Source organism: Coregonus lavaretus (genome assembly GCF_964263955.1).
Source record: "Coregonus lavaretus genome assembly, chromosome: 4".
Classification (NCBI taxonomy): domain Eukaryota; kingdom Metazoa; phylum Chordata; class Actinopteri; order Salmoniformes; family Salmonidae; genus Coregonus; species Coregonus lavaretus.
Window position 1 is genome coordinate 5030744 of NC_139991.1, and position 131526 is coordinate 5162269.

Consider the following 131526-nt stretch of genomic DNA (forward strand, 5'->3'; position numbering starts at 1 on the left):
ATGCTGGTATACACGCAGCAGAGAAGGCTGAGAGAAACTGTAGGTGGAGTAAACTACATGGTCAGAGAACAGTGTTTGGGAGAGATAGAGTACCTGCCTGCCTGCAGTCAGAGCAGAGGTGTCAGAGGAGGACATATAAAGGTAGGAGTAAGTGTTTGGAGAGGTGTGGGAGCAGAGGGCAGCCGTGGAGGAGGTGTAAGAGGGTGAGTGACCAAGCTTGAGCTGCTACTGCTCTCTCCGTCATTAAACACCACCACCATTTTAAAAGCTCCTCTCTCTCAAAAAGGTACAAATACAGTCTGATGGAAATGTATGATTTTTTCATGTAGTCATTTAGAAAATAGAGAATAGATCATTATTTTTCAAATACACGTCAAATGAAATTGCTTTTTCAGAGCAACGCCATTGAACACATTGAGTTCTTAGAACACCAGATTTGTTAATCTATATATTCCCTAAACAGAAAGCTTTTTCAGGTTAAATTGAGGTTCAGATGTGGTTCTAAAAACAGGTTGTGAAGTGGGAGTGATTACTGGCAGCTTTTTATCATGTAGTTTAACCTCTGTGCACTTAAATCAGCCCTCTTCTCTCTCCCTCCCTCCAAGTTTATTATGCAGTAACATAACCAGATCTCCATAGGCAGCTGTGCATCTCCTGATGACTGATGAGGGTAATTTCTCCCAAACAGCAGAATGATCACTTTGGTTTGGTCCCCCAACTCCCTCCCCCTTCTCTATATCCGAGTAGAAAGAAAACAGAGACATTTGTTGCTATGTCTCCAGCAGTGTGTAGAATGGGTTCAGATGATAAATAGCTCTCCAGTCCCATGCATTTGAGCTACGCACACGTTGTCTATAATAAAGCTGTTGGTGAGAAAATAAACAAAATTGTGCACAAACCCAAAAAATCTGTATTGGCAAATGTGTTCTCAGTTGATGATCTGGATTTTCGTTGGTGAAGAAATGGTGTTTCTCAATCATAGAAACTTGGAATAGAATACAACATGTAATACTGATTTAAATAACACCATGGAAACAACAGACCTCCTTATTTTCTTTGATTACCTTTGGGGATCCAAAATAATACCCACGCCAATGTGCATTACCTTCATGGACTAGTCCCAGTATAGCTTGGTTCTTATTCCCAGTGTGTGCCCTCAGAGGAGTGATTGGAGAATAGTTAGGAGTTTTGTGCCTCTCTCCTGGCCTCATAGGTTCAGCCTCAGTGGGCTGTCTTTAACAATTTTCCCATCTGTCAGTCACAGGCCAAAACAAATCCACCTGTCTTCCAGGAGGCTGGGCTGGGAGACGCTGCAGCTGTCTGGGCCGGGACAGGAGAGTGTGACAGCGCCCTCCTCTGGTGATGGAGGGCCCATTAGTCTGCTTATTAGCCCACTTGTCACCGCTTTCACACCATCTCACCTGGAGGTGCCTCCAGCACACTAATGTGCAGAGCTATCCATGCCCCATCATAACAATACTTTGGTGCTAGAAGTAATGGCTCTATGCTTCTGTGATCCACATGTCCTTGATCATCATGAGAGGTTGTTTCCAACCTGGTAACAATATAACAACTCATCCGTGAGAGACATGCACCTCAGTGGACCAATTGAACAATGAAGCCATTAACACCACATTATGTAAATAGTAATGGCCAAAAACATCTAATAGGATAAAGGCTAAGTACAGTGCAATAGAATGTCGCTGACTTTAACTGGCTCTTTGAATGATGCTTTCAATTATAACCTTGCTAATGTAATTCATTGTTTCACAGCCGAAAATGCATTTTTAAAGCTTCACTGAGTCTCTATTTCAGAAATCAGGTTTAATCAGTCATGTACATTGAACACATGCACTGGAACGTCCTCTAAAGAGATTGACAAAGTTGCCCGGGATCTACGCTCGCTCCGGCTCTTAAAGGGACATGACCCCCCTCCCCACCATGGCAGGTTTCTATTGTGGAGGGAAAGTGTTCATCTGAGATATAAATGGCCTGTGCCTTTAAGAGGGCTGTCCCCCCTTTCCCTCATGCTCCCCTCAACCACACAGAGTAGACACTCCTCCTGCGAGCATTTGTGAAGCAGCTCCTGTCCCTTACGTCTCTTTGTGAGGAAACCGAGGGCACACTTTCTAGAGCATAACTGGAGACAGAGACACAGAGTTCCAGGCAGGACGCCCAGGGTTCCAGCCTACAGCCACCCCTGACCCAGCCCTGAGGGGGACAGCTCCCCCAGAGCACCTTGGCCAAGAGGTCCACAAAAGGAGAAGAGACGCTGATCAACTGGACCGTCCCAGAAAGTGAGATGAGAGTTGATGATGATATGAATCCAACTGATCAATGCTAGATTTGAACCCTAAGTGAGAGGTGTATTGAGTGTGTTGTGTTAAGTAGCAGTTTTCTCTTGAAAAGTTAGAGTGAAGTATCCAGGTTACAAAGATAAAGGCTCATCGAGAGAAAACAAGAGAAAGGACACTTCAGCTGAGAATTTATGCATTTTCTACCCAGTTTCAAGAAGTGAAATTGAGATGGTTTAAAAAAAGAAATATTGTCCCATCTGTATTCTTAATTCACCACCAGCGTTTATCTTATTTTTTCAGCTGTCTGTAACGCAGCATGAAAGACTCCATTGAAAGCACTCTCTGCGAGCTGGATAATATTCCTGTCTGAAGCCTTGAAACTTTTGCAGACGTCTACAGAAAAAATAAACCTATAACAAGAATAAGAATAAGAAACATTGCTATGCTGGATCCCATATGAGTAAGAGACTCTGCCTGGACTTGGAGAAGATACAGGACTGAAGAGATGTATTCCGGCTGTGGAGTTGGAGTGGCCAGCATTCAGAGCCAGTATCAGGTCAGGGACTCTGTCAGACCATACACCGGACCTGGAGGGAATGCACAGGTCCCAATGGAAACCGGTGTGACCCCAGCTAGGTGCCCAGTATATCAGGTTCAGCCTTACAGTGGGCAGCCCTCCTGCACTGTGAACAGTGTTTCCAACACACAGCCCATGCCGCTGCCTACACCTCTAACTCCACCTCCCACCGCACTCAAACCGAGCCAGGGTGGGTTCAAGAAGGTGTGTCGCACAGAGGAGGACAGCCCGTGCCCTTTCCCAGGACTGGCCTCAGGAGTGCTGGAGATGCGTGTTAAGGAGGGTAGTAAGATCCGTAACCTCATGGGTTTTGCCATGGCTCGCATGCAGGGGGATGTCAGTGGTGGTGGGGATAGTGGAGGCGGTGGCCTGAGGCAGGTCATTTTCTCTGGGTCAGGTCGTGCCGTCACCAAGACCATCACATGCGCTGAGATCATGAAGAGAAAAGTGGGGTGTCTGCACCAGCTGACCAAGCTGCGCTACAAGGGCGTGAGGGAGGTGTGGGAGAGCCACGAAGGGGGGACATCGGAGATGACCGTTCACAGGACCGTCCCTTCCATCAGCATCCTTTTGTCCAAAGACCCCCTGGACCCCCAGGAGCCCGGCTACCAGCCCCCTGAGACCCTCTGTGCTCTCTGGGAGGAGAGAGAAGGTGTGGATTCCCCACAGATAGCCAGCAAGAGACCTCTTGGTCTGTCCCCACACAGCAGTTTCCCTGACTCTAAGAGAGCGTGTCTGGGTCTGGACGAGGGGACTCTGGCTCTTTCCACCCCACTGGCTAACTGACTGACTGAACTGGTATCAAACAGTCGAGTGGGAAGGATCAGAGGAGTTCATTCTGCACTGCCCTCCACTCAAGCACAGTGCTGAAACAATCAGAACCTTCACTCTGACAGAACAGTGCTTTCTGAGGAGAACTGAGCACCCTACACACCCCATCCTCCAGAGGTCAGTCAAAATAAGACCTGAAAGCTAAGCTTGTTTCTGTAGATACAGTATTTATTTAACCCATTTCTCAGCACAATCAATCGTTCGCCTTTGTGCCCAGAGATACTTAATGTCATCATACTGTATGTCACACGGTAAGAGCTTAGACATGACAGCAAACTTGTCATCACATTTCAAAACATCAACACAACAAAACACAGAGCGACCAATCACCCAAGAGCCCAGATTTCTGCTTTCAGTAGACTGACAATACCTTTTGACCATTGTAGTTCTGTTTTCCTAATTATATCCTACAACTGCAAATCTCTTAAAATGCACAAGGTAGGTCCAAGACATTGTAATGAATACAGAGAATATCTACACTCCCCTGTGTATTTATTTGGACAGTGAAGCAAAACATTTTTATTTGGCTCTATACGCCAGCATTTTGAGTTTGAGATCAAATGTTTCATATGATGCGACAATAGAGAATGTCACCTTTTATTTGAGGGTATTTTCATACATATCTGTTTTACCATTTATAAATGAATGCACTTTATGTATCTAGTCCCCCCATTTGAAGGTGTCTTAAGTGTTTTGACAAATGCATTTAGAGTATTATTACGCTATAACTGAATTTGTCCATATACTTATGGCACCTTCAAATGGGGGGACTAGATACATAAAGTGCATTCATTTCTAAACTATCCATAATATGACAAATGTATTATGTTTTCAAATATCCAAACATTCAAATAAACTATATGCAGAAAAAGCCTTTTTTGTGTTTTTATCCCTCAGACTTGCCTATAGTACTGTACAAAGTCCTGATTGAAAAGGAAATCACAGCGTGCTGATGTGTTGATAAGAGTAACGGGAGTGAAATTTGTCTAAGAGACAGCTGATTTAATGACATGGCCACTGATAAGACGCAGCTCCAGAACCAAGCAGCCTGACAGATGCTGGGGGCTGAAATACAGGGACAGATTATCATTAAGATTACAACACTACATTGCAGAACACTAGAGAAAAGGATTAAAACTAGGGTTGATATAACTTCACACAGTCAGTGTCCCTCCAGAATATGAAACCATAGCAGCAGACTCAACTCCATACCATTACTACAGTGCTAAGGTTCACGTAGAGGATATCTTATGCAGTGTTTGGGAGTAGTGAACTACATGTAATTCAACTAGTAATTTAAATACATTTTGCAGTAGCTTGGTGTTAGTTGAACTCAATTCAAATCTGGGTAGTGTTTTCAGAAGTTAATTACTTTTTAGAGGTGTAACTAACTGGAACTACACACAAAGAAATAATTGGTGAAATAGGCAAGAATGTCCTTTTCTTTGACGGCATCAGACCTGCCTAATTCTCACTTGTAACAGTTTTTGTGTTGAATAGGCTAAATTACACATTCTGTTAAGAAAAATACCATCCTTTGGTATTTGCAAAACATTTTGGGACTGTATCAACAGTGGGCTAATGAAACAAATACTAAAATATCGTTTTTGAGAGGTATTTTCCTTTAACATCTGACTCCAGAGTGATATGTTATTGCAATTTGTAGTATATGACATTTCAGATATGACAATTTATCACTAAGTAGCTTGGATGTTTATCAAAGTAACTTTAGAGACATTCAACCTCAAAAAGCACAAGAAAGACGATTGACAATTTATTTCCATAATGAGCAAAAGCTATTGGTTTTCTACCCAAAGTTGCAAAGAACATTTTGTGATCCATTTAATAAAACACAAGAGACAAGCAAAATGGATAAAAGGGTGTGGTGGCAGTAGCAGGAACAGTGGTATCTAGTGGGCAAAACGGTGTACTTTCACACTAATTTATGGTAAATAATGCAAGCGACTTCAATGGCTAATTTCTCTGAACAGGGGAAAAATACCATCACCAGATTCACATGGAATACATTACAAAGGATGAATAAGCAATACTCTAAGCAGCAGCTCCATACTACTTGTCAGACAGAGAACTGATATTGTATACTGGTTGTTGGGTGAAGGTGTGGGGGTCCGTGGGTGGCTTTTGATCATTTTATTGGATTCCTCATGCCTTAAATCATTGTTAGGAAGAATTATGGTCCAATATTTATTGAAGAATATATCAATCCTATAAATTAAAATGGCCAATTTGTGTGAAATCAATTAGATTTATTTCAACAAAATAATTTTTCAGGAATGCTAATCTTATCTGTTTCGACCTACAGAAACGATTTCAGAACAATCTGAGATGGTGGGTGTCATGGCTTGCTGAAATGACTCTTTAGTTAGGTAAACTATATGTTTCTTAGCGTAGCTCAACTTCTTTAGCGTAGCTCAACTTCTTCCAGTGTGAAGTAATTAGTAGCTTGGTAAACTATATTTTCAGAGTAACTTCCCCTTCCCTATATCTTATGGGATACTGTACATCTGAGTCAAAAAGGAGCAAAGTAGTCCTCGCTCCATCCGTTTTGGGCGACTCATTCAAATACTGATAAGTGTAAGAAGGTTTTCCTTTATCAAAAACGATTAGATACTGTCCCAAACAAAGATCACACTTCCCCAGAGGTATTAGTTCTAAATCAGCCATGCCTGCTGAGTATGATAACCTTTTACAAATGGAATTAAGTATCCTTTCCCTTCATCATAATGAAAATATGCAAGGACAACAATTGGCTTAATACAATCCATTCATCAAAATGCCTTTAGAACTCTGGAAACAGATTTGAACAATTACAATTATAGTGCAATTTGTCAAGAAGTGTGAGCCCATGCACTCCTAATATTTTGGCTGAGATTACATCTTTCAAAAAAATGATAGAAAATCATGAAATGCCAAACAGTGCTTTTGTAGCAAAGGTCTGCCTGCGTTTCACTGTCTAGAGCAGACACAACCTTTAACCACCTTCTCAAACCCATTAAATGAATCTGAGCAAAGCAGAGAACCAAAGGTTGAATACAAAAATGCTGCGACTGTAATAAAGCCCTTATGGAACAAACCGTGTGTCCTCAAGACTGGAGAAGGTTATCACTTCAGGTCGCTGTTATCACACAGTGAACAGCTTTCAGTGAGGAGCCTGAGGGGCGGCCAGTCAGTGATGCAGGTCACATAGATAGAGGCTCTATAAGTAAATCTCCTATCGACCTGCTGAATCCGTTATCAAGCATGACGAATTCTGGGCCAAGTGTAAAATGCAGAGAGGGTAATTAGGGAGAACTGGATAGTGTATATCTGAGTGAGAGGACAGATAAAACACTGTGACAAAAGCATTACCCTAGAGCCAAATCACATGTGGCTGCTGGGAAATAGCATATCAGAGGAGACAACAAGGTACCATATGAGTGTGTGGTGGACAAGGATAAACAAGCTGGAAGTCTATTTCCCCAATGACATTGGTTTTCTATGAAGTACCACAGCTTTTTGTATGGAACACATCAAGTGGTATTCTCCTAAAACATATACAGTGGGGAAAAAAAGTATTTAGTCAGCCACCAATTGTGCAAGTTCTCCCAGTTCGCTTCAGTGAATGTTCTGATGGAGGAGCCAGAATAAGACAGTGTTGAACAGCAGAATGCAGTGGTAGTCCAAATCAAACCACACTTGTATAAGGAAGAGGTATAGTGGGGGAAAAAAGTATTTAGTCAGCCACCAATTGTGCAAGTTCTCCCACTTAAAAATATGAGAGAGGCCTGTAATTTTCATTATAGGTACACGTCAACTATGACAGACAAATTGAGAGAAAAAAATCCAGAAAATCACATTGTAGGATTTTTTATGAATTTATTTGCAAATTATGGTGGAAAATAAGTATTTGGTCAATAACAAAAGTTTCTCAATACTTTGTTATATACCCTTTGTTGGCAATGACACAGGTCAAACGTTTTCTGTAAGTCTTCACAAGGTTTTCACACACTGTTGCTGGTATTTTGGCCCATTCCTCCATGCAGATCTCCTCTAGAGCAGTGATGTTTTGGGGCTGTCGCTGGGCAACACGGACTTTCAACTCCCTCCAAAGATTTTCTATGGGGTTGAGATCTGGAGACTGGCTAGGCCACTCCAGGACCTTGAAATGCTTCTTGAAGCCACTCCTTCGTTGCCCGGGCGGTGTGTTTGGGATCATTGTCATGCTGAAAGACCCAGCCACGTTTAATCTTCAATGCCCTTGCTGATGGAAGGAGGTTTTCACTCAAAATCTCACGATACATGGCCCCATTCATTCTTTCCTTTACACGGATCAGTCGTACTGGTCCCTTTGCAGAAAAACAGCCCCAAAGCATGATGTTTCCACCCCCATGCTTCACAGTAGGTATGGTGTACTTTGGATGCAACTCAGCATTCTTTGTCCTCCAAACACGACGAGTTGAGTTTTTACCAAAAAGTTATATTTTGGTTTCATCTGACCATATGACATTCTCCCAATCCTCTTCTGGATCATCCAAATGCACTCTAGCAAACTTCAGACGGGCCTGGACATGTACTGGCTTAAGCAGGGGGACACGTCTGGCACTGCAGGATTTGAGTCCCTGGCGGCGTAGTGTGTTACTGATGGTAGGCTTTGTTACTTTGGTCCCAGCTCTCTGCAGGTCATTCACTAGGTCCCCCCGTGTGGTTCTGGGATCTTTGCTCACCGTTCTTGTGATCATTTTGACCCCACGGGGTGAGATCTTGCGTGGAGCCCCAGATCGAGGGAGATTATCAGTGGTCTTGTATGTCTTCCATTTCCTAATAATTGCTCCCACAGTTGATTTCTTCAAACCAAGCTGCTTACCTATTGCAGATTCAGTCTTCCCAGCCTGGTGCAGGTCTACAATTTTGTTTCTGGTGTCCTTTGACAGCTCTTTGGTCTTGGCCATAGTTGAGTTTGGAGTGTGACTGTTTGAGGTTGTGGACAGGTGTCTTTTATACTGATAACAAGTTCAAACAGGTGCCATTAATACAGGTAACGAGTGGAGGACAGAGGAGCCTCTTAAAGAAGAAGTTACAGGTCTGTGAGAGCCAGAAATCTTGCTTGTTTGTAGGTGACCAAATACTTATTTTCCACCATAATTTGCAAATAAATTCATAAAAAATCCTACAATGTGATTTTCTGGAAAAAAAATCTCAATTTGTGTGTCATAGTTGACGTGTACCTATGATGAAAATTACAGGCCTCTCTCATCTTTTTAAGTGGGAGAACTTGCACAATTGGTGGCTGACTAAATACTTTTTTTCCCCACTGTAGGCCTACAACTACACTGAACAAAAATATAAACGCAACATGTAAAGTGTTGGTCCCATGTTTCATGAGCTGAAATTAAAGATCCCAGAAATTTTCCATAAGCACAAAAAACGTATTTCTCTCAAATGTTGTGCACAAATTTTGTTTACATCCCTGTTAGTGAGCATTTCTCCTTTGCCAAGATAATCAATCCACCTGACAGGTGTGGCATAGCAAGAAGCTGATTAAACAGCATGATCATTACACAGGTGCACCTTGTGCTGGGGACAATAAAAGGCCACTCTAAAATGTGCAGTTTTGTCACACAACACAATGCCACAGATGTCTCAAGTTTTGAGGGAGTGTGCAATTGGCATGCTGACTGCAGGAATGTCCATCAGAGCTGTCGCCAGAAAATGGAATGTTCATTTCTCTACCATAAGCCCCCTCCTTCGTTTTAGAGAATTTGGCAGTACGTCCAACCGGCCTCACAGCCACAGACCACGTGTATGGCGTCGCCTGGGCGAGCGGTTTGCTGATGTCAACGTTGTGAACAGAGTGCCCCATAGTGGCAGTAGGGTTATGGTATGGGCAGGCATAAGCTACGGACAACAAACACAATTGCATTTTAATGATGGCAATTTGAATGCACAGAGATACCGTGACGAGATCCTGAGGCCCATTGTCTTGCTATTTATCCGCCGCCATCACCTCATGTTTCAGCATGATAATGCACGGCCCCATGACGCAAGGATCTGCACACAATTCATGGAAGCTGAAGATGTCCCAGTTCTTCCATGGCCTGCATACTCACCAGACATGTCACCCATTGAGCATGTTTGGGATGCTCTGGATCGACAGCGTCTTCCAATACCCACCAATATGCAGCAACTTTGCACAGCCATTGAAGAGGAGTGGGACAACATTCCACAGGCCACAATCAACAGCTTGATCAACTCTATGCGAAGGAGATGTGTCGCGCTGCATGAGGGAAATAGTGGTCCCACCAGATACTGACTGGTTTTCTGATCCACACCCCTACCTTTTTTGTTTATGGTATCTGTGACCAACAGATGCATATCTGTATTCCCAGTCATGTGAAATCCATAGATTAGGGCATAATTTATGTATTTCAATTGACTGATTTCCTTATATGAACTGTAACTCAGTAAAATCTTTGAAATTGTTGCATGTTGCATTTATATTTTTGTTCAGTATAATACTACTACTACTACTACTACTTCTAATAATAATAATAATAAATACATTTTAATATTGATTAATAATAACCCTTTTCTGTTTGCCAAAGCCTACCAATGACATGCATGTCGATTAAGGCAGCCCCCCGCACCTCTCTGATTCAGAGGGGTTGAGTTAAATGCGGAAGACACATTTCAGTTGAATGCATTCAGTTGTACAACTGACTAGGTATCCCCCTTTCCTTTCCCACTGCATAGAGAATAAATTCATTTTGAACTTGTGATAAAAGTGTGCACTCTATTTCTTCCCTTCTCCCCCCCTGCAGCAGATGAGAGCGAGGTCTCTCGGAGTTTGCTATCTCCCTGCCTCCAGATGGTTCCATATTTTCTTGTCTAGAAGAATGGGTGCTGCCTCCATTTTTCAACTCCCCTTATCTGGGAATCCTTTCAATTGAATATTTACTGGGCCTATGTTTTCTGCCTGTTTTAGCCCCACTGAACACACTATTCCTCTTGCTCGGGAAAACAGGCCGAAGGGGTTTTCTTCCCCCCTACATGAACACTCTCACTCTCCGTCTCCCTAGTCAGGGAATGGGACAGTGATTGATTATGTGATTATGCCAGAAAAGAACGGAAGGTTAAGCTGGGCGCAGCATGGAGGTATTAATGAATGACCATACAGGGAATATGTTCAACAATAGAGAAAAGTATGGATTATGACAGGGGGGAATACCTCCTCCATCTTGTGTCAAGAATAGAATAGATGGAGTTAATCACTTTTTTCCCACACTCTTATTTCCTTCTTCACTCTGTACACCACGGATTAAGAGGCACACTCAAACAGCCATCGAAAACGTCTTATTGCAATATAACTGGCTGGCTGGGATCTATCTGCATAAACAAACCAGGGCACAGCTCCTCCCTGGTAAGTGTCTTGAAATGTATTTAAAAAAAACACTTTTCTGAAATTCCTCCATGTTGGATTAATCAGTGCAGCTGAGGATGTAATTGCAGTGCTGAAGTCAAAGTTGTAAGTGCAGATAATGATGACTGAATAAAGGGCTGCCAGAATTCTAAGTAAAACAATTATGAGAATTGCAGAGACCATTGTGCCCCTGATTTATATGCTCTAGAATTGTAGCAGGCCACAATGCAAAATTATGGGATTTTAGTTTGTTTTATATTGATGCAAGAGTTGCAAGGGTTCACGGAATTGGTATTAAACAAATTGGTCTATACCCCCAAATTCCATTTCTGATGTGCAAGCTGAAGATTGAATGACAAAAGTGGGTTACATTGAGAAGAAAAGAAAATTGGCCTAAATGGTGGTTTTAATCATTTTTTCAAGAAGTATGCCTGTCTTCTGAAGCTTTCTCAAAACACTCAGAGAATCTCCATTGAAATAGCTTTTTAGTCTAGGACTAAATTAATCCGTGTCCAGGAAACCGCCCCTCATTGTGTTACATGGGTTATGGTACAATTGTGAAAGCTGTCAATTAGGTTACTTGATCTGACTGTTGCTGCCCCCTGGTGGAGGTGAAATATTATAGAGGCCTACATTTGGAGAGGACAGTAGTAAATATCAATAGTTCTATATGCTTCATGTTCAGGCCGTTTAAGGGACTACATGATGGAAAGACATGTTTGTTTTGGCACGATAATTAGTAAAATTGTTCAGTACATTCATTGATTGATGATCCTCAAGTTATCGCACTTAGTCGAACTTATAGGGCCCTAGCCCAATATCGGACTCGAACATTACTCCTTAGGCCAAGGACCTTACATTTCATATGATATGTTACGAATTCCAATTTGTTGTGGCTAACGTTAGCTTGGTGGCTAACAGTAACGTTAGTTAGGCTAGGAGTTAGGGTTAGAGTTAAGGTTAAGGTTAGCTAACATGCTAAGTAGTTGCAAGGTAGTAAAAAGTAGTAAGGAGTTGCAAAGTTGCTAATTAGCTCAAATGCTAAAATTGTCCATGATGAGATTAACACACAACCTTTAGGTTGCTAGATGTTCGCGTTATACGCCCACCCATCCACCCTCCTTTTGTTGTTGCCTTAAGTACAGTCGTGGTCAAAAGTTTTGAGAATGACACAAATATTAATTTTTACAAAGTCTGCTGCCTTTTACTAGTAAGAGTAAAAGTTAAGAAGAAGAGGAAGCCTGAGGAGCCTTTGCAGGTCTTGTCAGAGGAGAGTAGTGATGAGGGAGGTTCGGGTCGCAGTGTTGTTCTGAGAGAAGTGGAGTTCAAGGTGTTGGTGAAATTTAAGGATCAAGGTGGAGGCACGGCGGTGAGTCCGGTCGCGTTAACTAGGGATTTGGAGAGTAAAGTAGAGGTTGTGTCTGCTAAAGTTCTTTGTGATGGAAGTTTGGTGGTGGTGTGTTTCAATGCTAAACAGTATGAGAAGGCGCTCAAACTCAAGCAGGTATGTAAACGTGTGGTTGATAGTAGCATGCCGGATCAAACTGGATGGAAGTGGGTGAAGGAAGTAATTACAGGAGTTCCAGAAATTGTTAACATGCAAGAAATAAAGGACCACTTAAAGGGAGGCTCTCTTATTGAGGCAAAGCGCCTCCAGATGACACGAGATGGGAAGAAGGTGGATAGCTTGTCAGTGCTACTAAACTTTGAGGATCTGGTATTCCCAGGAAAAGTTAGGATTTGGTATATGAGTTACTATGTGCGAGCATATGTTCCGAAACCATTGCGATTGCATTGCTATAACTGTCAAAGGTTTGGGCATGTGGTGGCGGAGTGTTAAGGCAAAAGGAGATGTGCAAAGTATAGGGGAGAACATGCATATGGGGAATGTGGAGACGGGGTCCAGATAAAGTGCTGTAACTGTGGGGTCGCCCATAGTGTAGCATATGGGGGTTGTTCAGAGATGAAAAGACTGCTGGAAGTGCAGCAGGTGAGGAGTGAGCGTAACATTTCATATGCAGAAGCAGTGAAGGTAGTTCATGCAGAAACAATCGGGGCACCTAGAAGAGCAGGTATTCCAGGGCAGATTGCGATGCAGGTTGGGCGTGATGGAGGGAGCAGAATGGGGGAGAACACAAGACTGGTAGGAGACATGAGGAAGGTTGTTACATTTGTGACAGCAACAATCAATTGCACAGAAAAATTACAATCGAGGACTAAGAAGATAAAGATCATAGTGGAGCAGGCAGTGAGATATCTTGGGATCACAGGACTGACATGGGAAAATGTACAGGATGACTGATTGAGAATCTGTCCAGCCAGGAATCATATATTGGTTAATTTGCATTATGGTGTTAATCCTTCAATGGAATGCCAGAAGTTTGATGGCTAATGGGCAAGAGTTCAAACAGCTTCTTGAGGAGATACCAGCCAAACCTGATGTGATATGTCTCCAGGAGACATGGCTAAAACCTACTCTAGATTTTGTATTACAAGGTTATGTTGCAGTCCGTAGAGATAGGGTGGCAGGGGGAGGGGGAGGGTGTGCTACCTTTATAAAGTGGGTGATCCCATATAGGTGTGTGGGAGAGGGAGTTGAACAGGAGTATGTATTGGTAGAGGTGTGGCTGGGAGGGGGGAATATGGTAATAGTGAACTTTTACAACCCATGTAAAAGACTGGAGTAGCTGGCCCTTGGGAATGTAGAAGGTCAAGATAGGAGACGGGTAATGTGGTGTGGGGATTTCAATGATCATAGTACACTCTGGGGAGGGTTACGGACTGATGTAAATGGACAAGCGTTGGAGGAACTCCCGAGTGGCGCAGTGGTCTAAGGCACTGCATCGCAGTGCTAGCTGTGCCACTAGAGATCCTGGTTCGAATCCAGGCTCTGTCGTAGCCGGCCGCGACCGGGAGACCCATGGGGCGGCGCACAATTGGCCCAGCGTCGTCCAGGGTAGGGGAGGGAATGGCCGGCAGGGATGTAGCTCAGTTGGTAGAGCATGGCGTTTGCAACGCCAGGGTTGTGGGTTCGATTCCCACGGGGGGCCGGTATGAAAAGAAAAATAATGTATGCACTCACTAACTGTAAGTCGCTCTGGATAAGAGCGTCTGCTAAATGACTAAAATGTAAATGTAGGAACTACTGAATGAGAAAGGGCTTGCGAGTCTTAAAGACGGCCGGGGAACCAGGCTTGATCCAGTAACTGGAAATGAATCTTCTCTGGATCTTACTTTGATCTCAAGTTCAATGGCAGGCAGATGTAGTTGGGAGGTTTTGGAGGAATCTACAGTGGGTAGTGATCACTATCCTATCATGTGTACTGTAGGATTGTGGGAGGAAGAACCAGTAGGAAATGGAGATGGATATTTGGCAAAGTGGAGTGGAGTGGGGTCAGTTTCAGGAGTTGAACAGGAGCTGTCTCAGGTAGGTCTTAATTCAGATATAGAAACAGTCAATGATGGAATAAGAGGAGCAATAGTAGGGGCCGCAAGGCAGGTGATTCCTATGGGGAGAAAGAGGAAGGCAGGTGATTCCTATGGGGACAGGGGGGAGAAAGAGGAACGCTGTTCCCTGGTGGATTGAAGAGTGTAGTGAAGTGTTGGAACAGGGCTTTCAGAATGTTGAAAAGGTCCCATAATTACCAGTACCTGAATCAGTATAAACAAGCAGTAGTAAGGAGTATCATTAGGACAGCTAAGAGGGAGTATTGGCACCGGTTCTGTGGGAACATAGGCAGGACCACTCCTGTGGGAGAGGTATGGGGGTTGATTAAGAGGATGAGTGGGGTCAGAAGAGATTGGGATCTCCCTATGCTGAAAAGTGGGGAGATTGTTGCAGTGAGAGATATAGAGAAGGCAGAGATGTTAGCCCAGGCATTTGTGAAGGTGCACAGCTCAAATAATCTGACAGAAGAGGGCAGCGTGGGAGAGAGAGGGTCAGAGGAGAATATCCGGGGGTCCTGGATCAGAGAGAGATGGTGGGGGATACATTGAATGGCCCTTTTACGTTGGCTGATATGAAGAGAGCATTAGCTAAAGCTGGGGTAACATCTCCATGGAAGGATGAGATATGTTACATCATGATGGCTCATCTGGGACTAAACACCTCCCTCTGCAACTGGATCCTGGACTTCCTGACGGGCCGCCCCCAGGTGGTAAGGGTAGGTAACAACACGTCTGCCACGCTGATCCTCAACACGGGGGCCCCTCAGGGGTGCGTGCTCAGTCCCCTCCTGTACTCCCTGTTCACCCATGACTGCATGGCCAAGCACGACTCCAACACCATCATTAAGTTTGCCGACGACACAACAGTGGTAGGCCTGATCACCGACAACGATGAGACAGTCTATAGGGAGGAGGTCAGAGACCTGGCCGTGTGGTGCCAGGATAACAACCTCTCCCTCAACGTGATCAAGACAAAGGAGATGATTGTGGACTACAGGAAAAAAAAAAGAGGACTGAGCACGCCCCCATTCTCATCGACGGGGCTGTAGTGGAACAGGTTGAGAGCTTCAAGTTCCTTGGTGTCCACATCACCAACAAACTATCATGGTCCAAACACACCAAGACATTTGTGAAGAGGGCACGACAAAACCTATTCCCCCTCAGGAGACTGAAAAGATTTGGCATGAGTCCTCAGATCCTCAAAAGGTTATACAGCTTCACCATTGAGAGCATCCTGACTGGTTGCATCACCGCCTGGTATAGCAACTGCTCGGCCTCCAACCGCAAGGCACTACAGAGGGTAGTGCGTACGGCCCAGTACATCACTGGGGCCAAGCTTCCTGCCATACAGGACCTCTATACCAGGCGGTGTCAGAGGAAGGCCCTAAAAATGGTCAAAGACTCAAGCCACCCTAGTCATAGACTGTTCTCTCTGCTACCGCACGGCAAGCGGTACCGGAGCGCCAAGTCTAGGTCCAAAAGGCTTCTCAACAGCTTCTACCCCAAGCCATAAGACTCCTGAACAGCTAATCATGGCTACCCGGACTATTTGCACTGCCCCCCACCCCACCCCATCCCCCTCTTTTACGCTGCTGCTACCTTGTTTACTATTTATGCATAGTCACTTTAACTCTACCCACATGTACATATGACCTCAATTACCTTGACTAGCCGGTGGCCCTGCACATTGACTCTGTACCGGTACCCCCCTGTATATAGCCTCCCTACTGTTGTTTTATTTTACTGCTGCGCTTTAGCTATTTGCTTTTCTTTTCTATTTTTCTTTAATTAACACTTTTTTCTTTTACATTTTTCTTTTTAAAAACTGCATTGTTGGTTAAGGGCTTGTAAGTTAGCATTTCACTGTAATGTCTATACCTGCTGTATTCGGCGCATGTGGCAAATACATTTTGATTTGATTTGATCTCAGTGACATTGCAATGGGGAAAGTATTGGGCCTTTACAATAAGGTGTGGCAGGAAGGGAAACTGCCTGGATGTTGGAAGCAGGTGGTAGTGGTGCCAATACGGAAATCTGGGAAAGACCCTACTAGTCCTTTAAGCTATAGGCTAATAGCGTTGACGTCTCACATATGTAAACTTATGGAAAGGATGATAATGATAAGACTGACATACTTTCTGGAGAGTAGAGGACTAATGTCACCAGATCAAAGTGGGTTCAGGAAAGGCAGGGGAACGATGGATGCTGTACTGTGCCTTGAGTCAGTCATACGGAAGGCACAGGCAACTAAGGAGGTGGTGGTAGCCGTTTTCTTTGATGTAGAGAAGGCTTATGATGTGGTAGGAAGGCCTACTTATCAAGCTGGATAACATGGGGGTTGGAGGAAGGGTTTTTAACTGGATGAAGGATTTTATTTTTGGCCGATCAATACAAGTGAGGGTGGGGAGCTCTGTCAGAAAGCTATGAGGTGGATAATGGTACCCCCCAGGGAAGTGTCATTAGTCCTTTGTTGTTCTCCATTATGATTGACGATGTATTCTCTCAGGTGAGACCTGATATTGGGAGGTCATTGTTTGCGGATGATTGAGCGCTGTGGAAGAGAGGGAGAAATATTACCCATACAGCCAGAAGAGTTCAAGAAGTGATTAGTGAAGTAGAGCAGTGGTCCCACAGGTGGGGCTTCAAGTTTTCAGTTGAGAAAACAGACTGTGTTTTTTTCTAGAAGGAAGGTTGGGGAGGAAATATACTTGAAGTTGTATGGAAGGAATCTGGAGATGGTGGGAGGGTTTAGGTTCCTGGGGGTCTGGTTTGACACTCGAAGGACATGGGCGGAGTATATTAACAGAGAAGTTGTAAAAGGAAATAAAATATTGAATGTGATGCGTTGCTTGTCAGGAATGGAATGGGGGGCAGATAGAATGCCGTTGAAAATGATATATATATAGCACTGTTAAGGTCATCAATGGATTATGGAAGTATAGCATATGGATCAGCAGCTCAGACATCTTTAAAAAAGCTAGATGTTATCTAGGCCCAAGCCCTAAGAATATGTTGTGGAGCATTTAGGACCTCCCCAGTGGCAGCGATGCAGGGAGAGTTGGGAGAGATGCCGTTAAAGCTAAGAAGACAACAGCTAGCCATGACATATTGGGTAAATCTACAAAGACATATGGTTACACATCCTACAAAAAAGGTGCTCCTAGAGTGCTGGGAACATGAACAAAATCTAAATACAAGCTTTGGGTAGATAGGCAATTGCATGGTGAGAGAGATGGGGTTGTTTGGGATGGAGTTTAGCCCCTCGGTGGTTCTTCCTGCTATCCCACCTTGGTTTCTCCCTCAACCAGTGATAGATCTAGGGTTGCTTGAGAGGGTAAGAGATGTTGAGGAAGGAGTAGATTCAGTTGTAAGTGAACATTTAAGAACACAAAACTATGCTTTCTTTAACATTTTCACAGATGGATCTAAGGACCCTAAAACATGGAGGACAGGAGCAGCTTTTAGTGTTCCTGAGTTTAAGGTGGCAGTGACGAAAAGAGCAACGGATCATTTATCTGTTTAAACAATGGAGTTGTTGGCCATACTATTGGCTGCAGAGTGGCTGGAGGAGGTGAGGCCAGACAGGGTAGTCATCTGCTCTGACTCCTGTGCAGCACTGATTAGCTTAAATTCATGTGTGTCTCAGAGCAGACAGGATGTATTGTATGAGGTTTTGCTGTGCTTGTATAGGGTGAAACAGATGGGGGTATTTGTTATGTTCCTCTGGTTACCAGCTCATGTGGGAGTAGAGGGGAATGAGGAAGTGGATATTATTGCCAAGCAGGCTCTTAGACATCCTAATGTTGAGATATAATTGTCAATCAGTAAAGCAGAAGCCTAGGGATTAATAAGAACAGTGGTTAAAAATAAGTGGCAGGAGTTGTGGAACAGGGAGCGTAAGGGAAGACACCTGTATAAGATCCAGGAAAAGGTGGGGGCAGGGAGGTCCTCAGGCCGAGAGAGAAGGGAGCAAAGTGTAGTCACAAGGCTGAGACTGGGACACACAAGGCTAAATAGTACATTGAAATTGGTGGGGAAACATCCGACTGGGAGGTGTGATCGTTGTCAGGAGGAGATGGAGACAGTGGAACATGTTCTATTTCAGTGCCAGAAATATGTGAGAGAAAGGGAGCGATTGTTATTAGATTTGAGGAGTAATGGGGTTGAAGAGCCAGGATTAAGTGAACAGCTTGGGAAATCTTCAGGGGATGTAGTATTTAATTATGTATTTCGTTTCCTTAAGGAGACGAGATTATTGGGTAGGATTTAGACCTTCACCGTCTCTGGTCCACACTCCAATCCAGTTGGTGGCGGTAATGCCCCTTAAAGTTGGTTGCCAACTGCCATATAAAATCCACAGAAGAAGAAGGCCTTCATCCAATGATTTGTGTGTAATGTCATGGAACCAAGTCATGATCAAGGGCTAATAGGGCCCTTGAACAATCTACCGATTTTTGGCATGCCAACCATTTGTTTGTTGCCGCTAGTTTCACGCTATTAATCATGCTTTTTGTGTATTCATGTTACCACTACACAGTGCACATGTTTTGGCAATAGGATCGACATTTATATGATAAGTAATGGGTTAAAACTTACTGTAGTTGAAGGGGTGAAATGTTTCTGCTGTCTGTTCAAGTTTTATAAGGTCTCTGTTAAGGTAGGCGGTGTTTAAACCTGGGCTGTGTTTCCCAAAAGCGTCGTAGCCCTAAAATAATATTTTGTCCATTTAGTTTCAATAGAATTAAGATGATATTAGTGCTACGATGCTTTAGGCAAACCCAGCCTAGAGCTGCGTTCGGAAGCCACAATTATCAGTGTGTAATGTAGCCTAGTTAAAAGGAGAGAAAAGTGTACCCCGGTTTATTTACTACGTTAGGCAGGGTTTAACACTACTATGGGAGTGTGTATTTATGGTAATTATATGAATGAATGTGCATTGTATGCATTTATTTCCAAATGGCAGTTGTTGATAGATGGCCAAGGTGAGGCTTACAGCCTACCTCACTCTTAGCCGCGCGGTTGTCTCTTAGCACGTAGCCCCCTGTGGTTTTGCGCAGACGCAATTGCGTCCCTTTTCGACGTCTCTCTGAATCGGTTCCTTAGCATACGACACCGTTAGCCACTGATTCTCACCGGTCGGCAAGATGTTCAGAGCCGTTGTTCGACTTTCAACCTCTGGGGTACGGAGTTTAGCGCGGACACGACCATGTTTCTCGGGTAAGACTGACGGCAAAGCCTATTAATGGTCTATTTATTCATAAAACTGTTTGCCTTTCGTGTTAGCTTGCTTGCTAGCCAGTTGCCCATAGCAAATAGCCACCAAGCTAGCTAGCTAACGTTAGTCGTAAATGGTATGTAACGTTACGGTAGTCTTCACAAAACTCGACATATAGTTTGCACTATTAGGCTAATTCAATGCATCTCGGTAAGTATATAAAGTCACATACTGTAAGTTGTGTATTGTGATACACAGCTGATTAGCCTAGATGGCGTTAGCTATGTAGCTAACGTTTGCGTCAGGGTGACATTGATTTGCATTTGATCTAAAGTAAAAGTTCTTGGTGCCCTTAAATAGTGTATAGTTATCACGTTCATAAATTGATGTCAGATCCAGTGTAAATGGTTAGAACCACCAGACGGCTAGTAAACTTGAGCATGTGTCCTTGTGATGACCCATACTTCGGTTTTTCGAGGGAGTCACAAGTGCACAACGATGCGCAGCAACTCTAGTCCTTGCGGTCAAACCAGTGTGTTGTTTTATCCTACACCATCTATTGCTCTTGATCTGTTTACACTCAGTTATGGCTAGATTTGTGCTGTCAATATACTAAGTGTCTTGGCATTGACCTCTGACCTTAAGTGACCCAGTTAGCCAGATTGCTGTAAATAGACATTCTTCCTTGCAAAGCCAATGGGATATTGCAATTATGCATGTGATGTATACAGGTCAGTTTCCCCTAGAATAGATTTTGGTGGAGCACACAGGCAAAGTCCTCAAAACAACATCCTGGGCTGCAAAAATCGCATTTGAAATCATCTGGTAGTGAGGTGACATGTCTGACAGAAGGTGTATGTTATGGCTCACCTGCTTTTTCATGAGAATGGAAGGGTGTGTATTGTTTTCAGTCAAGCATCTAGGAACAGGCCTTGACCTCTATATGATCTAGAATTTTTGTTTTCTATGTTGCAGCTCCTTTGGCCTCCCGATGCTACTCCCATGCCAAGGTGGAGACAGATGAGGAGTTTGATGCCCGTTGGGTCACTTATTTCAGCAAGCCAGACATTGATGCCTGGGAGCTGAAGAAAGGTGATCTTCTAAAGAATACTGATAATAAGTCTGCACTTTTGCCGAAGTTCTACTGTCATTTTTTTCAGTCCTTAAGTTTGAGACTAATGGATAGCCAGATTTGAACATTTTTTATAACTGAGTATGCTTGAATCCCATTCCCCATCCCATAGGCATGAACACACTAATTGGCTACGACCTGGTACCTGAACCCAAAATCCTCGACTCAGCTCTTCGTGCTTGCCGAAGGTTGAATGACTTGGCCAGTGCCATCCGCATCCTTGAGGCAGTCAAGGTGAGCTGCACAGCTTCCCCTACCAACTTCTAGTGAAGTCATATCTTGATTAATAAAATAAACATATGTATTTTACAGTGCATATGGAAAGTATTCAGACCCCTTGTCTTTTTCCACATTTTGTTACGTTACAGCCTTATTCTAAAATGGAGTAAATTGTTTAATTTTCCTCATCAATCTACACACAATACCCCATAATGACAAAGCAAAAACAGGTTTAGAAATGTTTGCAAAAAAATTACATAAGTATTCAGACCCTTTTCTCAGTACTTTGTTGAAGCACCTTTGGCAGCGATTACAGCCTCTAGTCTTCTTGGGTATGACACTACAAGCTTGGCACACCTGTATTTGGGGAGTTTCTCCCATTCTTCTCTGCAGCTCCTCTCAAGCTCTGTCCGGTTGGATGGGGAGCGTTGCTGCACAGCTATTTTCAGGTCTTTCCAGAGATGTTCGATCGGGTTCAAGTCCGGGCCCTGGCTGGGCCACTCAAGGACATTGAGACTTGTCCCGAAGCCACTCCTGTGTAGTCTTGGCTGTGTGCTTAGGGTTGTTGTCCTGTTGGAAGGTGAACCTTCACCCCAGTCTGAGATCCTGATTGCTCTGAAGCAGGTTTTTATCAAGGATCTCTCTGTACTTTGCGCCGTGAATTTTTCCCTTGATCCTGACTAATTTCCCAGTCCCTGTCACTGAAAAACATCCCTACAGCATGATGCTGCCACCACCATGCTTCACCGTAGGGATGGTGCCAGGTTTCTTCCAGACGTGACGCTTGGCATTCAGGCCAAAGAGTTCAAGCTGGGTTTCATCAGAACAGAGAATCTTGTTTCTCATGGTCTGAGAGTCTTTAGGTGCCTTTTAGCAAACTCCAAGCGGGCTGTCATGTGCCTTTTACTGAGGAGTGGCTTCTTTCTGGCCACTACCATAAATGCCTGATTGGTGGAGTGCTACAGAGATGGTGGTCCTTCTGGAAGGTCCTCCCATCTCCACAGAGGAACTCTGGAGCTCTGTCAGTGACCATCGGGTTCTTGGTCACCTCCCTGACCAAGGCCCTTCTCCCCTGATTGCTCAGTTTGGCCGGGCAGCCAGCTCTAGGAAGAGTCTTGGTGGCTCCAAACTTCTTCCATTTAAGAATGATGGAGGCCACTGTGTTCTTGGGGACCTTCAATGTTGCAGACATTTTTTGGTACCCTTAACCAGATCTGTGCCTCGACACAATCCTGTCTCGGAGCTCTACGGACAATTCCTTCGACCTCATGGCTTGGTTTTTGCTCTGACATGCACTGTCAACTGTGGGACCTTGTATAGATAGGTGTGTGCCTTTCCAAGTCATGTCCAATCAAATTAATTTCCCACAGGTGGATGCCAATCAAGTTGTAGAAACATCTCAAGGATGATCAGTGGAAACAGGATGCACCTGAGCTAAATTTCGAGTCTCATAGCAAAGGGTCTGAATACTTATGTAAATAAGGTATTTGTTTTTAATTTTTAAATTAGCAAACATTTCTAAAAACCTGTTTTCACTTTGTCATTATGGGGTATTGTGCATAGATTGAGGGGAAAAAATGTCATCCATTTTAGAATAAGGCTGTAACGTAACAAAATGTGGAAAAAGTTAAGGGGTCTGAATACTTTCCAAATGCACTGTACATAATTGTGGATATACTCGCTGCTTTTATATCATATGTCTAAATGGAAAATATCTTCTCTTCCTTTTCAATTTCTGCCATTCGGTTAAAGGAGCTACATGTAGAATCTTTGCATTGTAATTTCAGAAAATATCCATAATATACTGAACAAAAATGTATAGTGTTGGTTCCATGTTTCATGGGCTGAAATAAAATCCCAGAAATATTGAGTATTTCTGTCTGTAATAAAGCCTTTTTGTCGGGGGAAATCTCATTATGCTTGGGTGGGCCTGGCTCCCAAGTGGGTGGGCCTATGCCCACCCATTGCTGTGCCCCTGACCAGTCATGTGAAATACATAAATTAGGGCCTAATTCATTTATTTCAATTGACTGATTTCCTTATATGAACTGTAACTCGGTAAATTATTTGAAATGGTTGCGTTTATATTTTTGTTCAGTATATATCTGCAGTAATAGTGGAATGATGGTGATTCACAACATTTCTTGACCCAATACAAAATCGCATTCTAAAATGTAGACTTTCTATTTGACAACAAAAGCCAGACCGGCTTCTGTCAAAATGGGAAAACTGCACCCTCCCTCTCTTCCATCGGCGTCACTAAGAGGCGTGGTTATCTCCTCGAGCACAACGAACAATGGCAGACTGGGGAGAGCGGCCAATGTAGAAATCGCTCTGTCATTTCCTGGTTGATCAAATTCTACGGACTAAGCCCAATTTCAGTTTGTGATAAAACAATCACTGAATTCTGTAGGGAATCATTTTTACGGCTGTTTTGAAGTTGGACGAAATTGAAAGTAGAATATTATCCACCATGATCCATGCTATCCTGGTTCCTTGGGACTTCCACCACATGTTCAATGCTATCCAGGATTCCTTGGGACTGACGTTACCCCATTGAAGGTGACATTTAAACTGGTTACGGTTATGGACGTTTCAAGGAATCCAGATAGCAATAATCTCTCCCACCATTTTACAGGGAAATGGGATAGGGAGGGTTGTTGCATTTCACCTAGCTTCCACATGGGTGAGACATTATACATGTTGCAGCACCTTTATCGTATTCAGTAGGTGTTTTTGTTCCAGATGGTTAAATTAGTCAATTGTACAGATGGCTGAGCATAAATTATTGAAATAACTTCTATTCACAGACAAATCCACTAATAATGCACATTTTTGAACATTCCAGTATCTTTGAAAAAAGCACTGCTCATTTCAGGGGAACCGCACTGTTGGCTTTTTAGGGTTTGGGCTATTTATTATATTTGGTGGAAGCAGACTTTAATCCTCACATGAGCCACCTAGCTGTACAAAAATAACAGTCAAACTCCTTAATTAGCAGGTGTACTAATTCCTCACCCTTTCAACGTAGCCGATTAGCTGGAAGGTTCACAGCATAATCTATTTTTATGCTATCCTGAACAAAAAATATAAACGCAACATGCAACAATTTCAACGAGTTACAGTTCATATAAGGAAATCAGTCAATTGAAAAATTAATTAGGCCCTAATCTATGGATTTCACATGACTGGGCAGGGGCACAGCCATGGGTGGGCCAATCAGAAATAGTTTTTCCTCACAAAAGGGCTTTATTACAGACAGAAATACTCCTCAGTTTCATCAGCTGTTTGGGTGGCTGGTTTCAGACAATCCCGCAGGTGAAGAAGCCGAATGTGGAGGTCCTGGGCTGGCGTGGTTACACGTGGTCTGCGGGTGTGAGGCTGGTTGGACGTACTGCCAAATTCTCTAAAACAATGTTGGAGGCAGCTTATAATAGAGAAATTAACATTAAATTCTCATTCTCTGGCAACAGCTCTGGTTGACATTCCTGCAGTCAGCATGCCAATTACATGCTACCTCAACTTGAGACATCTGTGGCATTGTGTTGAGTGACACAACTTCACATTAGTGGCCTTTTATTGTCCCCAGCACAAGGTGCACCTGTGTAATGATCATGCTGTTTAATCAGCTTCTTGATATGCCACACCTGTCAGGTGGATTGATTATCTTGGCAAAGGAGAAATGCTCACCAACAGGGATGTAAAGACATTTTGTGGGAAAAATTGTAAAAGCTTTTTGTGTGTATGGAACATTTCTGGGATCTTATTTCAGCTCATGGGACCAACACTTTACATGTTGCGTTTATATTTTTGTTCAGTATGTGTCACTTTTTTCTTGTGAAAAGGGGTTTAACATGTAAAATAAGTGGATTTCATTTCCTTTGAATTTATTCACATAATGTACTAGTATTTTAAGAAACGTATAGAATGGTACACAATCTTCAACCTGTATGCCTTTTTCGTAATATTCCCTATGGTGAACTTTATCATCCTCTCTCTGTAACAGGACAAATCTGGCCCCCACAAAGATATCTACCCATACCTGATTCAAGAACTGCAGCCCACTCTGACTGAGCTGGGTATCTCCACACCTGAGGATCTGGGCATGGACAAATTATAGACATCTTCTTGGTGAGTGCTTACACATTGAAAAGCGAATGCTCTGGGCCCGGTTTCCCAAAAGCATCTTAAGGCTAAGTTTATCGTTACAACCTTCGTAGGAGCATCGTAGAATCTCCGAGCTGTGTCCCAAATCATTGTTACTAAAGTTGCACTTAAACACGTTATTTACCAACTGCCTCAGACCACTCGTAGAACAGCGAAGTGCGTTGTTAAATGCGTTTCACCCCCCCCTACCGTGTCACTTTATACACAGATCTCCGCTAAACATATAACCAAGATGTTTATCAGTCTCTGTGACCCCAGATAACTTCACAACAAAGTTGACTACAAATACAAAGTTGCCAATGTCTCTGCAAATGTTAAACAAGCGAAGGATAAAGATCTTCACATGAAACCTGAGATGACTGCATTAAAAGATAAATAAGCCTACCTACAGTATAGGCTACATAGGCCTATATATTTATATGATATTGAAATCAATTGTTCATTCAATTGAGTTTTATTTAGTGCATTGTTATAGGGTATGCATTAGAATAAGCCGCCTCAATATTAGCAGCCATAAGTTTTAATATATCTCTAGGAGCTGATACATCGTCAGTATTGTGGAATAATTCTAATGTTAAAGGTGCAATGTGCAGAAATCGCTCCGACATTTCCTGGTTGCTAAAATTCTAATAGTTTGTCTAATTTCAGTTTGACAAAACAAGCAGTCATTGTGTAGAGAATCATTGTACTACTCTGAAATAACTTTTACATAACCAAAAATAGTATTAATCATTTTGAAGCTGGTGTACAAAACCAAGAGACACTAAAACTAAACTTAAGAACGGGAAGCATAGATATAGCGCGCATAACAGATCTATCACTTCTTAAGAATTTCTTTCAATGAGAATGACAGATCTATAACCCATTTCTATGTGAACTTGGTCAGGTCGCCCAAAAAGTTACATACTGCAGCATTAAGGTAAGATTTAAACTGAGAAAGCTGGCCCGAGAGCAGCGGTGCCTTTCTTTCGATCCTATCAGTATATAATATAATATGCCATTTAGCAGACGCTTTTATCCAAAGCGACTTAGTCGTGCGTGCATACATTTTTGTGTATGGGTGGTCCCGGGGATCGAACCCACTACCTTGGCGTTACAAGCGCCGTGCTCTACCAGCTGAGCTACAGAGGACCAGTATCGACACATGCCTCAACGACACACTTAGCGAACGTTCTCTCTGCGTGGTGTTTTGGGAAACGCATGTTAAATCTTCGGGAAGTATGGTGGCCGTATATTGAAATGTTATTTTCTCTTAATTTTAAATCAATTACATTTTTCCTTTTAATTTCCCCTCAGGTCATCTGGTGTCCAACGAGATGAACCACTTCTCTTCAAGTCTCTGCCTTGTCCTGGTGTCTGTGTGATGTTGATTTAATCCACGCTCTCCTGTTGTGTACAAAATTATGGATTTAAAAAGCAATATCTATTGACGCTGCTGTCTCAATGGTAAAAGGTTGATTTACTGGCATGTAACCCATTCATTCAACTGTCTCAATGTTCCATTTCCAAACAAACTTTTGTTCAATTAAATCAATTATGGGCTTTTTCAGACCACTGACATGCACAACACACTGAATCTTATGTTTACATGAACAAATGGCAGACCCAAACATTTAACATAACTAGTAGTATGTACTTTGATGCATCTCAGAACACTGCTGAGTCGAAACTAATGTAAGATAGTTGTTCAAGAAAGTTAAGGACAAAGGGATCAATTCCAACAATGGGTTTGGTCAGCATTCACTTTGATTCAATGCAGAGGGGTCCTGTTAATCTGTCAGGTTTTGCATTACCTCTCAAACCCTTCTCTCCGTAGGGTGTTCGGCAGTTCGCTTCACCCAGGCTAGCTGTGTTAAACGTCAATCATCGCATGTGGACTGGTTTTCGAAAGATATGGCCCTTTATCTCTCATTTTTGCGAGAAATAATATTTCAAATAAAAAATACACTTACTGTAACATTAGATAGCAGAATTGCACAGATCCATATGCTGTGTGTGCTTCCTCCCAGTTACACATGCTAGATTGCTAATTAGCACAGGTGGTCATGTCTTAACAAGTGCTGTAAAATGGAGATATAGCCGTGTGGGAACACTAAACCTAAAGGTGTGTAGTAATTTAACCTTTAAAAAATATATATTTCAAGCTGATATGAATATTGCACTGAACAGACAGAATACAGAATTTGATAATGATATCAAATATGGGTAATACGATCACCAGAGACGTTTCTTAGCTCTTTGTTACCACTGAAGTTCTCCAACCTTATTTGGGGTACGGATGAAGTACGGTGAAAGTAGTCCAACAAGGCTTCTGTTGACAGGAAGCGGAAGTGATCCTTAGACTAGCTAGCAGGAGTAAAAGACAGCAGCAATAACAAGACATCCTTTCATGGATGGTTGGAAATACAGTCAACATGCCTGTTTTATCGTGCAAAGCGTGAACATTCCCACCAAACATGAACAACATTATGGAGGAACAGGAGAGGGATACTCTCCTTGCTGCAGTGCCTGAGTCCCAAGTTTTGACACCGGTAACTATGTTTTGGCTAGCTAGCAAGCTAACCAATAACAACACACTCAATCTGATTTCTGGCAACTCTGTTTCAAATGACAGCCAACCTACCATTCTCTCAGCGTATAATGTTACTTGGCTTGTTATCTACTGTAACTTGCTAACGTTAGCGTAAGCTAATCATACTAACTACAGATTGTACACCAGATAATGAGAACGTTATTTACATTTGTCAGACGCTCTCAACCCTAATTGCTGCTGTAAATCGCTCTGGATAAGTGCCTTGCTCAAGGGCACATCGACATATTTTTCACCTAGTCGGCTCGGGGATTAGAACCAGCGACCTTTTGGTTACTGGCCCAACGTTATTAACCGCTAGGCTACTTGCCGCATCCAGCGACTTGTTTAGGTTCACTGACAAATATTAAAAAGAGGGTGTGTAGAATACACATCAATATCGTTCTTTTGATAGTTCAAAACATCTTGTGTAATCTTAAATATTCCGGTAAACCTTTACACTCCTGGGAATATGCCTATATTGCACTGGAGGTTGGTGGCACCTTAATTGGGGACGACAGGCACATGGTAATGACTGCAGCAGAATAGGTAGAAGGGTATCAACAACATCAAACATTCCATTAGCTCCATTCCAAGCATTATTATGAGCCGTCCTCCCCTCAGCAGCCTCCACTGCTATATGGATAGGGCTAAATTGAAATGTTTCTTACAGAATAAATATGAAAAGCGTTTGCATAAGCATAGCTATGGTAGCAATTGAAAGGGAAGAGTTTAGCAAAGTTAAGGACAAAACAGTAAGGTAAGGACACAACACACGACTGAATCCAAACATTACACTGTTGATTTTATGATATGATCAAAGATTTTTGGTGTCCATTACTGGACAGCCCCATACAAACCGACCGCCGCCATAGATTTTTGGTGTCCATTACTGGACAGCCCCATACAAACCGACCGCCGCCATAGATTTTTGGTGTCCATTACTGGACAGCCCCATACAAACCGACCGCCGCCATAGATTTTTCAACTAACCTGTATTTGACTATAATTTTTTTGGTCTCGATTCGGGCAAATAAGTATATTTTAAATGTCAACCATATAAATGTCCATGACCAGTTGCAGGTGGTTCGTTTGAATTTAGAAAATGCTCCATGGGGCAAAATATGTATTCATTTTAATAATGGAGCATTTTCTAAATTGGTGGCAATATACTCGGCTAGTTATCTGAGTCAAATGAGAGGCTAATAGCAGGGCTAATTTGTAGCAGTCTAGCAAAGTTGTGTAGCAGCGTTAGGGCAAGGCTGTTTTCCTGTAGTCCTCTTCCGGGGATCCTCTATTTGTAACAGAATCCGTAATGACATTTCATACATTCCTGATTTTCACATGTCAAGGGTCCTGGCACTGGCAGCAGCTCAAGATCAAGGGCTACAGATGGGAGCATCAGACCTTTGGAGAAGAGGGGACCCTATATCATGTCCAAAGCCCCAGCCATTCACATGAAACTACGTAAGCGCATTCCTGGCCCTAGATATTAGTGACACAATTCCTGTTTAAAGCATTGTGATGTTTAAGTGTTGTCAAAGTCTATGTTTTTATTTAAAGTGTTGTTATTCTGTATGTCACTGAATCCTGGCTTTAGAGAAACATCGTGAGATGGCCCGCAAAGCAATGAAGAAAAAAGGCCTTACGTCAGGGGGTCCAGTGATGCAACAGCCCAGGCAAGGAGGAAAGAGGTAAGAGGAGAGGAGGAGGGAGAAGTATGTTTGTAGGCGTGCATGCAAGCATAATGGAATTTGAGGTATTCGAGCTGTTACAATTCAAGTTTTTCTTGTTCCTCTTGTAGAAGTGTGAAGTTCAACAAAGGTTATGCCGCTTTGAGTCAGCACGCTGAAGATACGCTGATAGCATTGGAATCAGACAGGTAAAGGACTACACACATAGCACCGAATGTTGATCTGCCGTTCATCTGCAGTTCGTTTGGCGCACTGTGTTTTAGGGGCCACACGCTGGAGGATGTCTGACAGTGCGCAAATTATGGCCGGCACTCTGTTCAGAGGTGCTAAGTACTCTCTCCGGCAAACACTATTGGCAAGGCACTATTGACTGCAGACAGAATCTCTAAAGTGCCCTATGTTTATTTAGGAAGTATAGGGCTGGAATTCAATCCAAGTGCGCCTGGTCAGCAATGCACATTCAAAAGGCAATGTTCCCACATTTGCATAGACCACATTCACGGTAAACGCTGCATATGTTGACTCAATCGTAAATGACCTTTAAATGGCACATTGTCCAAATCCGCGATCGGATTGAATCACAGCCTAAGAGTTTTCCTAATGACATTGTCTTGTCTTGACCTTGCAGTGATGATGAGCGAGATGTCGAGCAGTATTCCTCAGGATACTCTTCAGCTGAGGTGAGTGTGCCCAGTGTGAAACATACTATACTCAGACCATGCTTCCACATAGAAAGGCTCATTCGTTGGGCAGCAGTGCTCTCTATCAGGAACAGGGTTCAGTTTCCATATCGAATAGTTGCTCTTATAGTCCACTACAAATCTATTCATATTTAAACACGACTCAATGCAAGTAATCACCATTATTGCCTAAATAGGCTATGTGGAAAAAAAAACATTACACCTACACTTTCTTTTTCTCCTCATACCTTTTTCTTACACCTCCTGTCTGCATACCTTTTTGAATTGTCATTCCACGGCTGACCTGTTGTCCTCTCTGTGCAGGTGCACCCAGACCTAAGCAGGCAGCTGCTGCAGGATGGATACCGGCTGGATGAGATTCCTGACGACGAGGACCTGGACCTCATTCCCCCTAAAGCCATGGGTTCTTCAGCCTGCTGCTGTGCTGAGGCCCCGTCGTGCTTTGTGCAGTGAGGAGGGCACTTAGTGCTGTGACCTGGCTGACCCCGCAGCTCTGTGTTTAAAGACTGGACCTCTGTTACCCTGACCTTAGCCACTGTCTAAGTCAAGCAAGGCCTCCTGTTACCCAAACCCTACCACTGTCTAAGCATGGAACCCCCCTAACACTTTAAACGCCTAGCCACTGTTTATGCAGTGCTCTCTACACCCTAACTAACCTTAAGCATGGACTAAAGTCATCCCAAGCCTTAGCCACTGTCCAAGCAGGGCTCTCTGTCACCCCAAAGGTTGACCTCTGTGTTATTTTGGAACTAGATGAAATGCTAACCATGCTGCAGCCCCTCTGAATAGACAGGTGCAGGGTGATTCATCTCTGGACATGCACTGCACTCATTAACCTGAGGGAGAAGGTCACTGTCTTGTTGTCCTCTTTGGCATATCGCTCCCAGGTCTATTTAAACATAAAAAATGAATATGCAAGGTAATATGCATACAGCAAATGTCTTAGAGCGGTTTGAACGCTAAAGCTTTTTCGCAAGCTTGTCTTGCTTCAATTCCCTTTTTTCAAAGTAAGCCCTTTGAAAACAAACCTGAACATTCCCTAACTATAGATGCATTGATCGGCATTTTTATACATCTTCCTAAAATTCCCTGTTTTTGTTGCAAATCCCTGGTATTAATCTTGGGTCTAACCTCAGACCCTTGTCTGTGGCTTTGACACTACATGGTTTACTTGTATGTGAATGAATGCTTTAAATGATTTAGGGATACTAGCACTTACTCTTATGTCAGGCTGCCTTTCAATGCTTTGTCCAAAAAAGTTTACAAAATAGCACTGTTTTTACAGCAATGAGAACTGTGGTCAATCTTGTCCTGCGTGTTAGAGGTAACATTACAGCCCATGGTGTCACTGAGGTTAACCACTACCTCCTGGCAATGCTGTAGACAATGACCCACTTGCTCCTCTCTTCCTACTACATTTACATTACATTTTAGTCATTTAGCAGACGCTCTTATCCAGAGCGACTTACAGTTAGTGAGTGCATACATTTTTCATACTGGCCCCCCGTGGGAAACGAACCCACAACCCTGGCGTTGTAAGCGCCATGCTCTACCAACTGAGCTACAGGGGACTACTACATATAGTAACTAGATACTCAGAGGGACATGCATACGATATCAGAAGGCGATCTGAACAGACAAGTCACCTCCTACCTGTTGTTACATTATGATCACTCTCTCTCACGTCACTCAGCAAATTGTCAATTTTCCCACCCTCATGTTACAGTGTTTTGGTATCTTCTGATTTTAAAAGCAAGCAGTGCATTGTGAGTACACTAAACATCTTGAAGAATTTTGTCTGTAATGTCAGGCATTAGAATGAGTGATTCTCATCACTCGAGCCCTTACATGTGTGACTAAAGATAAGAAGTGTGTTTGCTAGTTGCTGTTTATCAGTGCAGACTTAATATGGAAGTGTGTGTCAGTGTGGCTGTGTTTACACAAGCAACCCAATTCTGATCTTTTTTCACTAATTGGTCTTTTGACCAATCACTTCAGCTTTGAAAAAGAGCTGATGTGGAAAGATCTGGCATGATTAGTCAAAATACCAATTAGTATAAATAATATCAGAATTGGGCTGCCTGTTTAAATGCAGCCATTGAGTGCTTGACCTGTGTTGCTAGATAGATAAATATTGCACTCAACACCAACTGGTGCGGTCAGTAGCCAGTACACTGCACTTGACTGTATTATGCAACTAATGGGACAATCTGCTTCTGTATCCTAGTTAAAACAATATACCAAGTGTTACTGAGCGCTTCATGCAATAACTAGAACAATTATTATGTATAGGAAACACTATTTTTATTTGATTATAAATATTGTTTTGCTATATTCAATATAATTAATTAATATACACATGTCCTTTTGTAATTTTCTTCTGGTTTGCTGGAGGGGATGTTACACCATTGAAAGTTATTTTCACAGAATTCAGAGTACTATCAGTCAATCTAATCTCTGTCAAATATTTGTTATGTAGAAGAGCTTGGATGTACAGGATTGAGGATGCAGAATATGTTTATGATGAGTATTCTGGTATATTGGAAAGACAAAAACTGGTCAAACCTAATTTCATTAGAATAGATCAGGGGTGTCAAACTCATTCCATGGAGGGCCTAGTGTCTGCTGGTTTTTGGTTTATCCTTTCAATTAAGACCTAGACAACCAGGTGAGGGGAGTTCCTTACTAATCAGTGACCCTAATTCCTCAATCAAGTACAAGGGAGGAGCGAAAACCCGCATATACTCGGCGCTCCGTGGAATGAGTTTGACACGTGGAATAAATATATCGTTAACCGAAATAGGGACCACACACACAGTGGGGCCATAGTACCAGACCAGAACATTTCCATCCACATCCATTTGGGGGCAGAATTGAGTTGTCACAATATTATTTCATGGCGAGGGAAGTAACCTAACATTACTGTCATTACTTACATGCATCATTGTATAAATGTGTCTTTGTAGGCTATTTTATAGCTCACCGCTCAGCAGAGTAGTTTTTATCTGGGATTATAAATTGCATTAGTATTGTACGGCAATAGTTATATCATTTTAGCTTTACATTATCATTGTTTGCCAAAAATGTAGGGTAGGCTAATTATACAACAGGCAAGTTATCCACATGTTAAATGTAATTGTATTGAGGGGAAAAGCCTGTCAGCATAACGGCCACACGCGATCTATTATGTACTATTTAATAGGCTCTAGTTTGCATGGACTGTGACAGTGTTGCCATTCTCATAAGATTGCCATTCTCATGAGATTTGCATACGCATAGTAACTATTCAACCAACGTAGCACTGCGCTGGAACTCTGGAACTTGTTGCTGTCGCTGGGCGGGCCCTAATGATGTTGTACGCCTAGGCGGGGGGTGTAATTCAAGTGAAGGAAAATCGAGTCAAGGGAGTTACCTCAACGGCAAGCTTTTCGAGATATGAGATCGGGCCATATTTCGTGTCCGTCTTTCTCTAAATTAGAAAAAGAAGTGGAGAACGATATAATTGAGAGTTACACAGCCAACATTCTGCCTATCTGCTGGTGGACAAATGTAACCCCCCCCCCGTGCATGCACAATTTCTGTGTTTACAAGTGATTGAAACCGTGCCAGCGAAGAGGGAAAAGGATAACCTAGGAAGGAGGGATGGTGGACAATTCTGGTAGCAGCAAGGCACAAATGGTGAGTTGTTTCCCCCTGTTTGGCGCTGTGCCCTGGCTGGGTCGCGGTTGTGTCATAGCCTAGGGAGCGAGGTAGCGAACATTTTATTTGCAGAGCAATATAGGCTAAAAGCACGAGACTATCAAAAGTAACGCTTTTTTTATTATTATTATTGAAATCCTCATTACTATTTAGTTTTGATAGTTTAGCGTACGTCATTGCCATTTTTTTGTTTTAATTACAGTTGTAAATCCGACTGCAAATAAATAATGAATCGTGCATAACCAAATAAAATTGATTAAATGGATGCATATTTTCGTGCACTGTAATCAGCGACCCTAATATGATTTAGATATATACTTTTTTTTTTCTCTATTGGTAGCCTACAAACTAGCCAGCTATGATACTATACACTGTTTACTCATTCATGTACGTTTTCTGGAGCCTCGCCATATGCATCCGGAAGGCTAATTTAGACTGACTGCGCGAGTAGGAGAGAAGAGGCTGTAGGCCTATGTGTTTTGGATACAATTATATTCGAACATTAACCATATCAATCATCTAATTTTGAATGTAGGATACATCTGGGTTGATTCGCGTTTCCTATTGAAGCTAAATTGTAACTTTTTGATGAGAAACATAACTGTACGAGGCTACATGGTTGACAATTGTTTCAAAGTTGTTAACCGAAGTTTCTGTCAAAATCGAATGTTGTTTACATTGTTTTGGCTCATGCTTAAAGTGGTGCATATCTATTTCAATTCAGTGTTATGCATGAACTCGAATACATTTTTTTCAAATAAGAAGCATAAATGCAATATGCTGTAGATATATATACAGGACAAAACAGGGTCCTGTAACTTATGTATTATGTGCAGCTATGCTGAACTAAATATCATTTGCCTATCACTACACTTATGTACAAATATATCCTGCATGTTACTACTGTACTTTTAAATACAATCACGTGTAACACTAGATATTGCATACCATACAATCTTTTCCATGCAGTCTATTCTTTTGTATATTTTTTTGTTTATCAACGATATTTTGCCTGTTCTCCCCTTTCCTCAATACCAATTAGCCTTTCCCTCATCTATTGTGCTCATGTTGGAACTTACCCATGTTATCTTCATGAAGGGGATGGTTTGTTGTAGTCTATTGTACTAAGTCTGGCGGTGACAGATAGGACTTCCCTGTTTTTTATGTCTAAATAGTCCACTTTGTGTTATGCATGTTTTTATTAGAACCTGTAAAGCCAGACATCCAGTGGTAATTTGAGTTGTTCGTTTATGGTTGGCTATTGATGTCTTTCTCACTTCCTCCCCCAGCCCAGTATGTCACAGGAGAGTGGTCTGGGGGGTGTCTATCCTCAGGGAGGCACGGCAGGAGGAATGAAGCTGGAGGCCGTCATGGAGCAGCTGCAGCGCCAGCAGCAGGCCAGGCTGGAGATGGAGCGCAAGGAGAGGAGGCTCCGCGAGGCCCACATCATGTACGCCCAGCAGGTAGCAGCGCAGCAGGCCATCCTGGCTGCGGCCCGGGCCTCTGGAGCTGGCTTCATGGGCAAGGCCCTGGGTGGAGGTGCAGGGATACCAAGAGGAGGCCCGCTGTCCCGGGTCTTCAACCAGAGCAGTGTGGACTCGGAGAGGGAGGACGAGGACAGAGGCCGGGATTCAGGGGATGAAGATGACGATGAGGAGATGATGGATGGAGATGAGGGGAGCGAGGAGGAAGAGGGAGGGGCTAGTGGTCTTGAGTACCTCCGCAAGCAGACACTGGCTCTACAACAGGGTGCCTCCCGCCTCCCAGCGCATCCATTTGGCAGTTACTCTACCTCGGGCCCCCAGCAGGCCCCATTGCCACCCGTCAGGGTGAAGCAGGAGCCTGACGAGAGCCGCTCTCCTGCAGGGCCCCACTCTGCCACCTCCCCCAACGGGCAGGCCGAATGGAATAGCTTTGACGATCAATTCAAACAGGTAAGGCCACCTTGGCTTACTGCCAATCTACTCTCTCCTTATTACTGTATGTCAGTTCTCCTTTCTTAGCTATATTCTCAAAATCCTATCCCCAGTTGAATTTTATGTCTGCCCTTGACATGAAAGAGTAGACTTGTCCACATGAAGAAATATTGCCACATTTCTCTGAATATTTATCTTCAGCAGCTAATCTGGCATCAAAGTTGTACTATCTCTTCCCCAAACACTGTGAGTCAACACAAAGCTGTGTAATGAAAACACAAATGTCCCCTTGGTAAGTAAGCGTCATATAGGAGGAAAGCCTTTCGCTATTTTCCTGTCTCCTGTTGTGTGTTTTGTCTGATTGTTCCGCTCGCCCCTGCTGTGAGCGGGTGGGTTAATCTTGGCTTCGACACAGACCTCTCAGCCAGTATCTTTGTGAGACACTTACAATCACTGGGGAGGGCTGAGCCGCTCTTTAGCTTTTGTGGCCAAATATCCTAGAAGTGTGTGCTGGCAGAGGGCCAGGCACGTGTGTTGCTCGCTCTCACTCACTCTGCGCTCTCTCACGCTCAGTGATTTCTCTCCTGGCAGACATGCAGCACACGGGGTGGGAAGGTAGATGTTTACTACAGCACAGTAGTGGTGTATCCATCTGAGTGGTTTCTGCACTGTGCCAAGTGTACTTTTTAATTGAAGGTAAATGTTTCCTCACCGCTGTGTTACGGCTCGACAGAATGCTGAGTGGAAGCCAAGCTATCCTTCATTGTTGAGACGGCGCTAGGGAAGTATCATGTGTTGTGTAACAGCCCACCAGTGGTTGATATAAAAAGCCATGTTGCAGTGGAGTTGACAAACGTAGGAGGCAGAAAAGATCTGTTGCTGTGACTGACCGTTGCGTGTGCTGCACTATAATTTTCCAAGGATGTCATTACTGTCTATTTAAAGGGGAAATGGCTTTGGGACTGTCACTCTGTCTATTTCCACATGTAGCTTCACAGGGGTGATGGTGGAAGGGGAAGTAAATAAATGATAGCAGAATGAGCCCTGGATTAGAGGCAGGCAGGCAGGCAGCAGCAGTGCTGTGATCAGAGCAGAAGAGGTGTCGCAGAGCCCTGGCCTGGCTATCTGTGGCGTGGTTCTTTTATTAGGAGAGGGGGTTGAGCCTGGGGGGTGGGGGAGGCATTGTCAAACGAGAATTGGTCTGCGCTTGTTTTGTGTCCTCTCTTTTATCTTTCCTGTCATTATGTCAGCTCTGCAGTATTTAATGATGGCTCATCTCTTGTGGCAGTTTCAGGTTGCACTGCTGAAGGGGGAGCGGGACAGTGGAGGCAGGGGGACTTTTATGATGGTATTGGCTTCAAGAGGCTGGAGAGAAGCCCCAGCAAATGCCACTAATACCATTCTCCGCGGGGAGTGTGTTAATAGTATTTTCGAAAGCAATGGCAGACACTATAACCTGGGTGTCACAATAGTGAAAGTAGCCTATTATATAAAGTTATATTAAGAAGGGTATAAAAACCAAATGGAACAACCTACCACTGATTTGATATTATGCAATTATTCAATTGGCCAAGAATGTCCTCTATGACAGTGTTTCCCAACTCCAGTCCTCCAGTACCCCCAACAGCACACTTTTTTTTTATAGGTCCGGACAAGCACACCTGATTCAACTTGTCAATTAATCATCAAGCCCTCAATGAGTTGAATCAGGTCAGTTTGTCTGCGGCTACAACAAAAATGTGTGCCGTTGGGAAACACTGCTCTACGACAGCACTCCCTGTGTGTTTCTGTGTGTCAAAGGAGCGTGGTGTTAAGATAGGGGGTGGAGAGAGTTTCTGTGTTTTCTGTCATTGATGCATGTGTTGTGACCTTGCCCCTGCCCTAAACAGCAGAGTAAATAATTGCCAAACAAGAGGATGGACAAAGGCATTGCGTGGAGTGTCGACCGGAGTGTTATTGGGCCTGGGCAGACTTCTCTCTCTCTTTGGTCTGGGCTCTGCTGTAGGCCCACTAATTGACCTCTCGTATCCTTCCCCTCTCCTCGTGGTAATCTCCCAGTGATTAATAGAGTAATAATCACGCCTGTGGACCATGCCCTGGGTGTGTGTGTGCGCCTGGCCCCCGATGGTGTCAGGCAGTGATAGCTAACTCCCTCCCTAGCAGTTACATACTGGAGGGGTTGAGCTGAGCATTCTCTAATGATAATGCAGGTGGTAGTGGTAGACTAGAGGTGGTTTTGGTTTCGCTGGTTTATCTGCTGTTTCATCATGTTTACGTCTTTGATTTCATTCATTCTGCTTGTCAAGGGAGACCTAACCAACAATATGGAGACTGTAACAAGGGCTTCATTTGCATTGTAGTGATGAGAGACTGAGGGAGTCAGGGAGAGCTAAGCTGGGTCTAGGAGGGAGGATAAGCCTCTCTCTCATCGCATCATTAAACTCCAAGCCCTGCTGGTTTCTACTCCTGGCTGCTGCTAGCTACTGGCCAGGCATCAATACATGTTTGTTGAATGCATGCTGTTGCATAATTCAGCTGTCGCCCCAGCAACACGTCAGTCAGGAAATGGGGAGCTGACTGCACAGCTGCAGCTGCCTGCGATGCGATCGATGGAGGTTGTGTGAGCTGCTTTTTTGTGTGAGCTGCTTTTAGAGCCATTTGCTGGGGCTTCTCTCCAGCCTCTTGAAGCCAATACCATCATAAAAGTCCCCCTGCCTCCACTGTCCCACTCCCCCTTCAGCAGTGCAACCTGAAACTGCCACAAGAGATGAGCCGTCATTAAATATGTTTGGCCTCATTTATGGCTCATGTATGATGAATGAGGACATATTAGCAGATGTATTCAACTATGCATTTTGACAATGAAATGTGGAACAAATGCAGCCTGATGCATCTGCCTGGCAGAGTGCTGGGAAGGCCACTGGAAATGTGTGAGAAATGGTTTCTTTGCACCGTGACATGGCTTCAGATCTCAGAGATAGAGGCTGTGGTTGGAATCATGGGGCCTCTCTCCCTCCTCGCCTAGTCTGTGATACAGTACAGGTGTACGACATCAGTATGACCTGGTTAAAGGCTTCACATTGTTGCCTTGTTTGTATTCATTTTCCAATGCCACTTACTACCTGTTGTTTTTCAATAATGTTGTATACCTTGTTCAGTTTGAACTCCCGCATCTCATTTGTTTAGCAAACCAACATCCTGCTTGTGTTCTCCTATCGCTATGGCAATGTCATTCAGGCATTCTGGATGGACAGCTACTACTAGGGATCTGTAGCTATTACAAGCCAGATTCTTGCCGTGTTTAGTTCAGTGAACACATTCTGCTTTTAGTTTATTTTCTTACCTGCCGCAGGCTAGAGTTCTTCTCACAAGCCTTTTTTTCAACCAACAGAATTTCCTGGCCTAGATAATTCTTCACATCTATTTATAGAACCATTGTGCAACACCTATTTGTTGTACAGCTGAACGCATAAAAAACCAACATGAAGAGGTGTCTTATTAGTACTACACAGGTTTTCTAATGGTTGTGTTTATAGACTGGTTAAATAAGTATAGCCAATCTTGTTTTGCATTTGGGGGTTGTAGAATGTTAGTGTACAGTCTTTTGTCCACTCAGATGGACGTCTCCTTTAGGTATCCTATTTGGCAAGACAGGAACTAACTTGATTTTTTTACTGATGTTCTATTGAGACTGAAACGTTGGTTAAGTTAAGATCCATTACATTTTTGTGGACCATCAAGATCACAAGTGTGCTGCTTTTCAATTCAGAATACAGGAACTAACAGAAGAAAAAACGATCAAGAACACACATGCTATGGTCTGGGCGTTGTTGATGTGTCCTAATGTGATTCATGTGATTGATAGGCTGAGCGCTAAGGGGTTAACGTTGCCTAATTTGGCCTGTTAATTTCAGAGCTTGTCTCAATACAGATTAGACATGCTGCTCAGGGCCTCCATGATTCCAGCTTTATTTTTAGTTTGTGGTGGACAACTACCTAGTGAGATTGTGGCTGGAGCCAGGATTTATGATAACAGTTTGAGAAGTTTATGATTATTTAAATTAGGATATCCATAGTTTGTTGCTCTTGTGTTAGGCTGATTTAAGATGTAGCTTTAACAGTGGGTTTGAACTAACTGGCTTTGTATACATTTCTATTTTCATGCTTCAGGCAGTCCACATTCATGAATTATGTATGTTGATGTTTTCGTATGTATTTTAATCCAGAGTCTTTATTTTCATAACCTGGGTTTCGGTGGTGTAGCATTTCTAACTCTTTAAACAGACTCGGGCGCTGTGTTTATACATTTGCTTCACATGGTGCGTTGCGTCTGTAGTGGGATTTTCTGTCTATGTTTGTGGCTCAGTGCTTTGTGGGCCTTCGTTGTGCCTCATTAACACAGGGCCCCGGCTGGGTGGTTTGGGTGAAGGAGGTAACACGCGATTAGCACTGACTCCACCATTCTAATAGCATTATTTCTATCAGAGAATAGTCTGTACTCAATGTAACTGTGTTAGTTTGTCTTGGTATAGAAACAAATACAGAACCTGTTTAGGTGTCAGATATACAGAGATTTAGAAAGGAGAATTGAGCCTGACTAATCTGGTGAGATGATCTAACAATGAGGTTATAGGAAGAATCCTTTGTGGGAGTTTGCTTGCGCTATCCTGCCCCTAACAGTCAAGTGTGGAATATTCCGCTAACCTAGAAATGGAGGTAGAGAGATGAAGGGGGAGGGGGATATGTTGTAGAAGGAGGAGTGGGGGTGGAGGGGTGGGGTCAGGGGGATATTGGTCTGTCTCAACATTGCACTGCCCCACCCAAAGGAAACATTCCAGACAGAATTAAAGAGTTAACTCTTCAAACAGTGAGCATTCCCATCGGGGCTCCTACAAGAGGCTGGGGGGTGGGGAGCATGTCCGTGCTGTTCTGTTAGTCAGGGCCGTGATTGGTGATCTTTTAATTCATTTCAGTCATTGTTACAGGGGCTGTAAAGGAAAAGGAGCGGGAGGGCCACTGGGCTGGTGCAGGGAGAGACACTTTATTTTATTTATTTGCGTCTCAAAGGGCACACCTGCTGCTGCTGGGAGAGAGCCCTCCTGGGGAGGCCGGTCTGGTCTGGGGGAACCATCGTGGCTCCTCTCCTCTTCTCTCTCAGACAGACAGACAGACAATGCTGTGGTAAAGATGTGCACCAGCTGACCTGACCAGAGCGTGGCCCACTCAAGCTCAGCTTTATTGGCAGTGATGAGTCTACCAACCATGGATTGGCATAGTGGTTTTTGTCTGAGGCTACAGGGAAGAAAGATATGTAGGTTGTTGTAGTTGAATTTCAAGATCAGTGCTCTTGATTGCAGCTCCAGCACTATGGCCACATGCCAGAAAAAGTCCAGAAAAAGCTTTTAGGAACCAAAAAGAGGCCAAATATTATTTAAGACGTGGTGTTTTCTGCCACTATGTAATAATAATAATTTGGTGGGTGCTTATATTTGTCCTATTTCACACATGTACAGGTAGGGCTGGGCATTATGGCCTTAAAATCATACACATGGCCAAAAGTATGTGGGCACCTGCTCGTCAAACATCTCATTCCAAAATCATGGGCATTAATATGGAGTTGGTCCCCCCCTTTGCTGCTATAACAGCCTTCACTCTTCTGGGAAGGCTTTCCACTAGATGTTGGAACATTGCTGCGGGGACTTGCTTCCATTCAGCCATGAGCATTAGTGAGGTCGGACACTGATGTTGGGCGATTAGGCCTGGCTCGCAGTCTGCGTTCCAATTCATCCCAAAAGTGTTCGATGGGGTTGAGGTCAGGGCTCTGTGCAGGCCAGTCAAGTTCTTCCACACCGATCTCGACAAACCATTTCTGTGTGGACCTCGCTTTGTGCACGGGGGCATTGTCATGCTGAAACAGGAAAGAGCCTTCCCCAAACTGTTGCCACAAAGTTGGAAGCACAGAATCGTCTAGAATGTCATTGTATAATAATAATAATAATAATATGCCATTTAGCAGACGCTTTTATCCAAAGCGACTTACAGTCGTGCGTGCATACATTTTTGTGTATGGGTGGTCCCGGGGATCGAACCCACTACCTTGGCGTTACAAGCGCCGTGCTCTACCAGCTGAGCTACAGAGGACCACATTGTATGCTATAGCGTTTTAAGATTTCCCTTCACTGAAACTAAGGGGCCTAGCCCAAACCATGAAAAACAGCACTAGACCATTATTCTTACTCCACCAAACTTTACAGTTGGCACTATGCATTGGGGCAGGTAGCGTTCTCCTGGCATCCGCCAAACCCAGATTCGTCTGTCGGACTGCCAGATGGTGAAGCGTTATTTATCACTCCAGAGAACGCGTTTCCACTGCTCCAGAGTCCAATGTTGGCGAGCTTTACACCACTCCAGCTGACGTTTGGCATTGCACATGGTGATCTAAGACTTGTGTGTGGCTGCTCAGCCATAGAAACCCATTTTATGAAACTCCTGACAAACAGTTATTGTGCTGATGTTACTTCCACAGGCAGTTTGGAACTTGGTAGTGAGTCCTGTTCTGTAAACGTGTGTAGCCTACCACTTCGCGGCTGAGCCGTTGTTGCTCCTAGGTGTTTCCACTTCACAATAACAGCACTTAAAGTTGAACCGACTTGTTGGAAAGGTGGCATCCTATGACAGTGCCACGTTGAAGTCACTGAGCTCTTCAGTACGGGCCATTCTACTGCCAATGTTTGTCTATGGAGATTGCATGGCTGTGAGCTCGATTTTACACACCTGTCGGCAACAGGGGTGGCTGAAATAGCCAAATCCACTCATTTGAGTCCACATACTTTTGGCCATGTAGTGTATCTCAAATTATTATTATTTTTAACTTATGGGTGATTGAATTATATATCTCTATTAAAATTACGTTTTCTCTAAATATGCTTTGTTGTACAATTAAAGGTAAAATACACTGCATTTCAAACAGTCAGCAATAATCTAATGAATTCACCGCTTGTGAAATTATACCTAGGCTTTCCACAACCATAAGACCCACTAATAATTTTATTATTTTATCAAAATAGTTTAACATGCTTTTTTTGCAATAATCACTGGTATGGCTTTCAAATCTATGAAAATGCCATTTTTGTTACAAATTTAACCTGAACCATGTATAATGTAATTTCTAACTTCTTGTAGCAAGCATTATAGAAAGTTAACACAGGTCTCATAAACAATCTCTCAAGTACAAGCCCATGTGCTAGTGAGTAGCCAGCTAATCTTTATATTTCAAGTGTAGCCAACTTGGATCTATTTGCTAGCTAACAAGGTAGAACAGTTAAATTGTTATGAACAAACCCAAGGGTCTGTCTCTAACTGTTTGAACAGCATGCTAGCCTTTCCACTTTGTTCAGATGTTGAAGTCAAGTGGCCTAACTTTTTTTCTCAGAATGAGAACGAGTTGCCATATTGCACATTTATAAAACACTTGCTAGACAGCTAGGATAACAGTCTTTGGCTAAAATGCTGTAAGCTGTACATGGTACCGCAATGCCACGCGACAAACTGAGCATTACATTTCCAGAATCAATGTTCATTGATACAACCGCAATTTGAGGAGTTGAGACAAAAAAGGGTATCGTTAGAAAGGTTAACTTCTCCTTTATTACAGTAAAATAATGTCTCAATGTGTTTCGGTGTCCATATGAGTGATTCTGTTGAACCAAACCTCAAATGCAAATAGCAAGTTGAAACCGCTTGTCAGAGAGGAAGAAGTGATCTCATCTTTGTTGTTGTTAGTGGCAGGGGGAGGAGCTTGGTGTGTATGTGTAAATAGAAGACAACATGAGAACAAGCGGACATAAACGCTAATGAAAAAATCAATTAGAAAAATAACCTAGATTCTTGCGATACAGGCATTTGGAATAATGCGCAAAAACATGCATTCAAATTATCGCACAGCCCTATGTACAAGTGTGTATTAATATGTATGTGTGAATTGGAAATGTGTTTTTTGCATATCCCAACTCTCCCTGAGACACCCTCGGAGAGTTGGGTCACGGCCAGGGTCTGCCATGATCAACAGTGACCCCGGTGCAATTAGTGTTAAGTGCCAGGGTCTGCCATTATCAACGGCGACACTGGAGCAATTAGGGTTAAGTGCCTTGCTCACAGACACATCAACAGATGTTTCACTTTGTCAGGGATTCAAACTAGCGGCCTTTCGGTTAGTGGCCCAACGCTCTAACCACTAGACTACCTGCTGCCCTAGCCTTGTCAGTGATGTTTGAAATGAATATTCTTGATAATGACAGTAAGAGTATGGCTTGCTTAAATCAGCAACTACATCTGATCTCAATTTAGTATCAGTTGCAATGCTTATGCCCAAAGTATACCACCCATCACCACCCTTTCAGAGAGAAAAGTCTGCAATGCAGCTGAAAAAATGGCTCATCCAGCAGTCGATGCAAAGGACTGTCTGTTTGAGATCACCCCTCATGCGCATCAGCACTGAGTGACACTGCTCCTCTCCATCTAATTGAATTGTAAGGCAAAAGTTCTCACATTTAAATGCAAATGGCACATGTCCATTTGGGCTATCACACCCCCCCCCCCCCCCCCCTCAAATCGACCCTGGAGGATTTGACTTCCTTGGCCCCTAATGGAAACGGAGCTACTGATGGCTTGTGTAATCTGATCAGTCAGCAGCAACCGCAAGCCCCCCTCCCTATCTCTCGCTCGCTCTCTCTCTCCCTCTCTCTTCATCCTCAACGACCATCTCCTTCCCACTTTGACATAGCTCAACACCTGCTCTTTAATGAAGCCCCCTATGAACAGACAGATGAGAGGAAATGGCCAAATGAAACAGACATCCACCATCGCCTCCACCAGCTGCAGACAGGGAGCAGAGCCAAGCTGAGCTCATATATTACAGCTGAGCCTCGTCATTAAAGTTAACATTTCTATGTCTATCTCACTCTAGAAGTGAGTGAATTCTCACTAACATCACTGACTATTTAGTATCCATAGCCTGTCTTTAGAACAGAGTGGAGTGGAGGGTGGGTCGGGTCTGTCTGAGTTTAATCCTGGCGTGTCGACACCGGGCTGCGCTCCCTATTGAAAGCACAGTGCTGCTGCGGCGGTGTGGAGTGAGAGGTGTTTCGCTGTTGTTAGTGGCTGTCTTGGCCGTCTCCTAACCCTGGCGGTGGTTTGGCCCAGGTCCAGGCCAGTGGCAGGCAGGCCCTGAGGTGCTAAATGACCCACTGACAGAGGCCCTGGGTAAACAACACCGCAGCAGCACAGCAGCTGACTGGAGCCTGGCACCCAGCCATACAGAGGAGCAGGAGGTGTGTAGGAGGGAGGGAGGCTTTCCTTTCACTGCTGCCTACCTCACCGCAGCCCACCCCCTGCTCTATCTACATGTGCGGATGACCTGCCTGCCAACCTCCTGTGTAGCGTACATTACAGCACAGCATTGTGTGGCCAGGTTGTTCGTCTGCCAAGTCCTCACAATAAAGGCCCCCGCATAATCGCCCCAGCTTGTCAGCACCAGTCTCTTGCAGAGGAGGGAAAGAAAGAGAATTGGCCACTCGTTTGTAGTGGTAAACATAATATTTTACAGCAAAACCGATGTCTGCTTTGCTGTGCCAGCTGATGTTTTCAACATTCAGAAATCTGAGATTTCGTTGACTCGTGTTTCACCCTGTTTCTGAACTAAAAGATAGGCTATATCTTTGAATTAATATATAGTTACATATTGCTGTTTCAGTGCTGTTGTGAAGCAGTGAAACTTGTATTTTAGAGACATTTCACTTGCAAATCAGGCACATGGATAGATAGGACATTTTAAAGGTCTTTTTTTGATGCTTGTCTTTCTGAGGTTATGTTTCTCAACTAAAAGAACCCTACTCCCTGCTTTGAAATCACGCAAACTACTTTTGTCTGATGTCCATATCAGTCAGAATATGGTGAACAATTCCTTGCTCTGGAGATTCAGATTACATTAAATGTGAGATATAGAAATGAGTGGTGATAGATTAGGATATCACTTGAGTAATAAAACCTGTGATTCTTTTTTGCTGATCTAGTTAATAGACAATCACATTCTCAATAGAACTATGAACCATGTCAACTGGAGTCGATAATTTCAAAAGCTGTGTTGGTAAATGATTTAAAAGGTTGGTACAGAAATGTTAATTATTAACCTCAATTCTTTGAATAGGAAGAGTTGGGACTGCATTGAATGGTGACGATTATGTTCAGTATAAAATAGAGAATTCTGTGGCACACCTGATAAGGTATGGAAGATAAGACCAATAAACGGAAGAAAAGAGCCTTTGCAAGTTTTGGATCCATGCAGATCTCAGAAATCAGACATTTGCATGGATCTAAATGTGCAGACTGTGGAGGCTGTTTTCTTTTCCCACCTGAATTAGCCTAGATTGGTCCACCATCTGGACAAACAAAAGACATCCAGTCAGACCTGCCTGACGCAAATAAATGTGATTTAATCCTCCAGGAACCATTAAGCTAGAATGGCTGACGCGACCCACATGACTCTCAGCGCAGGGAGAGCCGTGACCACACTGGTCTGGAAAGGAGGAGGAGGAGAATGAACATGACACAAATGGAATTAAATGGAAGAGGCTTTGAAAATAAAAAGCTTGAGGTGAACTCAGTGCAACGTTGACATTTTAGAGATACGCTTGTTTTTGTGAGAAAGTTTGAAAAAGAACAGGATTTTCACATTAATATGAAAAGCGTATACTAATATATGATAATACTACATGTCATGTCTCAAAATGTATCTCTATTTTACCTCTATTTTTTTATGTCCTCTGGTTTCGAGAAGGAAAATGACGATTTAAACTAAGCCTGTCAGTTAGCCTTAATTCTCGCACAGCATCCAGCCTAGTTGACGCAATGCTATCTCCCAGATTATTATTTATTCACCACTTTTTTTTCTCAGGCCTCCATTGATTTAGTCACCCTAATGTTGGCTATCATACAAGTGTAAAAACTCCAATAACTTTTGAACGGATTGTGATATAGATAGGTTTGGACGACTGGTTTTCTTAGAGGAGTATCTACACAATTAACATTATTTTACCCATTGGCCAAAAATATGCGTTTTTAATTGGACACCCTAAAACAGAATTTAAAATGTATGTCAAAGAAAAAACAATGATTGCGAAGTTAAACAAACCATACAACTCTATGCACAAGGACGACTTTTAACAATTTCCTCAGAAAATGTTACAAAAACACATTTATTTGAAGAACATTGCAGATGCGAAGTCTGGTAACAGAATGACGGCACAAACAGCACAAACCGCCATTCTGTTACCAAACTTTGCATCTGCACTGTTCTTCAAGTAAATGTGTTTTTGTAAAATACTCAGTTGAAATTGTTAAAAGTAAAACTTTACAATCAATTTTTTTAAAGTGAAAAATCTGAGTCTCAGCATCATTCTGTTTGCAATGGAATTGCCCTAATGCAGAAAGATACAAATGATATTTTTCCCCCAAAAAACTTAATTTTGCAATTGTACTTAGAAAGATAAGTGAGAAATAACATTAATTTTTTATTCACCATTTTGGAAAGAACCTTCTTAACTTTCACCTTTTGCACTACTTTGATTTCAATGTGCATAGTAAGGTTTTAAATGGCTGCATAGTAAGGTTTTAAATGGCTGCATACTAAGGTTTTAAATGACACCCAAGACATTTTGTCATAAATATCCCTATTTCAATCAGTTATTTGATATACAAATGTCAAATAATGTTTGTAAAAAGTCCTTCCTGTAAAATCAATTTATTTGCTTAATATGAGGAAAGTACAACCTTTCAGGAGCATTTTGGTCAAAATTGTTTAACTGCATTAATCAAATATTGTAAGTGTCAGTTTATCTTTCTGTAGGTTTTATAGCATCAACATTGTAAATGTCAGCGGGTTGTTTACTCTTATGATTTGACTGCTAAATACATCATTATTTCCTTATTTAGCAGAAACTCTATTCTTGAACCACCCAGTAGAGTATGTGAAAGGAAAGCCCAGAGAATTGTTAGACTCCAGCCACCCAAGCCATAGACTGTTCTCTCTGCTTCCGCACGGAAAGCAGTACCGCAGCAACAACTCTGACACCAACAGGCTCCTGAACAGCTTCTATATCCTCAAGCCATAAGACTGCTAAGTAGCTAACAAAATTGCTACACGGACTATCTGCGTTGACCCTCTATGCACACTCTACACACTCATTCACTCTGACACTCAAACACACACAGTTAATTTTCTTTACATGCTTTGTAAACAACAGGTGTAGACTAACAGTGAAATGCTTACTTCCCAACAATGCAGAGAGACATTTTCAAAATTATAGAAAAGAAAACACAAGGAATAAATACACAATATGTAACAATAACTTGGCTATATACACAGGGTACCAGTACCGAGTCGATGTGCAAGTGTACGAGGTATTTGAGGTAGGTAGATATGTACATATAGGTAGGGATAAAGTGAATAGGCAGCAGGATAGATAATAAACAGTAGCAGCAGCGTATGTGATGAGTCAAGAGTTAGTGTAAAAAGGGTCAATGCAGATAGTCCGGGTAGCTATTTGGTTAAATATTTATCAGTCTTGGGGGTAGAAGCTGTTCAGGGTCCTGTTGGTTCCAGACTTGGTGTATCGGTACTGCTTGCCATGCAGTAGCAGAGTGAACGGTCTATGACTTGGGTGTAGAGATGGGCGATCTATCGAATTCATTCGATTAATTAGAATGTATGTTTTAGCATTGTATTCCAAAAAATTTTTCTTTTTTTTTTCTTTTTTTACGACGGTTTGTCCGCTTGTTATCAGGTTGTCTTTTGGTCTCGTCTCCTTCGCTCCTTCTGCTGTGACTGTGCACTTTTCTACTTACACACACACACCAAGCTCCTGTCACTCACAACAACAAAGATGGAAGACAACAAGCGGTTTCCACTCGCTATTTGCATGAGTTTTGGTCCAATAGAATCGCTCATGTGAACACTGAAGCACATTGAGACATTATTTTACTGTAATAAAGGAGAAGTTAACCTTTCTAACGATACCCTTATGTCACAACTCCTCAAATTGCGTGAAGAGCAGACTACCAAAATGGGAGTGTCAATTAACATTGACTCTGGAAAATGAATGCTCAGTTTCTGTCGTGCGCAGCATTGGGGTACCACGTACCGCTAGCAGCATTTTAGCCACAGACTGTTATACTAGCTGTCTAGTCTGTGTTTTTATAAATGTGAAATGAGCATAATAAACAATTATACAAGGAATTGGCAACTTTTCTCATTCTGAGAAATAAATTACGCCACTTGATTTCAACATCTGAATAAAGTGGACAGACTAGCATGCTGTTCAAACAGTTGGAGACAGACAGAACAGAAGGGTTTGTTTATAACAATTACATTGGGTTTGTGCTTGAGAGATTGAGACCTAGCTGTGTTAATTTTCTATAATGCCTGCTACCAGAATTGGTCGTTATTAGTGAATGTGCATTATGCATGGTTGTGGTTAAATTTGTAACAAAAAGGGCATTTTCATAGACCGACTTCAAAGCCAGGTCAGCGATTATTGCAAAAAACTGGTTAAACTATTTTGATAAAATAAATAAATAATTAGTGGGTCTTTATAATTGTGGAAGTTTTATATTTAGCCGATGCTATGTATAATTTCACAAGCCCTCCGTTTCCTGTAGTCTACGATCAGCTCCTTTGTCTTGCAGACGTTGAGGGTCAGTGTGTTGAGGGTCAGAGTGGCGGATGTGTTGTTGCCTACCCTCATTACCTTGGGGCTGCCCATCAGGAAGTCCAGCATCCAGTTGCAGAGGGAGGTGTTCAGTCCCAGGGTCCTGAGCTTAGTGATGAGCTTGAAGGGCACTATGGTGTTGAACGCTGAGCTGTAGTCAATGAACAGCATTCTCACATAGGTGTTCCTCTTGTCCAGGTGGGAAAGGGCAGTGTGGAGTGCAATAGAGATTGCGTCATCTGTGGATCTGTTGGAATGGTATGCGAATTGGAGTGGGTCCAGGGTGTATATAACACGCATTCATACTGACTCTACACACACGCACACTTGCATACCATCACCATATACATTGCTGTTACTCTGTTTATCATAAATCCTGATGCCTAGTCACCTTATCCCTATACAGTTGAAGTCGAAAGTTTACATACACTTAGGTTGGAGTCATTAAAACTTGTTTTTCAACCACTCCACAAATTTCTTGTTAACAAACTATAGTTTTGGCAAGTCGGTTAGGACATCTACAAGTATTTATTCCAACAATTGTTTACAGACAGATTATTTCACTTATAATTCACTGTATCACAATTCCAGTGGGTCAGAAGTTTACATACACTAAGTTGACTGTGCCTTTAAACAGCTTGGAAAATTCCAGAAAATAATATCATGGCTTTAGAAGCTTCTGATAGGCTAATTGACATCATTTGAGTCAATTGGAGGTGTACCTGTGGATGTATTTCAAGGCCTACCTTCAAACTCAGTGCCTCTTTGCTTGACATCATGGGAAAATCAAAAGAATTCAGCCGAGACCTCAGGAAAAAAATTATAGACCTCCACAAGTCTGGTTCATCCTTGGGAGCAATTTCCAAACGCCTGAAGGTACCACGTTCATCTGTACAAACAATAGTACACAAGTATAAACACCATTGGACCACGTAGCCGTCATACCACTCAGGAAGGAGACGTGTTCTGTCTTCTAGAGATGAACGTACTTTGGTGCGAGAAGTGCAAATCAATCCCAGAACAACAGCAAAGGACCTTGTGAAGATGCTGGAGGAAACAGGTACAAAAGTATCTATATCCACAGTAAAACGAGTCCTATATCGACACAACCTGAAAGGCCGCTCAGCAAGGAAGAAGCCACTGCTCCAAAACCACCATTAAAAAAGCCAGACTACGGTTTGCAACTGCACATGGGGACAAAGATCATACTTTTTGGAGAATTGTCCTCTGGTCTGATGAAAACAAAAATATAACTGTTTGGCCATAATGACCATCGTTATGTTTGGAGGAAAAAGGGGGTAACTTGCAAGCCGAAGAACACCGTGAAGCACAGTGGTGGCAGCATCATGCTGTGGGGGTGTTTTGCTGCAGGAGGGACTGGTGCACTTCACAAAATAGATGGTATCTATATACAGGTAAAAGTCAGTAAATTAGAATATTTTGAAAAACTTGATTTATTTCAGTAATTGCATTCAAAAGGTGTAACTTGTACATTATATTTATTCATTGCACACAGACTGATGCATTCAAATGTTTATTTCATTTAATTTTGATGATTTGAAGTGGCAACAAATGAAAATCCAAAATTCCGTGTGTCACAAAATTAGAATATTGTGTAAGGGTTACATTTTGAAGACACCTGGTGCCACAAAATAATCAGCTGATTAACTCAAAACACCTGCAAAGGGCTTTAAATGGTCTCTCAGTCCAGTTCTGAAGCCTACACAAACATGGGGAAGACTTCAGATTTGACAGCTGTCCAAAAGGCGACCATCGACACATTGCACAAGGAGGGAAAGACACAAAAGGTTATTGCAGAAGAGGCTGGCTGTTCTCAGAGCTCTGTGTCCAAACACATTAATAGAGAGGCAAAGGGAAGGAAAAACTGTGGTCAGAAAAAGTGTACAAGCGATAGGGATCACCGCGCCCTAGTCAAGATTGTGAAAAAAAACCCATTCAAAAATGTGGGGGAGATTCACAAGGAGTGGACAGCTGCTGGAGTCAGGGCTTCAAGATCCACCACCAAGAGACGCTTGAAAGACATGGGTTTCAACTGCCGCATACCTCGTGTCAAGCCACTGTTGACCAAGAAACAGCGCGAAAAGCGTCTCACCTGGGCTAAGGAAAAAAAGAGCTGGACTGCTGCTGAGTGGTCTAAAGTCATGTTTTCTGACGAAAGCAAATTTTGCATTTCCTTTGGAAATCGAGGTCCCAGAGTCTGGAGGAAGACAGGAGAGGCACAGGATCCACGTTGCCTGAAGTCTAGTGTAAAGTTTCCACCATCAGTGATGGTTTGGGGTGCCATGTCATCTGCTGGTGTCGGTCCACTCTGTTTCCTGAGATCAAGGGTCAACGCAGCCGTCTACCAGCAAGTTTTAGAGCACTTCATGCTTCCTGCTGCTGACCTGCTCTATGGAGATGGAGATTTCAGGTTCCAACAGGACTTGGCGCCTGCACACAGCGCAAAATCTACCCGTGCCTGGTTTACGGACCATGGTATTTCTGTTCTAAATTGGCCAGCCAACTCCCCTGACCTTAGCCCCATAGAAAATCTGTGGGGTATTGTGAAAAGGAAGATGCAGAATGCCAGACCCAACAACGCAGAAGAGTTGAAGGCCACTATCAGAGCAACCTGGGCTCTCATAACACCTGAGCAGTGCCAGAAACTCATCGACTCCATGCCACGCCGCATTAATGCAGTAATTGAGGCAAAAGGAGCTCCAACCAAGTATTGAGTATTGTACATGCTCATATTTTTCATTTTCATACTTTTCAGTTGGCCAACATTTCTAAAAAATCCCTTTTTTGTATTAGCCTTAAGTAATATTCTAATTTTGTGACACACGGAATTTTGGATTTTCATTTGTTGCCACTTCAAATCATCAAAATTAAATGAAATAAACATTTGAATGCATCAGTCTGTGTGCAATGAATAAATATAATGTACAAGTTACACCTTTTGAATGCAATTACTGAAATAAATCAAGTTTTTCAAAATATTCTAATTTACTGACTTTTACCTGTATATATACAGTGGGGAGAACAAGTATTTGATACACTGCCGATTTTGCAGGTTTTCATACTTACAAAGCATGTAGAGGTCTGTAATTTTTTATCATAGGTACACTTCAACTGTGAGAGACGGAATCTAAAACAAAAATCCAGAAAATCACATTGTATGATTTTTAAGTAATTAATTTGCATTAATTTTGGCATTTTATTTTGTAACGTGGTTTCTTGCATCAAACAACAACATTTTCAGTCACCTCCTTGTCTGAAGGACAAGTGGATAAACAGGTTAATGTCAAGCCCTGCATGTTTTCTTTCAAAAGTTTTCTTTCAAAAATGTAGGCATTGACTGCTGCTGTAGGCTGAGTGATAGAACAGCTATTTCAATGTGAGGTGCATTTTCTCCATTGTTTTTGATCGTAGGCCACTCTGGTAGGCCTACATTATGATTAAATAGCCACAGTAGCCTACTTGGCCACTGTTAAAACTGTAACTTAAAGCGGGTACAGCCTCAGTGTTCACAGTAAACGTGCGCTGGAAGTTGCACAGAATTTTCACAACGTTCAAGTTTGTGCTCAGCAGACCTGAAATTTGCTCAGTGACGAAAAAAATGAGTGTTGCTACTGATATTGATTACTGCATTGTTGGGAAAGACCAAGCAAGAAAGGCATTTCACTGCACTTGTGTACGTGACAATAAAAACGTGAAACATAAAGGGCATGTACACAAGAAATGATTCACATTTTACCTAAATAAATCCACATGCCACAGTGACCTCTGTTACTCAGTGTTGTAACTAATATTAAACCACAGGCTATAGGAAAATATGACATTTCAGCTGATTGTTATTAAAGTTCATTATTATGAGAGAATTTATCCCTATGCATACTGTACAATAGAGCTGTAGCAGTCAGTGAGCAGTAGCTGGACACCCCTCTGCTGCCTCCCTGGGGCCTGGAGATGAGCTCCAGATACGTGATGGCCAGGCCGAGGCCAGAGTGGATGATCCAGGAGCAGGAGCCACGGGGCCGCAGCTCTGCTCAACTCAACACCGGCAGCGGGCCCACAGTGGGACACCAGCTTGGTTCCTCTAGGGAGCCGACCAGCCTGTCAGAGGTAGAATGGCCCCACACACTTAACACTAGCTGAGACGAAACAGATACCCGCAGCCACTGAAAAGGGAAATCAGTCCCTGTCGATTAGCCCTTGCCCTGTTCTGCTCTGCAAAAGCCTGTTTGAATTGTGAATATGAGTTACGCCATCTGATACTTCAGATTGGGGAAAATTCTTCCAGCTAGCTGCTATGTGACGTTAGGAGTTAAGAAAGAAAGCCTCTGCTCTGAATGAGGCACTCTGTTTTTTTTATATCCCCACCAGACAAAGAAGTCATTTTCTCATTTAACAGCAGGGTTTGTGGCCCTGACCCTGTTTCATATGTAATTAGATGTGATGTGGCTTAATAGCAGAAAGGCCTTTGTTTATTTCTGAATGTATTGAATTCCTTTGGCTCTGCAGTATAATGAGAATGTGTATAAAAGCCGACCAGTGCTATGTGAGGTCTACAGCTACCATTAGCACTGGGGTGAGGTGGATGAATGTGAGATATGCAACGTATTTTTAGCCAAAGCTTTTAACCCAAGAAAAAGGCTAATAGCTCTTTTGACCTGCATAGAACAGTATAGAGCAGTGTTTGCTCTGAGCAGTCTTGACTTTAATGGCATCAAATCAATTTTGTTTTATTCTACGTATAATGTACTTAGATTTTAGTCTTAAAATCTCCCACTTGTTTGTTCACTAGATCTGATTTAGCTCTATCATCTCTGTTCTCTCGCTCCCCCACCTCGGAGAGCACTTTAAGAAAAATGGTCACTACACTTCAGAGAACAAAGCTAATAGCTCCAAATCCAATTATATTAAAGGGGGGACTGGGTCTCACGCAAATCTGCACATACAGTAGTTAGATTGGAAAAGTCAACCCTTTACAGTTCAGTTCTCAAAGTTCACAGACGTTCACTCATAAAGCGCCTGTAGTATGGTGCATGTTGAACCACAGATGTGATTTGCTAAACTGTTTGCTCTGGCTCTGAAAGGGTCTTTGAACTAATGAGTGTGAACTTCTGGCCAGGCCAGCCTGTTAACTTTGCATTTGCGTGGAAAGGGGACAGCGGGTGAGAGAAAGAGTGAGGCAGTGGGGGAGGGGATCTCTATGCCTGAGGAATGTGGTGTCTTGGTGAAAGGGCTGGAGCTGAACAAATGCAGCAAGTCTATTTGACGAACCAGACTTACTGGTCACCAGCAGTAGAAATGTTTACCCAGAATATTGATATACCCTGGCTTTCTCTAAGACACTGCCTTTGTCCTCTGAGTTTCAAACCCTTACTTCTAGTGACTCATAGGATCTGAAGAAGCCAAGTAGGACAAGGTGAAAAAGTGAGTTGGTCAGTCAGTGTCTGATTTGTCCTCTCTTCTCTCTTTGCTCTGTAATTGGAGTGATTCATGGAGGGTGGTGGTCTGGCCTGGGGCCTACCTGCCTTTCACATGCCTCTTCTCATTAGAGGTGCAAGACAAAGCACAGGATGGGCAGGTAGCGACACGCTCTCCCCTCTGGACGTTTGGCCCCCGGCTCCCCGCCATTCTGTCTGCTGCTCCCCAAAGAAATACATCTCCCTCCAACATGACTGGACATCCAGAGGCAGGCAGGCTCTGATCTGATTCAGAACCCTGCTGCGTTTCATGTGATGATGTATGAGCTTTTGAATGCATTGTGGTAGTTCTAAATGTGAACAGAGCGAATCAGGTCATGTGGGTGTGTTGAGGAATTCCACCATATGTTCCAGCGTTGGCAGTGAGATTTACTCCCTGTGCGCATGGAATTGTGATTAGTGAGAGCCTTTGTGCTAGCATAGCATATGGTCAGCTCACCATGAGATCCTTTACAGCCCTATCCACTCAGCACCCCCCCACCCCCAACCACAGCAAGAGGCTCTATAAATGAATATATGAGTCCCGCAGAGGGATAAAGCTAAATTATTTGATTTGGATTAAAGATGGCAGCCCCCTGCAATGCCTGTTTTTTTTTTAAGCGTGCTGAGAGGGCAGTATCACTGTCCGACATTGGGAAGGGGCTTTGCAGCTGTAGGGAGAGTGACAACGCAGCAGTTCAGTAACACAGGAGGTGCTTGCTGTATATTTAATCTGCTTTAATCCAAGGCTTCACTTCCCAACCAGTAATGTACAAAGAAAATTATTGAAGTTTTCTTATTATTAGGGAGTAGTACACAGCCTTGTAAGAGATCTTCAGTTTCTTGGCAATTTCTCGCATGGAATAGCCTTCATTTCTCAGAACAACAATAGACTGACGAGTTTCAGAAGAAAGTTATTTGTTTCTGGCCATTTTGAGCCTGTAATCGAATCCACAATTGCTGATGCTCAAGATACTCAACTAGTCTCAAGAAGGCCAGTTTTATTGCTTCTTTAATCAGCACAAAAGTTTTCAGCTGTGCTAACATAATAGCAAAAGGGTTTTCTAATGATCAATTAGCCTTTTAAAAATAATAAACTTGGATTAGCAAACACAACGTGCCATTGGAGCACAGGACTGATGGTTGCTGATAATGGGCCTCTGTACGCCAATGTAGATATTCCATAAAAAATTTGCCGTTTCCAGCTACAATAGCCATTTACAACATTAACAATGTCTACACTGTATTTCTGATCAATTTGATGTTATTTTAATGGACAAAAAAAGTAATTTTCTTTTGAAAACAAGGACATTTCTAAGTGACCCCAAACTTTTGAACGGTAGTGTACATGTGGGTAGAGTTAAAGTGACTATGCATAAATAATAAACAGAGTAGCAGAAGCGTAAAAGAGGGGGATGGGGTGGGGTGGGGGGCAGTGCAAATAGTCTGGGTAGCGATGATTAGCTGTTTAGGAGTCTTATGGCTTGGGGGTAGAAGCTGTTAAGAAGCCTTTTGGACCTAGACTTGGCGCTCTGGTACCGTTTGCCGTGCGGTAGCAGAGAGAACAGTCTATGACTAGGGTGGCTGTAGTCTTTGACCATTTTAGGGCCTTCCTCTGACACTGCCTGGTATAGAGGTCCTGGATGGCAGGGAGCTTGGCCCCAGTGATGTACTGGGCCATATGCACTACCCTCTGTAGTACCTTGCGGTCGGAGGCCAAGCAGTTGCCATACCAGGCGGTGATGCAACCAGTCAGGATGCTCTCAATGGTGCAGCTGTATAACTTTTTGAGGATCTGAGGACCCATGCCAAATCTTTTCAGTCTCCTGAGGGGGAATAGGCTTTGTCATTCCCTCTTCACGACTGTCTTGGTGTGTTTGGACCATGATAGTTTGTTGGTGATGTGGACACCAAGGAACATGAAGCTCTCAACCTGTTCCACTACAGCCCCGTCGATGAGAATGGGGGCGTGCTCAGTCCTCTTTTTTTTCCCCTGTAGTCCACAATCATCTCCTTTGTCTTGATCACGTTGAGGGAGAGGTTGTTATCCTGGCACCACACAGCCAGGTCTCTGACCTCCTCCCTATAGACTGTCTCATCGTTGTCGGTGATCAGGCGTACCACTGTTGTGTCGTCTGCAAACTTAATGATGGTGTTGGAGTCGTGCCTGACCATGCAGTCATGGGTGAACAGGAAGTACAGGAGGGGACTGAGCACGCGCCCCTGAGGGGCCCCCGTGTTGAGGATCAGCGTGGCAGACGTGTTGTTACCTACCCTTACCACCTGGGGGCGGCCCGTCAGGAAGTCCAGGATCCAGTTGCAGAGGGAGGTGTTTAGTCCCAGGGTCCTTAGCTTAGTGATGATCTTTGAGGGCACTCTGGTGTTGAATGCTGAGCTGTAGTCAATGAATAGCATTCTCACATAGGTGTTCCTCTTGTCCAGGTGGGAAAGGGCCGTGTGGAGTTCAATAGAGATTGCATTATCTGTGGATCTGTTGGGGTGGTATGCAAATTGGAGTGGGTCTAGGGTTTCTGGGATAATGGTGTTGATGTGAGCCATGACTAGCCTTTCAAATCAAATCAAATCAAATCAAATTTTATTGGTCACATGCGCCGAATACAACAGGTGCAGACATTGCAGTGAAATGCTTACTTACAGCCCTTAACCAACAGTGCATTTATTTTAAACAAAAAAAGTAAGAATAAAACAACAACAACAAAAAAGTGTTGAGAAAAAAAGAGCAGAAGTAAAATAAAGTGACAGTAGGGAGGCTATATATACAGTAAAATAAAGTGACAGTAGGGAGGCTATATATACAGGGGGGTACCGTTGCAGAGTCAATGTGCGGGGGCACCGGCTAGTTGAGGTAGTTGAGGTAATATGTACATGTGGGTAGAGTTAAAGTGACTATGCATAAATACTTAACAGAGTAGCAGCAGCGTAAAAAGGATGGGGTGGGGGGGCAGTGCAAATAGTCCGGGTAGCCATGATTAGCTGTTCAGGAGTCTTATGGCTTGGGGGTAGAAGCTGTTGAGAAGTCTTTTGGACCTAGACTTGGCACTCCGGTACCGCTTGCCGTGCGGTAGCAGAGAGAACAGTCTATGACTAGGGTGGCTGGAGTCTTTGACAATTTTGAGGGCCTTCCTCTGACACCGCCTGGTATAGAGGTCCTGGATGGCAGGGAGCTTTGCCCCAGTGATGTACTGGGCCGTACGCACTACCCTCTGTAGTGCCTTGCGGTCAGAGGCCAAGCAGTTGCCATACCAGGCGGTGATGCAACCAGTCAGGATGCTCTCGATGGTGCAGCTGTAGAATTTTTTGAGGATCTGAGGACCCATGCCAAATCTTTTTAGTCTCCTGAGGGGGAATAGGCTTTGTCGTGCCCTCTTCACGACTGTCTTGGTGTGTTTGGACCATGATAGTTCGTTGGTGATGTGGACATCAAGGAACTTGAAGCTCTCAACCTGTTCCACTACAGCCCCGTCGATGAGAATGGGGGCGTGCTCAGTCCTCTTTTCTTCAAAGCACTTCATGGCTACAGACGTGAGTGCTACGGGTCGGTAGTCATTTAGGCAGGTTATCTTAGTGTTCTTGGGCACAGGGACTATGGTGGTCTGCTTGAAACATGATGGTATTACAGACTCCGTCAGGGACATGTTGAAAATGTCAGTGAAGAAACTTGCCAGTTGGTCAGCGCACGCTCGGAGTACACGTCCTGGTAATCCGTCTGGCCCTGCGACCTTGTGAATGTTGACCTGCTTAAAAGTCTTATCACATCGGCTACGGAGAGCGTGATCACATAGTCATCTGCAACAGCTGATGCTCTCATGCATGCTTCAGTGTTGCTTGCCTCGAAGCGATCATAGAAGTGATTTAGCTCGTCTGGTAGGCTTGTGTCACTGGGCAGCTCGCGGCTGTGCTTCCCTTTGTAGTCTGTAACAGTTTTCAAGCCCTGCCACATCCGACGAGCGTCAGAGCCGGTGTAGTACGATTCAATCTTAGTCCTGTATTGACTCTTTGCCTGTTTTTTATGGTTCGTCGGAGGGCATAGAGGGATTTCTTATAAGCGTCCGGGTTAGAGTCCCGCTCCTTAAAAGCGGCAGCTCTACCCTTTAGCTCAGTGCGGATGTTGCCTGTAATCCATGGCTTCTGGTTGGGGTATGTATGTACGGTCGCTATGGGGACGACGTCATCGATGCACTTATTGATGAAGCCAGTGACTAATGTGGTGTACTCCTCAATGCTATCGGAAGAATCCCGGAACATATTCCAGTCTGTGCTAGCAAAACAGTCCTGTAGCTTAGCATCTGCGTCATCTGACCAATTTTTTATTAACCGAGTCACAGGTGCTTCCTGCTTTAGTTTTTGCTTGTAAGCAGGAATCAGGAGGATCGAATTATGGTCAGATTTGCCAAATGGAGGGTGAGGGAGAGCTTTGTACGCGTCTCTGTGTGTGGTGTAAAGGTGGTCTAGAGTTTTTTTTTCCTCTGGTTGCACATTTAACATGCTGGTAGAAATGAGGTAGAACGGATTGAAGTTTCCCTGCATTAAAGTACCCAACCACTAGGAGCGCTGCCTCTGGATGAGTGTGTTCCTGTTTACTTATGGCCTTATACAGCTCATTGAGTGCAATCTTAGTGCCAGCATCGGTTTGTGGTGGTAAATAGACAGCTACGAAAAATATAGATGAAAACTCTCTTGGTAAATAGTGTGGTCTACAGCTTATCATGAGATACTCTGCCTCAGGCGAGCAAAACCTTGAGACTTCCTTAGTATTAGATTTTATGCACCAGCTGTTGTTTCCAAATATACACAGACCGCCACCCCTTGTCTTACCGGAGTCAGCCGTTCTATCCTGCCGATGTAGCGTATATCCTGCCAGCTGTATGTTATCCATGTCGTCGTTCAGCCACGACTCGGTGAAACATAAGATATTACAGTTTTTAATGTCCCGTTGGTAGGATAACCTTAATCTTAGGCGTCCAATTTATTTTCAAATGATTGAACATTGGCTAATAGGATTGATAGAAGAGGCAGTTTACTCGCTCGCCGTCGGATCCTTACAAGGCACCCGACCTACGTCTACGATATCTATGTCTCTTTCTCATGCGAATGACAGGGATTTGGGCCTTGTCGGGTGCCTGTAGGATATCCTTCGCATCCGACTCGTTGAAGAAAAAATCTTCATCCAATACGAGGCAAGTAATTGCTGTCCTGATATCCAGAAGCTCTTTTTGGTCATAAGAGACGGTGGCAGAAACATTATGTACAGAATAAATTACAAATAACCAGAAAAAACACACATAATAGTACAATTGGTTAGAGGGCTGTAAAACGGCAGCCATCTTCTCCAGCGCCATCATTCAATCTCACAGCACAGGTCCAGAACTGTCTCAGAAGTCTTGTGGTATGCTTAGCCCAGAGATAACCTTGAATATGATTAAATTACCAAACCTCCCCATGTCTGTTTTAGAGATTTCCCTCAATCTTCCAACTTGACAGCTAGTAATTTTAGGGGAAAAGATTAGTAAGGGGAGTGTGATCTAGAGAAGGCTGTGAGATGGTGACTGCTCTGCTCCCCCAATATTGTGAGGTCCCATTACTGTGTGTAGATTTACTGTGGAATGTGAACTGTTGCTGTATTTTAGTCAAGTCTGCCTGCCATTGTTGACTAGGTCAAGCTGGGAGTACAATGACATTTCTCCAGCCATGATTTACAACCTGCGGTTACCATAGTGAATATTGTTTGTGTGTTTTTTGCAGAGGACGGGTGTGGCTCTTTGCTCCAGCTCGCTTGTAGGTGATTATGGGTTTTATTATTAATTCAGCCAGATAGGGGTCAGGAGTTTTTCCAATGGAAATGCACCAGTCCCAAACTTGAGGCGCTTGCTCAAGGTGATTGGGTGACACCAGAGTCGTAGCGATGATGATATTTTCCCTGGTCATAGCAGTAGTATGAGGATGATGAGTATTGACCCGTGCTGTGAGATTGCGTCCAGAGGGGGTTGGGGAGTTCACCATGTTTGCACATCCAGAGCTATTGATCGGGCCTCAGTTCGATCACTGGCCAGGCCCCGGGGGACAGAGCCAGGGCCTGTAGCTTGAAGCTGTAGGAGCGACTGTGGCTGTGGCAGCTAGGTCCAGTGGAGTGGAGGGGTTAGGGGGCTGCAGCATCTCCGGCCTGCCTCCGGTTAAATACGACTGACATGTCAGGGACACACGTGCCTTTGTTGATTAACCCTAGCCTAGCTCCATACGAGCATAATGCAACTCTGCAAACCACAACTGCAAGTCACCCAGCCAGCCAGACACATATTTAAACCAGCCAATGAGAAAATGATCTTCCCTGCGCTCCACAATCCACACCATCCCACAAGCATGTTCAGTGTTATCTGCTAACTTATCTACAACATGACAATGACCTAGTTCAATAGGATGTTCTCTTGCAGTATGTGCTGAAGGTTGACCTGCTTTGGTGTGCCTGTGTAGTTTTGCTGTGCAGAGGATTTGCCCAAAGCAAAGGTTTCTCTTTGTCATGTATTTCCCATTGTAAGCGCCACACCTCAGAGCCACACCACGTCACGTTGTGAAATAGCTCTCTCCCTCGGGGCCCCTCTGAAGAAATGAAGGAAAATCACAAAATGCTTTTATTGCAAACTAGCTTCTTCATCTAATAACAGCTGCTTATCAAATTGGAGAACTGCTGTCAACATCCTGAGCAATCAATTATGTCCCCTTCCCCCTTTAAAGCTGCCTAGTGCCTGCCATTAACCCCTCCTGTTCCAGCTCGCCTGGCTTCCTCCACCAAAATGTAGGCGTGACTCCAAACAGTTTGTTTTCAATGGCTGTTTTGTGTTGCCCCACAGGTATGTGTAGACATTCAACTAGGAGGAGGGATTGTAAACGTGTTTGTGTGTGAGATGTTGATGGAAGGATATGTGAACACAATACACACTGCAATACACAACGCTTATTTCCTGGAGATGTATTATCCATCTACAGTCAAGTCAATTTCAAGCCTCATACTGTACTCTCTTCATGATGATGTATTATGTTCATGTTTACCACTCAAAATAAAACATACTGCATTTGATTTACCAGAAATTTGTGTTTCAGGAATGGTTCTTCCATCTCAACATAAGCGTTTCTCTTTGAGCTGCTCATCAAGTGTCAATATATATGTGTGTGTGTGTGTGTGTGTGTGTGTGTGTGTGTGTGTGTGTGTGTGTGTGTGTGTGTGTGTGTGTGTGTGTGTGTGTGTGTGTGTGTGTGTGTGTGTGTGTGTGTGTGTGTGTGTGTGTGTGTGTGTGTGTATATATATATGGTCCCCGGGCTTAGTGCTCTTTAGTCATCAGTCCAGTTCTCTCCTCTGAGATGTAGATCTAGCTGTGGCAGACAAGAGACTGCTTGTTTGTTCCCTCCTTGTGACTCACTAACACATGGATGTTTATCTGGCTGATTCTCATCCCTTATTTGGCACTGGGCCAGTCACACACACATGGCCATAATGTGATTAGCCCTCCCACTGCCTGGCCAGTAAACCTGCTAACAGCATTACGCTGGACGACTAGAGAGGGAGAGGGAAAGAGGAAAAATGTTGTCAGCCTCGGCAACACACATGTCACACGCACACACACACACACACGTACACCAGACCCCCTCAGAGGTAGTACCCTGTTATAGGTTTTTTGGATGTGGGTGCTCCATGATAAATGTGGAACTTTGGATGGAGTGTGTACTTGGGCAGAGATGGGTGATTTTATACAAAGTGGTCCAAAAGGCTGTGCTCCACACTAAACACTAACAACATAGTTTTAACATTCCTCGGCTGACCAACGTTTCCCTACAAGAGCCAACATGTCTGCCCAAGAGTAGGAGGTTCCTTTTGTATTGGCCCATATTTTATGTCTATAAAGCCCTAGAACTGGGGTGACCAACCCTCCTTCTGGATAGCTGCCCTTGTGCAGGGTTTTGTTCCAGCCTTAATCTAACACATCTGATTTATACTAATCGTTTTGAATAGTTAACTGAATCAGGTGTGTTTATGTAGGGCCGGAGCACAATCACCTTCATCCAGAATTTGACTTGGTGAAGTGGTGCTGCTAGCGATAGACAATATACAGATCGAATATACACAGAGGAATTTACAAGCTTGTATACCCAGTAGTGCTCCAGTAGGAGGGGAAGTCTAAGTAAGTCCAGGGAAGGGGAAATCCTCTGGCCCCTGGAGCAGGAAGTCAGTCAGGCAGGTAGGCAGAAGCCTAGACAGGGGCGTGGGTCAGTGGACAGGTGGGCTGGCCCAGACGCTGGAAGTCTGTCATTTAGCAGTGACATTCTATCACACAGACCTTTGTTCCCTGTGATGTCACACACCTTGACCAACGTTCTCACAGTGCAGTGCAGCACGCAGATGTTTGCACTCTAACAAATGGCGGCCAATAACCCAACAGTCACTGTCAATAGTTATCATATTATAAATTCACCCTATGGAGGTGAATTTTCAGTGATGAGTCACACACGTACAGATTTGGTTCTCTCAAATGTTATTGTTTTCCCTCAGGGGTTGAGACCTCTCGCTGTTTGGATTTGAAAATCCAGCCATTGTAATGGAAGGGGGCGGCTCTCGGGGGCTGTGCATGTGGGTCTTTGAGTGAGATAGACAGAGGAGAGACAACCAGTAAAAGCACAGCCCCCTTCATTATTGACGTATTGTGCCGACAACATCAAAGAGCCATTCCAGACTCTGAAGGCAGGAGGACTTTGAGAGTTAGGTGTTAGCCAGACTAGTGAAATGATTGAGTGTGACAGACCTAGGTTTATGGCTTTTTACATCACAACAACCTCTGGGCCATGGAAAAGAGAACAACAATGTTGTTTATGAGATAAAGATCGCAACATTCTTAATGAGAATGTAAATAAAGTATGTGAGATTCTGCATGGTCATAATCTGCATTATCGTCTGTTAAAATCATTTATAATGGTTCGATTTGGAAAAAAATAACCAAATAGTGTGCAGGGGGAGTCAATAAAGATTTCTAAATGAACTATTTTGCATGTGTACTTTCTTGATGGTCCTGTTGTAATCTTTGTTACTTAAGGCTCGCACACATTGGACCGAATGTGGATCTAGCGTTCGTCTGCCGATCGTTCAGCACTTTGTTTTATGGACCACCCGCTGGTGGACGTCTGACTGGTGACATTTTCACAGATTCTACATGTTAAATTGGTGCGCAAATTACGTCCTTCGCTCTGTTCAGAGGTGCAAATTACTCTCAACCAGCCAATGCTATTGGTGTCTCTACCCTTAGTGGAAATGTACACCTAATGTGTTTAAGGAAAACTATGCAAGATTTTTTTTGTAAAAAGCTATTTATTTGAAGTGTTACTTGGAAACATGAAGAGTGATAGTTGGATCATAACTGGATTGAAATCTATATGTTTTGTGAGCTGATGTATGTATTTAGACTGCATGACCATTGGCAACCATTTAAGATATAGACGTACACAAGCCCAGTGAGTGAGAGGGTGAACATAACTTACTCTCTGGGGCCTTGGCAACCTTTGGCCTCCTGCCTCTCGTTTTCAGGAGTTTTCTTCCATACTGACCAATGGGCTGGGGCTATTAACAGCCCCTCTCGTCTCTCCAAACGGATCTTGTTTTGATTCCTGATGCTTTTATAGGGTTTGTCTTAAAGGAGAGGTTAGAAGGTAAAACAGTATGTTCAGCACATACTGTTTTACCTTCTACCGCTATGTTCCTTTATCTTCCGTCCTGTGGGGCCACTGAGTGACCCCCCCCCCCCCCCCCCCCCCCCCGCCTCTGGTGAGGGCTACTGACTGTCAGCCCTGCTACACCCCATGAACCTGGCCGCCTGCTGCAGCTGCGTTTGGGTTGAGGGATGGGGGGGCCTAAGGTATCCAGCTGGGTTGGAAGGCCTGCTGGGGGCAGGGCTGGGTCTGGGTCTGGGCCCAGATGTAGATGGTTTAGGTGAAATGGAGATGTTAGCTAATGGGGGAAGGGAAGGCTACAGGAGCTTCTGAGGAACATATTAACTCCTCAGGCTTCACTCCCAGATTCCAAAGAAATGTGTAGGGCTGTCGCGGTGACCGTATTACCACCACACTGGCAGTCACGAGTCATGACCGCAGTCAAATTCCACATGACCGTTGAGTCATGGTAATCTCCTTTTTATGCACTCTGGACATGCATTGATAGTACCCAACTCGCTAGCGGCCATCAGGTCTCTAATGGCCTGGTACTCAGTGCTCTATTGTCCCTCTAACCACTCTGACGTCAATGCAAATCCAATCCAAAATCACATCAAACATCAAAACAGTATAATTATTTTAAAACTCACCATTGATCTACATTTTTTAACCTTACTGCGATGATCAATTTGAAGAAAAAAGTTCAACAGCAGGTTGAAACCGAGTGGAAAACATGGTCATTTTGGATGTTTCAAAACAAAACAAAAACAAAATGGACAGCGCTTTCTAAGAGGATTAATTCAAAGCATTTAAGGCGTTGCATGTAGAACACCCCATTCGCATATTAGAGCTTATGCATATGCCTATATATGAGCCCAAGCCCCCCCAAAATACCTAATGAAAATAATGATTGTGCCGTTATACAATACATAGCCTACTGCATATTACACACGGCAGAAAAACACAAAAAAAAATAGATTTAACATGTCTTTGGTACATAATTGGTCTAGCCTATACTCAAATTAAACAAATTCTAGTAATGGCCTTTGAGTGTGGACTGTATTATTATGCATAGCCTACTGGATGGACTGGTTACCTTATGCTACGCTCCAAACTTTCTATCCATGAATCTGGGAGAGAACGTATAGGCCTAGGCGATGCTGTTGGTTCATTGATTGTGCAGGGTATCTTACAGAGTTAGCCTACAATTCTAGTGTATTTGATTTTAAATAGCCTAGTAATAGGGCTTTTTCTATATTTTCATAATGAATATGCTCTCCTCTCGGGTGTGCTCTCCCTCTGCTTCCTCTCCCTCCACTCTCCTCTCCTTTCACTCTCCCTCTTCACTCTCCTCTCTCTCCCTCTTCACTCTCCTCTCTCTCCCTCTTCACTCTCCTCTCTCTCCCTCTTCACTCTCCTCTCTCTCCCTCTTCACCCTCTTCTTCCTCTCTCCCTTCACTCTCCTCTCTCTCCCCCTTCACTCTCCTCTCTCTCCCCCTTCACTCTCCTCTCTCTCCCTCTTCACTCTCCTCTCTCTCCCTCTTCACTCTCCTCTCCCTCTTCACTCTCCTCTTCCTCTCTCTTCACTCTCCTCTCCCTTCACTCTCCCTCTTCACTCTCCTCTTCCTCTCTCCCTCTTCACTCTCCTCTCTCTCCCTCTTCACTCTCCTCTCTCTCCCTCTTCACTCTCCTCTCTCTCATCACTCCCCTCCCCCTTAAGTCCTCCCTCCTCTTCCTCTTCCTCATCTCTATCCCTCCAATCATCTCTAACTCCTCTTCCTCCCTGCCTTCTGCTGCTGAGTCCTGACTCTCCACATCACTTCCCTCACTTTCACTGACCTGGAGGGAGGGAGGGGAGCAACAAATAGGATACAATTGTGGTCAGGAACATCATCTCTCTTCCTCTCACACGGTCTCTCTCTCTCTCTTCCTTCCTCTCTTTTTCTCAACCATACACATACTCTCTTCCTAATAATCACCTCTTAAGGGTTTCCATAATAAATTGTGTGATACAGTTACATGCCCCCCCCCCCCACACACACACACACACACACAGTAAACAGTATCATCATGATGCTGTACAGCACTTTCAATCAATCAATCAATCAATCAAAACATTATTTTATGAAGCCAGATTGTTTCTCAGTTCATGGTGTGCATATGTATGTCAGACTGATAGATAATCAGACAGGATAGAATACACAAAAATACATTTAATGAATATGTTCATAGATGGGTCAGATTAACAATAAAGGCTATATAGGGTAATCACACTTCAAGACCAATGGTCAGATTACTTTTCATAGATGGTAAGAAGTCAAAGTATGAGGCACAACGGTTTACAGATTCAACACATCAACTATTGTTTATTTATTTAGGATGTTGAAAGTAAAAGATTACAAAGATGACCCTGTGCAGTTTAGCTAAACAGGTTTACAATCATTCTTAATATATTTCGATGGGCATAGTTAGCTGGTTGTCTTTGTAGGGAGGGAGTGATACGATCAAGTGACAGCGTTGCGAGCGAAGCACAATGTTGCCTCCAACTCTGGTTTTCTTGCCTGACAGAGTTTGCCAATGTTAGATCATTAGTTACAAAGCTGGGACAGTTTCCAAATTAATTGCATCGGTAGAAACAGGACAAAACAAAAACGTATTAACTGGCTATGTAAACAAATATCACTGCAACTCTTATCATATGAGCTCCACTGCACAGTGAAGAGGCGACTCCGGGATGCTGACCTTCTAGGCAGAGTTGCAAAGAAAAAGCCATATCTCAGACTGGCCAATAAAAAGAAAAGATGAAGAGATTTGGCTTTTTCTTTGCAACTCTGCCTAGAAGGTCAGCATCCCGGAGTCGCCTCTTCACTGTTGACGTTGAGACTGGTGTTTTGCGGGTACTATTTAATGAAGCTGCCTGTTGAGGATCTGTGAGGTGCCTGTTTCTCAAACTAGACACTCCAATGTATTTGTCCTCTTGCTCAGTTGTGCACCGGGGCCTCCCACTCCTCTTTCTATTCTGAAAAGCCAGTTAGAGCCAGTTTGCGCTGTTCTGTGAAGGGAGTAGTACACAGCGATGTACGAGATCTTCAGTTTCTTGGCAATTTCTTGCAAGGAATAGCCTTAATTTTTCAGAATAAGAATAGACTGATGAGTTTCAGAAGAACGTTATTTGTTTCTGGCCATTTTGAGCCTGTAATCGAACCCACAATTGCTGATGCTCCAGATACTCAACTAGTCTCAAGAAGGCCAGTTACTGCTTCTTTAATCAGAACAACAGTTTTCAGCTGTGCTAACATAATTGCAAAATGTTTTTCTAATGATCAATTAGCCTTTTAAAATGATAAACTTGGATTAGCAAACACATCGTGCCATTGGAACACAGGACTGATGGTTGCTGATAATGGGCCTCTGTACGCCTATGTAGATATTCCATAAAAAATCTGCAGTTTCCAGCTACAATAACCATTTACAACATTAACAATGTCCACACTGTATTTCTGATCAATTTGATGTTATTTTAATGGACAAAAAAATTGCTTTTCTTTCATAAACAAGGACATTTCTAAGTGACACCAAACTTTTGAACGGCAGCCCTAAGTGTGTGTGTTTTTGTGTGTACTGAGTGTTCTTTCTCTGTGTCATCTCTCTGCAGAATGGGAGTGCTGCTTGGGCAGATGAGAATGACAGTGGAAGAGGAGGAAGAGGAGAGGCCTCCAGAGACTTTGCTAAGGTACGTATCTGGTCTGGAGCACATTATGGCTGAACCAGGCTTTAGTTAGCACTCAGAGCACAGGCCCAACTGCTCATCAAATACCTATCTAGCTGTAAAGAAAGAATGTTATTCATCTCATGAAGAAGGTCACAGGTCAGATTTTATATAATGAACCCTTTCTATTTATTAGTAGTGATTACTTGATGATACTTCCTGCTTTCCCTTTAGTTAGCCAATTGATTAGAAGCAATTAAATAAATACAAATGAAATGTTTGACTTGAATGCTTTATTTAAAAGTATCAAAAGATAAAAGACTAACTGACTGAAATGTAATGGTTTTCACCTTCAGCTGTATGAACTTGACAGTGACCCCAACAGAAAGGAATTCCTGGATGACCTGTTCACCTACATGCAGAAAAGAGGTAAGAAGACTGATGTTTAGAAAGCAACTTTCCCCTAGTACTTCCATTTTAGAGTTTATTCAAATCCTCTTCTATGTGCTACGGTTCACTTGTAGAGATACTGAAACTCTCATAAAGAGGGGGTCTTGCCTGTATGATTCACAACACCATAGTTTCTCTTCCACTATCAGTTGCACGCAAACACATACACACACACACACACACACACACACACACACACACACACACACACACACACACACACACACACGAAACAAGCCCTTCCTCAGAGAAAGGAGTAGTCAACTAGAAAATACAGTTTTGCTGTGTTAAAGGTGTTCGAGGGCTTGTCAGGTGAGATCAGCCTCCTGGTGTCCCCCCCCCACACACACACACGTCTCAGACCTGAGAGGACCTGTTTAGGCTGTGACTAATTCACTAAGCAAACAGCCTGGAAGGCTCCACAATCAGTCTGCTTTCTAAACATGGCCCCTCAAATGAGAGAGACCACCTCAGACTACAGCACTGCTAAGACATACAGGGCTCAGTTCAATCCAACCTGCAATTTGCAGAAACATAGCTTTTTCCATGTGGTCATATCACATTTTCAGAATGCTTTTAGGTCATGTTCAAATGCCAGGTACACTCTTCTCCATATGTATTTGGACAGTGAAGCTAAAAATAATTATTTGGCTCTATAGTACACCATTTTGGATCTCAGAAATGACTACATCAAGCTTGTGACTACAAACTCGGATGCATTTGCAGTTTGTTTTGGTTGTTTCTGGTTATATTTTGCGCAAAAGGAACTGAATGGTGACTAATGTATTGTCATTTTGGAGTCACTTTTATTGTAAGTAAGAATAGATGTTTCTGAACACTTCTACATTCATGTGGATACTACGATGATTATGGATAATCATGAATTAATTGCGAAAAAGGTTGAGTGAGAAAGTTAGAGGCACAAAGAACATTACTTCCTTCTTTTCACTCTGTCATTTATGTTAGTATTGTGGAGTAATTACAATGTTGTTGATTTTAAAATCACCATTGGCCTCATGGTGAAATCCCTGAGCGGTTTCCTTCTTCTCCGGCAACTGAGTTAGGAAGGGAGCCTGTATCTTTGTAATGACTGGGTGAATACTTTCTCAAGGCACTGTACCATGATGAATTTAATGGATTGGAAGTTATTTTTCCACCGTAGCTACTGGCTTTCTGTGACTACACTATACAGTACTACTCAATTCCTAATTTTATGATTGGATCCCTCCCTGCACCTGCAAGGCTTGTAAGAACGGAACAATAATTCCTCTCTTTCTCTCACGCTCTCTCTCTTGCACTTCACTTTTCTCTTAGCTCACAGATTGAAGGGTTTGTTAACTAACTTGTAACACATAAAGAACAGTCACATTTAACATGGTCAATTCATAAGCACAAATAAGAATTGTAAATAAAATTATAGATATGATGTTCCCCCATGATGAAAGGGGGCCATGACTGAAAAAGTTTGGGAAGCACTGATCTAGCTAATGATTAGCGCAAATACAGATGGGCAACCCATGTTTCTGCTTATTTATTTATAGCCACTATGCTGCATCATTTGGGCTACAGGTGATAAAGCATATTGCTAAATAACACACCAGCCTGATAATATGGACCAATATTTTGTTAGGCATGTTTTTTGAGGGGGAAATTATATTTTAATGGTGTCACCATTTTATTTTCATACATTTTGGAATCGAAAAGTCACCAGAGCTGCATTCGGTACAAAAAAACGTAATGCAACGTTCAATGAAATGGAAACCAGTTGAAAAACGGGGAGGGATTCGGTTGTGGGTTCAAAATGCACCGCTTCCCTTCAAATATGTCACTCAGTGCTTCAAGCCACACCTCGGCACACCCACCAAACGGAGCAAACGTAGGCTACCTTAAAGTCTGTTCAAGAAAGTTGAAGAGCGTTTCGGGGGAAACATGTAATTCAGTTGTTACACAATGTAGAAAACGTTCAATCGAACTGAACGCACCCCAGAACTGATTTTCTCACAGTCGTTCTACCAAGAAATTGTCAAGCATGGTTCCTTTCTGAACTGTTAGAGTTAGACCAACAGTTTAAAGTAATACAGAAATTATTAGGATTTCAGTTGTGGTTGGAATATATTGACCAAATTATCAGAGAAGTTTTGTTGTATTTTACCTTAAAAATTCACCAGAAACAGCTATTTCTTCTTGTTTTATTATCCTGCCCCTAGAAGGGTGTTGACCCTGGAACCCATTTACCATGACCACCCCCAATATGCAACAAAGTTATGCACTTGACAAAACCTAACACAACCAAAACAAACTGCAAATGCATCCGAGTTTGTAGAGTCAAAAGCTTGATGTAGTCATTGTGTACTAGGAATATAGGACCAATACTAAACTTTTGACTACTTTAATACATTAAGTGTATTTTGTCCAAATACTTGACTTCCTCAAATGGGCGGACTAGATACATAGTGCTTTCATTTCTAAACGGTAAAACATATGTATGAAAATACCCTCAAATAAAAGGTGACATTCTGTACTGTCGCCTCGTATGAAACATTTGATCTCAAATCCAAAATGCTATATAGAGCCAAATTTAAAATGTTAGTTTCACTGTGTGTGTGTGAACTAAGATACTGTCAACATATTGCCACGGCGGATGCCATCGACTCCGACCCTAAGACAGTCAAATGACTGAGTGCCTGTAGAGAGAGCCTTATGTGTGTCCTCACACGGCCAGTGAAATCAGCAGTAGCTAGTGACCCCACCCTGGGCCTGGCCGGCCTGGCACGTGTGTTTAGAGGTCTTGTTGGGGGATGATGTATTAGTTAGAGAGGGAGAGGATCTGTCATTGGCCAGTTAGCATGTCACTGCTCTGACAGTGGGGAGTGGAAGGCTGACCCTTGTTGGCCAGATGGGAATATTCATCAAGCCGACTGAAACATTGGATGGATGATGATGATTTAATCAGTTGTTTTTTGTGGTTTCCTTTTTTTATTCGCTCATACTGCAAGTGTGTTTTCAACCAGTCAAGTTGAATCTGGTTTCATTCATGATACATCATTTTGTTCAGAACATGGTGCCAGGATGAGTTTTAAAATCAAATCAAATTTGTTTCGTCACATGCGTCGTAAACAACAGTTGTGGACTCACAGTGAAATGCTTACTTACAGGCTCTTCCCACCAATGCAGAGAGAAAGAAAAAGGAGAAATAATAGAAAAGTAAAACACGTAATAGTTAAAGTAATAATAGATATACAATGAGTAACTCATTTGGCTATATACAAGTGGTGTCAGTACCGAGTCAATGTGCAGGGGTACGAGGTAATTGAGGTTGCTAAGTACATATAACTAAGAATTAAGTGACAGATATTAAACAGTTGCACTAGCGTATGTGATGGGTCAAAAGTAATTCAAGATAATTGTGAGTGGTGATGGGTGAGTCCTGACTTATAGCTGTGTTGGGTTTGCAATAAGATGCAGTGAGAGAGCGATAAACCCAGGCTTCTTTATTGATGATATCACAGGATCATTCTAGAACCAGAAGGTCTATACTTGTAGCTGAGATGTTCTGTAGCCCGTCATTACCATGGTGCAGCAAAGAATGTCACCTACCTGGCTGCCATGTCAATACCTCTTTGTGGCCTGAGAGAGAAAGAACGCCCCTCTCTTTCCTCCTTGAATAAGCGGCACTTGGCTGACCTCCGCTGTCTCCTAAATCGGGGCCTTAATCATGGAGAACAAATTGCTTGGCTGGCTTCCCACTCGGCTGTGAGAACAGGGCCGCAGCACAGCACACATTCCCCCGGACTACCGTGAGATATAGACGTCAGCCGCTTGCCTCGCAGGCCAGGCCGGTGATCTCTCTGTTGACTAAATTATTGTCTGGCCCTGTTATTGATGAATTGGAGGTACTGTACTCCATTTTTGGTTTGTTTTTGAGGCTTCTGCTGCAACATCAAATGAAAATATAGATTTATACTTGGAAACTGCATTTCATTTTCAGTTCTTTGTTCTTTGAGTGTCAAATGTTTTCTAATTATACTACCGTGTTTTGAAGTAGGAGAAAACACTCTAAGCTAATGATATTGCATATATTCTGACAGCTGATCAAACGGTGTTAGTTGGAGAAGAGAGTGAGTTTCTGAGGAGTGAAAGAAAGAAAAGAGGAAATGGGAAGGCTGAGAGGCCCAAATGGAGGAGCAATTTCCCACTTCATGCCCCCTTCCCCCTAGTCCTTGGGAAGTGGGAATTAACCGAAAGAAACTTACGAGGGAATTCCATTTGGCCTTGTGTGCATAAAAACAGGCGTGTTTGTGTGTGTTCATTGTTGAGGAATTTCACCAGCTGTCTTACACCCAGTGGGTCTGTGAAGAGGCCAATTGATGGGCCCCACATTAGAGTAGCAGCAGCGTTGCCTCTTCTATTGGTGGCTGAGGACTCAGGAGCGTTTAGCTGCCGTGTTTTCCTGTAGCCTTGTTGTTTATCATATCTATTTCACTTCTTGCTTTCTCGCTCCTGTTGGGAACGTGGAGAAAAACTTTGACAATGTGTTGCTATTAACCGCCTTAAAGGCTTCGATTTAAGCAGATGGGTGATTGTTTGTTTTGGTTTGACACCCCTCCCTCACCTCCTGCTCTGAGATGGGATGGGGGCTGGGAGGGAGGGGGTAAGAGAGGCAGAGGGGGCAGTAAGGGAGACTGTGGGAGAAATGGGCACTTTATGAAGAACAAAATCCCAGTGCAAAGCAGCCAAATGCCTGTCAGCGCTGTCCACTTGAGATGATTAATGGTGCCTGGGTCTGATGGACAGAGCGAGTGTGAGAGACTTCTGTTTAGGGAATCACGGGACAGAGAGAGAGTGGGGTTAAGACAAGTGTTTAGCACCCCCCACCTCTCCAACAAAAAGGATAGACCCCTCCGAACTAGTGAGTGGTTTGATCCATCCCAGTTGTCTGTGCTGCCTGTGAAGAAGCAGTGTCTTGTCGTGTAGTTTTTACTTTTTACTAACTTTTATTTATTCAGGGGAGCGCAATTGAGACCAGGATCTCATTTTCAATGGTGCCCTGAGGACATAAAAGAAAATATAAAACTACAAGAGAAAAGATGGAATAACAAGATACAATAACATGTACATTACATTACACATATCACAGCATTCTAAATAAGTTAAAGTCAATCAATCAAAACAATTGCACATCTCAGTGAACTCATTTATCATCAGGGTTTTAAACTGCCCTGGTGGCACCAGGGAATCCAAATGTAATGTATTTTGTAAGTGATTCCAAAAATGTGGAGCGTTAAAACTAAAAGCGGATTTACCTAGTTTGGTGGAGACCCGAGAAACCTAGAGAGTTAACCAACCCTGTGAACAGGTTTGGGATCTCATGTTTTTATACTTTAACAACAAAGTTTAGTAAGTGGGAAGCTTGTAATAGTAGAGCTTGTAGTGTAGGGTTGGGCGGTATCCAGATTTTCATACTGTCATACCATTTCTTTACCAAACCGGGGTGGGTATACTCTGTTTCCGAATGTGCACACAAGGCACAAAAAAATAAATATTATTAATCTTCTTCATCTTCATCATCCAGGAGGTGATTTAATGTCTTTGCTGTAACCAAGAAGCTTGATCTTGACATCTAGCCACTTAACTAGCAAGTTAGCAAACCAAATTAATAGCTGGAGCCCAGAGCAGGGTATCATTTATTTGACACATCTTAGATTTCTTATAGTTATAAGCAGTGGCCTAGCACGCACCCCCGCCGCCGTGCCCGTAACCCCCTAAAATGGTATTGAAAATCATACCGTCGGTATTATGAAATACCCCAGTATGGTATAAACGGTATATCGCCCAAGCGTGGTGTAGTGTTGAGTGTACTGTAGTAAGTTGATGCATCAAAAAACCTGATGCTGGGGGTTTGTTTGGCTATTGGAGTTAGAGCTAAGGTTATTATAGGGAAATCCTCCTCTGTAGTAAAGATTTAGGTCTCTGTTGTAATGCTGTGCCATTTAACCAGAACAGTCAGGACTGGACTGGTGAGGGGGGGGAAACTGACAGACCAGCCAATAGCTTCTACCCCCAGACCATCAGGTTGCTGAATAGCCACCACTAGTCAGCTACCTGGTCCCCCTCCTGCAGCCCGGACTTCCTACCCCTGCCCCGCTCACCCCCAAAGGACATGTATCCTTGTTACTCACTCGTCACTCTATGGACAAGTATCCTTGGTACTACCATACCCCGTTCAAAGACAAATTTTTTGTCTTGCCCATTCACCCTCTGAATGGCACACATACACAATCCATGTCTCAATTGTCTCAAGGCTTAAAAATCCTTATTTACCCTGTCTCCTCCCCTTCATCTACACTGATTTGAAGTGGATTTAACAAGTGACATCAATAAGGGATCATAGCTTTCACCTGGTCAGTCTATGTCATGGAAATGTTTTGTACACTCAGTCTGCCGTCTTGTGATCTTTTTCTATTCTATTATTTTAATTAGTATTATTAGTATTATTATTTGTATTGTTTCATTCACTTCTCTTTAACCTGCATTGTTGGAACTAAGAATTTCACTGTACCCTGCAATTACATCTGCGACCCTGTGCATGTGACTAATAAACTCTGAATTTATTTGATTTGGATTTGTTGAAGGCAGGCTTCTCTTTGAACTACAGTAGCTCCACCAGACAGCTCAGCCCAGCCAGGCCTATTGGCTAGTGACTGAATCTCCAGGCTGGCAGTAGTTGTGCCCTAATCGTCTTAATGTTCCCAGGCTAACGATCACGTTGGCTTGGCGATGTGTCTGCGGCCAGCGCTGGGAACAGTGGACGCACAGCGGGGGACGTGAGGAAGTCCCTAACACTAACCCAGAGACTGGGAGCTCTGTCCACACCAATTACACCACGAATGGGCTCTAGGGGATTCCTGTATGCATTGCATTACCACTCTGAGCAGAGCTAGCACTCACACTACAGAGCTCACACCCCCCTCATACAGGACAGGGAGGCTTGCTGTGCTGTACACTCTCACACACACACTATAGCAGAGCTACAATGGGAACATTCTGTGGCCTGTTTAATAGAGCTTTATTTTCTTTTAACGGTTTCTGGAAATGACTTGTCTGAGAGTTTTACCAGCTCTGTCATATGAGCACATCTGTCCATACTATTACAGTAGGTGTTGTGTGAGCAAAATGGTTTCCAACTGAATCCAAACCTGTTGAATCTATCCTCCCCCACTGGTCTGAGAGGTGGTAAAACGTCAGGCTACTCATATGGTGCCCTGATCTAGAAACCATGTATTTGCATTTCATTCTGGTTTCACTACACTACTAACTCAAAACCATGAGTGTAGCAGCCATGAGTGTAGCAACACGTTATATAGTATTATCCCAGTTTACCTATTTGCTTATGGTCTTGCCTACGCCTAGCGAACAGTTTTTTAAATTATATGGAGAAAGAAAAATCAATTTTATTTGGAACGGCAAGCCAGACAAAATTAAATGGGCCTATTTATATAATGAATATGATTTCGGAGGACAGAAATGATTAAATATTAAAGCATTAGACCTATCACTAAAAGCTTCAGTCATACAAAAGTTATACTTAAATCTGAACTGGTTCTCTAGCAAATTAGTAAGATTGTCTCACCCAATGTTCAAGAATGGCCTTTTTCCCTTTATTCAGATTACAACCTCTCACTTTCAGTTATTTGAAAAGGAAATAATCTCCCAAATATCACTATTTCTAAAACAAGCCATAGAAAGTTGGTTGCAATTTCAATTTAATCCTCCAGAAACGACAGAACAAATAATGCAACAAATATTGTGGTTAAACTCAAATATACGAATTGACAAAAAATCTATTTTTTTTTGACAAAATGTTTAAAAAAGGTATAATCTTCGTAAATGATATCATCGGTAGGACTGGTGGAGTTATGTCGCACATGCAGCTAACGAAAACATATGGAAATGTCTGCTCTACCCAAAATTACATTCCAAATAATTGCAGCCTTACCCGCAAAAATGGAAGAGGAAAGTGGAAGGGGGAGAAAGTAAGGAACTTGTCTGGAGGCCTTGCATTAAAGAACATAATCGGTTAAAGAAAACTGTGATAAATAAAAAAGTATACCAGTTTCATTTAAGGACCAAAGGATTGACAGCCGTCCCATATAGATTGCAAAATAGTTGGGAAGAGATTTTTGACGTACCGATCCCATGGCACAGTGTTTATGAACTGATACGAAAAACGACACCGGATTCAAAACTTAGAATCTTTCAATTTAAATTATTATATACAATTCTTGCTACCAATAGAATGTTATTTATATGGGGGATACAATCTTCCCAGCTCTGCAGATTTTGCTGCGAAGAGACAGAATCATTAGATCATTTGTTTTTGGTACTGTCCATTTGTAGCTTGTTTTTGGACACAGGTCCAGGAATGGCTAAAGGATTGCAATATTTACCTGGAGCTAACCCTGCAGATAGCATTACTGGGTGATCTGAAAAGTCATAGTCAATCGATCAATAATATAATAATACTTTTAGCAAAAATAATTATTTTCAATTTACAATCTGTAGAAACAATGAGAATAGAAAGGTTCAGAACTTTTGTAAAACATCACAGTACAGTTGAAAAATATATGGCAAATAGAAATCCAATATGGATGGTGTTGAATAGAGTTGAAGGATGGGACTAATAACAACTAACAACAACTAATAACAACAAGATAACTAATGTAAAGCATACTGTGTCCATAATAAGTATATAGGTTGTAGGTTGGGAGCTTTTGTGAAAGAGCACAGTTAGAAAGATATGGCATATCAGATGGACATCATGAAAATGATCGGAGAGGTTGAGAGTAGAAGAAGTTCAGGAGAAAAAACAAACAAAATATAATTATTGTAAAATTGACTGTGTCCATAAAATGTATATAGTAAGTATAAGCTGGAAGTAGAGTCCTAAGCATTGTTGTTCACTAGTTTACTCCAATTAGGGAAAGGGTGGTGGGGTTGGAAAGTAATAAAGGGGAATATAAAAAAAAAAAACATTATATAGATGACTAGCTCACAGATTCAGTTCCTTATGAGAAGTGTGTGAAACATGGTTGTAAAGAACAGTGACTGGGGCCAGAATAGAAATGTGATGGTACAGGAAAATCTCCCCTCTCTGTCCTTCTCCTCCCTCCCCTGCATCTCTCTTCTCCCCTCACCCTCTGTCCCTCTGTTTATTGTGCTACAGTTACAGCCACTGAAACTTGATAACACTGTGGGGGATAGGGGCCGAGGGTAGTGCGCAGGGCAGGCGGTGGGGGGAGGGGCTGGATTAAGGGGCCTCCTGTCCTACAGAGAATGATTAATGAGCCCCTAAAACTGGGGGGGCCCGCCTTTTTGATAGGGGGAACACTGACGTACAGCGGACGAGGGAAAGACCGCCACGTGTCTGGACTGAGAGGGGGGGGGGGGCAGGAGGGATAAAGGTAACAGACAGACGGGGGGGGGTACAGGGAAAGGAGAGAGGGGAGAGGGTGCCACAACTACAGAGACATCGGGGGGGGGGGGTTGAGTGAAGGGAGGCATCAGGCCTGCATGTGTGGAAACAAGGCCACAGTCTTTCATTTCCCCTGGAAATGGGCGATCCATCACTGGGGCAGACACTGGGTGTGCATCCCAAATGGCACCCTATTCCCTATATAGTTCACTACTTTTGACCCGGGTCCTATGAACCCTGGTTAAAAGTTAAAAGTTAGTGCAATATATGGTGCTATTTGAGATGCAATTTGGGTCTGAGGCTGGTCCAGACAGGCAGGCAGGAGCTGGGGATGGGCTGGCAGAGTAGAGTGGGCCCCTGAGGGAGGAAAGGGTGGAAACCGCAGGGCCAACCCCAGCCCAGCGCAGTCAGATAGAGCCACTGCTTTATAATCAATGCCTTCTAGACAGACGCCAAAAAGGATAACTATTCTTAGCTGCTGACATTTTTATCTTTTTTTTTTTTTTTTTATCAAAGATGTGGTCAGTGTGTTGATATGTTATGGGTCTGAGATTGTCTTGGGTAATTTTAAAACCCCGCCCGCCCAAATTACAAAGCCGTATTTAGATGCAGGCTCATCCACAGACAGCCGCATCGGTCCTCTTGTTTTCCCTCGCTTCAAAACAAAAATAAATTGGGGTTTTCCTGATGTTAGCTAGATGGGAATCTACTCTATCTTATTTGTTTAGTTCGGTACCATCAGGGGCCCGCCCTTCTTTTATGTTTTAGTGTCTTTCTTTCTCCCTCTCTCCCCACCCCCACCCCTTCCTGTCCTTTCCTGAATCAATCCACTTGGTTGTGGGTTGTATTCAGTGATGTAAACGTTGCAGATAGAAACAGAACGAATAGAGCTGTGACGATTCCCTACTCCATTTGACATTTCAATCTGAACATTGTAATGTTAATGTACCGTCTCTAGTTCTCTCTTTCTGTTTATCTCTCTGTTTCTCTCTCTCTGTTTCTCTCTCTATAGTTCTCTCTCTGTCCATTTCTCCATATGTGTCCTGTTCTGTGTGCACTGGAGATAGGATTCCTCTCCTTCGCAATCTAGTGATGGATGGACTGAAATAGTTAACGGCCCCCGAAGGAGACCTTCGCCAGCACAATAGCCCTGCGCTGACATACAGTATGGTGTATATAGTACCGTTACATACGACTCCGTAATGTACTGGTACACATTGGGTTTTCAAGAGAAACAAGGAATGACAGATGTCTGTACTGTCGGTAGATGAAGGATGTATCAAAAGAGCCTTCGTGCATGTTGTACTCATTTACGCATGCAGTCAATGGTACAGTATCGATCCTAGACCTTTTACTTTTTATTGCTTTCTCTAGGTTACAATGTCAGGCCACGCTACTATGGTGCATGTCTAGAGACTGGAACTTTGAGCTAGAATGAAACAATCAGCAGTTACTATAGGGAGGGCTTTGCATTGAGTTGTGAGGGGTACCTGGTTTCCTCTCCTCTCCTCCGAGGTACTATCCCGTCCACAGCAGCTGATGCTCCTGTATTGATCACCTCTTGCTGGGCTCCAAATGGGGCTTGCCAGCTGATGGCTTTATCTGTCAATCTGGGTGTCCATTGATTGGAGCAGTTAGCTGTGTTATAAAGAGAAGAGTGGGGGAGTGGGGGGGAGGTCCACTGAGACCCTGTCAATGGTGCACCTGCCGGTGGAGAGGTCTCTGTCCCCTACTTACCCTCTAAACCAGCCCTGTTCTGTTTGACCACCTCTGTGGTCATTGCGGCAGCCCTGCTCTTTTGTTATTTGAGGAGCAGCTCTGATTTCAGACCTGTCTCTCTCTATTACCTCAGGCGAGAATGATGACATTTCATATTTTGACGGGGAGAGTAAACATAGAAGCACAGTGGAGATCGGAAAGCCGTCAAGTAATGTGCTCATCATGTCAAATTTCGACATTAAGACAATTTGGTTATATTAGACTACTGAAACTGCAACTGAATATAAATGTAAAAGTGTAGGCTATGGTTTGATCTCTGGTTGAGATGGAGGGATTTGAGATCTGGGCTAGATGTCTTCTGTCTCCCTGGTCATGTTTACCTGCAGGGGAGATGGGGGGGGGGGGGGGGGGGGGGTTGTGGATACTCCCCATCACTTGTTTATCTGATGGACTGTTGATTAGAGTCCAGTCAGCCAGTAGTCCAAGCCAGACCCCGCTTGGCCTCGAGGGACCAAAGGGATTTGGGTTACAGTTGAAGTGGCCGTCTCACTTTTCGCACTATCCACATTCCACCCTTTCAATCCCCCTCCCCCATTTCACCAGGTGACCCATCTTTATGACCCGAGAGGAGGGAGTCATGTTTCTCTCTCTCTCTCCCTCTTTCTTTTGCTCCTTCTCTCACCCCTTTATCGTGCTGATCTTCTTACTGAACTAATTGTTCCAAATGAGATTGAGAGATTACCGTCCACATTTTGGACTGCAGCCAGATCACTGTCTACTCCTTGAGTTGTTCCTGTTGTTCTTTTATCATTGATGAGACTAAATAAAAAAGGCACTCGTTCCCAGGCCTCAATCTAGTGATTTACATGTTGTGGATTGAGTTTAACATATAATGGAAGGTCTCTTTGCAATTTACTCTTCAAATGTTTGTTGTGGGGTTTCTTTTTCATGGTTTGTCATGAGACACTACTCCCCCCTGGGCCTGGCCGGCACCAGCTGTGCGTTTATATCCCCGCCTGCCTGGTGTTATTGGCCTCCTACATATATAGGGGGTAATCTTTACTCTCTCTATAGATAGGAGGGCTGTTTGGCTGTTGTGTGTCCACATACATATTCCGTACCACTTGATATGAATTGGTCAGTCATGTGATGCATGTGAGTGGCTCTCCCCAGACTAAAGATAGCTAAAGAATTCCATTCCGTCATTGGACTTTACCTTCTATGTCCCTTGGCCTGGTATTAAAAATAAAACAAACCTTGCTCCAGCAGCAGCATTGCAGGCCCTGACAATACCAGGCTCAACATATGAAAATGTAAACCATTTATTTTATTTATTTAAACCAAATATCCTGGGTCCCTGGATAAACTAAACATCCAGCAGGAGCAGTCAGGACTGCTTGTAGCCTGTAGTGTGTCGGAGACAGAGAGGCAGAACAGAACAGTGGTGGGGAACTGCAGGCCCTTGTTTGGTATAATCTGGGATAGTGGGGGGGGTGCAAAGGGGTTTGGGGGGAGCTTCTGAAAGGACTGAGACACTGACATGAGGTAGAGGCCATTTGTGTTTTGGCTGACACCTTTCTTATAGCAGTAATCCAGTCTTTATCCAGCTGGCTGTCCCATCCACCTCATCCACTCCTTCCCTCTCTCAGAGCATGGGGGGGCATGTGTGTGTATATATAGAGAGAGGGGGAGGTGAGTCCATGGAAAGCGATATATCCTTTAGATAATGATGGGCTTATAAATGCGCTCCTGCCTGCCCTTGTCTCTGTCGCTCTCTCTCTCTCTCTCTCTCTCTCTCTCTCTCTCTCTCTCTCTCTCTCTCTCTCTCCATCCTCTTTCCTTCCTTCCTCTTTTACTCCTCCCTCACTCCGAAGAGGTGGAGCAGGATGGTAGTGAAACCCTACACCTCGTGGCAACACATTCTGTGAAAAATGCATTTCCTGTCTCCTCTCGCCCAGCCCATGTCAGCTGGAATGCCAGTAATGTGGAATCAGCTATATTTAATTGACCATGCTGGCGTCAGAGGCAGTCCATTTATTTATTATAGAACTCTTTAATGCAGACAGCTGTTTTACAAAAAAAATTGGTCAGGGATCATCATGTAATGACCTTGTTTTTTGTCACATGGAGATGGAACGTATCCTTGGAACTGTAGGGAGCAGTGTGGATGGTGCAGGGTGAAGGGGGTTAAACCTATCATGTGACAAAGGGATGCTTCAATACCAGTCTCATTGGTGTGTTTTTAAATGTTCTGTTCTATCTCCTGGAACTGTAACTCACTGACTGACTGGTTCAGACAGCAGTAGGCTGGTCTCCCTCTCTTTCGGTCTTGTTCTCTATCCAGCATAGTGTCTTCTAAGCTGGGCTGTGCTCACTACTGACAATAATGCCTCAATTACTGTACTGTAACTTCCTCCCAGTGGGGTGAGAGGTGGCTGCCTCCTGGCCCTCTCCTGCCCCTCTGGGCCTCTCTCTGTTGGGCTCTGGCCCTGTCTGAACACTGGAAGTACGGCGAATGGAGGACGGAGTTAGGGAGTGGCTCAGGGGGCCTTCACCACCACAGCACTTCCCACCACTGTGACCCCTGACCTCCACAGCCATTAATCACTTGCCTCCTGATGGCCCTGTCCCAGGGGGAAAATCAGTCCAGGGCAAAGGATGATGGGAGGTGAAGCCTGTAGCCAATTACAAATCGTTTCGGTGCTGCAGTGGACAAATCCCTGCTGCCCTTTGAGGGAAAGCAGCCAATAGTGGCCTACATTAACGCTAGGATGAGCTAATGCTTCAGCTGTTCAATATGTGGCCTGATATCATGGCTATGCTGCTCTGCTACTAATTTCTACATCGACTGACTCAGGGGGTGTGTTTCCCAAATGAAAACATGAGGTGTTTAAAGTGATTGTGCCCACGGGTCTAAAAGAACTAGAACAGATGTTTCTCACCAAAGACTGGTGGGTTGTTAGTTCTCACTAATGTTTCTCTATCTCCTCCAGTCCAGCTGAAGTGGCTTTGGTTAGTTACGTCATTTAATCATTTTCATAAATGGGTTGTTGCAGTTTGCTCACATTTCACCAGATCCTGTTGAAAAGTGTTGATTTGATTCTGTACCATTAGGTTTATTGTAGTGTTTGTATTTTTTTTTACACAGGCAAAATATCTGCTTCAGAGAAAAAAATCTATTGTCTAAATTTAAAATACTGATTCTTGCAAAAAATGCTTCTCTACATCGCTTCCTGATGGTCCTAATCCTAACATTGATATTAGTGAGCTGGAATGGAATAGAGGCATTGGTGTGAATGAAAGCCTAAATGCTGGGTTGTCAGTGCAGGTCAGGTCTATTGTGCCTCATCTGTTCTGGCCTCATTGTCCAGGGGGACATACGGCTGGCTGTGTATGAAAACTGCTTCCTGCTGACTTGCACTTTAATTCAGACATCAATAACCCCTGGCCAACCTCTGACCCCTACAGTTGTACTAATTGTTTGATGCAGGATTGATGTCCTTGCAGCGCTGCATTAAATAACTGTGGCCTGACCAGGGCTCAGGCTGGCCTTTTTACACCACATTCCTTCTGCTTTTGATAGGCTGTATGTTCTGGAAGCGATGGGCCGGGCTGGGCTACTGGCTCCTGTTCTATCTACCCTCTCGCCGTCTCTCTCTCTGTTCTCTCTTTGTGCTAGGGTGGGTGGTAGTGACACCATGCTCTCTGTGCTAATCAAACATCCTGCCTGATGTCATCTCATCCACCACACAGAGAGGACTCCAGACACTTTACTGGGCTGTTGGCACTTCCTCAATCTTACAGGAAACTGATATTTGGCCTAGCGGCCATGTACAATCTATAGTTAATCTTATGTTATGTGCAGTGGCGGCTCCTGAAAAAATTCTCAGGGGGGGCAATTTTTCTGATGATTTAGGTGACCTACACACATTTTAAAAAAGATATGTCCAGCAACAACATGAAGACAGGGGCAGCATATAAGTCAATACCAGAAGCATTTATTGACTGATCTCAAAAGTGTTGGCTTACCAGGGTTGGTGGAGCCCTCAGTTTCATCTTTGCCTCGCAAAGCTAACTCAAACACTCCGCAAAACTTCACACACTGGATTAGCCGGCTGAGGATGTGGCGGTTCTTGCTAATGTCGTAGTAAATATATTTGTTATAGTGAATATGGAATATGATATGTTGAGTAAAATGTTGTGCTAAGATCTATTTAGGTCAGGAGCTGGTTATAAGTTCTGTTCCTATCCAATAACAATGGACAAAAGGGTCCTATCTTGTCAGCCTTGTCAGTTTCAGTTCTCCAGTAAACTTGTGATTATCAACACTAACCTCATCGTTGTGGCGGCGGCCAGCTAGCCTGTATCCCTCATCCAGTTGAGTGGGAATGTTCACTCTCCCCAAAGCAGACAATCTCAAACAGCTATCCATGTGGGTCTTTGACAGCTCATGTTTCTTAATCTTTCCTGAAAGATGGTGCATGTCCGTTACACACCAGTCGCTGTCCAAGCGGTGCTGTCTGCCGTGCCGCCTTCAGGGTGAAAGAGTAAGCAGGGGGTAGCAGAAGACTGCATTAGCTACATCGCAGCCTGCTAGCCAGGTTTTTCGTTCGTACCAATTTTTGGAAAATCCTCGGGTGTAGGACTTCCCCCCCTTTAGTAGAAACCTGTTGAATTATTAAATTTGGTCTGGGAGGTCCTAATTGTTTCGTTGCCAATTTATCTTCATTTGTTCGCCGACAAAAAGGAACTTCTTTCAAAGACACAATCGAGTTGCACTGAAGCCTAGCCATTTTGATAGAAGTAGTGAATTGATTGACGCTGCTACCCGCTCTTTTCTTAGTTACGTTCATGGTTATATGTTACGTATGACGAAAGCGCGTAAGTGCAAGCCCTCAGAAACCCATAGAGATTGTATTGAAAGCTCTGATATTTGAAAAAAATAGATTTTACATGGGAGTCTATGACAGACTTCTGGGCGATTTTCAACCTGACTGAAATCGCCCCAAAAGGGGGGGGGGCCATTTGAAGCACGACTTTAGCCTGATTGGACATTTAGTGGCACTGTGGCAGATCAGACGTCTAGATTACAACACTGATAACTACTGTTGCCGTGATATAATTGATTAGAAAAAAAATCCCTTCCTTTTCCCGTTTGGCAGTGCGTCGCCCATATCGCCCTATTGAACACACCGCCCCTGGTTATGTGTATATTGTACCCTAGTTTTGTGTAATGTCTGTTTCTTCTTTCAGATTTGTTTTATTTATTGCAACTACAGTACTATAGATGAGAAAGTGGCTGTTTTGGAGTCTCTTAATTGACTCTAGAGATCAGAATGTTGAACTCCGGGAAAAGCTGAAAGACTATTCCCATTTTCTTGTAGGTGTAGACGATTTTGATTTCCTAGCTTAGCTAGCTGTAGTTATCGCTGGCTTTGTTGATGGCCTACTGTATATAGGCTTTAGTGGTAAGGGTCTGCAGTGTTTTCTAACACGCGTTCCTCTCTGAAATGAGATGAGGTTATGCCTCTGCAGCCACGCCCAGCCCCACCCTGCCCCAGAGTGAGTTAGCAACACTTACACAAGCTAGCCCATGTGTCCTCCATTCAGAGCCAATGATTCTAATGGTTTAATTAGAAGACAACCTGTGCCTTGGAGGAGTGGACGGACTGACTGCTGCTAACTTGAGACATTGAATCAGGACCAGGGCTAATCTCCTCTCCTGATCACAATGCTGTTTGAAAAATACATTAATGGGTCTTATTCCAGGTTAGTTGCTAGCAGCCTGCGGAGGCTGGGAGGATTGGCTACTATTAACCACTGTGCCACAAAGCTGGCCTGGCTTCAGCCTGGCCGTCCTCTACTCAGCAGCCAGTCAGCCCCAGGCCCCGGGCCGCAGGCAGCACTAGCACAACAGCTAACAGCCGAGGGGTGTGGATTTACTCTGCACAATCCCCTAAATAAGCTTCATTATACCGGGCTATCCATGCGCCCCCCTCCGCTGTTCAAGGATTAGCAGGCCTACAATCCATGTCGGGGCTGGAGAGTGGCGCGTAGCACTTTTTGATGCTGGTGCACACTAGGCCAGTGTTAGGCTACACCTCCCCACCCCTCCCTCCTCCCCCCGACACACACACTTTCTGCACGCTTTACTGCAGATAAGCTGTTAACAAGATTAATGCATCTGTATCAAAAGTCTCGAGCAGGTTCGCTTTGTTGTTTGCAAATCCCTCTTTCCGGGTCAAGCTGTCTTTGCCTTAACTTGGCTAATATGTTCTCTTTGTCATTTTTATACCGATTTGTTTACATTTCCCAGTCTAATTCAACCGGCTCTCTGAGTTATGGGCCACTGACTGTCACCGAGGGCAGTAACGATATCACCTGGGGATTTGTTTCAGCAAACGATTGGGGGTGAAAATGTACTTTCAATAATAGAAGGTCGCCTACCATTTCTGTTACAGTTAACTGTTAAAAGCATGTTACAGTGCTATGAAGATATTCAAAGTAAACGAAAAAAAACGGAATGTTATTCACTTTTTTTCAGTTGTTAAAATGTGCAGCAAGCCTCCTCATCCACACCATTCCAACTACTTCAGCAATGTAACTTTAATAGGATATTTGGATCCATATTGATGCGTGCTGTGTTCTACCTCCAGGGACCCCAGTGAACCGCATCCCCATTATGGCCAAGCAGGTTCTGGACCTGTACATGCTCTACAAGCTGGTGACAGAGAAGGGAGGCCTGGTGGAGGTCATCAACAAGAAGATCTGGAGAGAGATCACCAAGGGCCTCAGCCTGCCCACCTCTATCACCTCTGCTGCCTTCACCCTCCGCACACAGTAAGTCTCTCTCTCTCCCACTCTCTACTCCATTCTCCTTAGTCGTGTGTATCTGTGTCTCTGTCCCTTTCTGTGACGTGTCTGTCTGCATGTGTCCATTCATCCTGACCCTAGGTGTGTGTGTTTTGTGTGTGTGTGTGTGTGTACATCCCTCTCTTTTAACTACACACCGTCTCTCTCGCTGCGTTACATCCTCCATCCATTACATCTCACGTGTGAGTCTTATTGATCCAATAGATTTATTCATGTGATTTGGGTCAAGAGTTCACAACAATTGAGGTGGGGTTTCACTGAGGCGCGAGCGCTCTGCGCTCTGTAAGCCCCTGTGTAGGGCTTTAGCTCTCGATACTGCTGCCTGTATACCAGAGAGCCTTAATGAACCTTTATGTATTTTTAATGCTAGCCTACTCAGCCTGCCTGTTCTCTCCAGCAGCAACAGTCCAGTGGTCTTATCTAATGGATAGTGCTCTTCACTCTGTATTGATCCTCAGTGTTCTCTCCCTCTCTCTCCATTATGCGCTTCTCATTTATCAATTTTTATGGGGTGGAAAAATACCAATGCTGCTAATGCTACTGCACACTCAGACTCTGTTACATACCATGGTCTCTGTTAGGTAGCTATTTGACATCTCTGTCACTGCACTACATTACCAAAAGTATGTGGACACTTGATCTTCAAACATCTCATTCCAAAATCATGAACATTAATATGGAGTTGGTCCCCCCTTTGCTGCTATAACAGCCTCCACTCTTCTGGGAAGGCTTTCCACTAGATGTTGGAACATTGTTGTGGGGACTTGCTTCCATTCAGCCACAAGAGCATTAGTGAGGTCGGGCACTGATTTAGGGTGATTAGGCCTGGCTCGCAGTCGGCATTCAAATTCATCCCAAAGGTGTTCGATGCGGTTGAGGTCAGGGCTCTGTGCAAGCCAGTCAAGTTCTTCCACACCGATCTCGACAAACCATTTCTGTTTTGTGCACAGGGGCATTGTCATGCTGAAACAGGAAAGGGCCTTCCCCAAACTGTTACCACAAAGTTGGAAGCACAGAATCATCTAGAATGTCATTGTATGATGTAGCATTAAGATTTCAGACTGCCAGGTGTTGAAGCGTGATTCATCACTCCAGAGAACACGTTTCCACTGCTCCAGAGTCCAATGGCGGTGAGCTTTACACCACTATAGCCGACGCTTGGCATTGATCATGGTGATCTTAGGCTTGTGTGCGGCTGCTCGGCCATGGAAAACGATTTAATGAAGCTCCCGACGTTCTTGTGCTGACGTTGCTTCCAGAGGCATTTTAGAACTTGGTAGTGAGTGTTGCAACCGAGGACAGACGATTTCTACGCGCTACGCGCTTCAACACTTGGCGGTCCCGTTCTGTGAGCTTGTGTGGCCTACCACTTCGCGGCTGAACCGTTGTTGCTCCTATACGTTTCCACTTCACAATAAAAGCACTTAGTTGACCAGGGCAGCTCTAGCAGGGCAAATATTTGACGAACTGACTTGTTGGAAAAGTGGCATCCTCTGACGGTGCCACGTTGAAAGTCACTGAGCTCTTCAGTAAGGCCATTCTACTGCCAATGTTTGTCTACGGAGATTGCATGGCTGTGTGCTCGATTTTATACACCTGTCAGCAACGGGTGTGGCTGAAATAGCCGAATCCACTAATTTGAAGGGGTGTCCACATACTTTTGTATCTATAGTGTGTGTGTGTGTGTGTGTGTGTGAACACTGATCTGAAGACCCATGTATGCACACATGACTTTAAGTCGCTTTGGATAAAAGCGTCTGCTAAATGGCATATCTTATATATCTAACCGAAAGGTTGCTTGATCGAATCCCCGAGCTGACAAGGTAAAAATCTGTCGTTCTGCCTCTGAGCAAGGCAGTTAACCCACTGTTCCCCGGACACCGAAGACGTGGATGTCGATTAAGGCAGCCCCCCGCACCTCTCTTTCATAGGGGTTGGGTTAAATGCGGAAGACACATTTCAGTTAAATGCATTCAGTTGTACAACTGACTAGGTGTCCCCCTTTCCCTTTCCTATATCTTAATGTTGTTTGTCTCATTAATGTTTTTTGTCTCATTCAGGTACATGAAGTACCTGTATCCCTTTGAGTGTGAGAGGAAAGGTCTGAGTTCTCCAGGCGAGCTTCAGGCGGCCATCGACAGTAACCGCCGGGAGGGACGTCGCCCCAGCTACAGCAGCAGCCTCTTCCGCTTCTCCCCAAGCACAGCCCCTCACATCCTCTCCCCTCCCAAGATGCACCTGTCTGCACTGGGGGCCGCTGGGAGCCTCAACGGCCTGCTGGCCTCACCCGTCCACTCTCTCAAAAAAGGTGAGTATTAAAGGATAAACAACTTCTCAATAAAAGACTGGAAATAAAGGGTTAATTATATAATTAGAAATGTATTAATACAAATAAATACTGGAATTAGCCTAAACACACAGTAGGCATCCTGGCAAAAGGAAAAGAAAGAGCATGCTCTCTATTGGGTTCAAATAAGATAGAATTGAGAGTTAGCCTCCGGCTTTTGGATCACATCAGACTGATCGGCGCGCACCCCTCAACAAATATCCATAGTGCCTTAGCGCCCTCTGCCGCAATGGTTAGGAGCTACAGGATAATTTTCTTGAATTGTCTGCATAGGATAGTGTTAGACAATATAGCCTTTAGAGAGTCAGACATTATGTACAGTACAAGTATTACAAGAAGAAATGCTCTGATTTCTTAATGGCCTTTTACAGAAGTATTTTTGTACTTTACACACTTTACATTCATTGGCAGGCCTTGTGTTATGGAATCTCTGCAGCACAGGAGGTTGGTGACTCCTTAATTGGGGAGGACGGGCTCGTGGTAATGGCTGGGGCGGAATAAGTGGAATGGTATCAAATACACCAGATACATGGTTTCCACCTCCTGAGTGGCGCAGCTGTCTAAGGCACTGCATCGCAGTGCTTGAGGCGTCACTACAGACCTGGGTTCGATCTCAGGTTGTGTCACAGCCGGCCGTGACCGGGAGACCCATGAGGGTTTGGCCGGCCGGGATGTCCTTGTCCCATCGCGCTCTAGTGACTCCTTGTGGCGGGCCGGGCGCCTGCAAGTTGACTTCGGTCGCCAGTTGTACGGTGTTTCCTCCGATACATTGGTGCGCCTGGCTTCCGGGTTAAGCGAGCAGTGTGTCAAGAAGCAGTGTGGCTTGGCAGGGTCGTGTTTCGGAGGACACGTGGCTCTCAACCTTCTCCTCTCCTGAGTCCGTACGGGAGTTGCAGCGATGGGAAAAGACTGTAACTACTAATTGGATATCACGAAATTGGGGAGAAAAAGGGCTAAAAGTAAAATAAAATAAAAACATTTTAAAAAACACATTGTTTCCATGTGTTTGATGCCATTCCATTCATTCCAGACATTATTATGAGCCGTCCTCCCCTCAGCAGCCTCCACTGTTGTCCAGTGTGTATTGTACTGTAGATTGTGTGATGATCGATGTGCTATGCACTCCCATTGTGATCAAAGTGTCTGAGTGGGACTGGGGTTTGACCCTGGGCTGTTCACTGTCTCTTAACCATTTACTACTGATTAATAACATGTTTCCCACAGACAGCAGGACACTTTACGGCCAGCCTGGATTACAGCTGTCTGTCCACATCAATAGGATCTGGCTCGATCACTACCATTACCTGTTTTTCTTATCTGATCTTGCCTTTGATGTTATTGGAATGCGGCTCAGTTACAGAAAATACTGTATAATGGCCCACATAATTGCTGTGGGTTTTTTTTTCTCTAAAAGAGGTAGTTATTGTTTCAACAGATCTCCCTCCCTTTCTTTGGCCTCATTTTACTACATTAAATCGTGTCATTTTATCTAATTATTCCGTTTTTTTCTTCGTTTTTTACAATACTGAAATTAATCTCATTTTTGTTTCCATGAAAGTAACATATCCTACCTCTCCTACCCTGCCTCTCTTTAGAAGAAATCACCCCCTCCATGATGGCAGCAGCTCGTGGTTCCTCCATGTCTCTGGCACTGGGGCAGGTGGCAGGGCTGGCGCGGGCTGCCACTCTGGAGCAGCTGAGGGAGAAGCTGGAGACTGGCGAGGGCCCAGAGAGGAAGATGGCACGCCTGGCAGAGGAGCAGCAACGTTTGATGCAGCAGGCATTCCAACACAACCTGCTTGCCATGGCCTCCCAGGTCCCCATGAACCTGCGCCTGGGCTCCACCGCCACCGCTAGAGGTACCTGTCCATGCTGACTCCCCCTGGGCACTCTATACAGTTACATATTATAGTCAGTTTGTATCCGACACATACAGTACATTATATACGTATTAGAGACAGGAGTAATGCCTGATATGCGCTAGTAATTATTTTCTCAATGAGACTCATACATTTAAGTACACTAGTGATGCACATTGAAGCTCCCTCAATGCCTGACACTCTCTCTGAGCACCATGAAAAAACACACGGACTACACCAGATACCCTCACAGTTCTCCAACTCCCATTCCCTCAGCTCCCCCCTGAGATAGAGGAGGATTACATTTAGAAGCCATTATAAAGGCAACGCAGCGGTCACTGCGCAATAGCGATAAAGGCTGTCAGGCCTCTCTGCAAGCTGACTCACTGACCTGTGCCTCTTCAGCTCAGCCTCTGGCTGTTTGTATATACACTACCGGTCAAAGGTTTTAGAACACCTACTCATTCAAGGGTTTTTCTTAATTTTAACTTTTTTCTACATTGTAGAATAATAGTGAAGACATCAAAACTATGGAATTACACATATAGAATCATGTAGTAACTAAAAAAAGTGTTAAACAAATCAAAATATATTTTATATTTGAGATTCTTAAAATAGCCACCCTTTGCCATGATGACAGCTTAGCACACACTTGTCATTTTCTCAACCAGCTTAACCTGGAATGCTTTTCCAAAGCACCCCCACACCATAACACCTCCTCCTCCATATTTTGCTGTGGGAGCTACACATGCAGAGATCATCCGTTCACCCACACCGCGTCACACAAAGACACGGCGGTTGGAACCAAAAATCTCCAATTTGGACTCCAGACCAAAGGACACATTTCCACCGGTCTAATGTCCATTGCTCGTGTTTCTTGGCCCAAGCAGGTCTCTTCTTATTGGTGTCCTTTAGTAGTGGTTTCTTTGCAGCAATTCGACCATGAAGGCCTGATTCACACAGTCCCCTCTGAACAGTTGATGTTGAGATGTGTCTGTTACTTGAACTCTGTGAAGCATTTATTTGGGCTGCAATTTCTGAGGCTGGTAACTCTAATGAACTTATCCTCTGCAGCAGAGGTAACTCTGGGTCTTCCATTCCTGTGGCGGTCCTCATGAGAGCCAGTTTCATCATAGCGCTTGATGGTTTTTGCGACTGCACTTGAAGAAACTTTCAAAGTTCTTGACATTTTCCATATTGACTGACCTTCATGTCTTAAAGTAATGATGGACTATCGTTTCTCTTCGCTTATTTGAGCTGTTCTTGCCATAATATGGACTTGGTATTTTACCAAATAGGGCTATCTTCTGTACACCCCCCCCCCCCCCCCCTACTTTGTCACAACACAACTGATTGGCTCAAACGCATTAAGAAGGAAAGAAATTTCACAAATTAACTTTTAAGAAGGAACACCTGTTAATTGAAATGCATTCCAGGTGACTACCTCATGAAGCTGGTTGAGAGAATGCCAAGAGTGTGCAAAGCTGTCATTAAGGCAAAGGGTGGCTACTTTTAAGAATCTCAAATATAAAATATATTTTGATTTGTTTAACACTATTTTGGTTTCTACATGATTACATATGTGTAATTTCATTGTTTTGATGTCTTCACTATTATTCTACAATGTAGAAAATAGTACAAAATAAAGGAAAAACACTTGAATGAGTAGATGTTCTAAAACTTCTGACTGGTAGTGTACGTCTTAACACATGCTTTGTTTGGTTCCTTAATGTTATCACATGCTGGTTATTCCCCATGTGTCTCTCTCTCTCTCACACTCTCACACTCACACACACACACACGGTAGCGGTGCAGCCTGTGTGTGTGTGTGTGTTGAATGTGTGTGTGAGAGTACAACAATCAACACATTCACTACTACACAATAAAAGCTTTGAGAGGGGAAGTGCAGAATGTTTTCCTGGGTTTTCCTGGGGTCACTGTGACATGATTGTGTTTCTCTCTCCTCAGTGGGTTATGCAGATGTATGCTGCAAGACACCCACAAGGAAATGTGCGTGACACCCGATTCTCACTTACTGCATGTTACTGTACAGTATCTGTGTAGATAAGGAAGAGAGAGTACGTTCTTGGTGCTGAGATAGTTTGATCCTAGTTCCCATGGTTCTGTGTCCTTTCCTTTGGAGATTTTATTTTATTTGTCAGAGGTTCTGGTTCTGCCCATAGTGGTTTACACTTCCTCTTTCGCTCTCTTTCCAGATGAGAAGCAGCAGGACATGGCTCTGAGCATCTCCACCAATGGATCTGCTAGCATTAGTGTGTCTGTGGAGGTCAACGGCACACTCTATTCAGGTGTGTGTGTGTGCGTGTATATACACTCAGAAATAAACGGATTTGGTTGTGTTGTTTATCATGCTGTAATAGTTGTCCTTCTGTCCTGTAGGAAACCTGTTTGCACAGAAGTCAGGTGCCCCAGCGACTAGCGTGTCCACTGCGGCCCCAGTGCCCCCTGCTGGACCCAGCGCTGGGTTTGGGTTCGCCACCTCTGCCCACAGCCACAGTCCCAGCTCCTCCTCCTCTTCCAAGGGGCCTTGCTCGGCCGAGCCCTCCACCAGTGGTTCACCTTAGCTCAGGCCGCCCTACCACCCACTCTCCAGGCTTTTCCTCAACACTGAGGCCTAGCATGAATACAGTACATTGATAAATCGCTAAGAAAAAAAAATACTGTTGCACAACAAATACCTCATCGCTCCTGTCAGCCTTGGCTACCCATTTATAAATACACAATTCACACACCCAATTACATCTCAAGATAACATGCACCCACACACACACACACACACACACATATGCATTTTACACACTCAACACACATGTACACATACACACATGCATTTCACACACACCCAACACACAGACACTCTTATCCCAAATACATGCTAAACACAATCAAAGCTCTCAGCCAAAACCCACTGACAGGTGTTCACAACTGAACTTGAAGAGTTTTATTTTATGATTTTGTTTGTTGCCATTTTGTTGTCTTTTTTTATTTAGTTTTTTCGAATTATTATTATTATGAACATTATTTTTTTAGTTCTCTTTTTACATACTGCAAATCAAGTAACCTGCAGTGGTATCTTTACCTCAGGAGCTGTAGTATACTTCACCTGAATTGACTTTATTTTTGTATTCTTTTTGATCTTGTTGAAATCAGGGGAATTTTTGGGAATTTCACAACGGAACCTCACTCACCTCAGCACACCTCCTACACATTCATACAGTAACCCTATCACAACACTTGAGTTGCTATGACGATGGGCCCTAGCCTTTTTACGTCTGAAAACGCTACTTTATTGATCCTACAGATCGCCATGTAATACCTCATAGGCAGTAGTCACTCCCACAATCAATACCAGGGAGTCACCCACTCATTCAGCCTATTGGAATGATGTACTTAATCTTCAATCTAACTCAAGATACAGTTGGCCCTTGTGACTAAAGGGCTTTGAGGATCACCATTAGCTTTGGACATTTTTTTTCACACACAGTATGATGTTTATAAGAACCAACTGATCCGCCAATCTGTTTAGGACTAGCAAGCCCCAAGCTCAGCTCACCACCCCACATCTATCTATCTATCTAATAATCAGAAAGGTAGTGAAGGTGTTCCAGTCCCTGCTCTGGGATCAATGTGTGTCCCTTGTTCAATTCAACAGAGAGGAGCGCCAAATCACCAATCAAGGGTTTTCCTCGAACACTGGCAGACCAGACCTGAAGTGTTTTAACCACATACCTTTTCAAACCTCATATTCGCCTCTCCGTTTGGGAGAGGGACCTTTCTCAGGAAGCATCGTGACGTCTCTTATTATGGACTCGCTTTGTCATTTAAAAAAGGATCCCACCGAAAGAATGCACAAGTCTAACAGACTTTCTTCAAAGAATACCTCAGACTCTCTAGAAGGAGACGTACACTACATACCTCATTGCTGCAAAGCCAGTGTGACTTGACCTCGTGGTTTGAACCCCTGCAATGGGCAACGGTCCACAGGAGTGGACTCCTCCTGAATGGTGGACTACATACGTAGAGACTTGACTGCTGGGTTTTCTTGGGGACACATTATTATACGAAGCTGAACTGGGATGGGCTTGCTCTCCTCCTGTTTTCGCTGTATTTGTTTGGGGTTTGTCTGTTTCATTTCCTTCGTACTGCATTTTATGGGACAAAATCAATTTGAGAGTATTGCTCTGCATGTGTACAATCAGGTGGCCAGTATTTTACACCGTAATCCTCTGGTGTGTGCTAGCCTCTGGTCATTGCACAGCTGAATACCAAAGACTAGCCCTGTCCTCTACCCTGGTCCTTATCACCCTGTCCCCTGCCCCCTGCCCAGGCTTTTGTAGGCTAGCTGAATAGGCTAGCTGAGCCACTAGGTAGGATACAGTGGGGTAAAGAATGGGTTCCATGCTAGCCCATCTTCTATAGTCCCTGCTGTTAAAGTTGTCAGCTCTGGTCATGTTGCTTTCCTTAGCTTCTTAATCAGACCTTACCTGTGATTGAGTCTTGGGCCTGGTATGGTTCTGCCTGGCATGGCACCCATCACCTGACATATACCAGGGATATACCTCAGTGAGTTTTGCTGCAGTGCACAGTGCATGACACACAAGGCCCTTTGGCCTAACCTCTACATTGAATAAGACGGAGAAAGGGTAGATGTTATGCCAACTGGTTTCTCTGTCTCAATTCAAAGTTCAGGCCTCCCAAATTCCTCCGACACATCCACTGTTACAGTATTTCCATTCTCAAACTGTCAAGGTAATTTCTCTGCATTCTGAATAGAACATGATTTGAATGAAATGAATTTCAAGCATTATCTGTGTTGAATGTGAGGCGTTTAACTGTTTCTAAATCTTTTACCCCTGATCTCCTGTAATCTCTGAGGTGGGCAGCCTTGTTGCTTTTAGTAAGCTGTGTTGTAGCTGTTATTTGTTGACTTTTGTGGACCTTTTGCTGTGCAGACCCCCAGCCAGGATTACAAGACCACCACAACATATATACAATGACTAAAGAGACACCTGCAATCCCTCGTGATGAAATATTATGTCCACATTTAATGAAGGTGAAAGATGTAGTTGCTGCCTTAAAATCAGCTGTGAGAGACTAGTGAACCTTTCAGGAGCTCTCTGCTAGGAATGACTGTTTTATCTTCAAGCTGAATCCTTTGAAGAGTAAACTATTTCCAATATCTTTTTGAATTCAATCAGACATTAAGGCATTCATCATTCATGTTATTGGTTTCAAAACCAAGGTATACTATTTATTTGTGTTAATTTCTTCTGATGGCCTGAGTTAGCTTGATCACTTACGTGGTGTCACTAAAACTCTTAGTTTCTCTCGTTTTAGAAACAGACATTTCTGTTTTATCCAATCAGTCTAGTCAATGACTGTCTGACAGTGTAGCCTTACAGCCTTTGCATAAGAGAGGGAGTGTGTATGAGTGTGAGAGCAAGTTCAGCGTATGCTAGAGGAGGGTGTGTAACAACCATGTAATGCCATGGAGAAGACTGCAGGTGGTGCTGTTCTCTAAGACCACCACACCATGACAAGGGTGGGCAACAGGTTAGAACCACATTCACTGGGAATTCAGTTTACAGCTCCGGCTTATGTGGGTTACAATTGTTGATGTGTAGACTTGTGTGTGTGTGTGTGTGTGTGTGTGTGTGTGTGTGTGTAACTTGTAGGCCCCCTACCTCTTACCTCAGGGCATTGGGCTGCAGTCATTGTTGCATTTGCTCTACAAGTTATGCAATTGGCATGTATACTGAGGGACACATCCAAATGCAAACCTTGGACAACCCAAAAGCTGTCTCTAGTGACTTGCCAAATTGCTATTTTAGACTGGTTCGATTTTTGTCTTCAGTTACAGGCAAGGTCACATCACTCAGGAAACTGTGAAGTTGAAAGTCTGCAGAACCTTGTCCCTGGATGGTTTGGATTTTATTAGATTTTTAATTGTTTAAATCTAACCTGATCTGTGTAATACAAGTGCATATGAAAGTGGTTATTGAATACCTCATTTATCAATTGTTGTTTTTGGCTTGTACAATGCTCCGTATATAAATCTGTGGGGTTTGTGCATATTTTTGTACTGTTATTATGGACATGATATTGATATTACTGATATTATAGTTCTCTTTTGATTAAAACAAAATTGGGGGAAAAACATGTGAACGCTTGTAAAACTGGTTTGTGCTGATTGTATTTAAAAGAGGAGCACTTTTCCAAAGTGATTTTGACACATTCAGTTTTGTTCACATTAGTAATATAAAGATATGGTTCTCAGGGCTTTAAACTTGTGTGTCATGATAAAGTTTTACTTTATATCTTATCTGTGTATGGTTTTTGTGGTGTGGCTTGAATTTCCTTCATCCTCCCTCGCATGGGGCCTGCTCTATCATTTGGGGGAAGAAAAAAAAAGGGAGGAATCCACTGAAGAAATTGAACTAGGCCTACTCTCAAGTATCACAGTGTGGACCTTTTTAACATACATTTTCACTGGCATGAATGATACAGGACTTGGAGCTGTATCACCGTCCTCTGTAGCTCAGCTGGTAGAGCACGGCGCTTGTAACGCCAAGGTAGTGGGTTCGATCCCCGGGACCACCCATACACAAAAATGTAAAATGTATGCACGCATGACTGTAAGTCGCTTTGGATAAAAGCGTCTGCTAAATGGCATATTATTATTATTATCTCAGCAGCTGCACTGTAGAAATTAGTGAGAAAATGACTCATAAGCCCAGGAATTAGGCATACAAATAGTTGATAACATTTTGTGTAAAAACATAAGGAGTTCCTGATTACTAACTGCTTCACCCACTTCCTCTTCATTTGACAGCTGTCACAAGGTCTTTCTGGGACGTTGAGGCCTATTTTGCTACACTGGCCTAAGCCTCCTGTTACTCAAGCATGGATTAGGCCTGTTAGGAAGGGACTCTCACAATGAGAGGTGTCAGAAGATTTTTTGTATCGTGGATAACCCTAAAACATTTTGTGGTATTTTTTCACAATGTAGGTTTCGGAAATTATTCAGCATGCCCCCCACCCCCAGAAGCTCTGACTTACCGTTGTGGGGGGTTATTCCTGGTAGCTACCCACACCACCCGACCACTCACTTTTCACTCTGACTCATGTTCACACTTACGTCAACTCAACACAAACCTTTCCATCTGATACACAACAGGTCTAAGCATTAGGGCCCGATTCCCACCCGAGTTATGCACTTTTCTCTGAGTATTCAGATCTAGAACTTAAGCATGAGAATAGCATGCTATTCACCCACTATGTGTTTGGGATGGAGACCGAATAAATGAAGGTGTGATCAACTTAATTCCCTCATAATTTTACCACCTTTACTTACGAGAAAACCATAAATAAGGTCTAGTGAACCTACCAGTTCCAAGAGGGAAAAAGCATTGACTTAACACCGTTCTCCATGCATTACAACATGCATTACAACTCCATTACAACTTGATACGAGCTATTAATAAGAACTAGGTAAATGAGTAATCTGTTTGGGTAAGAGAATTGTAAATATAAAATACTTTTTTTGTTTATATTTTACCTTATCGCTAGAGACAAATGTGAAACCAGTCATATGGCAGCGAACGGAAGCATATCATCTTTCCCACATTGACGTTTATGAAATGCTGTGCCGTTATGCAGAATTTAAATGGGGGTGGTTATTCAGGGGGCTCTGAGGTACCGGAACACATTGAGAAAAAAAGTGTCAAACACAACGTAGCAGCCAAGTAGCCTACTATCAATGGTGGAGAAACGGACAGCGCTCTCCAGGGTGCTAATTAATTCAAAGCATTTTAGACATCACTGCATTATGCACACATACTTAGTATAGCTGCGGGGCTTACACAAGTTCAAATTTCTTATAGCCTAATTTTCTAGACATCAATGTACAGCAAAAAAATTTGACGGCACTGCAGAACACCCGCCATTTGCACACATACAGTGAGGGAAAAAAGTATTTGATCCCCTGCTGATTTTGTACGTTTGCCCACTGACAAAGAAATGATCAGTCTATAATTTTAATGGTAGGTTTATTTGAACAGTGAGAGACAGTGAGTGAACAACAACAGAATAACAACAACAAAATCCAGAAAAATGCATATAAAAAATGTTATAAATTGATTTGCATTTTAATGAGGGAAATAAGTATTTGACCCCCTCTCAATCAGAAAGATTTCTGGTCCCAGGTGTCTTTTATACAGGTAACGAGCTAAGATTAGGAGCACACTCTTAAACGGAGTGCTCCTAATCTCAGTTTGTTACCTGTATAAAAGACACCTGTCCACAGAAGCAATCAATCAATCAGATTCCAAACTCTCCACCATGGCCAAGACCAAAGAGCTCTCCAAGGATGTCAGGGACAAGATTGTAGACCTACACAAGGCTGGAATGGGCTACAAGACCATCGTCAAGCAGCTTGGTGAGAAGGTGACAACAGTTGGTGCGATTATTCGCAAATGGAAGAAACACAAAATAACTGTCAATCTCCCTCGGCCTGGGGCTCCATGCAAGATCTCACCTCGTGGAGTTGCAATGATCATGAGAACGGTGAGCAGCCCAGAACTACACGGGAGGATCTTGTCAATGATCTCAAGGCAGCTGGGACCATAGTCACCAAGAAAACAATTGGTAACACACTACGCCGTGAAGGACTGAAATCCTGCAGCGCCCGCAAGGTCCCCCTGCTCAAGAAAGCACATATACATGCCCGTCTGAAGTTTGCCAATGAACATCTGAATGATTCAGAGGAGAACTGGGTGAAAGTGTTGTGGTCAGATGAGACCAAAATGGAGCTCTTTGGCATGTTTGCCAATGGAGCTCTTTGGCACTCGCCGTGTTTGGAGGAGGAGGAATGATGCCTATGACCCCAAGAAAACCATCCCCACCGTCAAACATGGAGGTGGAAACATTATGCTTTGGGGGTGTTTTTCTGCTAAGGGGACAGGACAACTTCACCGCATCAAAGGGACGATGGACGGGGCCATGTACCGTCAAATCTTGGGTGAGAACCTCCTTCCCTCAGCCAGGGCATTGAACATGGGTTGTGGATGGGTATTCCAACATGACAATGACCCAAAACACACGGCCAAGGCAACAAAGGAGTGGTTCAAGAAGAAGCACATTAAGGTCCTGGAGTGGCCTAGCCAGTCTCCAGACCTTAATCCCATAGAAAATCTGTGGAGGGAGCTGAAGGTTCGAGTTGCCAAACGTCAGCCTCGAAACCTTAATGACTTGGAGAAGATCTGCAAAGAGGAGTGGGACAAAGCGTCTGCTAAATGACGTAAATGTAAATGTAAAATCCCTCCTGAGATGTGTGCAAACCTGGTGGCCAACTACAAGAAACGTCTGACCTCTGATTGCCAACAAGGGTTTTGCCACCAAGTACTAAGTCATGTTTTGCAGAGGGGTCAGATACTTATTTCCCTCATTAAAATGCAAATTAATTTATAACATTTTTGATATGCGTTTTTCTGGATTTTGTTGTTGTTATTCTGTCTCTCACTGTTCAAATAAACCTACCATTAAAATTATAGACTGATAATTTCTTTGTCAGTGGGCAAACATACAAAATCAGCAGGGGATCAAATACTTTTTTCCCTCACTGTACTCAGCTGTGGGGCTTACAAGACCCGAATGTCATGTAATTTTCAAGACATCAATGTAGCAGTAGAACAAATATCGGAATATAACTTCAAATAAAATAAATCAATGTAGGCTACAGCAGAACACACATATGAGAATATGCAGTTGAAGTCGGAGGTTTACATACACCTTAGCCAAATATATTTAGACTCAGTTTTTCACAATTCCTGACATTTTAATCCTAGTAAAAATTCCCTGTATTAGGTCAGTTAGAATCACCACTTCATTTTAAGAATGTGAAATGTCAGAATAATAGTAGAGAGAATGATTTATTTCAGCTTTTATTTATTTCATCACATTCCCAGTGGGTCAGAAGTTTACATACACTCAATTAGTATTTGGTAGCATTGCCTTTAAATTGTTTAACTTCCACAAGCTTCCCACAATAAGTTGGGTGAATTTTGGCCCATTCCTCCTGACAGAGCTGGTGTAACTGAGTCAGGTTTGTAGGCCTCCTTGCTCGCACACGCTTTTTCAGTTCTGCCCACACATTTTCTATAAGATTGAGGTCAGGGCTTTGTGATGGCCACTCCAATACCTTGACTTTATTGTCCTTAAGCCATTTTGCCACAACTTTGGGGTCATTGTCCATTTGGAAGACCTATTTGCGACCATGCTTTAACTTCCTGACTGATGTCTTGAGATGTTGCTTCAATATACAGTGGGGAGAACAAGTATTTGATACACTGCCGATTTTGCAGGTTTTCCTACTTACAAAGCATGTAGAGGTCTGTAATTTTTGTCATAGGTACACTTCAACTATGAGAGACGGAATCTAAAACAAAAATCCAGAAAAATCACATTGTATGATTTTTAAGTAATTAATTTGCATTTTATTGCATGACATAAGTATTTGATCACCTACCAACCAGTAAGAATTCCGGCTCTCACAGACCTGTTAGTTTTTCTTTAAGAAGCCCTCCTGTTCTCCACTCATTACCTGTATTAACTGCACCTGTCCACACACTCAATCAAACAGACTCCAACCTCTCCACAATGGCCAAGACCAGAGAGCTGTGTAAGGACATCAAGGATACAATTGTAGACCTGCACAATGCTGGGATGGGCTACAGGACAATAGGCAAGCAATTTGGTGAGAAGGCAACAACTGTTGGCGCAATTATTAGAAAATGGGAGAAGTTCAAGATGACGGTCAATCACCCTCGGTCTGGGGCTCCATGCAAGATCTCACCTCGTGGGGCATCAGTGATCATGAGGAAGGTGAGGGATCAGCCCAGAACTACACAGCAGGACCTGGTCAATGACCTGAAGAGAGCTGGGACCACAGTCTCAAAGAACCATTAGTAACACACTACGCCGTCATGGATTAAAAATCCTGCAGCGCACGCAAGGTCCCCCTGCTCAAGCCAGCGCATGTCCAGGCCCGTCTGAAGTTTGCCAATGACCATCTGGATGATCCAGAGGAGAATGGGAAAAGGTCATGTGGTCTGATGAGACAAAAATAGAGCTTTTTGGTCTAAATTCCACTCGCTTTGTTTGGAGGAAGAAGAAGGATGAGTACAACCCTAAGAACACCATCCCAACCGTGAAGCATGGAGGTGGAAACATCATTGTTTGGGGATGCTTTTCTGCAAAGGGGACAGGACGACTGCACCGTATTGAGGGTAGGATGGATGGGGCCATGTATCGCGAGATCTGATCTTCCCTCAGTAAGAGCATTGAAGATGGGTCGTGGCTGGGTCTTCTAGCATGACAACGACCCGAAACACACAGCCAGTGCAACTAAGGAGTGGCTCCGTAAGAAGCATCTCAAGGTCCTGGAGTGGCCTAGCCAGTCTCCAGACCTGAACCCAATATAACATCTTTGGAGGGAGCTGAAAGTCCGTATTGCCCAGCAACAGCCCCGAAACCTGAAGGATCTGGAGAAGGTCTGTATGGAGGAGTGGGCCAAAATCCCTGCTGCAGTGTGTGCAAACCTGGTCAAGACCTACAGGAAACGTATGATCTCTGTAATTGCAAACAAAGGTTTTTGCTTTTCTGATGTATCAAATACTTATGTCATGCAATAAAATGCAAATTAATTAATAATTAATTACTTAAAAATCATACAATGTGATTTTCTGGATTTTTGTTTTAGATTCCGTCTCTCACAGTTGAAGTGTACATGCTTTGTAAGTAGGAAAACCTGCAAAATCGGCAGTGTATCAAATACTTGTTCTCCCCACTGTATCCACATTATTTTCCTTCCTCATGATGCCATCTATTTTGGGAAGTGCACCAGTCCCTCTTGCAGCAAAGCACCCCCACAGCATGATGCTGCCACCCCCGTGCTTCACAGTTGGGATGGTGTTCTTCGGCTTGCAAGAACCCCCTTTTTCCTCCAAACATAACGATGATCATTATGGCCAAACAGTTCTATTTTTGTTTCATCAGACCAGAGGACAATTCTCCAAAAAGTACGATCTTTGTCCCCATGTGCAGTTGCAAACCGTAGTCTGGCTTTTTTATGGCGGTTTTAGAGCAGTGGCTTCTTCCTTGCTGAGCGGCCTTTCAGGTTATGTCGATATAGGACTCGTTTTACTGTGGATATAGATAATTTTGTACCGGTTTCCTCCAGCATCTTCACAAGGTCCTTTGCTGTTGTTCTGGGAATGATTTGCACTTTTCGCACCAAAATACGTTAATCTCTAGGCGACAGAACGCATCTCCTTCCTGAGCGGTATGGCGGCTGCGTGGTCCCATGGTGTTTATACTTGCGTACTATTGTATGTACAGATGAACATAGTACCTTCAGGCGTTTGGAAATTGCTCCCAAGGATGAACCAGACTTGTGTCTTGGTAATTTTATTTCTGAGTTCTTGGCTGATTTATTTTCATTTTCCCATGATGTCAAGCAAAGAGGCACTGAGTTTGAAGGTAGGCCTTGAAATACATCCACAGGTACACCTCCAATTGACTCAAATGATGTCAATTAGCCTATCAGAAGCTTCTAAAGCCATGACATCATTTTCTCGAATTTTCCAAGCTGTGAGTCTGTCAACAAAATTCTAACTTAAAAGGTACACCGTATTTAAAGGGATGGCTTAACATAAATGTACTGAAAAAAACCTACTGTATGAAAACTCCACGAGAAAATCTGTTGGCCAGCAAGTGGGAGGGTTTTTCGGCGGTTGAATTACATTTATTCAGCGCGCATAAGAAAACTATAATAATATGCCATTTAGCAGACACTTTTATCCAAAGCGACTTACAGTCATGCGTGCATACATTTTTGTGTATGGGTGGTCCCGGGGATCGAACCCACTACCTTGGCGTTACAAGCACCGTGCTCTACCAGCTGAGCTACAGAGGACCATAAACTACGCCTGCAAATCCCACTATGCACCTTAATAAGGTAAGACTGAATAACAACTACTGAGAAGTGCGTAGGAAAGGCGTGAGTAAGTCTGAATCAGGCCCTAAGTCAGAAGTGGGGATAGCACAGATATTTCTCAAAAAAACACTATCTTCTCCTAGAGATATCATTACAGCTTGGGCTATTCTCTTTCAACACTGACTTTACTGTAATGCAAGCCTGGGGTTTCAACAGCAAGAACATTTCATAATGTCCCTTTGCTTTCACATAATTATCCTAGAACTTGCTACATTTTCAATATGGCTTAACTTGAAACATTTGAAATAAAGACTTACTTTTGAGGTGAAGGAAAATAATGTATAATTATCATGACATAAGAGAGGAGTGCAAGAGTTTAATACTGTACATATAAATAAGTAATCGATAAAGAAATATATATATTTACAACTACCATGCTGTTAGCAAAGAAACTTAGTAGTTAAGTAAACAAATATATTTCTAAAATGTAACCAAATTAGTCTGTTTTTGCAATATCCTGTACATTCAGATTTTCACATAAAATATTTTAAACCCCTGCAAAGTTTCATATTGGAAAACGTAGCATGATTATAAAACACATAAGGCCAATAAATCCTTAACTCAGCACAAGTGCGGTTGCTTTAACTTCTGCAGCGTTCAGTTTTTTGACCAACTGATTGTGAACGTAACAAAGGAAATGGCTCAGCGAAGCTTTGGCCCCTTGTCGGTCACTTGACTGTCATGAACTATTCTTGAGGTACCGTGGGTGTAAGGAAGACCAAAGTACAAGTGCAGGCATGTCCAAGTCAAGTCAGCTCGGTCATAGGGCTGGGGTGATAGTCCATAGAGCTGATGCTAGCAGAGCAAAGTCAGGACCAGTAGTAGTACCAGACCCAGACCAGGAAAGGGTAGGTGGTGAGAGGCCAGGCCTGTGACTCCCCTGTCCAGCTGTAACTGGTACTGCACCAGGGTCCTGCGGTAGCCCCTCTCCTCAGACACACAGCTGTATGTTCCCTGCTGCTCAGGGCCCATGCTCTCTATTAGCAGGAGACACTGGTCCTCTGACTTTGTGGAGATGCACGGCGTTGCTGTGGTGTTGCCATGGTGCCTCCAGCTGTACTCAGCGTGGCTGGACAAGGTTGGGCAATGGAGGAAGTATTTTGAAGATAGAGGAACTCTGATTCCATCTGCAGCACCAACTGATGACCCTGGAAAGTAAACTAAGAGCAAAACATTGCTTTTTAGACTCCCATAGCTAACCATTGTGGATGGTTTCCATCCTTTATTATAGTACTTGGTCATAATAAGGGGTTTGTATTTGTACAAGGATGGCTGTAACACACTACACACCTTTACTTGCAGTAAATCCTCTGGATATGTTGCTGCATACCTGATGGTTCCCGTTCTCCACATCCTGAATTGTATCACTGTAAAAAGACAAGCATATATGAGTTAAGGAGTCTCAACCAGCAACTCAACCAGCAAATGTACCGGTTTATTGTACAGTAGGGTGTAGGGTGTCTACCTTGTGGTTGGCAGAGAGATAGTTCTTTGAAACAGAGGAGCTGTACTGAAACCACATAGTATCACACCAACGGAGCATAGAGCATTTGACTACACAACAAGGTGGTGTGTAGTATCGTGTGTGTGTAGCGTGTGTGCATGTTTGGGGGGAGTGTAGAGGAGGAAGTGTAGTATACTTTTTAACAGCAGGTGGGGATCAGAGTGAGGAAGTGAACTAACATTTTTCCTCTGACACACCACCTTGACACACCATCCTCTCTCTGCCCAGTTACTTGTAAGTATGTCACGTTTAATCAAATGAAGTATATTTTGTTTGCTTTCATGGCCTCATCTGACACCACATTTGTTTGAAGTACATTTTGTTTGTTTTCATGGCCTCATCTGACACCACATTTGTTTGAAGTACATTTTGTTTGTTTTCATGGCCTCATCTGACACCACATTTGTTTGAAGTACATTTTGTTTGTTTTCATGGCCTCATCTGACACCACATTTGTTTGAAGTACATTTTGTTTGTTTTCATGGCCTCATCTGACACCACATTTGTTTGAAGTACATTTAGTTTGTTTTCATGGCCTCATCTGACACCACATTTGTTTGAAGTACATTTTGTTTGTTTTCATGGCCTCATCTGACACCACATTTGTTTGAACAAGGGCCATGTGTGTATACATCATTCTGGAAAAACTACCTCTGGCCATGTTGAGCTGAACTGATGGAAAATAAGGTCTAGCATAATGGCCAAACTAATGCACCACTCTATATTTGCATTTTTGACAAACACTATGAAGTGTTACAACAAAACTGTATAAGGCTCACAGGAAACCACAGAGAGGAAACCAATATGTTGATAACCATTAATGAGAAATCTATTTTCAAATCACTACCATTAAATATCTATACAGCAGATGCTATAAGCTGAAAGCAGGCTGTGCTTGGTCTTACTTTGTAGCTGTGGTGCAGCGATGGCCGTCCCAGCCGCAGTAAGGGTCTCTGGCCAAAACACAGTCTTCACACTGGGCTCCATACTGATCACAGCTGCCCAGGTCAATCTGAACCAGCTCTTTGCTGGAGGCCACATACAGCTTTGCCTGGAACACAACACCACAAGAACATTAGAAAAAAAGGAGCTATCTAGAACCTAATAGAATAACCCCTTGAAGAACCCTTTTTGGTTCCAGGCAGAACCCATTTGAGTTCCATGTAGAACTATTTACACAGAGAGTTCTACATGGAACCCAAAAGAGTTCTATGTGGAACCAAAAAGGGTTATCCTATGGGGACAGCCGAAGAACCCTTTTGGAACCCTTTATTCTAATATTGTAGGGAATACTGGAACAATGACTGTTGACTGCAGAAGAAAGTTACTGGCTTACAATTAGAACACAACTTCTTCTACAATATTATTATAGAGATATAAATATAGTTGTTATGGTTGCAGTTGTTCCTGTCTATTGTCTCTCTCCTCCCGTTCAGACCTCTGGGACGTATTGTGGTCGGATTTTGGAAACCACCTTCCGATGTGGGCGCATTGGAGATGGATATTACGTAACAGCCTACAACATTCTGTGTATTTGAATGAGGCATGCAATTTTAAACCTGTGGCCAATACTTATTATTAAACTAAATCCACAATGCCATCAAATGATATGCAGACGGAATGCATTTTAAAGGACAACAACATCTGTAGTTGAATCATCAAACGTTCAGCCGTGATCAAATAACTGATCCACATGTTAAAACATGGTATGAAAGGGATCTCTTTGACTATTGTCTATTCCACTCCATGTTTTATTACTACATTGCTACCACTGTTGGATCTCAATGGGGAGGTTTCTGTGTGGGCTGTGTTCCTTGACTCACCGTTGAGGAGTGTAACATCATACTGAGGATGTGTGCCCTGTAGTTAAAAGGTTGTAAGTCAGCGATGACGAAGGCCTGACCATCCCTCTCCAGAACCTTATGAATCCCTCCATTCTCTAGTGTAGACACACACACACACACACACACACACACACACACAGCCAGTGTCAAACAGCAGTCATTGATCATTGAGGATATGAGTGAGAGTCAAACATTACAAAAAAAAGGTGTGGGTAAGAAATGTCAACAGTCCTTTAAATGTTTCATCATAACGTTGAGACATCCTCCAGTCATATATTACACCACTCACAGTACAGATGCATGGTGGGGCATAGACTCACCCTGAGGATACATATCTATGAGTATCTATGACTATCGCTACAGTAATGCTTCTGATACTGTACTTCAATTACATTCATCAGTCTCATGTCCGGGTTGTATTTCTCTGACACTAAGCACACCCTAAAAACTGTTGTGCAGGCGTGAATCTCGAGTTAGGGTTGAGTGCATAAGTCTCTGTGTGCCAATTTGAGTGCAATGATGGGAAATGAACTGCATCTCTGGTTTCCTAGCACAGTGTGATAAGACTATACTTCCACTTAGTTACTTCTCTTTTTTAAAGTTCAAAATAAACTGTTCAGACAGGCCTTTTTTTTTACACCTTACAAAAGATCAGTGTCAGTCAGTCAGCGTGAAAAAAAGTGTCACTTTACACCCTCTAGTACCATGAATGGTCAATATTATTTCAACCTTCTGAAAGCCTCTGTCTCTTGAAACTGGTGTGATTATAAGATGGAAACTTTCTCATCTCATCCACATTCCTATAATTATACTGTACATAAACACGATACAGCTCCCTATCATCACTTGCTGCAGGGTCATAAGAGGTATATGTTAAAGGTCTCCAAACATCTCCGAAGGCTAAGGTTTCCCGTCATTGCTTTCAGACTGATCATTTGTGATTCATCATCTAGAGATCAAAACTTCTCACCTAGAGACAGAAACAGGACATTCCATTTGCCTTGGACTCTATCCATGCGGATGTGGTGGTAATGGCAGTGAGAGACCAGGAGAGGCCCACTGGTGACCCACTCCTTCATCTCTGAATGCTTGTCCACCATCTTCAGGACTTCCATGGGGAGTTTAGTGCTGTCTTTAACACACTACAAGAGGATGGACAATTTTATGTATACTTCAACATACAAAGACATACACAGAATACAGTCCAATATTGTAGACATACAGAGGAAAGGAGTAGAGGGGACTATAAAGTATATTGTTGAGCATACCTCACCAGGTCGTGGGTTTGGAACGGGCCCTGTGTGTCCCGTGAAGTTGGAGGTTTTAAAGATGCGGGCAATATCTTCTACGGTGTAGACACATACAGCACTCATACCCCTAGGGATAGACACAGAGCTCAGCAAGTTTCAACTATACCCCTTACTAAAGATTTCTTTCACAATGTTTCACAACATCTGCTTTCAGTAAAGGTCAGAAGATCAGATGACTCTCGAGATCAGAAAAGGGATATGAACTGTAACCAAGTTACATTTAAAGAGGGGAAGCACAACCCAAACTTCCACGTGATAAAAACAAAACAAAGAGTACGACATTTTGGTTTTCTTAATCGTTAAAACTCCTTATGTCACTTTCACTTCGATGTTTTTCTCTTTCAAATTAGATTTTTTTTCTTAACGGCACTGCAACGTCATGTCATAAACTGTACTATGAGTCCCTGCTCCCAGAGCCTGTTGTGTTGCTATTGCTGATTTGTGTATGTTACTAAGGTCCATTATGATCTATCTACAGTATGTCGTCCTACCAGCCATTCCTGAAGAGTGCGTAGACCCTGGTATCCTGCCACCTGTCTCCCAGAACAGTGTTCATGTCCACTAGCTGGGTGAAGTACAGCCTGCTGTCATGGTCTCCACAGAAGAGCCTGGTACTCAACTTGGAGGTCCACCTGAACTGCAGATAGGACTTAGGTCCTCCAAGATCGGCCTGGAACACACATCCAACCACAGACATGCTAAGATAATCACAGTGGGCAAGTGCACACACCACTTAAAGGAGCCCCCAAATGAAAATAGTCTTAATTAAGGGCTTAAATGGGCAGAAATGGAGTTGGTGCCGCATATGAAAGATCTACAAATATTTTCTGAACTAAACTGCAGCACTGGTGATTACATACAGTGCAGGCATGATTCATGTTCTACATTCATGTATGTAGTGCTTACCATGCAGACTTGAGCAACCCGGGGAACCCAGAGATCAGAGTCCAAACTCGAGTCTCGGTTCTTCTCTATGTAGAAGGCGTATAGTCTGTCCTGCAGACGATCCTCTCTCTGCCCGCTAGCCACCAAACTCACATATCTCTGTTCTAAGGAAAAGAACAGGATAAATACACTGCTCAAAAAAATAAAGGGAACACTTAAACAACACATCCTAGATCTGAATGAATGAAATAATCTTATTAAATACTTTTTTCTTTACATAGTTGAATGTGCTGACAAAATCACACAAAAATTATCAATGGAAATCAAATGTATCAACCCATGGAGGTCTGGATTTGGAGTCACCCTCAAAATTAAAGTGGAAAACCACACTACAGGCTGATCCAACTTTGATGTAATGTCCTTAAAACAAGTCAAAATGAGGCTCAGTAGTGTGTGTGGCCTCCACGTGCCTGTATGACCTCCCTACAACGCCTGGGCATGCTCCTGATGAGGTGGCGGATGGTCTCCTGAGGGATCTCCTCCCAGACCTGGACTAAAGCATCCGCCAACTCCTGGACAGTCTGTGGTGCAACGTGGCGTTGGTGGATGGAGCGAGACATGATGTCCCAGATGTGCTCAATTGGATTCAGGTCTGGGGAACGGGCGGGCCAGTCCATAGCATCAATGCCTTCCTCTTGCAGGAACTGCTGACACACTCCAGCCACATGAGGTCTAGCATTGTCTTGCATTAGGAGGAACCCAGGGCCAACCGCACCAGCATATGGTCTCACAAGGGGTCTGAGGATCTCATCTCGGTACCTAATGGCAGTCAGGCTACCTCTGGCGAGCACATGGAGGGCTGTGCGGCCCCCCAAAGAAATGCCACCCCACACCATGACTGACCCACCGCCAAACCGGTCATGCTGGAGGATGTTGCAGGCAGCAGAACGTTCTCCACGGCGTCTCCAGACTCTGTCACGTCTGTCACATGTGCTCAGTGTGAACCTGCTTTCATCTGTGAAGAGCACAGGGCGCCAGTGGCGAATTTGCCAATCTTGGTGTTCTCTGGCAAATGCCAAACGTCCTGCACGGTGTTGGGCTGTAAGCACAACCCCCACCTGTGGATGTCGGGCCCTCATACCACCCTCATGGAGTCTGTTTCTGACCGTTTGAGCAGACACATGCACATTTGTGGCCTGCTGGAGGTCATTTTGCAGGGCTCTGGCAGTGCTCCTCCTGCTCCTCCTTGCACAAAGGCGGAGGTAGCGGTCCTGCTGCTGGGTTGTTGCCCTCCTACGGCCTCCTCCACGTCTCCTGATGTACTGGCCTGTCTCCTGGTAGCGCCTCCATGCTCTGGACACTACGCTGACAGACACAGCAAACCTTCTCACCACAGCTCGCTTTGATGTACCATCCTGGATGAGCTGCACTACCTGAGCCACTTGTGTGGGTTGTAGACTCCGTCTCATGCTACCACTAGAGTGAAAGCACCGGCAGCATTCAAAAGTGACCAAAACATCAGCCAGGAAGCATAGGAACTGAGAAGTGGTCTGTGGTCACCACCTGCAGAACCACTTCTTTATTGGGGGTGTCTTGCTAATTGCCTATAATTTCCACCTGTTGTCTATTCCATTTGCACAACAGCATGTGAAATTTATTGTTAATCAGTGTTGCTTCCTAAGTGGACAGTTTGATTTCACAGAAGTGTGATTGACTTGGAGTTACATTGTGTTGTTTAAGTGTTCCCTTTATTTTTTTGAGCAGTGTAATTACAGTCAATGGACAGTCTGATCAATATATACAGTCCTAAACAAAACAATGTCAGGCCATGTCTTGTTCTCTCACCCTGATCCATACCTGTTCCACTTTTTTCTGTCCATAGTCTGTTCTTCCCAAACCTGTGGATCCCCACGGAACCCTCTGTGCCTGAGTGAGTGGTGTAGAACTCCTCTACTTCAGCAGAACCTGGAGACACAACACATTAGCTCAATAACCAGTCATGAACATTAGGTCATATTATAGAGTCATGTTTTCCAATGAGATATTTTCCTCACCAATGAGGATCGATGGCTCGCTTTCATTTATGTGTTGTTTAATGTTTTGGATGCCCTTGGATCGAGTGCAGTTAAACGGGTCGTCTGATGGGTTCTGCAGTGGAATAGTTTTGTGTCAACCAATGGCAAAATGGTACCATGAAAAGTAATGTATACTTATATAATGAAAAGTATGTCCCATACCATGTAACAGCACAATGTCTGTTGTTGTCCATTGGTTCCACACAGGAACAGTTGGTTTGGATCTTTAGTCTTGTGTAAAACAGTGATGTTATAGTGACAGTCCTGAAGTACAAAACAGAACTGTGTTACAACTTTGTATGCAAAATATTCTGTGTGCAACTTTAGTAATGAACTGTACTATAAAACCAACATCCTCTCAGATACTCACTGGTGATGCGGGATCATTACTTCTACATCCCTCTCCAAACACAGGACTCTGCAAAGGCAATCATTAAATGTATTGTACAGGTACAGATGTAGGATCTTAATTTGAGCCACTTTAATACAGCAGGAAAATAATCATGCAGCAACAGGACATGTGAATTATTATGTGGATTATAATTAATGGACATTTTTTTGTAGGCATTGATCCATTTTTCGTTAGGGCAAATCAAGTGACATTTTAAAGTGGAAATTACTAACTTTAAAAGCCTTTTTAAACCTTGAATATACTACAAGTTTGCTTTTTCTGCTGTGCACTAACATTCTCAGTAACATAAGAGTGATCAAATTAAGATCCTACATCTGTACATGTAGAGTACAATGTTCAACACATCCATTTTAACATATTCTAGTCTACAGCATGTAAGAGGGGAAGGACTGTTTAGCTCAATATTTACTGTAACAATATTAATAACTCTCCCTCTGTTATTACCATCAATTACATTACAGCAACTGAATTGGACAATCCTACTTAGAGCACGACCTGAATAGAGCTAAATCAATATAAAGCAACACAATACACAAGTAACTCAGTCATACAACCTTTATAGAGGTCAAACTGTGGAAGTCTGTCTGGAACAGGTGTATATGGCCTGCAGCGTATACTATGTTGTCTTGAGGGCCCTGCAGGAACTTTATATGGCTGTTATTCCCAGATAGGTAGATTCTTAGGAAGCTCACATCTGAGGACACAGAGATATAAATCATTAAGCAAACATATGACTGGACTGGAGATGTGTTTCTGGAACTAGGAAGACTTCTTGGAAACCAGGATTCCATTGGCTAAGTGGGTTTAGAAGCAAGGTACAGGCAACACCTGGGTTGTGGGTTTGAATCCCTCACGGGCCACATACAGTGCCTTGCAAAAGTATTCATCCCACTTGGCGTTTTTCCTATTTTGTTGCATTACAACCTGTAATTTAAAGGGATTTTTATTTGGATTTCATGTAACGAACATCTACAAAATAGTCCAAATTGGTGAAGTGAAATGAAAAAAATAACTTGTTTCTAAAAATTCTAAAAAATAAATAACGGAAAAGTGGTGCGTGCATATGTATTCACCCCCTTTGTTATGAAGCCCCTAAATAAGACCTGGTACAACCAATTACCTTCAGAAGTCACATAATTAGTTACATTTTATTTTACCTTTATTTAACTAGGCAAGTCAGTTAAGAACAAATTCTTATTTACAATGACGGCCTACACCGGCCAAACCCAGAAGACGCTGAGCCAATTGTGCGCCGCCCCATGGGACTCCCAATCACGGCTGGTTGTGATACAGCCTGGAATCGAACCAGAGGGTCTGTAGTGACGCCTCAAGCACTGAGATGCAGTGCCTTAGATCGCTGTGCCACTCGGGAGCACAATAACGTCCACCTGTGTGCAATCTAAATGTCACATGATCTCAGTATATATATACCTGTTCTGAAAGGCCCCAGAGTCTGCAACACCACTAAGCAAGGGGCACCCCCAAGCAAGCGGCACCATGAAGACCAAGGAGCTCTCCAAACAGGTCAGGAGAAGTACAGATCATGGTTGGGTTATAAAAAAAAATATCCGAAACTTTGAACATCCCACGGAGCACCATTTAAATCCATTATAAAAAAATTGAAAGAATATGGCACCACAACAAACCTGCCAAGAGAGGGCCGCCCCCCAAAACTCACGGACCAGGCAAGGAGGGCATTAATCAGAGGCAACAAAGAGACCAAAGATAACCCTGAAGGAGCTGCAAAGCTCCACAGCGGAGATTGGAGTATCTGTCCATAGGACCACTTTAAGCCGTACACTCCACAGAGCTGGTCTTTACAGAAGAGTGGCCAGAAAAAAGCCATTGCTTAAAGACAAAAATAAGCAAACGTTTGGTGTTCGCCAAAAGGCATGTGGGAGACTCCCCAAACATATGGAAGAAGGTACTCTCGTCAGATGAGACTAAAATTGAGCTTTTTGGCCATCAAGATAAACGCTATGTCTGGTGCAAACCCAACACCTCTCATCACCCCGAGAACATCCCCACAGTGAAGCATGGTGGTGGCAGCATCATGCTGTGGGGATGTTTTTCCATCGGCAGGGACTGGGAAACTGGTCAGAATTGAAGGAATGATGGATGGTGCTAAATACAGGGAAATTCTTGAGGGAAACCTGTTTCAGTCTTCCAGAGATTTGAGACTGGGACGGAGGTTCACCTTCCAGCAGGACAATGACCCTAAGCATACTGCTAAAGCAACACTTGGATGGCCTAGTCAATGCCCAGACCTCAATCCAATTGAGAATCTGTGGTATGACTTAAAGATTGCTGTACACCAGCGGAACCCATCCAACTTGAAGGAGCTGGAGCAGTTTTGCCTTGAAGAATGGGCAAAAATCCCAGTGGCTAGATGTGCCAAGCTTATATAGAGACATACCCCAAGAGACTTGCAGCTGTAATTGCTGCAAAAGGTGGCTCTACAAAGTATTGACTTTGGGGGGGGGGGGGGGGGGTCTTATTTCTTGTTTGTTTCACAATAAAAAATATTTTGCATCAAATGATACAAACCCCCAAATAATCCATTTTAATTCCAGGTTGTAAGGCAACAAAATAGGAAAAATGCCAAGGGGGGTGAATACTTTCGCAAGCCACTGTACACTATATATACAAAAGTATATTCAAATTATTGGATTTGGCTATTTCAGCCACACCCATTGCTGACAGGTGTATAACATCGAGCACACAGCCATGCAGTCTCCATAGACAAACATTGGCAGTAGAATGGCCTTACTGAAGAGCTGTGACTTTCAACGTGGCACCGTCATAGGACGCCACCTTTCCAACTAGTTAGTTCGTCAATTTTCTGCCCTGCTAGAGTTGCCCCGGTCAACTGTAAGTGCTGTTATTGTGAAGTGGAAACGTCTAGGAGCAACAACGGCTCAGCCGCGAAGTGGTAGGCCACACAAGCTCACTGAATGGGACCGCCTAGTGATGAAGCGTGTAGCGTATAAAAATCGTCTGTACTCGGGTGCAACACTCACTACCGTGTTCCAAACTGCCTCTGGAAGCAATGTCAGCACCAGAACTGTTCGTCGGGAGCTTCATGAAATTGGTTTCCGTGTCCGAGCAGCCGCACACAAGCCTAAGATCCCTAATGACCAATGCAAAGCGTCGGCTGGAGTGGTGTAAAGCTCGCCGCCATTGGACTCGGGAGCAGTGGAAACGCGTTCTCTGGAGTGATGAATCACGCTTCACCATCTGGCAGTCCAAGAACGCTACCTGCCCGAATGCATAGTGCCAACTGTAAAGTTTGATGGAGGAAGAATAATGGTCTGTGGCTGTTTTTCATGGTTCAGGCCCCTTAGTTCCAGTGAAGGGGAATCTTAACGCTACAGCATGCAATTAAATTCTAGATGATTCTGTGCTTCCAACTTTGTGGCAACAGTTTGGGGAAGGCCCTTTCCTGTTTCAACATGACAATGCCCCCATGCACAAAGTGAGGTCCATGCAGAAATGATTTGTCGAGATCGGTGGACTGGCCTGTACAGAGCCCTGAGCTCAACCCCATCGAACACCTTTGGGATGAATTGGAACGCCGACTGCAAGCCAGGCCTAATCGCCTGACCTCACTAATGCTCTTGTGGCTGAATGGAATCAAGTCCCCGCAGCAATGTTCCAACATCAGGTGGAAAGCCCAGAAGAGTGGAGCAGTAAAGGGGGGACCAACTCCATATTAATGCCCATGATTTCGGAATGAGATATTTGACGAGCAGGTGTCCACATACTTTTGTCATGTAGTGAACACAGTCTACAAAACATTAGGAACACCTTCCTAATATTGAGTTGCACCCCCTTTTGTCCTCAGAAGAGACTCAATTTGTTAGGGCATGGACTCTACAAGCTGTCGAAAATGTTCCACAGGGATGCTGGCCCATGTTGACGCCAATGCTTCCCACAGTTGTGTCAAGTTGGCTGGATGTCCTTTGGGTGGTGGACCATTCTTCATACATTTAACAAATGACATCAATAAGGGATCATAGCTTTCACCTGGTCAGTCTATGTCATGGATAGAGCAGGTGTTCCTAATGTTTTGTACACACAGTGTATACTGATATTGTCAGAGTTAAATAAAAGAAGGTAACCAGTGACCGAATTTGAATAGAGTTAATGTTTCATGTTGTGCCAGATGAGTTTATCCTTCTATCTTTACCGTAGCATAGCAGATTTCCATATTATTATAGGCCTACTATCCCTTTATCTCACCACTGTGAAGCGCTGTATGATATCGCACGTACATTCCAAATTAAATGTTCAAGCTCAGTATTACTGTAGGCTTGTTTGAGTATGAATTGTTTTTGTTCCTTACCAGAGTTGTCTAATGACAAAGGTAAGTCTCCCGAGTGGCGCAGTGGTCTAAGGCACTGCAACGCAGTGCTAGCTGTGCCACTAGAGATCCTGGTTCAAAACCAGGCTCTATCGTAGCCGGCCGCGACCGGGAGATCCATGGGGCGGCGCACAATTGGCCCAGTATCGTCCAGGGTAGGGGAGGGAATGGCCGGCAGGGATGTAGCTCAGTTGGTAGAGCATGGCGTTTGCAACGCCAGGGTTGTGGGTTCGATTCCCACAGGGGGCCAGTATATTAAAATAATGTATGCACTCACTAACTGCTTGTGCCCCCCCACTTGAGGGAATTTATTATTAAATATACGTACTGTAGGCTAATAATAATTGTGCCCTGCCCTCCCATGCATTTCATATGCCCCCCTTAAGACTGAGGTCTGGCGACGGGTCTGTGCTATGCCAAAATGTGGACAGCCAGAGCCCAGTGCGGTATATGGCTGGGAAAACGTACCTCAATCCAGGGATGGAATATATCGTTGTACTTCTAATCACCACGAAATGATGAAAGGTGAATCGAGAAGATTGAAATACTGCTAGATTTTTATTAAACTGCCATTTTCGTCAGCATGCTAGGCTAGCTAATGCTAAAGCAACCCATTGGATTCAACAACACTTCCAGTAGCTACTCACCCCAACTCTAGGCGTCACATTTTCATGGAATCCAATGGGCTTTTATTGCATTAGCTAGCCTAGCATGCTGACGAAAACGGCAGTTTAATTAAAAACAAGCATTATTTCAATCTTCTCGATTCGGGATGATTATGAGTACAACGACATATTACATCCCTGGATTGAGGTACATTTTCACATTCCGGCATAGCACCACAGAGTTTCTAAACCCAGAGACGCAACATCGCGAGACTTCCGGGAACGCTTGAGAAACAGACCAAGCAGACCAGGCTGTGGTTTGGTGTTTAAGAAGTCAATGAGAGAAGTGAAATGTCTTTAAGTAGTTGAACACAGGGGTGTCCCCCCACATTCTGAAATTGCATTTTTGTCATTTTCATCATTGGAATGTGATACAAAACGAAGCATTGGTTGCTTTAGGACCATGCGGACGCCTCCGAGCGGTCGAGTAGGCTGTTTGGAGTGTTTATCCGACAGGATAAAAAATTTATACAAATGATGTCCCTCTCCACTTCTAAAACCAAAGTTGAGCCCCTGGTTGAACATCTTACTACTTCAACCTTGTGAAAGTGAAAAAATGACACATTTTAATTTCTGTCAAAAACTACTTTATATCAAAGGAGTGCCTTTGATTTGACGGCCGTTATGACATGTTTCTATGCATGAGTTTAGCTAGCCAACGTTGCCAAGACATCGCCTACAAGTGTGATCGGGGATTTCTATTTGAGAAGCAGTTCCTGCCTATCTTCAGACAGTACTATACTGTCTTTGCAACGTGGTCTCAGAGCACTTCGTATTATTCTGACACTGGCCTCCCAAGTGGCACAATGGTCTAAGGCTCTGCATCACAGTGCTAGCTGTGCCACTAGGAATCCTGGCTCTGTTGTAGCTGGCCGCGACCGGGAGACCCATGGGGTGATGCATAAGTTGTCCAGGGTAGGGGAGGGAATGGCCGGCAGGGATGTAGCTCAGTTGGTAGAGCATGGCGTTTGCAACACCAGGGTTGTGGGTTAGATTCCCACGGGGGTATAAAAAAATAATTAATTGTAACTCGCTCTGGATAAGAGCGTCTGCTAAATGACTAAAATGATTTAGTATGATAGGTTACATTTCGTATGTATTAATTTGTGGATGTCCATCATCCAATTCGTACAATATTTTTTAAATGTACAACTTCTTACGAATTTCTAAATGTATGATATGTTACAAATTCCAGTTTGTAGTGGCTAACGTTAGCTAGGGGTGGCTAGTAGAAAGTAGAAAAAATGTTATTTCAGAATGTGGACAAGTCCCCCCCATCCCCAGTGAAAGTTGCGCCCCTGTTTGATAGTTCCAAATCAAGAAAGTTTATTTATTTCCCCTTTTTTTACTTTAACTATTTGCATATCATTACTGTATATAGACATAATATGACATTTGAAATGTCTTTATTCTTTTGGAAAGTGTAATGTTTACTGTTCATTTTTTAAAATTGTTTATTTCAATTTTGTTTATTATCTATTTCACTTGCTTTGGCAATGTAAACATATGTTTCCCATGCCAATAAAGCCCCTTCAACTGAATCGGATCCTTTTGGCTATTGTGGACAATACAATTTTCCTCCAGATATTTTAGTATTGAATATAAATCGACTCCTAATAGGCCTAATCATTCAACCACTGCTGTCATCATTAAATTATGTTACTATTGATTTAAAATAAAAAGCTTACTTTACCTCTGTCTGTCAATGTCACCCTCGGTTTGTGGGTAAAGTCCGAAGCTTTCACCCCAAAAAATAATTGTCCTAAAAAGACGGCAAAGAGAGCTAGCGGACTCATGCTTTTCTGAGGCTCTAGCCAAATCATTACTTGAAGCTGTAGACGGTTTTAGCACAAGGGTGGTGTAGTATTATATCAATCGTCACTTACTTTTTTCCTCCAGTAGAAGACTGCTTATGCAAAGCACTGCTAGCAGGCGCTGTGTTAGGGAACAGCCAATTAGCAAGCCTATGAGTCCAGAATAGCGACACTGCCCTCTGGTGGGTAAACTAAGAACTGTAATTGAACCCATTGAAAATATACGAAATATTGTTTCTTTTAAAAGAAGAAACGTAACACAGTTTGTACATTATTACAAATGAGTCCAGAGAATGAAGAAATTGCAGAAACTTCTGAAATGGAGAAAGTTAAGAATTAAATGAACATTCTGAAAATGAAGGAATACAAGGAATGTGGAAACTGAACAATTAACTGTGAAAATGGCAACCATTTGTCGGGTACAAGAGTTTGAGGCTACAAAGAGGATTTTGATTCCTATGTAGAGCGTTTTTGAGCGTTGGCTGGCTGCAAATGAAATCAAACATGAAAAGAAAGCATACATATTTCTCAGTGTTTTGCATCCAACTGAGTATGGATTGCTGAAAGGTCTCATTGAACCAATAAAAGCAGTGGAGTTGACCTATGCAGAACTGACTGAAACTCTCTCAAGGCATTTCAAGCCTAAGCCCATTCTCATTGCAGAATGCTTCAGATTCTACCAACGTCACCAGAGTCAAGGGGAAACCGTGTCTGACTACATCCTTGCTTTGAAAAGGCTGGCAAGTACACTACCAGTAAAAGTTTGGAAACACCTACTCATTCAAGGGTTTTCCTTTATTTTTACTATTTTTTACATTGTAGAATAATAGTGAAGACATCAAAACTATGAAATAACACATATGGAATCATGTAGTAACCAAAAAAGTGTTAAACAATTCAAAATATATTTTATATTTGAGATTCTTCAAATTGCCACCCTTTGCCTTGATGACAGCCTTGAACACTCTTGGCATTCTCTCAACCAGCTTCATGAGGTAGTCACCTGGAATGCATTTCAATTAACAGGTGTGCCTTCTTAAAAGTTAATATGTGGAATTTCTTTCCTTCTTAATTCGTTTGAGCCAATCAGTTGTGTTGTGACAAGGTGTGTGTGTGGGGGGGGGGGGGGGGGGGGGGGGTACACAGAGGATAGCATTATTTGGTAAAAGTCCAAGTCCATATTATGGCAAGAACAGCTCAAATAAGCAAAGAGAAACAACAGTCCATCAATACTTTAAGAGATAAAGGTCAGTCAATACGGAACATTTCAATAACTTTTAAAGTTTCTTCAAGTGCACTCGCAAAAACCATCAAGCGCTATGATGAAACTGGCTCTCATGAGGACCACCACAGGAATGGAAGACCCAGAGTTCATTATAGTTACCAGCCTCAGAAATTGCAGCCCAAATAAATGCTTCACAGAGTTCAAGTAACAGACACATCTCAACATCAACTGTTCAGAGGGGACTGTGTGAATCAGGCCTTCATGGTCGAATTGCTGCAAAGAAACCACTACTAAAGGACACCAATAAGAAGAGACCTGCTTGGGCCAAGAAACACGAGCAATGGACATTAGACCGGTGGAAATGTGTCCTTTGGTCTAGAGTCCAAATTGGAGATTTTTGGTTCCAACCGCCGTGTCTTTGTGTGACGCGGTGTGGGTGAACAGATGATCTCTGCATGTGTAGCTCCCACAGCAAAGCATGGAGGAGGAGGTGTTATGGTGTGTGGGTGCTTTGCTGGTGACACAGTCTGTGATTTATTTAGAATTCAAGGCACACTTAACCAGCATGGCTACCACAGCATTCTGCAGCGATACTCCATCCCATCTGGTTTGGACTTAGCGGGAATTTCATTTGTTTTTCAACAGGACAATGACCCATTACACCTCCAGGCTGTGTAAGGGCTATTTTACCAAGAAGGAGAGTGATGGAGTGCTGCATCAGATGACCTGGCTTCCACAATCCCCCGACCTCATCCCAATTGAGATGGTTTGGGATGAGTCGGACCGCAGAGTGAAGGAAAAGCAGCCAACAAGTGCTAAGCATATGTGGGAACTCCTTCAAGACTGTTGGAAAAGCATTCCAGGTGAAGCTGGTTGAGAGAATGCCAAGAGTGTGCAAAACTGTCATCAAGGCAAAGGGTGGCTATTTGAAGAATCTCAAATCTCAAATATATTTGTATTTGTTTAACACTCCATATGTGTTATTTCACAGTTTTGATATCTTCACTATTATTCTACAATGTAGAGAATAGTAAAAATAAAGAAAAACCCTTGAATGAGTAGGTGTGTCCAAACCTTTGACTGGTATGTACATGTGAGTTTGCACAATTTCTTGATGATGCTCTCCGAGACACGTTTGTATGTGGTCTCACAGGTGAAGCATATCACAGATGGCTTCTGTCAGAAAAGGACTAGACTTTCAAGAAAGCCTGTGATATCGCACTTGGACTCGAGCTTGCCCACAGGGATACTATTGAGCTATCGGGACATGTAGAACGTCAGAAAGGAGTTCACAAGGTAATTGACACACGTGGAGTACAAATGCAGCTGGACACTGGAGCGTCTGTATCTCTTGTTCCAGAGAGAATCTACAAAGAAAAACTGAAAGAGTGCCCTCTTCAGCCAGCATCCATCCACCTTTCATCATACACTGGTGACACTATGCCTGTGTTAAGGCAGATCCATGTACCAGTCCGGTATGAGGGGAAGGAGTGGACGCTACCGCTTATCATTGTTAAAGGAGAGAAATCAGCCTTGCTAGGCAGAAACTGGCTATAGAAGATCAAGCTGAACTGGAGAGAAATCTTCAGTCTGAAAAATGACAAACTAGTGTGTCAGGCTACACTCACTAACATGCTGGAGAAGCACAAATAACTTTTCAAAGATGGCTACGGCGAGATACAAGACTTCACAGCAAAAGTCAGAGTGCAAGAAGGAACCAAGCCTATCTTTCACAAACCACGTCCAGTTCCCTATGCTCTTAAGGAAGCAGTGGAGAAAGAACTGGAGCACCTTCAGAAGAGTAACATCATCACGAAAGTGGAGAGGAGCGACTGGGACGTTCCGATCATTGTAGTCCCAAAGAAAGACATTACCATCAGAATGTGCAGAGACTACAAGGTCACAATAAATCGCTGCATACTACCAGAGGAATATCCACTACCAAACACTGAAGATATGTTTGCCACTCTAGCTGGTGGGAAGGTTTTCAGTACGCTGGACCTGTCATTCTCTTATCAGCAACTGAAGCTGGATCCGGAGTCAGAACAGTATCTGACCATCAATACATACAAGGGGCTATTCAGATTCAATCGCTTGGCCTATGGGATCTCGACAGCTCCAGCAATATTCCAACACACAATGGATCAGATCTTGACGGCATAGACAATGTTGTGTGCTTCATGGACAACATCCTCATGTCAGCACCAACCATTGAAGAGCACCTTGTAGTGCTGGACAAAGTGATGTCAAGACTGGAGAAATACGGAGTGAGAATGAAACATAGCAAGTGTGAGTTCCTCCAGGACTCAGTGGAGTATCTTGGATACAATATTGACGCACAAGGCCTGAACTATTACGGAAAGTTTTTGGCAAACTTGTCCACATTGTTGCATCCGCTTCACCAACTGCTGCAGGCCGATACAAGGTGGAATTGGTCTCCACATTGCGAAGAAGCATTCAAGACTTGCAAACAGCATCTACTAAAGAGCAAGTGGCTTGCCCACTACGACACAAAGATGAAGCTGAGACTCGCGTGTGATACATCTCCATACGGAGTAGGAGCCGTCATCTCACATGTTCTACCATCAGGTGAAGAACACCCTATTGCATTTGCATCACAGACTCTGTCACCAACTGAGAACAATTATGCCCAAATTGAGAAGGAAGCCCTGAGCATAATATTTGGAGTGAAGAGGTTTCACAAATACCTCTATGGAAGGACGTTCCAACTGCTGACGGATTACAAGCCTCTGTTGGTCATCCTTGGACCAAAATCAGCCATAACAACCCTGGCTGCACTTTGAATGCAACGTTGGGCTCTGATATTGCTAGCCTACGACTACGAGATTGAGAACAGACAATCCAATGGTCACGCAAATGCCGATGCACTATAAAGACTACCATGCAAAAGTGACAAAGACAGTGAAGACGATAGAGCAGTCTTCCAGATCTCTCTCATCGACGAACTGCTCATATCTGTTTCAGACATAGCAGAGGAAACGAGGAAAGACCCAGTACTTTTAAAAGTCTTGGACTTAACGTTGGCCAGCTGGCCAACCTTCGTAAATGACGATAACCTTTGTCCATTCATCGACAAGAAAGACCAGTTGTCTACTGATCAAGGATGTGTTCTGAGGGGATCAAGGGTGGTGGTACCTCATAAATTCAAGAGGAGACTGCTATCTGACCTGCATGAGGGACATCCAGGGATTACTCAAATGAAAGCACTCGCCCGCAGTTATCTGTGGTGGCCTGGACTGGATCAGAACATTCAGCAGCATATAGGTCACTGTTCACCCTGTGAAGCTGTTCAGAACAAGCCTGCTACTGCACCTCTTCATTCATGGTCCTGGGCTGCTACACCATGGGAATGCATCCATGTGGATTACGCCGAGATTGACAAGCAACCCTTCCTTGTTGTCGTCGATGTCTATTCCAAGTGGATGGAAGTGTGCCCTACTCAACTGACCACAACTGAAAAGACAATCAATCTTCTCAGACACCTGTTTGCATCCTTTGGACTAGTCAAGGAGCTCGTCTCGGACAATGGCCCTCCTGTCACCACCTTAGCAGCCGGCATCAAACGGAGCAGCGGAGAGAGCCGTGCAAACCTTTAAGAAGGCCTGGACTAGGCTCGAGATTCAGTCTGTGCCCACCCACCAAAGGCTTCCCCGTTTTCTGTTTACTTACCGTAACACACCACACACAGTAACGGAACGTACACAAGCTGAACTGTTTCTGGAACGCCAACCACGTACCTGCCTGACATTGTTGAAACCAGACTTGTCAAACACTGTGGCAAAGCACCAGCTATAGCAGAAGAAAGCTCATGACAGACACTCAAAGACTGTCAGAGAATTCAAAGAGGGAGAGAGTGTGATGGTACATGATTTCTCTCTGCATTCATTTCCACTTGGGGAAACAGGTACAGGTAGTGTACCCAAAAAGTAGCTCAATTGCTCTGTTGTGAGCTCGGTAATATTTTTGATAGACTACGGCCTTGATTTTTCTCGTCCGTCGCGCGAAGAGATGTCTTTACTTTTTGATAACCTTCTATTGGCCACTACAAGTGCGAATTCCTACCCGCTAGATGTGCATATTATGTAGCCTAAATTCAGAGAAGGCTAGACTAGTATAGACTAAACTGTAGTCTCTTACTCTCTTCCAAACCAGGTGCACAGAATATAAGCCAGATGTGGACATCCTGGGTGTCACGATCGTCAAGCATAGAGGAGGACCAAGGCGCAGCGTGTGCAAAATACATCTCTTTATTTTGGAAGAGAGAAAAACACGAAACCGAACACTATCCAAAACTTACAAAACAACAAACGACCGTGAAGCTAAATAACGTAAGTGCACAGACAAGCAACAAACGTTCAACATAGACAATTACCCACAAACACATGATGCCCATGGCTGCCTTAAATATGGCTCCCAATTAGAGACAATAAACCACAGCTGTCTCCAATTGAGAACCAATCCAGGCAGCCATCAACATACAAACACCTAGACAAGACGTACCCCATTAAACCTACAAACCCCTAGACAAACCAAAACACATACTTCACCATGTCACACCCTGACCTAACTAAAATATGAATGAAAACAAAGATAACTAAGGCCAGGGTGTGACATAACCCCCCCCCTTAAGGTGCGAACTCCGGGCGCACCAGCATAAAGTCTAGGGGAGGGTCTGGGTGGGCGTCTGTCCACGGTGGCGGCTCTGGCCCTGGTCGTGGTCCCCACCCCACCATAGTCACTACCCGCTTTCGTAGCCTCCTCCCAATGACCACCCTCCAACTTAACCCCACTGGATTAAGGGGCAGCACCGGACTAAGGGGCAGCACCGGGCTAAGGGGCAGCACCGGACTAAGGGGCAGCACCGGACTGAATGGCAGGTCCTGGCTGGCTGGCTCTGGCGGATCCTGGCTGGCTGGCGGATCCTGGCTGGACGGCTCTGGCGGATCCCGGCTGGACGGCTCTAGCGGATCCTGGCTGGACGGCTCTGGCGGATCCTGGCTGGACGGCTCTGGCGGATCCTGGCTGGACGGCTCTGGCGGATCCTGGCTGGACGGCTCATGGCTGGCTGACGGATCTGGCTGCTCATGGCTGGCTGACGGATCTGGCTGCTCATGGCTGGCTGACGGATCTGGCTGCTCATGGCTGGCTGACGGATCTGGCTGCTCATGGCTGGCTGAAGGATCTGGCTGCTCATGGCTGGCTGACGGATCTGGCTGCTCATGGCTGGCTGACGGATCTGGCTGCTCATGGCTGGCTGAAGGATCTGGCTGCTCATGGCTGGCTGACGGATCTGGCTGCTCATGGCTGGCTGACGGATCTGGCTGCTCATGGCTGGCGGAAGGCTCTGGCTGATCCTGTCTGGCGGAAGGCTCTGGCTGATCCTGTCTGGCGGACGGCTCTGAAGGCTCATGGCAGACGGGCGGCTTAGCAGGCTCAGTACAGACGGGCAGTTCATGCAGCGCTTGGCAGACGGACAGTTCAGACGGCGTTGGGCAGACGGGCAGTTCAGGCGCCATTAGGCAGACGGCAGACTCTGGCCGGCCGAGACGCCCTATAGGCCTGGTGCGTGGTGCCGGAACTGGAGGTACCGGGCTGAGGACACGCATCTCAGGTCTAGTGCGGGGAGAAGGAACAGGGCATGCTGGACCCTGGGGACGCACATAAGGCCTAGTGCGTGGTGCCGGAACTGGTGGTCCCGGGCTGAGGACACGCATCTCAGGGCTAGTGCGGGGAGCAGCAACAGGACGCACAGGACTCTGGGGACACACAGGAGGCTTGGTGCGTGGTGTAGGCACTGGTGGTACTGGGCTGGAGCGGGGAGGTGGCGCCGGAAATACCGGACCGTGCAGGCTTACTGGCTCCCTTGAGCACTGAGCCTGCCCAACCTTACCTGGTTGTATGCTCCCCGTCGCCCGACCAGTACGGGAAGGTGGAATAACCCGCACCGGGCTATGTAGGCGAACCGGGGACACCATGCGTAAGGCTGGTGCCATGTAAGCCGGCCCGAGGAGACGCACTGGTGGCCAGATGCGTTGGGCCGGCTTCATGACATCCGGCTCAACGCTCAATCTAGCCCGGCCGATACGTGGAGCTGGAATGTACCGAACCGGGCTATGCACGCGTACAGGAGACACCATGCGCTCTACTGCGTAACACGGTGTCTGCCCGTACTCTCGCTCTCCACGGTAAGTACAGGGAGTAGGCGCAGGTCTCCTACCTGACTTCGCCACACTCCCTTTAAGGCCCCCCCCAAGAAATTTTTGGCTAGTGCTCACGGGCTTCCAGCCTTGCCTCCGTGCTGCCTCCTCATATCGCCTCCTCTCGGCTTTAGCTGCCTCCAGCTCTTCACGAGGGCGGCGAACTTCTCCCGGTTGTGCCCAAGGACCCTTTCCATCCAGTATCTCCTCCCATGTCCATGAATCCTGTGTAGGTGGGTCCTGTTGCCGCTTGACACGCCGCTTGGTCCTAGATTGGTGGGTAATTCTGTCACGATCGTCAAGCATAGAGGAGGACCAAGGCGCAGCGTGTGCAAAATACATCTCTTTATTTTGGAAGAGAGAAAAACACGAAACCGAACACTATCCAAAACTTACAAAACAACAAACGACCGTGAAGCTAAATAACGTAAGTGCACAGACAAGCAACAAACGTTCAACATAGACAATTACCCACAAACACATGATGCCCATGGCTGCCTTAAATATGGCTCCCAATTAGAGACAATAAACCACAGCTGTCTCCAATTGAGAACCAATCCAGGCAGCCATCAACATACAAACACCTAGACAAGACATACCCCATTAAACCTACAAACCCCTAGACAAACCAAAACACATACTTCACCATGTCACACCCTGACCTAACTAAAATATGAATGAAAACAAAGATAACTAAGGCCAGGGTGTGACACTGGGCTGGCGTGGTTACATGTGGTCTGTGGTTGTGAGGCCACTTGGATGTACGGCCAAATTCTCAAAAACTACGTTTTTTGCTAGAGAAATTAACATTAAAGTCTCTGGCAACAGCTCTGTTGGACATTCCTGCAGTCAGCATGCCAATTGCATGTTCCCTCAAAACTTAAGACATCTGTTGCATTGTGTTTTGTGACAAAACTGCACATTTTAGAGTGGCCTTTTATTGTCCCCAGCACAAGCTGTTTAATCAGCTTCTTGATATGCCACACCTGTAAGCTGGATAGATTATCTTGGCAAAGGAGAAATGCTCACTAACAGAGATGTAAACAAGTTTGTGCACCAAATTTGAGAGAAATTAGCTTTTTGTGCATATGTAAAACTTCTGGGATCTTTTATTTCAGCTCATGAAACATGGGACCAACACTTTACATGTTGCGTTTATAATTTCGTTCAGTATAATAAATTCCTGCTTTTGTATTTGCCATAGGTGGTGCAATGGATGGCTGCTGAAATTGGCAAAAGCAGACATAACTAGCCTATGTTAGCTCAGCTGGTAGAGCACGGCGCTTGTAACGCCAAGGTAGTGGGTTCGATCCCCGGGACCACCCATACACAAAAAAAAAAATTATGCACGCATGACTGTAAGTCGCTTTGGATAAAAGCGTCTGCTAAATGGCATATTATTATTATTATTATTATTATTATCACAACTCTCTGCGTCACATCCTTTTTGGCAGATTACACCAAGGAAATAAATAAAATATTGGTTCCCCATAAAATATTCTGTGTCATATACAGTAGTAATCATGTAAATAGGCTACATTTAAACAGCTCAGATTATATCACACTGCCATAAAATAGCAGATGCAGCACACTGAACTGTAGATGTTTATGTGGGTCTCAGCTTGTTATAGAGAAGAATCACATGATGATCATCATATCTTTTCAAAGGCACATGAAAAAGAGCAGATTGATGTCAAGTTTTCTCATTACACAGATGTTTTCTTGGAGGCACAGCCTTACTCAAACATTGAGTATGAATTTGTGCGTTGGGCTGGCACAATAATGGTGTAACAGACAATTATGGACAATAACCATGAACTAAAACAATAATTGTCATGTCTTTTTAATACATTCATTTTAGGAGGGTGCAGATTCAACTTTATTTTCAAGTAGATATAGTTTATCCAATCATCATTTCATTTTTTACATAATGAGGATAAAGTTAGTAATCATTTCAGGAGGAAAATGGCACAGGCGTAAGGATAAGCTTAATTTCCAAAAGTTCCAAGCAGTCAAAACTATCCATTTGGTAACACTACCTTTTAAGGGGTCCTTATTACAGTAAAATTACTCTGTAACAAGTATTGTAGTTAAGTGTAACAAGTAGTTACAGTGTAATAACAACATGTACCTGGTAGTAATTGCAGTCCATAGCCAGCCATGCCTCCCTGCCAAATATCTGGACTGCTTGGCAAGCGATAATCCCACTGGTTGAGGAGCTGAATGTCCTTCTGCAGGATTGGCCCGGACTCTACTACACTGTTCATGTTCTGTGTTCCAAGTGCCTCAAGAGAGGGTCACTCAACCCACACACCTTCCCAGGTAAATATGCTGTCCCTTCTCTTTCCCCACCACCACCCCCCCACACCTCAGTTACCAGTGGTTTAGAATCATCATGGCATTATGGAAATATCTCATGGAAGGGACATCTGATACATTTTAATGGATGAAACGGAATAATTAACCACTAATAACAACAATAACATGTTCCGTCCTATTATAAATGTCTAAAAACAATCTTTCGAGCTTTAAATGAGAAAGTGAAAACCATACTGTACATTCATGCATTGCCCTTGTTCTATATTCAATAGAAATAGGGGTGTATTGCTGTGGGTGAGAAGGTGACTCATTAGGTTGAAGTTAAGTCAGTCAGTGGGTATGGAAGCTACACAAAGACGACGGTGCGGCTGGTGGTGACATTAGCTCAGCTGAAGACACAAATTGGCCTCGTAGCTGTCTGTTCTGGGCCTCCTGCTGAGATCATGGACAAGTTCTGAAATGGTGGTGTAGACTGAGGGTTGCCATGGCAATGCAACTGCCTTTATTTTCTTTGAATGTGACTAGAGTACAATAGATCATACAGCACGAGCGAGCCCATAGTCAGCTCTTTGTTATGATATAAACAATGCCATCCTGACATCCGTAGGTGTGTGTACGCACATATGGCAAAATCAGTAAAGGTTTCCCTCCTATAGCTCAGTTGGTAGAGCATGGCGCTTGCAACGCCAGGGTTGTGGGTTCGATTCCCACGTGGGGCCAGTATGAAAAATGTATGCACTCACTAACTGTAAGTCGCTCTGGATAAGAGCGTCTGCTAAATGACTAAAATGTCAAATGTAAGTGTAACAGCAAATGCTTGTTACAAATGGGCATTTTCCCACTAAATTCACCAACATATTTTTCGCTTCTTCTCAGCTGCATCCGATTCATTAACAACTGTGACAAAGGTTGGGACCCCTTGTGGATGTGCTGGGTGTCTGAGAGATTTGCATAGATCCACAGATTATGCAATCGCCATCGCACTGCACACTGCCCTATCCCATCTGGACAAGAGGAATACCTATGTAAGAATGCTCTTCATTAACGATAGTTCAGTCTTCAACACCATAGTGCCCTCCAAGCTCATCATTAAGCTCGGGGCCCTGGGTCTGAACCACGCCCTGTGCGACTGGGTTCTGGATTTCCTGACGGGCCGCCCCCAGGTGGTGAAGGTAGGAAACAACACCTCCACTACGCTGATCCTCAACCCAGGGGCCCCACAAGGGTGCATGCTCAGCCCCCTCCTGTACTCCCTGTTCACCAATGACTGCGTGGCCACGCATGCCTTCAATTCAATCATCAAGTTTGCGGACGACACAACAGTAGTAGGCCTGATTACCAACCTGATTACCAACAATGACGAGACATCCTACAGGGAGGAGATGAGGGCCCTGGCGGAGTGATGCCAGGAAAATAACCTCTCCCTCAACATCAACAAAATGAAGGAGCTGATCATGGACTTCAGGGGACAGCAGAGGGAGCGCAACCCTATCCACATCGATGAGACCGCAGTGGAGAAGGTGAAAAAATTCAAGGCATTATCAGCTTCAAGTTCCATACTGTTTTACTCATTTCATATGTATATACTATATTCTACTGTATTTTAGTCAATAACACTCCGACATTGCTCATCCTAATATTTATATATTTGCTAATTCCATTCTTTTACTTTTAGATTTGTGTATATTGTTGTGAATTGTTGGTTACTACTGCCCTGTTGGAGCCAGGAACACAAGCATTTCGCTACACCCGCAATAACATCTGCTAAATATGTTTATGTGTATTTTATTTTATTTTATTTGATAACTGAAATAATATGAAAGCCTGGAAATGAACAAGTCACAAACCAGCTAATGTTAGAACAGGACTATTTACAGTGAGGGAAAAAAGTATTTGATCCCCTGCTGATTTTGTACGTTTGCCCACTGACAAAGACATGATCAGTCTATAATTTTAATTGTAGGTTTATAGACTGATCATTTCTTTATCAGTGGGCAAACGTACAAAATCAGCAGGGGATCAAATACTTTTTTTCCCTCACTGTAGTTACCAAGCTGACAAACAGCCTGAGCTTTCAATTGTCATTATCTAGCTATCTTCATAAGGGCTAGGCTTCAGTCTTAGGCTGTTGCAATCCACAGCCAGCAGGCATACTATTTTTAGGAGTCATATCACAGATAAACAGACACAATGAGATATTTAGCTGCTAGCTAGCTATGTTGTTAGCTAATAATTACTGCATATGGGGATCATAATGTTGCATTTTACTGGTAAAATATAAATCCTGCAGAAGCCCCCTCTTCTGCCTGGCTGGCTAGCTAGCTAGCAAGCTTCAAATCATTAGCCAGTCGATTTTAGCTAGAAACACCAGTGCTGGAACCCCAGTCAGCATTGCAGCATTGTTAATAAAGTACTCCTACAAGATATGAAATACTTGATATTCTGGATCATATTATCACATTCCTATATGTGGACAATACAGAAGACATTGAACTGCTACACCCCCCCTCCCTCTCTTTTTTTACACACATGCACACACATTTTACTCCATAGCAGTAATTGAGG

At 43.6% G+C, this 131526-nt stretch overlaps 5 protein-coding genes across 6 annotated transcripts; 4 read left to right on the top strand and 1 right to left on the bottom strand.

Annotated features, from left to right (window-relative positions):
* Positions 1 to 3057: 3057 nt before the first annotated feature.
* Positions 3058 to 3660, top strand: LOC311128551 (ribonuclease P protein subunit p25-like; the record flags this gene model as incomplete). The annotated part of the gene is made up of 1 exon (XM_084160739.1): positions 3058 to 3660. Exon 1 carries the CDS (start codon positions 3142 to 3144, stop codon positions 3658 to 3660), a length of 519 nt encoding a protein of 172 aa, XP_084016865.1. The 5' UTR covers positions 3058 to 3141.
* A 15265-nt stretch (positions 3661 to 18925) lies between these two features.
* On the top strand, positions 18926 to 26765 carry LOC311128182 (cytochrome c oxidase subunit 5A, mitochondrial-like). Its single transcript, XM_084160189.1, has 5 exons — positions 18926 to 19786; positions 20760 to 20876; positions 21029 to 21150; positions 25142 to 25266; positions 26599 to 26765. Exons 1-4 carry the CDS (start codon positions 19714 to 19716, stop codon positions 25253 to 25255), a joined length of 426 nt encoding a protein of 141 aa, XP_084016315.1. The 5' UTR covers positions 18926 to 19713; the 3' UTR covers positions 25256 to 25266; positions 26599 to 26765.
* An 856-nt stretch (positions 26766 to 27621) lies between these two features.
* LOC311127690 (protein FAM219B-like) lies at positions 27622 to 32622 on the top strand. Its single transcript, XM_084159560.1, has 6 exons — positions 27622 to 27833; positions 29224 to 29338; positions 29472 to 29565; positions 29676 to 29753; positions 30194 to 30245; positions 30570 to 32622. Exons 1-6 carry the CDS (start codon positions 27759 to 27761, stop codon positions 30717 to 30719), a joined length of 564 nt encoding a protein of 187 aa, XP_084015686.1. The 5' UTR covers positions 27622 to 27758; the 3' UTR covers positions 30720 to 32622.
* Positions 32623 to 33491: 869 nt separating this feature from the next.
* Positions 33492 to 94815, top strand: LOC311128435 (AT-rich interactive domain-containing protein 3B-like). Of its 2 annotated transcripts, XM_084160568.1 has the most exons (10): positions 33492 to 33944; positions 35255 to 35899; positions 68479 to 68556; positions 68889 to 68961; positions 86830 to 87013; positions 89107 to 89354; positions 90989 to 91252; positions 93221 to 93262; positions 93469 to 93561; positions 93653 to 94815. In XM_084160568.1, exons 1-10 carry the CDS (start codon positions 33909 to 33911, stop codon positions 93835 to 93837), a joined length of 1848 nt encoding a protein of 615 aa, XP_084016694.1. In that variant the 5' UTR covers positions 33492 to 33908; the 3' UTR covers positions 93838 to 94815. The 2 variants fall into 2 exon arrangements, with proteins under 2 accessions (XP_084016694.1, XP_084016695.1); XM_084160569.1 differs by lacking the exon at positions 93221 to 93262.
* A 9808-nt stretch (positions 94816 to 104623) lies between these two features.
* On the bottom strand, positions 104624 to 119217 carry LOC311128051 (semaphorin-7A-like). The gene is made up of 14 exons (XM_084159999.1): positions 119079 to 119217; positions 112912 to 113051; positions 112316 to 112363; positions 112108 to 112209; positions 111925 to 112018; positions 111728 to 111835; positions 109892 to 110034; positions 109477 to 109655; positions 108944 to 109052; positions 108646 to 108817; positions 107655 to 107770; positions 106737 to 106882; positions 105618 to 105694; positions 104624 to 105487 (listed from the first exon to the last, which is right to left on the bottom strand). The coding sequence occupies exons 1-14, from the start codon at positions 119206 to 119208 to the stop codon at positions 105123 to 105125; spliced, it is 1929 nt and encodes a 642-aa protein (XP_084016125.1). The 5' UTR covers positions 119209 to 119217; the 3' UTR covers positions 104624 to 105122.
* Between the last annotated feature and the right edge of the window lie 12309 nt (positions 119218 to 131526).

Coding starts and splice junctions, on each gene's coding strand:
- LOC311128182 (XM_084160189.1), top strand. CDS start 19,714: ATGTTCAGAGCCGTTGTTCGACTTTCAACCTCTGGGGTACGGAGTTTA. Junction 19,787..20,759: donor GACACGACCATGTTTCTCGG/GTAAGACTGACG, acceptor TCTATGTTGCAG/CTCCTTTGGCCTCCCGATGC. Junction 20,877..21,028: donor TGCCTGGGAGCTGAAGAAAG/GTGATCTTCTAA, acceptor CCCATCCCATAG/GCATGAACACACTAATTGGC.
- LOC311128051 (XM_084159999.1), bottom strand. CDS start 119,208: ATGATTTGGCTAGAGCCTCAGAAAAGCATGAGTCCGCTAGCTCTCTTT. Junction 105,695..106,736: donor CGCTGCACCACAGCTACAAA/GTAAGACCAAGC, acceptor GTCTTTTTACAG/TGATACAATTCAGGATGTGG. Junction 105,488..105,617: donor AGGATTTACTGCAAGTAAAG/GTGTGTAGTGTG, acceptor TTTTGCTCTTAG/TTTACTTTCCAGGGTCATCA.
- LOC311127690 (XM_084159560.1), top strand. CDS start 27,759: ATGAACAACATTATGGAGGAACAGGAGAGGGATACTCTCCTTGCTGCA. Junction 27,834..29,223: donor AGTCCCAAGTTTTGACACCG/GTAACTATGTTT, acceptor TCACATGTCAAG/GGTCCTGGCACTGGCAGCAG. Junction 29,754..30,193: donor ATAGCATTGGAATCAGACAG/GTAAAGGACTAC, acceptor TTGACCTTGCAG/TGATGATGAGCGAGATGTCG.
- LOC311128435 (XM_084160568.1), top strand. CDS start 33,909: ATGGTGGACAATTCTGGTAGCAGCAAGGCACAAATG. Junction 91,253..93,220: donor CTCCACCGCCACCGCTAGAG/GTACCTGTCCAT, acceptor CTCTCTCCTCAG/TGGGTTATGCAGATGTATGC. Junction 93,263..93,468: donor CAAGACACCCACAAGGAAAT/GTGCGTGACACC, acceptor CTCTCTTTCCAG/ATGAGAAGCAGCAGGACATG.